The following is a 144,179-nucleotide window of genomic DNA, read 5'->3' as shown; positions in this document are numbered from 1 at the left end:
ATAGAACAGCCCACACAGTAGTATACAGCACTGCCCACACAGCAGTATACAGTACTGCCCACACAGTAGTATATAGCACAGACCACACAGTAGTATACAGAACAGCCCAAACAGTAGTATATAGCACAGCCCACACAATAGTGTATAGCACAGCCCACACAGTAGTATGTAGAACAGCCCACATAGTAGTATACAGCACAGCCCACACAGTAGTATATAGCACAGCCAACACAGTAGTATATAGCACAGCCCACACAGTAGTATATAGAACAGCCCAAACAGTAGTATATAGCACAGCCCACATAGTAGTATACAGCACTGCCCACACAGCAGTATACAGCACTGCCCACACAGTAGTATACAGCACTGCCCACACAGTAGTATACAGCACAGCCCATATCCCCCCTTCCCTCCCCTCCTCTCCCCTCCCAAGAATGGCCCCACAGTCCAGTAAAAAAAAAGAACACAAGCTCCTCACCTCTCCTCGTGCCCGCGCTGCCCCCTGCTCCTGTGTCGGTGGCTGCCACCGCACTGCCTGGCGCACAGTGAGTGCGCGATGATGCGCACCTGCAACGTCAGAGGCAGAGCAGGGAATGATGGGAGAGGGAGCGTCAGGTGATGCTCTCTCCTCCATTATTGCTTTGAACTGTACCGGCAGACGCCGCTATAGTTCAATGCGGTGGGGGAGTCGGCACTGGCGGCAGGCGGGCCCCCCTGCCTCACAGGGGCCCCATAGCGGCTGCGTGACTTGCCGCTAGCTGGGGACCCCTGGGGCAGTGGGGGCCCCAGGCAGCTGCCTGGTCTGCCGCCCCTAATGCCGGCCCTGGACTAGTGTCTGGTCTTGCTCAATTCACTTGTATTGTAAGAGGATGCACATGTCTAATGGGCCCATGACCACATGTATGTTCAGTACAGACCAAAAGTTTGGACACACCTTCTCATTTACGATTTTTCTGTATTTTCAAGAGTATGAAAATTGTACATTCACACTGAAGGCATCAAAACTATGAATTAATACATGTGGAATTATATACTTAACAAAAAATTGTGAAACAACTGAAATTATGTCTTATATTCTAGGTTTTTCAAAGTAGCCACCTTTTGTTTTGATGACTGCTTTGCACACTCTTGGCATTCTCTTGATGAGCTTCAAGAGGTAGTCTTCCAACAATCTTGAAGGAGTTCCCAGAGATGCTTAGCAGTTGTTGGCCCTTTTGCTTTCACTCTGCGGTCCAGCTCACCCCAAAACATCTCTATTGGGTTCAGGTCTGGTGGCTGTGGAGGCCAGGTCATCTGGCGTAGCACCCCATCACTCTCCTTCTTGGTCAAATAGCCCTTACACAGCCTGGAGGTTTGTTTGGGTAATTGTCCTGTTGAAAAATAAATGATGGTCTAACTAAACGCAAACCGGATGGAATAGCATGCTGCTGCAAGATGCTGTGTTAGCCATGCTGGTTCAGTATGCCTTCAATTTGGAATAAATCCCCAACAGTGTCACCAGCAAAGCATCCCCACACCATCACACCTCCTCCATGCTTCATGGTGGGAACCAGGCATGTAGAGTCCTTCCGTTCGCCTTTTCTGCATTGCACAAAGACACGGTGGTTGGAACCAAAGATCTCAAATTTGGACTCATCAGACCAAAGCACAGATTTCCACTGGTCTAATGTCCATTCCTTGTGTTCTTTAGCCCAAACAAGTCTCTTCTGCTTGTTACCTGTCCTTAGCAGTGGTTTCCTAGCAGCTATTTTACCATAAAGGCCTGCTGCACAAAGTCTCCTCTTAACAGTTGTTGTAGAGATGTGTCTGCTGCTAGAACTGTGTGTGGCATTGACCTGGTCTCTAATCTGAGCTGCTGTTAACCTGCGATTTCTGAGGCTGGTGACTCAGATAAACATCCTCAGAAGCAGAGGTGACTCTTGGTCTTCCTTTCCTGGGGCGGTTCTCATATGAGCCAGTTTCTTTATAGCGCTTGATGGTTTTTGCAACTGCACTTGGGGACACTTTCAAAGTTTGCTCAATTTTTTGGACTGACTGACCTTCATTTCTTAAAGTAATGATGGCCACTCGTTTTTCTTTACTTAGCTGCTTTTTTCTTGCCATAATACAAATTCTAACAGTTTATTGAGTAGGACTATCAGCTGTGTATCCACCAGACTTCTGCACAACACAACTGATGGTCCCAACACCAGTTATAAGGCAAGAAATCCCACTTATTAAACCTGACAGGGCACACCTGTGAAGTAAAAACCATTCCCGGTGACTACCTCTTGAAGCTCATCAAGAGAATGCCAAGAGTGTGCAAAGCAGTCATCAAAGCAAAAGGTGGCTACTTTGAAGAACCTAGAATATAAGACATAATTTCAGTTGTTTCACACTTTTTTGTTAAGTATATAATTCCACATGTGTTAATTCATAGTTTTGCAGCCTTCAGTGTGTGAATGCACAATTTTCATAGTCATTAAAATACAGAAAAATCTTTAAATGAGATGTGTCCAAACTTTTGGTCTGTACTGTATATTCCCACCATCTTGGCTTCAGCAATTATGTTCTGTCTAAGGCCTCATTCATATGTTCAGTATTATACATCAGTATCTGTAAGCCAAAACCAGGAGTGGGTGATAAACACAAAAGTGGTGATGTGTCTCTATTATACTTTTCCTCTGATTGTTCCTCTCCTGGATTTGTCTTACAAATACTGATGTAAAATACTGACCAAATACTTAAAGTGTGAATGTGGCCTGAGCCAGAATATAACGATAGGAGACTGTTTATTCCAGACAAAACATGACCGCTGCAGCCAATCATCACTTGGGGCTGCCGTATGAAGAACAAGTGCAGCGCCCCAGGGTCCTGGTTGTTGCAGTAATGTCATTCTTCCACCAGGGGGAGTGATGTTACATCTGAAGGCAATAAAAGAGATCACTTTACTAGGTATCACATACCACACACCACACTGCACACTCCAGTCCACCAGGGGGAGCTATGCTCCTATTTAGTAGGGCACTCTTCACAATTAGGTAAAACTGGTGGTCTGGATAGGAAGTTAGGCAGAAGCTGACTGGGTTTTGACCTAGACAGAAGTGAGCTGGGCTTCACCCAGTGAGCTGCTATCTGGGCTCCGCTCAGTTAGTGGGTCCCTAACAGGGGTGGGATCCTGTCAGAGGCCTAGAGAGAAGGCCAAGGAACTGCGATTGCCTACCGATGCGGCAGCATCCTAAGACAGAGACCTTGAAGGAGAATTGTGTTGCAGAGAGTGAGAAACGAAGTCATAGCAAAAGGAGAAGAAATCAAAAGGCGTTCTGTCCTGTAAAAGGCTGCCTCCTTTCTGATGCGCAGGATCCGGTAGCCGGAACACCGAGGGAGTCATCGTCTCCAAGCCTGGCTCCAGAGACCGGCAGGACAGCTAATTCCATATTAGTTGCCCGACCTTTACCCAGGTGGCAACGATGGGAGGCCGGGGCGTGCTAGATTCCCTGTAAAAAGCCTGTGTGTGAACATACAGATAGAGCCGGAGATATATACCATCAAAAAATGGAGTTCTATACACAACATAAAAAATATATAACGTGTATTGTAAAAATACAACTATAATTCCAAAATACTAATTGAAGAAACAAAAAAGAAAAGGCCCTAGTACAAATCAAGTGAAACCTGGGCACAAACATCACTAGGCAGAATCATGGTATGAGTAATGTGTCATCAATAATCATATGAATAACCAATGCATGCCGCAAACCTCATAACATTGTCCACAAATTAACCCAATCAGCTCCTGAACTAGACTGTCACAGTGTTAAACAGGTCCCCTCAGATTATTATAAAGACCGGTGCCATTACTGAGGGAAATACATATAAAGCCATTCAGCTAAAACGGGAGCTTACCCATAGTGAGTGTGATGCAATGCCCAGGGCCCGGATCCACCCCTGACACGCATTTCGCGGAAGCTTTTTCAAAAAAGGGATCGATCCAGCACTCCCTCAAGTACTCCAGTAAAAATTGTTTGTCTCTCCTTCAGTTTTACGCCAATTCTCCTAAACAGCAAGTACAGATCCAACTGGGTCAGCTTGAGGGTGTTGCTGCCAGAAAAACCTGATTTGATTAGAAAAAAAACAAACAAAAGCAAATGCCTGATCAAATCCTTGCAAAAATTCAGGATGACTTCAGTCTTTAATTCATCTACCTCAAAATGAAAACCCCTTTAAAGCACCACTCCAGCAGTTTTAATTGCACTGCTGGAGTGGTGCTTTAAATGTAATTCCCTTGCCCTGTGTCATACTCACCTGCCTCCGCCTTCATCGTTTTCCAGTACCGCTCCCGTCTGTCTCCAGCAAAAAGTGACCTGTCGGCAGCTCCATTGTTTCATGAAGCTTCACGGAGGTCACTTTTCTATAGAAGTCTATGAGAGCCTCATTCTGGCCTCATTCTGGCTCTCATAGACTTGCATGGAGAGCTTGTGATACATTTTCTGACTTCCTGCTAGTCAGAATCTGTGCTCACAAGATGACGCCGTGTTACTGGAGCAGTGCTAAAAAAAAACGGTTAAGATGCTGGAGAGTGAGTAAATTACCGGGGGCAGGGGATTTACATTTAAAGCACCACTCCAGCGCTGAAAAAAACAACAATGCTGGAATTGTGCTTTAAGAGAGCTGTGATTAAATTAATGCCCATAAACCCCAATGAAATTAGGCAACATTGTAATAAGATTGATAAAAATTCCTCCAGGACAGTGTAAGAGACTCGAAGTCTATACAGAAGATTATTACTTCAAATGATTGATGGTGTGAATGATGGGGTAATTTAATAGCAAATAACAATCCTCCTGGAAACAAGTGTAGCTGTAACGGGACACCTGGTTCAGCAGGTGGTCCAACCACACTAGCTAGTATCCAAACTCCTACAGGAAGACCTTCTGTGGAGCTCATGTGGTGTAGCTGCTTTGTTCAATCAGCTTGGATCTCATAAGGAGAATATGGACTTATCATGCTTCCTAGCCACACACTGGATACATTTTCGAGATCTCTAGAACGGACTGAGCGTTTTCCGGGGTATCGATCAGTTATAATTCCCAAGGGTGGGAAGTTATGTAGTATGGCTAGTAGGAGCCAGGTAGCACAGCCATGTTTGGTCTGGATGCATAGCAGGGACCCAATGGCGCCAAAACTGCCTCCCTGTGACCTTCAATTAAGGAGTTATGACCCATTTTAGGTTTTGTAGTTTTTAGTTGCTAGATGCAAGGGGAGGGTATTTAGGTCCAGCCTTAGTGGTAGGAGGAGATTGATCCCAAGGGGTTAAATGCTCTTGTAAATCATGGCCTACGGCTTTTTTCCAGGGAGGTCATGACAACAAATCATGTGGAGCGAAGCCATGGAACTGAGGGGACCATCAGCCTCCCATGTGGCAGCTCCTTCCTCACAAGCAAGGCCTTTAATTTGACTGATAACTGACTTTTAACTTCTGCATACTTTGTACTACCACTATTTGTATTAGCATATCTGACCGCTGTATATGTATAATCATTGTGTATATAGTGTTTTGTCTAGTGTGCCCCAAGGCGATTAAATATATAATTTAACCTTGAGTTGCTTTTTTTTATATCGATCCACACATCAGTGTTCTTGGCTGAACTTTCCATGCTACCGGGGCTGGTTTCTGGCCCGATATAATCCCATTAACGGATCGGGCTTATTTCTAGCAAGGATCTGATGGCAGTCCTACCGGGCTGACCAGGCATCGTTTCATTGGTGCTAGTGAAAGGGGCCTTTCAGCCAATCAGGGTTGTGAGTGAGTGAGTGAGTGAGGTGCCACGTCGGCGACTACGTCGGTCACATCCTCCCGCTCCCTTTGCCTCCCTGGACCCATGTGGACAGGAGGTGTCTGTGTAAAACTGTGCCAAGCTGACCTTATGTTGGTGCAAGTGCGAACTGTACCGAATGATCCCTCGGACACAATAGTGGCATCAGGGGTGGTGGCGTGGTGCGAGTTTGTCACATGTGGTTGCAGTTGTAGCGGTGGGATTCTGCGTGATTAACCCCATATCTGCAGGTTAATATCATTTTTTCTGGTGGCAGGTTCCCTTTAACCCTGCTGTTCTGTTCGGTCTGGGGAGACCTATTTTGAACTTTGGTATTTTTTGGGGTGTTCAAGATGCGGTTCTGAAACTTGTGGTTGATTGACTTAAATGAGGATGGGTCGGTCGGCCACGGGTTTCAGAGCCGCATCTTGAATATTTTAAAGAATATTGAAGTTCAAAGTCGGTCATTTTTGACCAACAGAACAGCAGGGTTAAGTCCTTCTTAGAATCAGATTTATTTTTTTATTATGGTAGGTGCACCTATAGAATTCAAAGACACCAGCATTCTTAGTTTTTCTCATAAATGTATTAGAAAGGTAGAAGTAAGCAGGGAGTACACTTGGAAATACTACAAACAAATATGACAAATACAAGGTGGTACGAAGGATCCATTCAAGTTATAGGACAAAAAAATGAGAGTATGAGCAGCAGTGCAAAGTACAGAAATCTCTGGATGCACAAATTATGGTTTTGTTTTAACCTTAAGTTTCGTTTTCAATAGAATATCACAAGGTTTTTGCCACTTAATCCGAGAGCAGCATAATGTAGACACAGAGTCCCTGATTCCAGTGATGTGTCAATTACTGGATTGTTTGCTGTAGTTTTGGTAGTTTTGATAAAATCACCATTTTTATCACCAGATTAGCACTAGAGGACAAGAAAACAAACTGCCATGCAGGCCTCTATTGACCGCTGTATAACCCCGAACCCACCACTAATTGGCAGATTTATTGTCACGGGATTACCGCAACAGTGTGGAACCAGAAGATTGCAGCGTCTGATCGCTCCTACTCAGGTGCTGAGAAGAAGCATTTCTCCTTCATTTTAAATGTGTTTATTTCTTCTGGCAGACCAGTGGTTAATCGGCCATGTTGGGAATCCCTGAGCTCACAGCTGAGCTCGGTTAGCCACTCCTTTTCCCTTTATACTCTGGTCTCTGATACAAATCCTTGTCAGAAGAGTTCTTATGAGAAGGAGAGTTAGAGGAGTTATCTGTGACTGTTACTTGGTCTTTATGCTTGATATTTCCCTATTCTTCTCTATTTTTGTTTATTCCCCTACCTTCACACCCTGGTGCATTCCTCTGTTATATGTGAGTGAATATTTTGTATGCCTGGAGTTTTCCCTGGGTGGGGGAGGAGAACATGGAGGACTAACTCAGGAATTTAAGGTAAGAGTGGAGGCCCCGGCATCTTCACCTTTAGAAGTATCCTGGGGAGTTGGGGTTGCTAGTGCACCCCCTAGTGACATTTCTGCTTATGTACAGTGGACAATAACATCTGTCAATCAGTGGTGTGGGTGGGGTTACACAGAGCTCAACATTCAGAGCACTGATAGATCTGCAGAAGATAAAACAGTGATTGTATCAAAACTGCAGCAAGCAGCCCAATAAGTGCTACACTACTACAATCTACATCCTGCTACACTCAGATGGGGTATCAAAAACCTTGTGACAGATTCTCTTTAAGTAGGACTTGGTGCTCCATATTTTGGCATTAAGAACCCAGGAAGATACCCGCCAGCACAGGTGATTTCCCATTCCAATTTTCTTAGTCCATTAAAATGAAAGATTTTTATGATGCCGGCTGCTGTTGTGAAGCTGTTTGCTGGGATGCAGATGTGACGGTAGTTCCTTGGATACATAGGATGATCCCTGCTGGTAGATCATCTAGCTGCAGTCTATGGGCTGATAAATCTTAATTCTTCATGTAACTTATGTATGGTTGGTGCCAAGATCCTTGCATACAAGGAAAGCCCAAATCTTTCCATCATTCAAACGAATACAGAGGCCGCATTGGTCAGCAGAGCGAGGAGGAGAAAATCTGACATTTCAAGACTGCAAAAAGTGTAAAAATAACAGAATATTGTATATGTATTACATGTGTTAGCCACAGATTATGAATTAAACTATCCATACGAGATATCGTATCGTATATCTGTCTACATTGACATGTACTGATGTACTGCATAAAGCAGATTTTAATTAGACAGTGCCTCCTAGTGGTTGACAAAATATTAGCAGTGCACTACAAAATCATTCTTTTGGTCATTTTAAGCAAGCACCGCCATTAACCATTTTATGCCCTAAATCTGTGTAAATGTATATTTAACTGTAGTATAAGCGTGTTACCATACTCACTGATCGACGTTTCTAGCGCTGCTCTGGATAAAATAATGTATTGGGTATTCCAACTTGTATGATCACATTGGAGTCTACGTGTGAGCCGGAAGTCGCTTTTACAATGTAAGTCTAGGAAGCCTTGCCCTGATGAACCATAGATTAATGCGGCCATGTAGTGATTTAAGGGCTGTAAATAGTTATAAACCCCAAAAAGAGAATATAATAAACCCTTGACAGTAATTGTTATTCCAAATTTTGTTAGATGCTTTAAAATTTCACAAAATATAATAAAAACATATATAATAGAGCGGGGTAATAACGTGACAGATCTGGCAATAGCGGCACAAATTATATGAAAGCCAATTGTTTTTTTTCTTGTGAATGATTTTCTGACACAGTGTCAGGGATGAACAGATTTGAATTCTCTGGAGGGCAATATAATATCATGAAGCCGTGCCAGTAATAACATATGTAAGGTGCCTTAGAAGTGATCACATTCTAATAGATCTACTGACAAAGCCAAACAACATGGTGCATTGGGCAAAGAATGCATTAAGATGCAAACCCACAATAAATCTGACATATTCACCATCAAATGTATACCAGAAGCAATACCCTGACGTGCGTTTCGCCGTGTGGCTTCTTCAGAAGGTGTATGATGTTCCATAGACTTACTGTACATTGTAAAAACGATTCCCACAATAACCCCAGTCTGAACTGGCAAGTCAGAGTAGCCACTATGTGACTCAGAAGAGGACGGGAGCGACGCTGGAAACCGGGGAAGACGGCGATCAATGAGTATATTAACACACTTACAGTGCAGTTCATATACATTTATACAGGTTTAAGGTATAAAAAGTAAAACTGGAATGATTTCTTAAAGACCACAATTTAGTGCACAGAACAGCTCCATATTACAATCGACTTTTAGTATCTTCTAAACCAGTGTTTCTCAACTCCAGTCCTCAAGACCCCACAACAGGTCATGTTTTCAGGATCTCCTTAGTAGTGCACTGGTGATAATTTCATCACCTGCTCGAGCATTAATTCCATCGCCTCTGCAATACTAAGGAGATCCTGAAAACATGACCTGTTGTGGGGTCTTGAGGACTGGAGTTGCGAAACACTGTTCTAAACGTTCTTTATGATCAGTACAAGATAAAAAAAAATAAGTGACACTTTCTATAGGTCTTAGCAATGGAACATTGTAATGCTTTTCAGTGTTTTTATGCAACATTTGCATTTCATATATCCTCTATTCTGAAAAAAAGGAATTGCAGGAACCCTGACCCTTCTAGAAAGCCTTAATGAGATGGAGAGTGGAAGCTGAAGTCATCTGCTCAATATATATGATGATTAGATCACCGTCTCCAGCATTTCACGCGGATGCCTGACACAAGCAGTCAATACTGCTTGTCCGATCTTTCCATCTACTGAAAGCGCACAGGGCACCGGGGACCAGGGTGACATCACACGGTGCTCTGATATCCGCCTGCAGCGAGGAATTAATAGATAATTCAGTGATCCCTGTCCTACAAACTCTTAATTAAGAAGCCTTGACAATACAAAGCACAGATGTTTTCCAGCTGTTAAAATTCACTATTTACCCTGATAACTGCATCAGTACTAGATGTTTTTCCTGTATTGCCTTAAAGGGAAGCTATTATCAAAAAATAATATTTTAACTAAAACAGGTTTTTGTGTTAAATGTTGCAAATTTTTTTTTTTTTTTACACATCACAATCGGTATTAAAAATAAAAGTACAAATCTTGTAATTTTCACACTGGCCACTGGCAGGATTGACAACCGTCCAGAAATTCCAGGACGGTCCATAAAATTAGGGCACTTTTGTTTTTCCCCATCCATTAGAAAAATGTAAGGTTTCTAGTATTATATTTGAAGCTGAAGAAAGTTATACAGATTATTTGGGCTCATCATTTTAGAGTTTACAGTGAATTCAGCTGATGTCTTCAAATTAGAATTATCAGCTGTAGATGTGGATCACTTATAATCAGAATGATTTATTATGATTTTTCAATGTGTTCATAAAACATTTTTGATAAGCTGTCCAGAAAAAAATGAAAAGTCAAGTTGACAACCCAAACCACTGTTTTTTTTTGAGACTTTGATTTCATTTTGGTTAAGGAAACAATATATGTACATAGCCACTGGGGTCAGGCCTCGATGCTATCTTTTGCATTGAAGTGTCTAAAAAGCATGTGCAAAGATCATTACGAAGGTAGGGGAGCAGGGTCAGCTGTGACATCACCTATTATTACTTGTGTTATCAGCTGTGTATTGACGTTTTACCATTCATTGTAATACTGACTCTACTGATGAAAAAAAGTCTTGTAAAAAACAGGAAGTATGAGTCTAGAAAAGCCCCAGTAGCCAGTGTGAAAACTGCAAGATTAGTATTTTTTTTAATAAAGACATTGATTTGAAAATTAAAAAAAAAATTGGCAAGCATTTCTTAAGAACAGATGTATAGCAAAAACCTGATTTAAATAAATGATCATTTTCTAATGATAGCTTCACTTTATTAACTGCGCCAGAGTGCGGTGCAAAGTAGAAAAAAACCATATATACAGTAGGGAAAAAAAGTATTTAATCAGCCACCAATTGTGCAAGTTCTCCCAATTAAAAAGATGAGAGGCCTGTAATTGACATCATAGGTACACCGCAACTATGAGAGTCAAAATGAGCAAACAAATCCAGAAAATCACCTTGTCTGATTTGGCAAGCTCCTGGTTTTCTTTACGCTTTGCCGAAAGAGTCTCAGTGGGCCCCTTTAATGGGCATCTGTGTTGTGAATTCTGCTCTTGGGTTCCTTCCAGTGGTTGTAGGTGGGAATGCAGTTGTCTCTGAGTCGCAGTCCTGGCCAGGTGTATCTGCTGATTGCAGTTCTGACTGGGATATTTAGGTGTGCAGGATTCATTAGTCCTTGCCAGTTGTCAATGTTTCTTGTGAAGTGTTGGATCACTTTCTGGCTTCTCCTGCTTAGCTGCCAATTCAGCAAAGATAAGTGTCTGGTTTTGTTTCTGTGGCATACATGCAGTATGCTTATATTCTGTGCTATTCTTTTGTTTTTCTCTTGTCCAGCTTAGACTGTGTCAGTGTTTTCTCAGTCTTGTTGGATTCTCTGGAGTTGCAGATATACGCTCCACATCTTTAGTTAGATGGTGGAGTTTTTGTATTTTCTGCTGTGGATATTTTTGGAAGGATTTTTAATACTGACCGCTTAGTATCCTGTCCTATTCTTTCCTATTTAGCTAGTGTGTGCCTCATTTGCTAAGTCCTGTTTTCTGCCTGCGTGTGTCTTTTCCTCTACTACTCACAGTCAATATTTGTGGGGGGCTGCCTATCCTTTGGGGTTCTGCTCTGAGGCAAGGTAGAAATTCCTATTTCCATCTATAGGGGTATTTAGTCCTCCGGCTGTGTCGAGGTGTCTAGGGTTTGTTAGGTACACCCCACGGCTACTTCTAGTTGCGGTGTTAAGATTAGGGTTTGCGGTCAGTATAGTTACCACCTACTCCAGTGAAAGTTTTCATGCTGCTCCAAGGTCACCTGATCATAACACATCTGTCACCCCATTTTTCGCCTATAAGCTAAGTCCACTTCCATCAGAGACTTACAGTATCTACAGCATTCTGTAATGCTGTAGATAAGCTCCCGATCAGGGCTGTATTTAGAGTTTCTGCTGCCCTAGGCACTTTTCATGCTGCCTCCCCCATTGGTGAGTATGACTAAGGCTACGTTCACATTTGCGTTGTTGGGCGTTGCGTCGGCGACGCAACGCACAACGCATGCAAAACGCATTGTTTTGTGACGCATGCGTCCATTTTTAGCATGATTTTTGGCGCAAAAAAATGCAATATGCAGCGTCCTCTGCGCCCTGACGCTTGCGCCAGAAAAGACGCATGCGTCACAAAACGCAACACAACGCATGTCCATGCGCCCCCTATGTTAAATATAGGGGCGCCCGGCGCAACGCAAATGTGAACGTAACCTAATACAGACACTGTCGGCAGTGACTTCGGCTACTTTCACATCAGCGATTTTTACCATTCGCGGCAGATCCGACAGTTTTTCCGCATCTGCCATGTAACGGATCACTTAAGGCAACAGTGCGTTCGGCCTCATTCATTCCCTATGGGACTTTCGGACATGTGCAGCACTTGCGGTTTTGCCGCGATCCGGCAAATGCAGTACATGCAACAATGGAAAAAAAAAAAAGCTGCTTGCAGTGTTTTTTGTCTCACCGCATGCAAGTGCTGCACATATCCGCAAGTAGCCATCACCTGTCCCTGCACCTTGCTAGCTCATCCCAACCATCCCTCCCTGACCTAAAACTACACTATAAGGGAATGTGCACACGTTCAGGAATTTTCGCGTTTTTTCGTGATAACGCGATAAAGATGCATACATATGCATCCTATAATTTAGAATGCATTCCACAATTTTTGTGCACATGATGCGTTTTTTTCCGCAAAAAAAAAAAGCAGCATGTGCATTAATTTTGCAGATTTTTCGTGTTTTTCCCGCTATTTAATGCATTGGGAGAAAATGCGAAAAAAAAAAAACGCATGCGGATTTCTGGCAGAAATGTCCGTTTTTTGTCAGGAAATTTCTGCAAGAAATTCTGAAAGTGTGCACATACCCTAAAGCTTTAGAAAAACAATTTATTAACTGACATATTCCTACGATAATGAGGGCTCCAGGCTACTTGCATAGACTGGGACGGGCAGTCTCTGGGTCTCCATTCTCTCCTTACAGTATTGTAATATTCAGTCACTATGTGGTGGCAATATGTGGTCTGGTCATGGGGTGGCAGTATTTGTAGGTGTATAATGGTTTGTATAGGGGAAAGCCAAGTGAATAGCGGTTTGTATGAGGGAGAGTTGGGTAGATACTGATTTGTATGGGGGAAAGCTGGATGGATACTGATGTGTATGGAGGAAAGCTGAGTGGATACCAATTTGTATGGGGGAAAGCTGGGTGGATACTGATTTGTATGGAGGAAAGCTGAGTGGATTCCAATTTGTATGGGGGAAAGCTGGGTGGATACTGATTTGTATGGGGAAAGCTGAGTGGATACCAATTTGTATGGGGGAAAACTGAGTGAATAGCGATTTGTATGAGGAAGAGTGGGGTAGATACTGATTTGTATGGGGGAAAGCTGGGTGGATACTGATTTGTATGGGGGAAAGCTGGATGGATACTGATGTGTATGGAGGAAAGCTGAGTGGATACCAATTTGTATGGGGGAAAGCTGGGTGGATACTGATTTGTATGGAGGAAAGCTGAGTGGATTCCAATTTGTATGGGGGAAAGCTGGGTGGATACTGATTTGTATGGGGAAAGCTGAGTGGATACCAATTTGTATGGGGGAAAACTGAGTGAATAGCGATTTGTATGAGGAAGAGTGGGGTAGATACTGATTTGTATGGGGGAAAGCTGGGTGGATACTGATTTGTATGGGGGAAAGCTGGATGGATACTGATGTGTATGGAGGAAAGCTGAGTGGATACCAATTTGTATGGGAGAAAGCTGGGTGGATACTGATTTGTATGGGGTTAAACTGGGTGAATAGTGATTTGTATGGGGGAAAGCTGAGTGGATACTGTTTTGTATGGGGGAAAGCTGGTTGAATAGTGATTTGTATGGGGGAAAGCTGGGTGGATACTGACTTGTATGGGGGAAAGCTGGGTGAATAGCGATTTGTATGAGGGAGAGTGGGGTAGATACTGATTTGTATGAGGGAAAGCTGGGTGGATATTGATTTGTATGGGGGAAAGCTGGATGAATACTGATGTGTATGGAGGAAAGCTGAGTGGATACCAATTTGTATGGGAGAAAGCTGGGTGGATACTGATGTGTATGGGGGAAAGCTGAGTGGATACTGTTTAATATGGAGGAAAGCTGGGTGGATACTGACTTGTATGGGGGAAATCTGGGTGGATACAGACTTGTATGGGGGAAATCTGGGTGGATACTGACTTGTATGGGGGAAAGCTGGGTGGATACTGACTTGTATGGGGCAAAGCTGGGTGGATACTGACTTGTATGGGGGAAAGCTGGGTGGATACTGACTTGTATGGGGGAAACTGACTTACATTGTATTTGTTCTGCTCTCCACATTCCATACAAACAGTAACAAATGAAACATGTAGAGGTAGCTGAACTGACCAGCTCTTTAGTCTGAAGTGAGCAGCTTGTGATTTACACGGAGAGAAATCAGTGCTTTTCCATATAAAAGGCCATAAGACTCTGCAGCCAGAAGCCCGCAGTGAGCATTCCTTCCATTCACTCTGCAGGTTGACCCTAGGTCACGACCCTGTCACAGATCTCCAGCAGCTCCCAGGAGAACGGTAGAGACCAGGTCCTGATCCTGAGCACCCCCCCTCCAGGGCCCCCCCTTCCTCCTCCGCGGCTTTCTGCTCCTTGCAGCCACAGCAGTACCTGCTAACCGGAGTCTTTAGGGCTAATGTGGAGGGAGACGAGGATGGGAGCGGGCTGCTGAACTCTCTGCCCTCAGCCATGGCCAGTCGGAGCTCCCTCTTCACTCTGGTAGTGGAAGGGAAGAACTTCAGCTTACCCGCCAAGGACATGTAAGTAGCTGCGGTGCCCACAGAGGCGTGAAGCAGCTGTCGGCTGGGGGACATGGGCAGGGAAGGAGTGGGCTGTTTCCGGGGTCAGGCTGCAAAGTTTAGTAATGATTGTTGGTGGGTGGGCGGGCTGAAAAGGACTTAAAAAAAAACAAAAACAAAAAAAACCCTTGTTCAGGTGCCGCCCCCTGCATCCTGGCGCCCTTAGGCACGTGCCCTCAAGTGCCTAGTGGCAAATACGGCCCTGCTCCCGATGTAACCTGAAAGATAAGAAAAGCAAGTTAGATTATACTCATCCAGGGGCGGTCAAGGTTTGGGTCCGATAGGCGTCGCGGTCCGGATCCAGCGCCTCCCATCTTCATGCGATGACGTCCTCTTCTTTGCTTCCTGTCGCGGCTCCTGCGCAGGCTTACTTGTTTTTCTTATCTTTCAGGTTACATCGGGGGCTTAACTACAGCATTACAGAATGCTGTAGATAAGCCCCTGATGGCGGTGGCCTTAGCTTATTGGCGGAAAATGGGGTGACAGATTCCCTTTAACACATACTACGATTTATGATGCACAGATAAGAAATATAGATATAGGACAACGCCAAAGATTTCACTTACTTCTTACATTACATAAGTGATATCTATTGTAAATTCTACAATAGCTCAGAAACCTGCGAATCCTCGCAGCGCACAGAGCGTAACCTGGAGAGATTCAAAAGTGTGCAGTCACACTCTCCATTTTAGATCAGACAGTACAGTCACACATACAGTATTATGGGCATCACATAGTCCTTTACACAGTATTATAGGCACCTCATAGACCTCTATACACTATAATGGGCACCATAATCCTCCATACAGTATTATGGGCCCCATATATTGCTCCATACAGTATAATGGACACCATAGTCCTCCATACTAGGGTTGAGTGAAACGGGTCGGCCAGATTCAGAAGTCGCCGACTTTTGGCAAAGTCGGGTTTCATGAGGTCGGCGATCTTCTGAATCTGGAATCGGAATTCCGATACCGATTCCCGATATGTTTAAGATATCGGGAATCGGTATCAGAATTCAGATTTAAGTGTAAAATAAAGAATAAAAATAAAAAATATTGCTATACTCACCCTCGGACGCGCCCTGGTTGTAACCGGGAGCCTTCCTTCCTAAGAATGAGCGCCTGAAGGACCTTTCGATGACGTCGCGGCTTGTGATTGGTCGTGTGAGTGGTCACATGGGCGTCACGCGACCAATCACAAGCCGCGACGTCATCGAAAGGTCCTTCAAGCGCTGATTCTTAGGAAGGAAGGCTGCGGGTTAGAACCAGGGCGCGTCCGAGGGTGAGTATACTCACCCTCGGAATATACTCACCCTCGGACGCGCCCTGGTTCTAACCCGCAGCCTTCCTTCCTAAGAATCAGCGCTTGAAGGACCTTTCGATGACGTCGCGGCTTGTGATTGGTTGCGTGACGCCCATGTGACCGCTCACGCGACCAATCACAAGCCGCGACGTCATCGAAAGGTCCTTCAAGCGCTGATTCTTAGGAAGGAAGGCTCCCGGTTACAACCGGGGCGCGTCCGAGGGTGAGTATAGCAATATTTTTTATTTTTATTCTTTATTTTACACAATAATATGGATCGCAGGGCCTGAAGGAGAGTTTCCTCTCCTTCAGACCCTGGGAACCATTAGAAACCCAATGCACTGCATTGGGTTTCGTGTTTCGGCCGACCCCGACCCCGACTTTTCTATACGATCGGCCGATTTCACTCGACCCGACTTTTGAAAAAGTCGGGTTTCATGAAATCCGACCCGATCCTATAAAAACAAAAGTCGCTCAACCCTACTTTATACAGTATTATGGGCACAACATAGTCCTCCATGCAGTATGATGGGCCCCATATATTGCTCCATACAGTATTATGGGCCCCATATATTGCTCCATACAGTATAATGGACACCATACAGTATTATGGGTGCAGCGCCCCAGAGTCCTGGTCGTTGCAGTAATGTCGTTCTTCCACCAGGGGGAGTGATGTTACGTCTGATGGTACCAAAGGAGCTCACCCTGCCAGGTATCACAGCCACACACACACTTCACACGCCGGCCACCAGGGGGAGCTAAGGGTTCTATCTACTAGGCCACTCCTCACACTTGGGTAAAACTGGGGTTTGGTTAGGAAGTTAGACAGGAGGAGAGGAGCAGACTGGGCTCGGCCCAGGAAGGAAAGAAGGACACGGAGCTGCGCCTGCAACCCATGCGGCAGCCTCCTAAGAAAGGACAAGAAAGGAAGTGTGCCATAGTGAGTGAGCACAGAAGTCGTAGCAACAGGAGTAAAACACCAGTGGGAGACCAGCTAGAAGCAGGCTGCCTCCCACTGAGCGCAGATACGGTAGCCGGAACACAGAGGGAGTAATAGACTCTAAGCTTTACTTCAGAGACCAGCAGGACAGTCGATTCCAAGTTGGCTGCCCGACCTAAGAACCTAAGCAGACAAGGTGGCAACGCGGAGGAGGGGCGACGCTAGGGTCCCTATAAAATAGCCTCAGGCCACCACCGTCATGCGGGTTGTTCCTATCCATCTGGGGGACCGAGAGAAGAGTAACAAGAGTGAGGACCCTATGGAAGCTAATGCACGTAGGGACCTACTATGTTACTGTGCGCAAGGGGAAGGCTACTGATTTCCACCTGGATAAGGGGACTCTGGAATTGCCATCAGACTGTCCGGACTCTGCCTGCCCTGTCGTCCAGCACCCTGGACTGTGGATGCTGAAACCTTCAGTAAAGGTAAAGAGACTGCACCCATTGTGTCCTCGTTATTCACCGCGCCTTGCACCATCCACCATCACCATCTACACGTCTGGGAAGCCCTGGGGATACACTTCACCTGGGGGAAGGTATACCATCTAGCTGCCATTCCATCACCCCAGCGGACCCCTAAGCAGCGTCGGTCACCCTGACAGAATATCACAGGTGGCGTCTACCGTTATATATAAACTCTTTTACTGGACACCCCTGAGGGCCACGGACTGGGTCAGCCACCGTGACATCCCTCGAACCGCAGGACCCGGTGCCGAGTACCCCATTGCCCTACTCTGTGGGCGATTCATGGGCACAACATAGTCCTCCATGCAGTATGATGAGCCCCATATATTGCTCCATACAGTATTATGGGCCCCATTGCTCCATTCAGTATTATGGGCCCCATATATTGCTCCATACAGTACTATAGGCACCATATATTGCTCCATACAGTATTATAGGGCCAATATATTGCTCCATACAGTATTATGAATCTTATATATTACTCCATACAGTACAAATGGCCCTGTATATTGCTCTATACCTTATAATGGAGCCCATATATTGCTCCATACAGTATTCTGGGCCCCACATATTGCTCCATACAAAACAATGAACCCCATATAATGCTGCTGCATACGGTATAATGGGTCCCATATATTTATCCATGCAGTATTATAGGTACCATATATAGGCTCACACGCTTAGTAGTTGCAATCATATACATTTCAACTTATTTACATTATTAATGCATTGACATTTTAGTCTCTATACCGGGCTGGGATCTGACCTCTGGTACTACGTGTGGATCTATGCAGTACAGGTACATCTGATGACCTAATCTGGTCTGATGTGTCTGCTGCTGCTGTTATGGACCCACTTGTGTCTGTGCTACTAGTAGGCCTGCAACTTACGAGTAAACTGGGCAGCCGTCTGTGACTTCTTAGACTCACCATGGGTCTGACAGATTCACCGCTAGCAGGGGGTAGATTCTCTTGCTCCGCTGCGGGTGTTGCATCTGCTGCTTGAGCCAATGGGTCTAGAGTCTCTGCTGCTTCAGGTGCAGTAGGTTGGGAAAAGATCAAGACAGGTACTACGATTGCTTGGTTCACCCCTGTCCAGGCCTGGGGAAAGTCTCCAAGACTGGTATGGATTTTCTCTTCCTCCTCTTCTATGGGTTTAGGGGCATCTTGATCTTCTTTGTTTTTCAATTGGTCAGGGCATACTTTCAGATGATCCCTCGACACTGTTGCTGAGGTTTCTCCTCCATCTTTACTGAAGAGGCACATCTTGGTGTTATCAAAGTTTGAAGGCATCACGGTGTATGGTTCAGCCTCCCACTGATCATATAGTTTGTGAACTTGTCTCTTCCTTTTGAGTACCTGTTCTCCCGGTGCTAAAGAAGTAGCCGGAGCTTGTTAGCTGTAGTTCTTTTCCTGTCTCTGTCTTGCCTCTCTCTTTCCACAACTGTTGGGTCTCTTGTGGAGCATGTGGACCAGGGTGTGAATCAGCTTACGTCAACAACTCCTTTACTAGGGGGACTGCCGGGTCGCTATCCTGTGTCTCTGCCCATCCATGGTGGGGCAACAGGTTAAGCATGGCCTCTTGTATGTCATAGCAATTTTTCTTCACACAATGGGAGCACTGGGCCGCCTCGGGGCGGTCGAAGGCTGGTAACTCAATTTCTTCTAGCTCATCTGGGTCTTCTCCCTCGTCTGGTAAATTGGGCATCCTGGACAGTGCATTGGCATTAGCGTTCTTATGCCCCGCTCAGTACTTGATGGTAAACTCGTAGTTGGACAGCCGGGCCATCCATCGCTGTTCCAATGCACCTAGCCTTGCGGTTTCCAAGTGAGTCAGCGGATTATTGTCCGTGAAGATGGTAAACTTTGCTGAAGCCAGTTAGTGCTTGAATCGCTCGCTCAGAGCCCAGACTATAGCCAGAAACTCCAACTTGAAGGAACTATAGTTGTCGGGGTTCCTTTCAGTGGGACGAAGCTTCCTGCTGGCATAGGCAATCACTCTCTCTCTGCCTTTTTGCACTGGTGACAGCACTGCTCCCAATCCTACGTTGCTTGCGTCAGTGTAAATTATGAATGGTTGGTCATAGTCAGGGTAGGCCAGAACTTCCTCTACCGTGAGAGCCAACTTCAACCGAGTGAAGGATTCTTCTAGCCTGCTGTTCCACTCGAATGGAGGATTGTTGTTCTTGGCCTTCTTGGATTGGCCCACTAGCAGATCTTGCAGGGGTGCGGCTATCTTGGTGAAGTCCTTGATGAATCTCTGGTAGTAGCCTACCAACCCGAGGAACTGCCGTACTTCAGGAATGGTGTTGGGTTTTGGCCAGTCCCTGATAACAGTGACTTTGTAAGGATATGGTGCCACGCCTTCCATGCTTACCACGTGACCTAGGTACTGTACCTTGTTCTTCAACAGGTGGCATTTGGATGGCTTCACTTTAAGGCCAAAGTTGGATAGGGCTTCAAACACCTCGGCTAGGTGCTTCAAGTGGTTTTCATAGGTCTTGGAGAAGATGATGACATTATCCAGGTACAACAGAATGGTTTCAAAGTTTTTGTGCCTGAGCAAACACTCCATCATACTCTGGAACGTTCCCGGTGCGTTACAAAGCCTGAATGGCATGTAGATCAACTCGCTTAAGTCCATGGGTGTCGTGAAGGTGGTCTTGTCTTTATCCGCCTCTGCCAAGGGAACCTGCCAATACCCACTGGTAAGATTTAAGGTGGAGAAAAAGTTAGCAGATTTGAGTGCAGCTAATGACTACTCAATTCTGGGTAATGGGTAGGCATCCTTATGTGCAATGCAGTTAATCTGCCTGTAGTCAGCATACATCCTCATTGTACCATCTTTCTTTCTAACGAGGACTAATGGAGCTTCCCAGGGGATACAACTGTCTCTGATCACTCCAGCCTCCTTCATCTCCTGTCACATATCCTTGGCACATTGATAGTGAGCTTGAGGTACAGGCCGGAACCTCTCTTTAATGGGCGGATGATCTCTGGTGGCGATATGGTGTTGGACCCCTTTTACCTGCCCAAAGTCTAGAGGGTGTTTGCTAAAGACCCGTTCATATTCTTGGACCACCCGGTAAGCCCCATGCTTTTGGTGCAACGGGGTGGAGTCAGTGCCTACGTGTGACTTCTATGATTCAGAAAAATACTGCACTCGTCAAGATGACGCTTTATGCTTAATAGTGTAAATTTATTTGCAACAAATGATTTGTAGTGACAAGCAAAACGTTTTGGCCAGTTTAATGGCCTTGGTCACATAGTCGCTGAAACAAAATAGAGATAAATACAGTGATGTGTTTATACATCATATTGGATCACAAATATCTATATACATTATATACAATATATGTAAAGAATTGGCTGGAAAAATATGTCTGAGCGCATTGCTGCTAGAGTAATACATAAAGGCCCCTGGACGGCATATCTAAAACAGCTAGAGTTAAAACAAGATAGGGAGAAGAAAAAAGGATACAAAAAGGAAGAGGTCATGCGGCAATCCATTGTGTCTATAACAGAAAAGGTAAGCTACAAATGACAGATGAATGAAGACCCCCATCTCTGAAATTGTACTGGGATTTAGTGGAGTATGTCTTTATATGTAATTATCAGAAGATGATATTTGCTTGTTGCTACAAATCACTGACTAGTGGGACTAGCAGTCCCTTCTTACTAGCTCCATCCAACTCCCTTAGTTGAGTGCTAGCCCTCTACTCCCATACGTGTAACTTCTGACACCAATCCTCCAACTGCCCCTCAGAGCCATTGTCTTCCACCTGGTCAGACGGAAGCAAGGGTTCTACTGCCTGTATTGTGTTGTTATTTACAGTAAACAGCTTAGCAAGGGTAACATATTGGGGTAAATGACCTCTTTCTCCCCACAATTCAGGATGCATATCGGTACCCTCCCCTTGCAGACATCTACTACCCCTCTGGCTGTCAGTATGGTGGGCCTACTATCAGAGTACACGGGTTCTACCATGGCTTGGTAGTCTTGACCCCGAGGTCAATTGCTGCTAGACACTAGATTAACATTTCACTCCTAAGGGGTATTGCAATGGCGATTGGATCACTCACTCAGACGCTGCCAACTTCTCCACCAGACAGCTCTACCTGTTGTCTCTGCATCAGGGCTTTGATCTCTTTTTGCAGGACACGCTGCTCACCGGAACTGGCAGTTTCGACTACCTGCTGCAATAAAACAATTACCTCGCCAAGACAGTTTTCTATCACATTGGTACCTAGGGTCATCATTGGGTTACATTCTCGCCGATCAATATCTACAATTATCAGACCTTGGGCATTCAACTCTACTCGACCCACCTTAGTGGTCACCTCCTTATACCCCACTTGTGGCAAAGGCTGACCATTGCTGGCGACTAGTGTCAGATCATTATCTGGGCCACGGGTAATATCAAAGTCAGCCCTGAACCATTTGTAAAGAACATATGGCATAGTCGTCACCTGGGAGCCAGTGTCCAGTAAAGCGTTCATCTGGATGCCATCGATCACAATGGGCAGGACCAGCCTTCCTCCCACATACTTGCCTCACCAGCTTTGTGGGCCTGGTCGTCTTACTCCTGGGGGTTAGCCCTCTGCCCCAGGGGTTGCTTGTTTAAATTGCAGAATCTTGCGATGTGTCCCACCTTGCTGCAGCGGCAACAAATGAGTTGTCCGTCCTAGTCATAGCGATCGTTGTCTTTCCCTCTGGTCGGTGGGATCCTCTTCTGCTGTCACCAAGAGATGTCATCTGGACTGGAGGCAAGCTGGATCTTCTCCTTTGGGGACCCTTGCATGGACCGCACGGTTTTGGTTAGTGCAACCACACTTTGGTCAGATCCTGGACCAAGAGATGTAGTTCTGCAGAAGGGTCATTACCCAGGGTCTGCGTATCGGCTACAACAAGGGTCTGGGGAAAGGATGCCGCCTCCTGTTGGTAGCTCATTGCCGGGTGCCTAGGGGGCGCTGTGCCGCTGGGATTTGGTTCATGCAGCACCCGGATGGCCCCATCTTTAAAGTGCACAAAGTCCAGGTCAGGGTTTTGTAGGGCCATGAGCTGTGTTCTGTGGGTGTTGGACAGGAGTCCCTCAGTAAACTGCTCCTTTAACAATCTGTCCCCATCTTGCACGCTGTCGGGGTCAACCGCTTAATGGCCCGTATCACCACCTGGAGATTAAGAGCATAGTCCCGTTAGTCCCGTATACTGTCCTGTACCCTTTGTTTGCACCCAAAGAATCTCATTTTTATCTCTGCTGCAGTGCGGGTGTCAAAGGTGTCCTTCAGCCTGGCCAAGATTTGTTTGACAAATCAGTGCCTTGCCATGACTTTACTTCCCTCTGGGCTGGAGGGTACAGGGGGCACACTTTAAACAAACTACATAGTCTCTTCTTGAAATCACTCAGGGTGTGTGACTCCCCTGAGTACTGCGGTAACCAGGTCGCTCCCGGTATGTACGGCATCGATAGTGGCATTAAGGAGGCTTTAACTGCAGCTGCTGCTGGATCCGGATGGTTTATGGAGGCTGCAGCCGCCCCTGGATCTGACTGCACCACGGGGGCTGCGGCCACCGCTGGGCCTGACGGCATCCTCTGGATCTCCACCCGGATTGGACATTTGCTTCCCCCCTAGTGAACCCCAGCCAGGCTTTGGGTATTGTTACCATGGTCAGCGGCTGGTCCACTGGCTGGATGGATTGTGCTCCTGAGAGTTTTAAAGTCGGGGTCTCCTCCTTTTTGTCCACTCACGGCAGAGCACGGAGTGTGGCTTCTCTTCGCGCCTTCTTTCTGGCTCTGCCCACAAAGACACACCCCTTCTGCTTCTCTCACGCTGTGCGGCATGACAATGGCAGTTACCATTGAATTTAATAAAGTCTATGGCGCACAGGACCCAGTGGCACCGGGCTACGATATCATGTTCATGATGCCAGAATGCGACACCCGCTAGGGTCAGACGGGTCAGACGGTTCTCAGAGGGGTGGTCATGGCAGCAGTGACCCGGTCCATGGCCCTAGGCACTCAATAAAAGTAATGCACTGATGTTTGGGGATAAAGTTTATATAGGAAAGGGGATTGTTCATGACGCCACCCATGGTATTCGGCTATAGATGGCCAACGCTGCTTAAAGAGACCGCTGTGGCCGATGGTGATGCAGTTGGGATGGTTCTGCTCCCCACAGGTGGAGCGGGGCCCCAGGGCTACTGGTATAGTTTTGTGGATGTTGGGGTTCAGGATTGAGTGTATAGGCAATGACTAGAGAACACAAGGGCTGCAGTTTTCTTTACCTTTAATTCCTGATGGAAGGTGCAGTCCGGAGCACAGGTAACAGGTGGTAATAGAGATCTGGGCAGCCTGGAAGCAATTCAGGATCCACCTAGCCAGGTGGATTTGGAGGCCTTCCCTATTGCTGTCTGTCCATGAAATAGAACATTCCTAGTATGGCAGGCAGCTTGAGCCTGTTCCAGGTGTCACAGCCTTGTGGTGACACCGGGCTCTAGTATGCTGCTGTGCCTCAGGGTGTCAGCTGGGGCCAGGAGACTTGCAATCTCCTGCCCATCGGATTTAGTTACTGTGCCTGCAGTTCCCACACAACCACGGACTCCGTTGTGCGGTCTTTGGTTCTCAGTCCTGGGGTGAGCTCAGTCGCAGCTCCAATCTCTCAGGTTCTCCTCACTTGCCTCCTCTTCTTTCCTCTCAGACTCACACACTGGCTCTGACTAACTCTGCCTCCAATCCAGAATTTATAGGGAAGCTCCCCTAAAATAAGGTGCTAGAGCTCCCCCTTCTGGTCTGGAGTAGAAAAGTTATTGCATGCTGTTGTACCTGGAAAGGGGATCCCTCTTTGCTTTCAGGCTTGGCATCACCCTCTGTGAGGGAGGCAATGCCACTGTGGCAACCGGACTCCTGGGGTACCACATTTGCACTTGTTCTTCCTCGACAGCCTCCACTGCTGAGGCAGATGATGATCCTGGCTCCTCATCCTGTGTCTCCACCACCTCGGCCTCAGATGTTGTGTCTTGGTCACATAAGTTGGTCTCTGTTCTGTAATTTAACATTTCCATGATAAGTACAAATATTAGACAAAAATAGGACAATTGGAAACAATAACACAGAGGATTCAATTCACAGTCTAAGCTCCAGGATGGGTGCCAGAATGCTAACTCAATCCTTATACAGATATGGTCTCTTTTTCAGGGTCCCATTTCCATTTCTGGAGTCTGTCTGAGGACAAAATCGGACATGTGCATAGTAGAATAACATGGACATTGTGAAGAATGCCAGCCATCAAAACAACGGATAGCACTCATTTAAGTTATGCACGAGACCTAATGACGAGCCATCAATATAAAAGTCCCAGGCAACCCCTCTACTCAAAGCCAGTAATAAATGTGAGCCAACTGAGACAAACAAGCAACATCACAGATCCTTCTGATACTCAGATGGGGTCTTGTGGACTTAATAACAATGCTAAAAAGAACCTGCATTAATGTGGACTCCGATAGCTCTGTTATTGACAACATATGTTTAATTTAGGTCAGAAAACTTCCCAGAATATGACAAAATTTCAGACATTTTGCTAACAAAGTCTAAATTTTGGAAGTGATGTCTAATTAAATTCAGCTCTCTATGTGTGCATTGTCTAAATAAGAAAAAAGGCAAAAGTATTGTACGGCTTGTTATTTTATAGTGTTATACAGTAGATTGCACAGCAGAACCCATTGTCAGTCAGGGAGAGCTGGTTAACAGTTTCCTTTTTCCGAGATGGGATGAAGCTGCCTGATCATCCAAATAATAACCATCCGACTGTTGTTTAATTGCCAATGTGACACTAAATAACACACTTTGCTGCCTGCTTCGTATCCAGACAAAACTGAAGCTGAAAATCTCTATATGAAGCCAACTGGGCAAAAAAGGTAATTTCAATAGAAAAGCTGTTGGGAAAAGTACCATAAATGTAAAGATCGATCTTTTCATTCTAGTAACATGTAGGCTGAGTTCCCGTGCCAGTGATCATCCTTTGTCAAAAAAATTGTGCAGACAAATCATTTTTACCTGCCTGAACAGAAACTGATTTCAACTGGATCTATTTTCGTAACATTGAAGTATATGGAAAAAGGGTTCAATTAAATAGCCATCCGTTTTTGTCCCATTTGAATTATCTGTTTTTTGCTTATTGGAGGTGGAAAAGTAAATATTCAATATATACCACTGGATATGGGAACCTTCAAGTAATCATCTCCAGTGGCATGTATAAGTTTGGGCAGTTGCTGCTATTGTGAACAGTTAAGCAAGTAGAAGATGAAATGATCTCTAGAAGGCCTAAAGCTAGAGATGACACATTTCCTTTGTATGTTAGGGAAATTAAATTATATGTATGTGTATATATCTAATATATAAAGCTGAATGTGTGTGTGTGTGTGTATGTATGTATGTATGTCTGGGATTGGCATCTGCACCGTCGCAGCTACAGCCACAAAATTTTGCACAGTCACACGTCTGGACCCCGAGAGCGTCATAGGCTATGTTGTGAGGTGAAATTTTAACCCCGTGCTTTCCAATTCACCAAACAATTTTGCCCCTATCTACATAATGGGGAAAAAGTGAAAGGAAAAGTGTTGGAGGCGTCGCAGCTACAGCCACAAAATTTTGCACAGTCACACGTCTGGACCCTGAGAGCGTCATAGGCTATGTTGTGAGGTGAAATTTTAACCCCACGCTTTCCAATTCACCAAACAATTTTGCCCCAATCTACATAATGGGGAAAAAGTGAAAGGAAAAGTGTAGGAGGCAAATTGACAGCTGCCAGATGTGAACAAGGGGGACTTAAAGAATGAGAGCGATGGCGCCAAAGAGTATATACCATACAGTTGCTAAGGTGGGGCCCCGACATGAGATACTCACCACATACGGGGATATGAACACACACACAAAATGCGCCACACACTACCACGTGCTTGAACACATATTACCCTCAGCACACATTTCACCACAAATACACCAACCTCGCCACATAAAAGTCGAAACACAAAAGTCGCCACTCAAAACTCGCCACGCGCAGAACTCGCCACATGCAAAAACTAGGCTCTTGCAAAACTCGCCAGAAGTGCAAAACTCACCTCATGGAAAACTCGCCACACGCAAAACTTGCACACGCGGAAAAATTGCCACATGCACAAAAGTTGCAACACATGCAAAAGTTGCCTCACACAAAACTTGCACATACTCAAAAGGCACCACACATAAAACTCGCCACGCGCAAAACTCGCCATGCGCAAAACTTGCTGCACACAACTTGCTGCACTAACCTGTCACATGCAACTCGACACACAAAAAGTTGCTACACGCATGTTGCCACACAAAACTCATCTCACAAAAGTCGCTACATGCATGTCGCCACACGCAACTCAACACACACAACTTGACAAACGAAACTCGCCCTAAAACACACACAAGTCTGGTATTATCCTTCAAAAATAAAAATCTGATTAATAAGCAGACAAATTACAACAAATATACCATATAGGAAATACGGCAGCTGTCAGTCACATGACCTGTCTATTATGTGTATGTGTGAGCTAATATATACTGCCAGGGGGCGGGCTTCCTGTTGGCTGGGGATTTATCAGGCTGCCAATTTAGCTTACAAATACTGAGGTAAAAATACTGAGCAAATAACGTGTGAACGAGGTCTAATACAGGAGGAGATGACACACATGTATATACTATATACAGGGGAGATGACACACAGATATATACTATATACAGGAGAGATGACACACAGGTATATATTATATAGAGGAGGAGATGACATACAGGTACATATATATACAGGAGGAGATGACATACAGGTATATACTATATACAGGAGGAGATGACACACAGGTATATACTATATACAGGAGCAGATGACCTACAGGTATATACTATATAGAGGAGGAGATGACATACAGGTATATGCTATATATAGAAGATGACATGCAGGTATATACTATATATAGAAGGAGATGACATTCAGGTATATACTATATATAGGGGAGATGACACACAGCAGGTATATACTATATACAGGGGAGATGACATACAGGTATATACTATATACAGGAGATGACATACAGATGTATACTATATATAAGGGAGATGACAAACATGTATATACTGAGGTGATGAGGTGAAAATGATAGGTGTGAGGTGAAAATGAAAAGGTGTGAGTGCAAAATGAGAGGAGTGAGGAAAAATAGTAGAGTGATCAGAAAATGACAGATGTGAGGTTGAAATGACAAGTGTTAGGGGTAATGAGAGGAGTGAGGGAGAAAATGAGAAGTGTGAGGGAGAAAATGAGAGATGTGAGGGGGAAAATGAAAGATGTGATTGGGAAAATGAGAGGCGTGATGGGAAAATAAGAGAAGTGAGGTGCTATAACTAACCACAGATATTTACTATGCCCAGGCAACGCCGGGCTCTTCAGCTAGTCTATATATATATATATATATATATATATATTTATATATATATATATATATATATATATATATATATATATATATATATAGTCATTTTTCACATCTTAGAATTTCCAAAAAGGAAAATGGGTCAATGCAAAAGTTTGGGCACCCTTGGAGATTTCTGTGCTCAGATAACTTTGACCAAGATTTAAGACCTTTATTAGCCTGTTAGGATTATGGCTTGTTCACAATCATCATTAGGAGAAGCCAGGTGATGCAAATTTTCCAGCTTCATAAAATCCCAGCCCCCTCAAATCTTGTGGCAAAAAACAGCAGCCATGGGTTCTTCTAATCAGTTGCCTAGCACTCTGAAAATGAAAATGGTGGAGGCCAATTGCAAAGATGAATAAAATTCATAATCAGTATTTTAAAACTATAGATCTTGGAAACGTGACATATTATCTAGGAATCCAGATCCAAAGAGAAAAATATAGAGGCTTTCTTCTAAACCACAAAAATGTAAAAATCAACTCAATTCTGAATCAATTTCAAATCAAAGGTATAACAACCCAAAGAAACCATCCTGCTTAAAGTTGGAAGGAGAAGATGATCTGTTACCTAACAATGAGAAATATAGACAGACAGTAGGTGCACTTCTTTACATAGCAGCTTTGATTCAAGCGGATATCACAGCAACAATTGGAATTCTGTGCAAATATGTGTGAAAAACCATGCCAAAAAGACTGGAATGCCATTAAGATAGTTTGTCGATATTTGAAAGAGACTCAAGATATACTGTATACACTCGTATATAAGTCGACTCGTGAATAAGCCGAGGCACCAAAAGTTGCCATGAAAAACTGGGAAAACGTATTGACTCGAGTATAAGCCGATTATGCAATGTCCCCTCATCCCTATCCTTGTATGATTGGCTCCTCATCCCTATCCTTGTATGCATGGCTGCTCATCCCTGTCATGGTATGCAGGGCTCCTTATTCCCATCCTTGTCTGCATGGCTCCTCATCCCTGTCCTGGTATGCATTGCTCCTCATCCCTATCCTTGTTTGCATAGTTCCTCATCCCTATCCTTGTTTGCATAGTTCCTCATCCCTATCCTTGAATGCATGGTCCCGCATGAGAAAAGCATAAAAAAACACCTCTTACTTACCTTCCCTGTGCGCCCTTGCAGCATCTTGTTCTGGCTTCTAGCAGCTCCTGCTGATGAGTGATCACATGTGCCCGCTCATTAAGATAATGAATATTCACCTCACTCCACTCACCGGGGACATGTGATTGCTCAACCACAGGAGCTGCCGGAAGCCAGAACAAGATGCTGCGAGGGCGTGCAGGGAAGGTAAGTAGGTTTTTTTCCTATAGCTGCTGGAAGCCGGTGGCTGCTGCTGTAACTGTGCGTGCTATAAGAGAAATAAATATTCCTTGCCAGTGCAGTGAATATTAATTTCTCTTTAGCAGCGGGCACAGTTACAGCGGCAGCCGCCGGCTCCTGCCTCCTGTGACCTGCTGCTCCACCGCTCCCCTTCCCTTGACGACATCTGGGAAAATGACTCGTGTATAAGCTGAGGGGGGCATTTTCAGCACAAAAATGTGCTGAAAAGCTTGGCTTATGCATGAGTATATACTGTAAATTTAAAGATATCTGCAACAGATCTAAAATTCACAGGTTATGTGGATGGAGACTGGGCTGGTGACTTAAGTGATTGTAAGTCGACAAGCGGTTATTTGTTCAAGCTTGGAGTTGCTTTGTCATCCACAGAAGCAAAGTATGTGTCTGCAGCCCACACAAGTCAAGAGGTCATTTTGTTAAAGCAATTATTAGGCGATTTTGGTAGCCATCAACTCAACCGACGATGGTGTGAAAATGGCAAAAGTCACAAAATTCTTGTGCAACGCTGTGTTGTGAACAATTTTGCAACTTTTCAAAGCTTTTAAAATCTATGATGAATCGACCCCAGAGTACTCAGAACTGTTGATCCACCATTGTTATTTTATGAGCCTTACGAGCATACATTAAAACAGATATCTCCAAAGTTTTCTTCCAGGTAAATAAAGACAGCCATGTATAAGTTCTCAGAACCCCAGTTCTTTATTAACCACAGCTTGCTCACAATAACATACAGGAAATAGCACTAATGAAGAGTAGAATATGCAGGCAGCAACTTCCATGGGGCAGGAACAATTTCAAAATCGCAACTATATTCGACACTTGGCGGCTGTTAGGCAACTCCACACTTGGCACGTGCACCCTGTCTAATGATCCCTGTAGATTTGCTGACAGCATTCAGTAATTTGCTAATGAAGGAACCCCTCCTAATGCTGAACAAAGGGATAGTTCTCTAAGTTCAACAAAAATAATAATCTTACAGGGTTAATACAGAATTATGTTGTATAAAATAGTCCTCGTTGACCATTGCAGTATAGCAGAGAGAGTACAGGGAGCTATTGCTGGGAGAACTAGGGCCAGATTTGCTCATTATAGGTCTTTGTGCAAATCGGTTCCTAAATTGTGTTACACTATCGCTACAAGTGTTTGTTATCAGACCCTATGTACCTGTTATATGTAGTGTAATTCACCAAAAAACAGTGACATCTATTCCCCAGGTGTTACAAACTATCAAACTAATGGAATAGCAGTTTAGCCTACACCGGAAATCACTGTAAACGTCTTACGATGACACACAAAGAGGGAGCATTTCCATTTTCTGACAATAAGAATCTTTCTGGACACTGACATGTAATAACATCATTCTACTTGGGTTATAAAGACTGAATTAACAAAGTGGAAAGCTTACAAAATATCCAGTGTGGCTGAATGATGGCGATCCTCACCATCACCGGCCTAGTGATTATTGTATGTAGTGCACCAAAATAAAGTCGGCAGAGAATGAAGTTAGACATGGGTATTTTGGAAAGATTCTGCAAATTCATTTTTAGAAGAAACAGACGACACCTAAAGCCTGTTACAGGACATGTAAGATTATGAAATAACTTGCATAATGCAATACTTGTAATTTTTTAACAAAAATGTAAGTATTTACAAAATAAGACCCACATTTTTTTTTATTTTTTTTTTTAACATGAAGCAAATCATTCGGCAAAGAGACAACATTTTTTTTAGTTTTTTTCTTTGATTTTTTTTGTTCATCATGAGTTCTTGTCAATTTTTTTTTCTTTGTTTTGATTTTGTGATGTCATACATTTTCCATATTGTTATCGCATGATCCGTAAATATAGGCAAATAAGTGACTAATGGTGGTATATTTTCAGCCTGACAGTTCTTCCTGGAGTTCCTTGTTCCTACGGACCTCAGCAGCATGCCTCTCCTGTGAAGAAAAAAAACATAAGACCTTTTATTACATTAAGTACATGTTTGGTCATGAAAGACAACTTTTTACACTCCATTACAAGTAGCAACTTCTGAACATAACTTTTAGATATTCATGCATTTATGGAGAGACTAGATAACAGCAGATTCCCACAAGGCTGGTCAAGGCCCTTTGGAGAGAGTCAGCCTATAGACCGCCATATACATATTACATTAAATTCAGACAAATCTCCACAATTTTGGTAAAATGGGCAAATTATCTGATATGTGTGGGAGCACCCCCAAAAGATGATGCAATGTGACGGACGGATTGACATTTCCATTGAAAACGAGAATGGGTAACTGAAATTCAAAATAAGCCACTGTCAGAAGTGTTTGTCGACAGTTTTCTCTGCTCTCCACATTGAAAGCACACGAACACTTGCCTTAGAAGTTCATGTGCATCTGTGGGTTGGGAGAGATAGCTGTCTACTTAGCATTAGCAAAAGTTATCTTATGTGTATGGCTATCTGAAATCAGGTTGGTTGTGATCCTTATTTACAGTGATTTATTGATGCTTTGTGTGAATATTTCTTGGGCCAAGAGCTCTTTCATTTATGACTCCACTATACACATGAACTCTCAATGAGGAAAGGAGAATAAACCACTGCAAACCTATGTTTGTGGCTTATCCCCAGTAGTAGAACAAAAGGATAGGTCAACGAACTTCAACAAGCCTGCCATCATTGGGAGAGTGCCAGGACTCCAAATACACATTAGATGGCATGACATTCAATCTCTTACCGACGGCCGATACGCCTTTTCACTGCGGCTGTTAAGGGGCCTTATTCCTCAGCGACGCTTTATCATGGCGTTGGGGAATAAGTGTATAACGTCCCCCAGCAAGTGAAAATCCTGCAGGTGACACTTGTTTATGATTGCTGACACCCTGAAGCATTTGCCCTGACTGGTTTTGGAATAGATCAGGGTCAATTGACCCTTAAATGCCACTGTCAAATGTGAAAGAGGCATTTAAGTGGTTGAAGAGTTAAAACTCTCCCTTTAGCACTATTTGCCCCAAATCTTAATTACTTAATCAGTAATATCTTGAATGCATTATATTGTGGTAAGTGTGACACGGATGGCACAGGCATGCCACATGGATCCTGCACATGCACACATGGATGACACAGATTGAAAAATTTACACACGGATAATGACAAAAAACACGCGGATGGTCAAAACGAAATGTACTACATGGATGTGTTTTTTATGCTGTGATATGTTATGTGGGTATCATTTTGTGTATATTTATGTTTTACTGATTTTCATAGTGTTTTCTTGTTGCCCTGTATCATTCCGTGTATTCCTCATATTGTCTAGAGTTTCAATTACCTTCCAAAAGGCTGATAATTGAATTAACTCACTTAAGGTACCGTCACATTAAGCGACGCTCAAGCGATATAGACAACGATGCCAATCGCTGCAGCATCGCTGTTTAGTCGTTGTGTGGTCGCTGGAGAGATGTCACACAGACAGCAACCCGATGTTTACCCTGGTTACAAGTGAACACATCGCTGGATCGGCGTCACACACGCCGATTCAGTGATGTCAGCGTGTGATCCAGCGACGAAATAAATTTCTGGTCTTTTAGCTCCGACCAGCGATGTCACAGCAGGATCCTGATTGCTGCTGCGTGTCAAACACAACGATATCGCTATCCAGGATGCTGCAATGTCACAGATCGCTATAGTTATCGTTCTAAAGTTGCTCAGTGTGAAGGTACCTTTACTGTCTGCAGTCTGACTGTATCTATGCCTCTTGATGACCCCCTCTAGTGCCTTAATCTCAGAGGCACCTTTGTCAGGTCTGGGAGGCCTGAAAACCTCCCCAACCTGTCTGACTACCCCTGGACATAAGGAGGGGGTTGGGGAGGACAGGAGCTGGGAAGTCAGTTCCTTTGTGGTGAGGATGGTGTGAACACAGCACGTCAGAGAGAAAGGGAAGCATATGGATTTTTTATCCTCTGTCTGCTGGATTATTGGACTCTCATCTCCTTGGACATTACTGAACTGCATTCGTGTTCTGGACTATTGTATCCTCTATGTTGTGGATTGTTTATGCACCTTTTAGTTTTGCCTATAATAAAGGTCTTGGGATTGTTCACACTTCCCTTCCTCTGTTGATTGTGTGGTATCGGAGAAGGACCCCATGACAACTGGTGGCAGCAGTGGGATCAACAGAGTGTAACCCAATGGAGAACCACCCACAGAGTGAGTACAGAAATTGGACTGTATCCAGTTTACAGGAGAGAACCAGAAACCTGGGCCTGAACTACCAGGGACTGACTAAAGAAGCCTTAATTGAGCTACTGGTGGGTGCTAGCCCAGCCACCTCCTCCCAGATGTCTGAAGGACAAGGACTGGAGACAGGGATCCCCACCCCAAAAAGCCAGTGGTTGGTGTGGTATGAAGAAGAGATGGTGGTTCTGGGCCCAGGTGTCTCTCAGGAGTATAAGGAGGAGGCTGCCCGCCGGGCACAGCGGAGACAAGAATCAATGGAGACAAGAAGCCTTAATTGAGCTACTGGTGGGTGCTAGCCCAGCCACCTCCTCCCAGATGTCTGAAGGACAAGCACTGGAGACAGGGATCCCCACCCCAAAAAGCCAGTGGTTGGTGTGGTATGAAGAAGAGATGGCGGTTCTGGGTCCAGGTGTCTCTCAGGAGTATAAGGAGGAGGCTGCCCGCCGGGCACAGCGGAGACAAGAATCAATGGAGCTTGAAAGAGGGAGTAATGCAATGTGGAGTGCAAACCCAATGATCCGGGAGCCTGTATGGATCACCCGGACAAAGTTTAAGCGAGTTTAATGAGGCTTCCGGAGATGTGGAGGGGTTCTTCAAGGACTTTGAGCAGCAGTGTGCTGTGATGGAGGTGCCCCACTCTGGCTGGATGCGTTTGTTAGTGGGACTCCTGAACGGAAGCATGGCGGAGGCTTACCGAACCATTGACTCACAGCAGAATAGAGATTATAACATTGTAAAGCGGACAATCCTGGATTACCATGCTATCACCCCAGACTCATATAGGGCCAAGTTCCGAGATCTCCCATGCACCATGGGGTGATTGTTTAGGATGTATGCACATAAGATGTCCCAGGCATTTCGGAGATGGCTGGAAGCAGAAAACATCTTTACTGTGGAAGATGTTATACAGGCGTTCCTTATAGAACAATTTCTTGCCAAGTGCCCCGCAGAGGTACGGGAATGGGTCCGGGAGTGCATGCCATGTATCGTGGATAGAGCTGCAGCCCTGGCCGATGAAGCCCTTACTATCCGACCGCAATGGAGGAGGTTTCTGGACAATGAACCACGGCCTGCTTCCGCACCCTGTCCCCCTCCGATTATATCTGCCCTTCCACCTAGTTGCAAGCAGATGACAATCACGCCTCACAATCCTGGGCCCCAACAGTTCCGCCCACGACCTGGGGGTATCACAGAGAGGAGATGTTATGGGTGTGGGCAACCTGGCCATTTGCAGTCTGGCTGTCCCTCAAGGATTTGAAGGGAGCCCCACGCAGCCCCACCTCATCCAGTGCATCTTGTGCACTCCATCCTACCTGAGGAAGAGCTACCACCACCCCCACCAGACTGGACCACTGACCACGGCACCATAGATACCCCTCCTGGAGGGTTCGGACTCCGGCCTTTGTCCTTTAGCTACCCAGAGCAATGGCAATGCCACCTGCAGGATGTCTTAATTGATGGATACAAAGTGTCAGGATTTAGAGACATGGGGGCATTCCTGACTATCTCTGACCCCCTTGTGGTTCGACCTGAGGCAATTCACCAGGGTCCGGGAATTTCCATTGTCCTAGCAGGGGGTGCCCGCAAATATATACAGCGAACTTCTGTGCATTTGGATTATGGTTGTGGCGAAAAACTGTGTTGGATTGGAGTTAGGGGACAACTTCCTGCAGATATCCTCCTTGGGAACAACATTGGGGAGTTACAGTGCCAATTTGTGGGAGCAGTCACCTGACTACAGACCCTTCAAGCACTACATCATCCGGACCTCACCGGGGAGCAACCACCACGAATCGCATCAGAGTTGGTAAGCAATATGTTCGCTGCTACTACATTGGGAGAGACGGGATAGAGAGGAGTTTAGGAGAGAAATAGTGGGTGACACTACCTTAGCAGCCCTTAGGCTAAGGGCAGAAACTGGGCACATGGGAGATAATGGGGATGGCTTAACTCGAGAAAACAGACTGTATTATCGTGTAACAAAGGTCAGTGACAAGGGCAACCCTGACACAACGACCAGGCAACTCATTGTCCCTCAGAAGTACAGGGAACAGCTACTCCAACTGGCCCATGACATCCCCTTGGCTGGGCATCAAGGGAGCAAATGGACTGAAAAGAGACTCACCCAAAGTTTTTACTGGCCTGGCATCTCGCAGTCGGTAGCCCATTATTGCCGCACCTGCGATGTATGCCAGCGAATGCGGCATCCAGGAGCTCGACATAAGGTACCCCTGCAATCCATGACCATAATTGAAGAACCATTTCAACGTGTAGCTGTCGACATTATAGGTCCTCTGGCCCACCCCAGCTGGTCGGGGAAAAAATATATCCTGACAGTGGTGAGCTATGCCACTCAGTATCCTGAAGCTGTTGCCCTGTCCAGTATTACAGCAGTAAAGGTAGCCAAGGCCCTTGTTACCATCTTTATCCGGGTAGGGTTTCCTAGTGAAATATTATTGGATCAAGGCACTCAGTTCATGTTAGATCTGGTCCAGTCCCTATGGCATACCTGTGGTGTTCGAGCCATTCGCACCACCCCATACCACCCGCAGACCAACGGACTATGTGCATGCTTTAATGGAACCCTAAAAAATATGCTGAGGGCTTTTGTTGATGTTGAAAAAGACTGGGAAAAATACCTGCCACATCTCCTCTTCGCCTATCGGGAGGATCCCCAAGAGTCCATAGGGTTCTCTCCCTTCGAACTACTGTTTATCCGGAAGGTCCGTTGGCATCTCACTCTTCTGAAAGAACATTTGGAGGATGATATCTCAGACACCGGAATGACCATCATTCCCAATGTTCTAGAGTTCAGAGACAGTCTCACCCAGCTAGCTACCTTGGCTAAAGAACATCAGCGAATGGCCCAGTCCAGACAAAAAACCTGGTATGACTGTAATGCCAGGACCCGGGAATTCATGGAAGGACATCAAGTGCTCATGATTACTGCTTCCCCTGCCAACAAGCTTCAAGCAGTGTGGGAAGGCCCTTATTAGGTTGTCAAGAAAATTAATGACACTAACTACATTATTGCCTTGGACTCTAGTGGTCAACGATAGACAACCGTCCACATTAACATGCTGAAAGACTACCACGACCGATCTCTGCCTGTTCTAGCTGTCTGCCACCCCCTAGTGATACCGCCACCGCCGAGCATCTCCCCGATCTTCTCCAGGTCGCCCAAGCGGTAGGATTACTGGAACAAGTGCCCCTGGGCTCCCATTTATCGGATATAAAAAAAGACGATATTTTCGCCGTACTAAGGCTGAGGGCTGCTGCTTTCTCCTCAAAGCCAGGGAAAACTACTCTCACCAGGCACCATGTGGAAACCCCCGGACAACGCCCCATACAGCAGGCTGCCTTCCAGGTTCCAGAGGCTGATCAAGGCATGATAAAGAATGAACTGGAGGAGATGAAACGACTGGGAGTTGTTCAGCCATCTCACAGTTCTTGGGCCTCTCCTGTCATCCTGGCCCCCAAGAAGGATGGTGCAAGACGATTCTGCATTGATTACAGATGATTAAATGATGCCACCAAAAGTGATGCTTACCCCATGCCCAGGATTGATGATCTATTGGATCATCTGCCCAGTACCCAATTTGTGACCACGTTAGACTTGAGCAAGGGTACTGGCAGATGCCCCTAACGGAGGACGCTCAGGAGCGTTCGGCCTTCATTACTCCATTTGGGCTTTTTGAGTTCCTGGGAATGCCCTTTGGGATGAAAAATGTCCCCGCTACTTTCCAGAGACTGGTAGATCGACTGCTAGAACAATGTCAGGACTTTGTGCTTACTTGGATGATATTGCCATTTTTAGTACCACCTGGGAGGAACATCTTAAACACTTGGGCATAGTGCTAGACTGTATCCTTACTGCAGGACTGACCATTTGTCATGATAAATGCCAATAGGGATGGCTGAGGTGCAGTACCTCGGGCATAGAGTAGAGGGTGGGACCCTAAGGCCTGAGCCTGCCAAGGTGGAAGTCATTAGCAACTGGTGTAGATCCCAGACTAAAAAGCGGGTATTTGCATTTTTAGGAACTGCTGGTTACTATCGAAAATTTGATTCTAACTTCAGCACCTTGGCCAAGCCCCTAACCGACCTGACCCGCAAGAACATGCCTAGGAATGTGACGTGGACGACTGCATGCGAGGATGCCCCCTCATCACTGCTCCTGTCTTGGCTGCCCCTGATTATAAGCGCAGGTTCCTTGTGCAGACAGATGCATCCACCTTTGGGATTGGGGCAGTACTTAGCCAAGTGAACGCCACCGGAGAAGTACATCCTGCTGCTTTTGCCAGTCGGAAACTACTGGATCGGGAAGTTGCCTATGCCACTATTGAAAAGGAGTGCCTTGCCATCGTATGGGCGCTAAAAAAATTGCAGCCATACTTGTATGACAGAGACTTTACAATTGTTACAGACCACAACCCCCTCACATGGCTGAACCGCGTATCAGGGGACAATGGAAGATTGCTGCAGTGGAGCTTGTCCTTACAACCTTACAGCTTCTCCATCCAATACAAGTGGGGAAGCCAACACCAGAATGCCGATGGACTGTCTCTACAAGAAGAACCATAGGCTCCCCAGGCTGACCTACCCCTGCCACTGTACAAGGAACTATAAACGATTGAGCAATGTGGACTAAAGTGAGCAGGCCACAGGTCTGTGTAGACCTCATGGTGTGCTCACTTATTATGAGGGGGGAGAGGTTGTGATGGTGTGATATGTTATGTGGGTATCATTTCATGTATATTTATATTTTACTGATTTTCATAGTGTTCTCTTGTTGCCCTGTATCATTCCGTGTATTCCCCATATTGTCTAGAGTCTCAATTACCTTCCAAAAGGCTGATAATTGAATTAGCTCACTTACTGTCTGCAGCCTGATTGTATCTATGCCTCTTGAAGACCCCTTGTAGGGCAGTAATCCCAGAGGCACCTTTGTCAGGTCTGGGAGGCCTGAAAACCACCCCAACCTGTCTGACTACCCCTGGACATAAGGAGGGGGCTGGGGAGGACAGGAGCTAGGAAGTCAGAGAGAAAGGGAAGCATATGGATTTTTTATCCTCTGTCTGCTGGATTATTGGACTCTCATCTCCTTGGACATTTTATCCAGTTACTGAACTGCATTCGTGTTCTGGACTATTGTATCCTTAGTGTGGTGGATGGTTTATGGACCTTTTAGTATTGCCTATAATAAAGGTCTTGGGATTGTTCACACTTCCCTCGCTCTGTTGATTGTGTGGTATTGGAGAAGTACCCCGTGACGTATGCGCTCATGGAAAAAGGTCTTAAAGACAGAAGCATTCAAAGTTTGAAAATCGCTAATCATTTGAAATACTCAATCTTTTGAAATTTTGGATATTTTCACAAAAAACCCCCCAAAACTTAACAACCTAAATTTACTGCTGACATAAAGTATAATGTCTCCCGAAAAATCAGTCTTAGATTTACCAGGATGTATAGAACTATTCCAGAGTTATTACCACATAAAATGACACTGGTCAGATTTGAAAAATGGGACTTGGTCATCAAGCTCAAATGAGGAGTTTGGATCAATTTTATCTGTGCAGAATTTGTTGGTAGGGAGTTTCAGAAGTGAGTAGAACAAAATACTAATTTAATTCTCACTTTGGTGCCTGAGGGGGGTCAAAAGACTCCTCCATCACTTAAAGAGGCACTAGTATTTTTGGTATTTTGTAGTTTCTGTTTAGTAGTTTTAATCATTAAACGTCAGGGTCCCGAGACCACAACAATTTTTTAAAGGAAGAGGAACATGCGCTCAGCTTATTCGTGACCATGAGCAGAAAGTCTATGAATCCATGGGCCATACACGTAGAAGAGCTCCGCCAAATGTTTGTTCAGCACACAGGTCTCTCCCGACAACATCATACACATGAGTACTTGGCACAACGGAGTACTTACTGTGTATGTTTCTGCCAGACAACTCCTTGAGTTACTTATGTCCTCTAAAAACGAAAGGATCAGGCATTGCAATTCCAAATGCCCAATCCTTCTCTCTCCCAAAATAATTTGTCTGGGAAAAATTTGAAGGCCTCCATACTCATTCTCATCAGATGTTCGGCCAATCCATCAGAAATCAACGGATTCAGCAGAGTTTATTTTAATATGAATGAGGGCTTTTGCACTCCGATGACTAGCTGAGTGTCTAACTAATCTTTTGAGTGTCCACTGATCAAAACTACTGAACAATGACTACAATGCTTAGTTCCTGTATCAATGGCATATGGTAGATGAGTAAGTTTTAGTATTTTAGCAAAAGGGTTCAGGAACTTCAAGCTATGCCTCTGCTTTCATGGCATCACTTGCTTCAACAAACTTTACAAGCATGTATTCCTTACCTTCTCCTGAAGGCGCTCCATAAGGGAAGCTAAATAAGCTTCACGGTTTTCTTTAATCTGTTCCATTTTAAATATCAGCTTTTCCTCTGCCATTCGGCTGAAGTTATTGTTTTCCTCCAGAGCCTTTTGGAGAACTTCCCTTTCATGCTCTCGTTTCTCTGCCAATTGCATCAGAATTTGGGCTTCCTGAGTCTGTAGAACAAAATATTATTTGGTACAGAATAAACCGGACCCTTCCACCATATATGTGGGCACCAAAAATAATTACCGTATATTTTTCAGTGTTGTCACTTTACAAATCATTCTATAAATCTCACTTAAAAGATTCTGTTTATGAACTCAACAGTAAAATTCCATTAATCCAAAACATCATCCTCATGCCTTATTTTGGATCATCTATACCTCTATATCATTAAAGTGAACCTGTCACCCCCCTCAGGCGTTTGTAACTAAAAGAGCCACCTTGTGCAGCACAAATGCTGCATTCTGAGAAGGTGGCTCTTTTAGTTATGATGCCTGCACACGCTGAAATAATCACTTATAAAATGTGCCCCCTTTTACCCTGAAATGTTCCCAGAGGCGGGTCTTTCCTTGCTAATCAGACGCAGCAAAGCCGTCACTCTGGGCCTGTGCGCGCCGTGCGCCGCCTCCTCAGCGCTGTTTTCAAATGAGCCGGCGCCTGCGCTCTTTTCTCATGCCTTGGGCATGCGCAGTGAGTGCTGCCCGTCCTCTGTCCTCATTTGCAGTCTAGCTGATTGTGCCTGTGCGGCCGCCCTGCCTGATTAAATCCGAAGACACTGCGGAGCGCAGGCGCCGGCTCATTTGAAAACAGCGCTGAGGAGGCGGCGCACGGCGCGCACAGGCCCGGAGTGACGGCTGTGCTGCGTCTGATTAGCAAGGAAAGACCCGCCTCTGGGAACATTTCAGGGTAAGAGGGGGCACATTTTATAAGTGATTTTTTCAGTGTGTGCAGGCATCATAACTAAAAGAGCCACCTTCTCAGAATGCAGCATTTGTGCTGCACAAGGTGGCTTTTTTAGTGACAAACGCCTGAGGGGGGTGACAGATTCCCTTTAACATCTAAACATTTCTGCAGGCAAATATTTCTTGTGGTTTAAACCAAGTCAGGGGCTGAATAAAGGGCTTTTAAAAAGGGCTGTCTAAGGTTAGAAAATCATGGCTGCTTATTTTTAATAACAGCAGTTGTCCCTGTTCCCTACATACACATGCATGTTCAGTTTAGCCAAGCATGCATGTATTTTCAAAAGGGAAAGCGAAGCAGGCTACTTCTTGACATCTCTGATGGAGGCTTATCTTCTAGGTGAACAAAAGACTTGGGTTATGAAATTCATCATGCTCATTCATTGTATTCCCCAACATCATCCATCAGGAGACCTCCATATACATTGGGGCCATTGCTGACTTTGCAGTTGGGTCCCATAAAACGTAATACCACACCTGCAGAAGGACTTTTTATATGTAGGCGGATCTGTTTCCCCATTTGTTTATTTAGCGTTTTAAACCCATTTAAATTTCCAGGCTTACCTTTCTTCTCTCTTCCGCAGCTTCCAGTTTTGCCTGTATTTCTTCTAGAGACAGATCCTTTTTCTTTGGAGAGGCCAATGTTCGTGGAGCCTCAGAAACAGGAGATGGAGGCTTTAGTATCAGCTCAAAGGCCTGGCCAGACTTGCGCTTATTAATCTGTTTCACTTCCATATCTATTTAGCAAAAATAATTTTGCGCCAAGTTAAACACTACAAGCCGTAGATATTTGATATTTTAAAAATGACAAATGCTTTACAAAAATGTTTGTCAGAAGACGTTGCTTTGTCAAACAGGTTTACAAATATCCTGACAATGATATTAATAATGTTATATAACTTACAACTTACAACTTGCGTATAAATAATATTTAAGTCAGAAACAACATGTATGACATTGTTTTAGAATTGCTACTTTCCTGAAATGTCTATATGTCAACTACAATTAGTGATGAGTGAATGTGGTTATATGTCGAGTGTTATCAGAGTGTCTTCGACGTGCTGGAAAAATATGTTCGAGTCCCGGCATCTGAATGTCTCGTGGATGTTGGACAGCCGGAACACATGTAGGGATAGCCAAGCAAACAGGTCATTCCCCATGTGCTGTCGCTGTCTAACAGCCATGAGACATGCTGCCGCGGGGAAGTGGCCCTCTTACTACCTGGGCCCTTGAGCAGTTGATTTTACATTTTGCATCCCTTCACTCAAAGACAAATGATATCTTAAGGTGAATATGTTGAGAATACAATGTAGGAGAACGTGGTCAAATTCAGCGCTGCAGAATCTCAATGAGAATTATCTCAATGAGAATAACTGTTTAACTCCATATCAGCATGGGTTTATGAGAAATCGCTCCTGTCAAACCAATCTAATCAGTTTTTATGAAGAGGTAAGCTATAGACTGGACCACGGTGAGTCATTGGACGTGGTATATCTCGATTTTTCCAAAGCGTTTGATACCGTGCCGCACAAGAGGTTGGTACACAAAATGAGAATGCTTGGTCTGGGGGAAAATGTGTGTAAATGGGTTAGTAACTGGCTTAGTGATAGAAAGCAGAGGGTGGTTATAAATGGTATAGTCTCTAACTGGGTCGCTGTGACCAGTGGGGTACCACAGGGGTCAGTATTGGGACCTGTTCTCTTCAACATATTCATTAATGATCTGGTAGAAGGTTTACACAGTAAAATATCGATATTTGCAGATGATACAAAACTATGTAAAGCAGTTAATACAAGAGAAGATAGTATTCTGCTACAGATGGATCTGGATAAGTTGGAAACTTGGGCTGAAAGGTGGCAGATGAGGTTTAACAATGATAAATGTAAGGTTATACACATGGGAAGAGGGAATCAATATCACCATTACACACTGAACGGGAAACCACTGGGTAAATCTGACAGGGAGAAGGACTTGGGGATCCTAGTTAATGATAAACTTAACTGGAGCAGCCAGTGCCAGGCAGCAGCTGCCAAGGCAAACAGGATCATGGGGTGCATTAAAAGAGGTCTGGATACACATAATGAGAGCATTATACTGCCTCTGTACAAATCCCTAGTTAGACCGCACATGGAGTACTGTGTCCAGTTTTGGGCACCGGTGCTCAGGAAGGATATAATGGAACTAGAGAGAGTACAAAGGAGGGCAACAAAATTAATAAAGGGGATGGGAGAACTACAATACCCAGATAGATTAGCGAAATTAGGATTATTTAGTCTAGAAAAAAAGACGACTGAGGGGCGATCTAATAACCATGTATAAGTATATAAGGGGACAATACAAATATCTCGCTGAGGATCTGTTTATACCAAGGAAGGTGACGGGCACAAGGGGGCATTCTTTGCGTCTGGAGGAGAGAAGGTTTTTCCACCAACATAGAAGAGGATTCTTTACTGTTAGGGCAGTGAGAATCTGGAATTGCTTGCCTGAGGAGGTGGTGATGGCGAACTCAGTCGAGGGGTTCAAGAGAGGCCTGGATGTCTTCCTGGAGCAGAACAATATTGTATCATACAATTATTAGGTTCTGTAGAAGGACGTAGATCTGGGTATTTATTATGATGGAATATAGGCTGAACTGGATGGACAAATGTCTTTTTTCGGCCTTACTAACTATGTTACTATGTTACTATGTTAGAATCATGTAGTCCAAAGGTATTATTAAAAGTGGTCTTTATTCAACGCATTTCTGAGTTTCCAAGAACTCCTTCATCAGGAAATACCACTTGATTCTTTTTGTATTCTCAACGACCGATCCCTCGTGGATCTGTGGATCTGCGGCAGTGAATGCTCCAATGTTTTTCTTAAGCTGCGTCTGGTGAGTGCTTTTACCTTGCATTGACGGCTTAATCTCGGATAAAACCCTATTGCGCTAATTTCCTCCAACAGTTTTTAAAGTGAATGTGTTAGCAAGTTTTTCCTATTTAATCTGAGAGCAGTATAATGTAGAAGTGGAGAGGTGGACAAATTCTGAATAAATGGTGGTTATCCAAAGTTGTGAGGATTGTTTGGTGAGACCTTTCCCTTTCCCTTTGTGTCTCTTGTTGCTTTGTTGCCTCACAGGCTCTACACTTTTATACCTAAAGGTATAGTTACACTAAATGACTTACCAACGATCATGACCAGCGATACGACCTGGCCGTGATCGTTGGTAAGTCGTTGTGTGGTCGCTGGGGAGCTGTCACACAGACAGCTCTCTCCAGCGACCAACGATAAGGGGAACAACTTTGGCATAGTTGAAACTGTCTTCCCGATATTTACCCTGGTTACCAGTGAACACATCGCTGGATCGGCGTCACACACTCCGATCCAGCGATGACAGCGGGTGATCAGCGACCAAAAAATGGTCCTGATCATTCCCCAACGACCAACGATCTCCCAGCAGGGGCCTGATCATTGGTCGCTGTCACACATAATGAGATCGCCAGCGGGATCGTTGCTACGTCACCAAAAGCAACGATATCGTTAACGATATTGTTATGTGTGATGGTACTTTTATTTTTTTTCTCTGCGATAAGTGCTCTGTGACTGTGCATCTGTTTTGCCCTGTCTGTCTTGTTTATATTCTCCCTATACAATTAACAGACTTGTGCTACTCAGGAGCATAGTGAGGAACGAGACCCAGGCATCCCAACCATCCGGCGTAATCCTGGAGACAGGGATAAATAGGGACCTCTAGACTGAGGGACAGTATAGGAGCCCATTTTTCTATCCAACAGTCACACTGTGAAAGAGATGTCATCTACAATAAATCAGTGAATATGCTTAACCCCTTAAGGACCAAGCCACTTTGTAGGTTAATGACCAAGCCTTAATTTTGAAATCTGACCACTGTCACTTTATGTGGTTATAACTCTAGAACGCTTCAGCGGATTCCACTGATTCTCAGATTGTTTTTGTGACATATTGTACTTTATAATAGTGGTAAAATTTCTTCAAACTTTCTTGTGTTTATTTGTGAAAAAAAAAATTAAATTTGTCAAAAATTTTGAAAATTTCACAATTTTCAAAACTTTAATGTTTATGCGCCTAAATCAGAGCGTTATGTCACACCCTCATCATGGATGCCCCCAGGAAGAAGCAGAAGGGCGAAAAGCGCGTCGGGATGCAGGGGATCACCACCAAACCACGAGCACTACTATTTACTCTGTTGATGTATATTGTCACTGCCGAATAGGCTATGCCGCCTGTATAATCTGACCTATATTAGCAATGAGATGTCATATGTTATTTGAGGTATAGACATACTTAAGGGGTACTAGTTGTATTGTTATTGATGCTTTGAGCACATATGGCACTTTGTGTTCACCGGTACTTTTCTTGAGAATCATATTGTATAATACTATATATGTGACTTTTTACAGGGTAGATTATATAGGTGCTGTTTGAATTTGTTCCAATATTAATTTGACTCATTGTGGTTTGCTGTTGCTCCCTTCGGGGTATGTTTATACTAATTATGGACAAGTAGCCTTTGTACATTTGTTTTAATTTTTTTAATACATATTAATTTTTTAATTCACCTATGATTCGCTTCTTATAAGTGGCAGTAAATACACTGCCCCTATTGAGTTATATATGGAATAGAGAGCGGATGCTATGTCACTTTTGGAGGGCCTTCATGTGCCTAAACAGTGGAAACCCCCCACAAGTGATACTATTTTGGAAACTAGACCCCTCAAGGAACTCAATATGTGTTGGTGAAAACTACCTTTTAGGCAAAGTGCAAAGCTCAAAATGGAAGGCGTGCCAAATTATAGTACAGATTTTACTATTATCGTTTGAGGGTGCCATGACCCACTGGGAGAGCCCCTGAAGTGCCAAAACAGGAGAACGCCCCATAAGTGACCCTACACCTCTCAATGAATTAATCAAGGGGTGTAATGATCATATTGATACCAAGGGTGCATCACAGAATTTTATACCATTGGCCAGTGAAGAAAAAATAATTTACATTTACATTTTTAGCCCCAGATTTACATTTTCACACAAGAAGTAGGTAAAATTGGCACCAGAATTTGTCCCACAATTTCTGTTGAATATAGAAATACCCCATATGTGGCAGTACTGTTTAGCCACATGGAGCATCTAGGTAGGGATGGAGTGCTATTTACCTCCTGGAGCGCAGATTTTCCTAGAATAGTTTCCGGACTCCATATACAGAGCTCTTAAGTGCTAGAGAGCAGAATCCCCAGGAGGGCACTGGGGTTCAGAAGGGAGGGGGCATTTGGATTTGGGAGCGCAGAATTTGCTGAATTTGTTTTGGGGGGCAATGAGCCATTTTACTTTTCCAGAGCCTATGTGCTACCAGTAACATGGAAGCCTCCTATATTTCCGTTAACAGAAGGGTGGGGCATTTGGATTTGGGAGTGCAGAATTTGCGGAATTTCTTTTGGGGGGCAATGAGCCATTTTACTTTTCCAGAGTCTTTGTACTACCAGTAATATGGAAGCCCCCTATATTTCCGTTAACAAATGATGTACCTGAGTAGCGACTTGCTTTTTTGTAGATTGAGTTGAAACTTTTATTGGGAACATTTTTCATAACGGTTGGGATCACATTTATCTGGCGTTCTATGCTGAGAACATACTTTGGGGTTTCCATCTAAATCTCCGAGCTACGTGACAGATGGAACCCCCGATGGATTCATTCACTATAATGAGGCAGCAGAGTTACTCTGGACTCTGTCTGGCCTCTGTTCAGAGTTGTCCTTCTTTTCAGAGGTGCACAAAACTATGGTGGACCACGTTTTTATGCACGCCTAAAAAGACGGACACCGCCGGATCACAGGTCCTATGGGGTTCACAGTGCCTCCATCTGCCTCATTATAGGGAATATTCCACCGACGGTTCTGTCTGAATCACATATTTCAGAGATATATATGGAAACCCCGGTAGGGGCGCAAGATAAATGCGCGCCAAGCCTTACTGCGATCTTTGAGAGGCAGAATGAACAAATCCACAGCAGGTGAAGAATACGTTTTATTTTTTACACTGTTCCTCGTGCAGTGTAAGTGATTAGGCAACTCTATTCTTTATTATTTCGATTCCAGGGATATCCATTGTTTTAACCCCTTCATGACCTTGGGATTTTTCGTTTTTCCGTGTTCGTTTTTCACTCCCCTCCTTCCCAGAGCCATAACTTTTTTTATTTTTCCGTCAATTTGGCCATGTGAGGGCTTATTTTTTGCGGGACGAGTTGTACTTTTGAACGACATCATTGGTTTTAGCATGTCGTGTACTAGAAAACGGGAAAAAAATTCCAAGTGAAATTGCAAAAAAAGTGCAATCCCACACTTGTTTTTTGTTTGGCTTTTTTGCTAGGTTCACTAAATGCTAAAACTGACCTGACATTATGATTCTCCAGGTCAGTACGAGTTCATAGACACTTAACATGACTAGGTTATTTTTTACCTAAGTGGTGAAAAAAAATTCCAAACTTTGCTAAAAAAAAAGAAAAAATTGCGCCATTTTCCGATACTCGTAGCGTCTCCATTTTTCATGATCGCCCGTTATTGCATTTTAATGCATTGTCGCGGCGACCAAAAAAACGTAATTCTGGCGTTTTGCATTTTTTTCTCGCTACGCCGTTTAGTGATCAGGTTAATGCTTTTTTTTAATTGATAGATCGGGCGATTCTGAGCGCAGCGATACCAAATACGTGTAGTTTTGATTTTTTTTTATTCATTTATTTTGATTGGGGCGAAAGGGGGGTGATTTAAACTTTTATATTTTTTTTATTTTTTTCACATTTTTTTTAACTTTTTTTTTAACTTTTGCCATGCTTCAATAGCCTCCATGGGAGGCTGGAAGCAGGCACAACCCGATCGCCTCTGCTACATAGCAGCGATCATCAGATCGCTGCTATGTAGCAGAATTGCAGGTGTGCTGTGAGCGCCGACCACAGGGTGGCGCTCACAGCTGCCGGGGATCAGTAACCATAGAGGTCTCAAGGACCTCTATGGTTACTATTCTGAAGCATCGCCGGGGGTCGGCGGGGGTCGGCGATGCGATCATTTCCGGCCGCCCGGTCGGAAGTGGTAGTTAAATGCCGCTGTCTGTGTTTGACAGCGGCATTTAACTAGTTAATAGGTGCGGGCAGATCGCGATTCTTCCCGCGCCTATTACGGGCACATGTCAGCTGTTCAAAACAGCTGACATGTCCTGGCTTTGATGCGGGCTCACCGCGGAACCCTGCATCAAAGCAGGGGATCTGACCTCGGACGTACTATCCCGTCCGAGGTCAGAAAGGGGTTAATGTTTGGCTACTGTCACACACCAAAAAACGCTTTTTTATGCAAGAAGAAGTTTTTGCATCACTATATTTTCAGAGCTATAATTTTTCCATATTTTTGCCCACACAGTCAAGTGAGGGCTTGTATTTTTGCAGGCCAAGCTGACTTTTATTGGTACCATTTTCGGGCACATGACATTTTTTGATTGCTTTCTTTTCCGATTTTTGTGGAGGCAGAATGAACAAAAACTTGCAATTTAGGAATTGTGTTTTTTTTCTCCGTTCTGCGTGTGGTAAAATGGATAATGCAGTTTTATTCTTTGCGTTAGTACGATTACAGCGATGCTATTACGATTACAGCGATTTATATTTTTTATGGTTTGGCACTTTTACACAATAAAAACTTTTATAGAAAAGATAATTATTTTTGCATTGATTTATTCTTAGAGCTATAACTTTTTTATTTTTCTGCTGCTGGAGTTGTTTGGTGGCTTTTTTGGTGTTTTTTTGCAGAATGATTTACATCTGTTAGCCAGCATAAGTACCGTACATGTGGGGATTCCCTAGCAACCAGGCAACCCCCACATGTACTTATGCTGGCTAACAGATGTAAATCATTCACCTGCGGCAAGAAAAACTAAATCTGCTAGCACTAAAAAATACTCGGAGGACCCCGGAGCGTGCTCGAGAAATCTCGAGTAATGAGTATATTCGCTCATCACTAGAAATTATCGAATATGTTTGGAACCGAACATGAAACATAAATTCAACACAAATAGGGTACCAATATGGCACGAATATGGCAAATTCAGATTCGACGACCAAATCTGAACAAATTAGCTCAACTCTAGTCGTCATGACCACACCGGGTCACCATGGCAATGATCGGGCCCTGCGATGATGTCGCAGGGACGCCGATCTGAAGGCAGTGGGAGTTCCAGTCCCTCTGCTTCTCTCCTGAATGCTGTGATCGCGCTCGATCGCAGCATTTAGGGGGTTAACAGCCAGGGGCAGCGCTGACATCTCTCTTGGCTGTTAGTGCAGATGTCAGCCACTGGCAGAGCTGAGCTGTTGCACTGATCAGGCAGGAAGTGCTGATATTTCAGCATCTCCTGCGCAATCATGCTGTGAGCGGTCAGTCAGATTGATTGATCACAGCGATCTGGGATCGACACAGACAGCTGTTGGCACTGAACTGTCACCGCGTGTTTACACGCAGTGATAGTTTAAATGCATGACGGGCACAGTCCATCCTGGTTTGGGAACTGACACCCGGCCATGACTGTCATTGGACAGTAAGGGGTTAATAGAGTAAAAAGTCTTGACGGTTTCCCTTTAAAGTTTTAGAATATTCTTACAAAAAAACTATAAGTCTATTATACCTATTGCTTGGTCCCCATTCTGCTCTTATTCTGAATGTTATAATGATTTTAATACCTGCTGTCCAGAATCAATCTAAGTCTATCCATATCTTTCATTTGGTTGTTTTGCAAGATATTGTGGCTCAATGTGGAATATCATGGCCAAAAATGTTGGCACCCTTGGAATTGTTCAGAAAAGGAAGTATTTCTCCCAGAAAATAATTGCAATAACCCATATTTTGTTACACATATGTTCATATGTATCGGAACAACACAGAAAAAAAGGCAAATTGAACATGGGTCTTCCAGCAGGACAATGACCCCAAACATCCTTCAAGAAGCACCCAGAAATGGATGGAAACCAAGCGCTGGAGAGTTCTAAAGTGGCCAGCAATGTGTCCAAATGTAAATCCCATTGAACACCTATGGAGAGATCTTAAAATTGCTGCTGGGAGAAGGCGCCCTTCAAATATAAGAGACCTGTTAGCAAAAGAAGAGCGGTCCAAAATTCCAGTTGAGAGGTGTAAGAAGCTTGTTGATGGTTATAAGAAGTGATTGATTGCAGATATTTATTCCAAATTGTGTGCAGCCAAATATTAAGATGAGGGTGCCAATAATTTTGTCCTGCCCATTTTGGGGGTTTGTGTAAAATGATGTCTAATTTGCCTTTTTTTCCTCTATTTTTTTGTTGTTCCGAAACACACAAAGGAAATAAACGTGTACAACAAAACATGTGTAATTACAATAATTTTCTGGGAGAAATAATTCATCTTCTGGAACAATTTCAAGAGTGCCAAAAAATTTCAGCAATCGATGTAATTCCCATCCTAACCCCTGTCTCTATTATTGTGTCTCATCTCCAAAACAAACTAGAGTGAAAGCCACAAGGCAATGCTGCATTCAGTGCACAGAGCGAGTATCAGGAAGAATATCCATGAACGGACATGAATGGGTGGACAGCTGGATGTTTAGGTCCGGTGGGTTCGGCCAAACAGTTACAAAAAGTTTGGGTTCGGGTACCAGAACAGTACCCAGACCCCATTCAGTTGAATGGGGGGCCCAAACATCCAGTGTTTGCCACGTTGTCATGTGCATGACAGTATGGCAAATACCACTTCTGATTGGTGGTAAAATCATCACAGTCAGCCATGATTCCCACGCTGTCAAATGACATCATGAGCCCGCAGTTGTGATCGGAGGTATAAAGTTTACCTCTGGTCACTGCTGTTAGCTGATGGGACTACTGCTCCCATCAGCCAACGCCTGCTGCCGCTAATAACAGTGAGAGTAGGAAAGGCTCAGCGTGGGAACCACGGCTGTATTACCGGCAGTGATTTTACCACCGATCAGAAGCGGTGTTTGCCATGCTGTCATGCACGTGACAGCGCAACAAACACCCGTTGTTCGGGGGAGGAACTAGAACAGTAACACGGACTTTTCTGTGTTCAGTATCCATGCCCGAACAGTAGGTGTTCGGTACGGACGCCAAATTTTACTGCTCAGTTTCGCCCATCACTACTCCCAACAGACTATGCCCATAATAAGGCTGGCCACATACCTACTAAATGATGACCACCTTAAAGCTCTTTTAAGGGGTTGTAGCATTTCAGAAAATTCCTGGGTGCAATTTCTTGTAAAAAACAAACATATTAAGCCTTACTCACCCTTCACAGGTCTGGCACTGAGTCCTCACCACTGCTTCTGGTGTTTGATATTAGCTGCAATGCTCATATCACATCAACAGCGTGGCAGCCAATGTGTGCACTCAGCAGCTCTGGCAGTGTAGACAGAATACCTCGCTCAGCACTGCTAAGCTTGATACGACGTCGGTCACGGGTTAGTCCATATGTGATGGGTTAGTCCATATGTGACACTGTCCAATCAGTGCACACAGTGTAGGGACACACACACCCCTTCTACAAGGGGAGCGAGTTGTCAATCTATCTGTAAATATTCAGAAGGCATAACAGAGGAACGGCACAACAGACAGCTCCGAAAACGAGTTTCAGGATTGTTATTTCATGGGGAATACAATTATTTACTTAAACAGACAAGAGAATCCTTCTTCAAAGTGAACCTCTCATGTCTCCAAATGTGATTAACCTGCAGATATGGGGTAAACTGAAGGTTAATAGCATTGTAAAGCTGGGCGGCTACTGGGAGGAAATTAACTTTCTTCCTTCTGGCAGCCTCCGGCTTTCAGTCATGGAGGCGCGTCCAGGATCAGTGCTGACTGCGGAGTACACAGTGAGCAGCTGCTGTAACTGCGCCCTGGCACTGACTAACAGCCGGCTCTGTACCGATGCACTGCTGAGCCGGCTGTCATCGTTGGGGCGTGTTTACAGCTGTTTCTCACTATGTACTGAGGGTTGGCTGAAGCCGTGTCGGCCATGCCTCTATGACAGAATGCCGGACGCTTTTGGAAAGAATAAATTTAATTTCCTTACCAGTAGTTGCACATCTTTAGAATACTAGTAACCTGCAGATTAACCCCATACCTGCAGGCTAATAGCGTTTCGAGACATGACAGCTTTCCATTAAACATACTGTAACACTAGAATTTCCCAAAATATTATTTCTTCCAGCTTCCTAATGAATAATTCTCTGTTGTCATTGTTTTCTAAGCAGCTCTAATATGTGTGGGATGCAGACAAGTTTCCTTTGAAAGGTGACATATTGAAGATCTTTGAGATATGAATGTGTCCTATCCACTAGTATTAGACATGCAATGGGCTGAAGACTTGTAGCATTTCCTCCACGTTTCCACATAGGATATTCTCAATGGAGAGATCTGTAATGGAAAATGATTGCCAGAATTCTATTGCTAAAAGTGCACAAGAACATTGTATGCACCAAATGGACGTGCTTCAGATACTTTGTACTTAGTAAGCAACAGTAATAGTCAGAATAAAAGTTCCCTATCATACTGCAATATAAACTAAAGCAATACGTTTATGGATGTGTATTTATAGAGAAATACAGTATATACAAGTGTATACATTGAATATCGGCCAGTTATTACTCACCATCAAATGTGTATGCGTTAATATTTTGGGGCTCAGAATGGAAACATGAGCAGATTAGAGAGAGCATAGACAGCTCCTTCATTTTTTCCTTGTAGGCTGTAAAAAAAAAAAAGAAAAAATATATTAAATCACACAATACTAGGCATGATGGGTACATACCTAACACATATTACATAAAGATTTTACTTTGTTTAACCCCTTAATGACCGTGCCAAGTTTTTCAGATCTGACATGCGTCACTTTATATGTAGTTAAATTGTGGAATGTTTTAATATAATTCTGAGAATGTTTATTCGTGACACATTGTACTTTATGTTAGTGGTAAATTTAGGCCAGTAGATATTTGTGTTCATTTAAGAAAATATCGGAAAAACAGATATGAGGGTCTTCTATAGACCTCCTATTGTCATAGCAAAGCATTGCAACCCACGATGATTTCATGGGCGTGCCGATGGGCTCATGGAATGAAGCGCCCACATGCCAACACGTGTTAAATGCTGCTGTCAGAGATTGGCAGTGGCCTTTGTCAAGTTGAGAATTGCCAGTGGAGCTCAGCTCCACCCGCGATTGATAGAGGCAGGTCCTGGTTATAACACACTGTCATCACTTGTGAAGTATGGGTCGAGCTTACCCCATGAGCCTGCTCTATACACCCACTTCCAACTTGCGCTGAACATGGACGGCAGATGTCAGGAAGAGGTTAAATACATATATCACAAAAACCTGATTTAAACAATAAGTCATTTTTAAATAACTCTCCTTTTAATACGGTGGATTTTTGATTGTAAATAACAGTGTGTCTTACTGTGGCAGAGTTGTAAATTAGATTTAACTAAATCTCATTTCTACACTGCAATAAATAAAAGAAAATTCTGCACCATCCCCTTGAGAAAGGGGTATTTCACACTTGAAACGCGCGTCGGGGAATTGCCATCCAGTACCTATGGCCAGCCTCAGTTTCTCCATCTGTGGTAACATGTGCCTCTCCAACCCTTTATTTATACCCACTTGGTTTGACTTGTACTTGCATCTCTGGGCTGGAGGTGTGCTGCTCTTACTCACACTATACTCTACACACGTCATCAGACTTGGTGCGTCGCTTTATATACTCATGGCTGGCTATTGTTTGTCTGTATTTTTATACATTTCTTCTACATCAACTGTGAAGATTACATAAATTTGTTTAATAAAAATCATCTTTTTAATGTTCATACTCCATATCATCCTGTGCTTATGCATTGCTTGGAGTTGGTTCTTTGGTTCGGGTGTCACTGCACTGATTTTGTGCAATTATTTTGCATCGTAATATGCAACTGGATTTTCTGTTTCTCAGAAATTGATCTGTCTTGAAAAAAATTGAAATCAGCATCATCTCAATGTAACCTGCGGATATGAATACGATATCACCTGCAATGCATTTGGGTAAAATGTGCTTAGAATCTCCTGTCTTTTTTATTTTCCATTTTCCCAACATTTATTGCTGCAGATATCTCTGCAGGTTTTCCGATACAGAAATTCCAGGGAGGACATGTCATGTGGGACCACCTGGACCCGTAAAAGCGTTAGAACAAAGCGAAACAGCCGTTGTTCACATCCTTCTGCCTATACCCCTCTGAACCCACTGCATACCCTGTCCATGTCGCGAAATATGAAATAAAGGGACTCTATTTTCATCGACTTGGTGAGTGCCGCTTTCCTTATTCTTCTGTCCGCAGCGCTATGTCATGTGGAAACAAACCCATAGTGGTATATTCATTGTTTGAGACACATTTAGTCCATGGAGACCTACAACCTGCATATTCCACAGACCAGTCAATGAACAAAGAAGTTGATGAGCATCAAAACTCGCACAAGTCACTTTCATTATTAAGTAGTAGTTGAAAAAGGAAATAATGAAAGTCTATAAAAAGATCAGAACGTTATAATTTGTGCATAAGAAATGTGGTCCTAAGCCTGGTCCAATAACAGGTAGAAGTTGTAAATAAATGTATATGCGATAACGGTGTTACCAGAATATTTCACAACCCTCTGCACATCCACCTTGGGATTTTTCAGCCTTGGGTGAGTGCCGATTTCTAAAGTTGGAGATGTAAAAAATGAAATGCAGACACTTCTATAAAATGATGAATATTTAACAGTTGGGATTCCTTTAATCAGCGGAAAACAGCCGAAATATATCTTGCCCTAAATATAATCCTAATATTGGCTAGGAAAGACGACAGAAAAAGGCAGCAGATAAATGAGACCCTGGAAGACTTGTTATGATGGGGGAAGCTGCGAGCGGTAGACAGATGGAGCTTGTATCAGTGTAGTATTTGGCAGATTGCCTTTTATCTCATAATTATCAGTCCAAAAACAGCTCTGTGCTCCATCTGTATGGGCTAAGTTATACGTGTTACCTACCGACAGATTGCTTCATTACTAATTAATCATTTCTCAAGAGTCTTCACCTTCATCCTATGTACAACTTATGGCCTTAAAAAAACACAAAATGGCAAGAGGCTAAATGGACCAATCAACTGCACGATCAGACTTATTTTTTACTAAGGGCTAAGTCACATTTTTACTTGCTAAAATAAAAATAAACAGAAAAAATAATGTAGGACACGAGACCTTACAAAAATAAGCACAGACCAATGCTTATAAACCGTGCACACCTGTAAATAGAATGTAACAAAATTACTCTTTATTATCACAAAAGCACAACATGATTAAAACAATTAAAAACATGATACAAACACCCTTATCCACTCAAGGATGACCAGAACGTGGAGTGTTCTGTGTGTATTCAATATGCCCAAAACATGAAATGGCGCAAAGACAAATAGCAATACAAAAGCAGTGACCCTATATTACAATATGATGAATTAAACCAATGTATCTCTTATATTAAACCAGACCACTATGCATATGATAATAAACAACAGCGATCCCGCGGTACATTACAGTGGACCAAGCTACTGCATGTATGTCAATCATTAAACATCCAATCTCCTATAACTAGGACATTTGGACAAACCATGTGATAGGCAACCAATAGGTGTCCCCATGAATGCCTACTAAACATGACAGGATGAAAGAGCCATATAGTGTGATGTAGGGCTTGGGCAAAGTCAACACCTATTCAAATCTCTGCTATATTTTATTATGAGGGCTACAGGATTAAGGAAGAAATTGCTACAATGAAGTGTGAAACAAACACGTAATTTTTTTACGGAATCTGTAATGGAGACAATGAAGTAACTTGTTTAATGTGTAGTTTCAAATTGATTATAGTGATTATAGGTATTACTTTGGTGGTGAGAATTATTGTCTTGCAACATTGAGGTCCTAAGGTCAAATCCAACCAAGGGCAACATCTGCATCATGTTTGCATGTTCTTCCTGTGATTGTGTGGGTATTTCCTGTTTTTTATCCAATATTTAAAAAACAAACAAAAAAAAAACGATAAAGTTCTAAAAAAAAAATCTGTTTTAGTGTTTGAGGTAGGAAAAATTATAGTGCGGACCTCAATGGGAACAGATAACTGATAAGAACATGTGTGCTGAGGTGTGGAACATGTTGACTCTAGATCAGGAGTGTCAAACTGCATTCCTCGAGGGCCGCAAACCATGCGTGTTTTCAAGATTTCCTTAGCTTTGCACAAGGTGCTGTAATCATTATGTGTGGTTGATTAAATTATCACCTGTGCAGTACAAGGAAATCCAGAAAACATGACCTGTTTTCAGCCCTTGAGGAATGCAGTTTGACACCTCTGCTCTAGATAATAGGAGATAAATGAATACATACATAATTAGTGAATCTCAAAATTTAGACTAACCGAAAAATACATGATAATCTCCCTGCTTAATGGTAGTAGAAGTAGATGTTCAGCAGTTTTATGAAGATCACATTACTTTAGGCAAATACATGATATTTTATTCTAAATTTATGCCTATTATAGGAGAAGGGTTATAGGAAGAGTGAATGCCAATGCTATATATATATATATATATATATATATATATATATATATATTCCATCTGATCTGTCAGTCACCTTTAAAGGATTAACATTTTTTTCGTAAAGCTTTTAAGAATAACCTTTTTATTCATTTTCATTTCATAAATCAATAGTATACGTTAAAATACGCAACTTTCTAATATATCTTATCAAAGAAATCTGCTTTTTTCTCCTCCTCGACTGATTATTCCTTCTCATAACTCTCAGTTCATAGGTAAAATCTGTATTCACTGAAGACAGATTTTCCCATTACTGAGAGCGGAGATGGCAGATGCTACTGATAAGATTCAATGTAGAAGAGAAGGGAAATGAGAGGAACAGAGCTCTGCCTCTAGCTCCCCTCTCCCATCATCATATAATCTTATCTTAAGCTCCTGTCATCTCCTATCTCAGTAATATAACAATCTGTCTTCACTGACTACAGATTTTACTCCTGAATTGAGAATGAAAAATCAGTCCAGCAGGAGAAAGAAGCAGATTTCTCTGATAAGATATATTACAAAGTTTCTTATTTTCATATACACTATTGATTTATGAAATAAAAATGAAAACGACGGTTACTCTTTAAGTGCTAAAATAAAGGTAACATCTTTATTTCTAGATATTGAGTGCAGTAGAATTAGGTTTCAACCTATTGTAAAGCATATAGTAGAATGTATTTTTCTTTCCAAACCATAGATTTGTGTGTTTGGTCAAATGAGAGTATTTTTCCTATGTTGTTTCCATCATCTCCTTCTCTATATAAAAATATCTTCTTAATATGATGCGATGGAACATTATTCAGTGCGTTTGTTAAATTTGGTGGCATGCAAAGGCACAATATGTGCAGATTGATAGTAGAACCATGTGCATGAAGCGTCATTTTAAAGATTAACCGTGCCCGTATGCAATAGACTTGCGCACTTGAATTCCAACTACTCGGATCCTTGTCTCATCCAACATCACCTGTTGAGGGAGAGCTAAGGAGCCCTCACACACATCCAATCGACAGCTGGTTCTACTGATATTGGTGAGTGTAGCAGATTTTCATTACATGTGTATGGTCACCAGATAAACATTTGTTGACTGGTTGATCAACCATCAACTATTTTCTGGCTATTGTGTATGGCCACCCCTTCACCCGGAAGCCTGTTTCACCTTCCTGACCAGGCCAAGTTTTGCAATTCGGACAAGTGTCACTTTATCTAGTAATAACTCTGGAACACTTCAACGGATCCCACGGATTCTGAGGTTTGCTCAAAACATATTGTACTTCATAATAGTGATAAAATGTGACTAACATTTATTTGTGAAAATATTGGAAATTTGACAAAAATTTGGAAAATTTAGCAATGTCCTTAAGCCAGAGAGTCATGTCACACAAAATAGTTAATAAATAACATTTCCCACATGTCTGCTTTACATCAGCACAATTTTTGAAACATATTTTTTTTGTTAGGAAGTTAAAAGTGTTAAAACATGACCAGTGATTTCTCATTTTCCAAATTATTAAAAATCTTTTTTTAGGGACTAAATCACATTTGAAGACACTTTAACCCCTTAAGCCCCGAGGGTGGTTTGCACGTTAATGACCGGGCCAATTTTTACAATTCTGACCACTGTCCCTTTATGAGGTTATAACTCTGGAACGCTTCAACGGATCTTGGCGATTCTGACATTGTTTTCTCGTGACATATTGTACTTCATTTTAGTAGTAACATTTATTCGATATAACTTGCGTTTATTTGTGAAAAAAACGGAAATTTGGCGAAAATTTTGAAAATTTCGCAATTTTCCAACTTTAAATTTTTATGCCCTTAAATCACAGAGATATGTCACGCAAAATACTTAATAAGTAACATTTCCCACATGTCTCCTTTACATCAGCACAATTTTGGAACCAAAATTTTTTTTTGTTAGGGAGTTATAAGGGTTCAAAGTTGACCAGCAATTTCTCATTTTTACAACACCATTTTTTTTTAGGGACCACATCTCATTTGATGTCATTTTGAGGGGTCTATATGATAGAAAATACCCAAGTGTGACACCATTCTAAAAACTGCACCCCTCAAGGTGCTCAAAACCACATTCAAGAAGTTTATTAACCCTTCAGGGGTTTCACAGGAATTTTTGGAATGTTTAAATAAAAATGAATATTTAACTTTTTTTCACACAAAATTTATTTCAGCTCCAATTTGTTTTATTTTACCAAGGGTAACAGGATAAAATGGATGCCAAACATTGTTGTACAATCTGTACTGAGTACGCTGATACCCCATATGTGGGGGTAAACCACTGTTTGGGCGCATGGCAGAGCTCGGAAGGGAAGGAGCGCCATTTGACTTTTAAATGCAAAATTGACAGGAATTGAGATGGGACACCATGTTGCGTTTGGAGAGCCACTGATGTGCCTAAACATTGAAACCCCCCACAAGTGACACCATTTTGGAAAGTAGACACCCTAAGGAACTTATCTAGATGTGTGGTGACCACTTTGACCCACCAATTGCTTCACAGAAGTTTATAATGCAGAGCCGTAAAAATAAAAAATCATATTTTTTCACAAAAATGATCTTTTCGCCCCCAATTTTTTATTTTCCCATGAGTAAGAGAAGAAATTGAACCTCAAAAATTGTTGGCCAATTTGTCCTGAGTACGCTGATACCCCGTATATGGGTGTAAACCATTGTTTGGGCGTATGGCAGAGCTCGGAAGGGAAGGAGCGCCATTTTACTTTTCAATGCAAAATTGACTGGAATTGAGATGGGATGCCATGTTGCGTTTGGAGAGCCCCTGATGTGCCTAAACATTGAAATCCCCACAAGTGACACCATTTTGGAAAGTAGACCCCTTAAGGAACTTATCTAGAGGTGTGGTGAGCACTTTGACCCAACAAGTGCTTCACAGAAGTTTATAATGCAGAGCCGTAAAAATAAAAAATCATATTTTTTCACAAAAATAATCTTTTCGCCACCAATTTTTTATTTTCCCAAGGGTAAGAGAAGAAATTAGACCACAAAAGTTGTTGTGCAATTTGTCCTGAGTGCGACGATACCCCATATGTGGGGGTAAACCACTGTTTGGGCGCATGGCAGAGCTCGGAAGGAAAGGAGCGCCATTTGACTTTTCAATGCAAAATTGACTGGAATTGAGATGGGACGCCATGTTGCGTTTGGAGAGCCCCTGATGTGCCTAAACATTGGAACCCCTCACAAGTGACACCATTTTGAAAAGTAGACCCCTTAAGGAACTTATCTAGATGTGTGGTGAGCACTTTGACCCAACAAGTGCTTCACAGAAGTTTATAATGCAGAGCCGTAAAAATAAAAAATCTTATTTTTTCACAAAAATGATCTTTTCGCCCCCAATTTTTTATTTTCCCAAGGGTAAGAGAAGAAATTAGACCACAAAAGTTGTTGTGCAATTTGTCCTGAGTGCGACGATACCCCATATGTGGGGGTAAACCACTTTTTGGGTGCATAGCAGAGCTCGGAAGGGAAGGAGCGCCATTTGACTTTTCAATGCAAAATTGACTGGAATTAAGATGGGACGCCATGTTGGTTTGGAGAGCCCCTGATGTGCCTAAACATTAAAAACCCCCACAAGTGACACCATTTTGGAAACTAGACCCTCTAAGGAACTTATCTAGATGTGTTTTGAGAGCTTTGAACCCCCAAGTGTTTCACTACAGTTTATAACGCAGAGCCGTTAAAATAAATTTATTTTTTTTTCGCAAAAATTTTTTAGCCCCCAGTTTTGTATTTTCACAAGGGTAACATAATAAATTGGACCCCAAAAGTTGTTGTCCAATTTGTCCTGAGTACGCTGATACCCCATATGTGGGGGGGAACCACTGTTTGGGCGCATGGCAGAGCTCGGAAGGGAAGGAGCGCCATTTGGAATGCAGACTTAGATGGATTGGTCTGCAGGAGTCACGTTGCATTTGCAGAGCCCCTGATGTACCCAAACAGTACAAACCCCCCACAAGTGACCCCATATTAGAAACTAGACCTCCCATGGAACTTATCTAGATGTGTTGTGAGAACTTTGAACCCCTAAGTGTTTCACTACAGTTTATAACGCAGACCCGTGAAAATAAAAATTCTTTTTTTTTTCACAAAAATGATTTTTTAGCCCCCAGCTTTGTATTTTTACAAGGGTAACAGAATAAATTGGACCCCAAAAGTTGTTGTTCAATTTGTCCTGAGTACGCTGATACCCCATATGTGGGGGGGAACCACTGTTTGGGCTCATGGCAGAGCTCGGAAGGGAAGGAGCGCCATTTGGAATGCAGACTTAGATGGATTGGTCTGCAGGCGTCACGTTGCATTTGCAGAGCCCCTGATGTACCCAAACAGTAGAAACCACCCACAAGTGACCCCATATTGGAAACTAGACCTCCCATGGAACTTATCTAGATGTGTTGTGAAAACTTTGAACCCCCAAGTGTTTCACTACAGTTTACAACGCAGAGCCGTGAAAATAAAAATCCTTTTTTTTCCCACAAAAATGATTTTTAGCCCCCCAAATTTTTATTTTCCCAAGGATAACAAGAGAACTTGGACCCAAAAAGTTGTTGTCCAATTTGTCTCGAGTACGCTGATACCCCATATGTTGGGGTAAACCCCTGTTTGGGCGCACGGGAGAGCTCGGAAGTGAAGGAGCACTGTTTTACTTTTTCAATGCAGAATTGGCTGGAATTGAGATCGGACGCCATGTCGCGTTTGGAGAGCCCCTGATGTGTCTAAACAGTGGAAACCCCCCAATTATAAATGAAACCCTAATCCAAACGCACCACTAACCCTAATCCCAACTGTAACCCTAACCACACACCTAACCCAGACACACCCCTAATTCTAATCCCAACCCTAATCCCAACCGTAAATGTAATCCAAACCCTAACCCTAGCCCCAACCCTAGCCCTAACCCTAACCCTAACCCTAACCGGAAAATGGAAATAAATACATTTTTTTTAATTTTATTATTTTTCCCTAAGGCTAGGTTCACATTGCGTTAGGGAAATCCGTTTAGCACTAGCGGATTGCGCTAACGCAATGTCTTTTTAGGTGTCGTGTTTAGTGGTCGCGTTAACGTCCCCGCTCTGGAAGATCGGGGATCGGACCTCGGGCGCGCCGCGGACGCTGCAAGCAGCGTCTGAGGCGCGCCACAAAAGAATGGCACCTTGCTAGCGCGAGCCGAAAATGGCACGCTCTAGCGATGCGCTACACCTGAAAATCACATTGCTGTCAATGGTTGTGCTAACGGACCCGTTGCACGGCGTTAATTGTGACATTTTCGCCGTGCAACGCTGTCCGTTAGCGTTAACCCATTAACGCAATGTGAACCTAGCCTAACTAAGGGGGTGATGAAGGGGGGTTTGATTTACTTTTATAGCGAGTTTTTTAGCGGATTTTTATGATTGGCAGCCGTCACACACTAAAAGACGCTTTTTATAGCAAAAAAGTTTTTGCGTCTCCACATTTTGAGACCTATAATTTTTCCATATTTTGGTCCACAGAGTCATGTGAGGTCTTGTTTTTTGCGGGACGAGTTGACGTTTTTATCGGTTACATTTTCGGACACGTGACAGTTTTTGATCGCTTTTTATTCCGATTTTTTTGTGAGGCAGAATGACCAAAAACCAGCTATTCATGAATTTCTTTTGGGGGAGGCGTTTATACCGTTCCGCATTTGGTAAAATTGATGAAGCAGTTTTATTCTTCGGGTCAGTACGATTACAGCGACACCTCATTTATATCATTTTTTTTATGTTTTGGCGCTTTTATACGATAAAAGCTATTTTATAGAAAAAATAATTATTTTGGCATCGCTTTATTCAGAGGACTATAACTTTTTTATTTTTTTGGTTATGATGCTATATGGCAGCTCGTTTTTTGCGGGACAAGATGACGTTTTCAGTGGTAACATGGTTATTTATATCCGTCTTTTTGATCGCGTGTTATTCCACTCTTTGTTCAGCGTTATGATAATAAAGCGTTGTTTTTTGGCTCGTTTTTTTTTTTTTTTTCTTACGGTGTTCACTGAAGGGGTTAACTAGTGGGCCAGTTTTATAGGTCGGGTCGTTACGGACGCGGCGATACTAAATATGTGTACTTTTATTGTTTTTTTGTTTTTTTTTTTATGTAAAGAAATGTATTTATGGGAATAATATTTTTTTTTTCTGCTTTATTTAGGAATTTTTTTTTTATTTTTTTTTTTACAAGTGTGGAAATTTTTTTTTTTACTTTTTCACTTTGTCCCAGGGGGGGACATCACAGATCACCGATCTGACAGTGTGCACAGCACTCTATCAGATCGGTGATCTGACATACAGCCGGGCAGGATTAGAGCTGCAGCTGCAGCCTGATCCTGACCCGGAAGTGCTCCCTGCAGGACCCGGATGCAGCCCGGCGGCCATTTTGGATCCGGGGACTGCAGGGAGAAGACGCTCGGTACACGGTGAGCACATCACCGTGTACCGATCGTCTCAGGGAAGCCCGCAGGGAGCCCCCTCCCTGCGCGATGCTTCCCTGCACCGCCGGCACACCGCGATCATCTTTGATCGCGGTGTGCCGGGGGTTAATGTGCCGGGAGCGGTCCGTGACCGCTCCTGGCACATAGTGCCGGATGTCAGCTGCGATAGGCAGCTGACACCCGGCCGCGATCGGCCGCGCTCCCCCCGTGAGCGCGGCCGATCGCATATGACGTACTATCCCGTCCATGGGAATTAAGTCCCAGGTCACCTGGACGGGATAGTACGTCATATGGGATTAAGGGGTTAAGGGTCCAATATGATAGCAAATATCCAAAAGTGACACAATTCTAAAAACTGCACTCCTTAAGGTGTTCAAAACCACCTTGAAGAAGTTTATTAACCCTTCAGGTGCTTCACAAGAATTAATGAAATGTGGAAGGTAAAAATTAACATTTAACTTTTTCACAAAAATTTTACTTTAGACCCAATTTTTTTTATTTTAGCAAAGGTAGCAGGAAAAAAATGAACCCCAAAATTTGTTGTGCAATTTCTCCTAAATATTCTGATACCCCATATGTAGAAGAAAACTACTGTTTTTGCGCACAGCGGGGCTCAGAAAGGAAGAAACGTCATTTGACTATTTGAATGCAAAATTTGCTTGAATCTTTAGTGGACTCTATGTCAAGTTTGGCGAGCTTCTGATGTGCCTAAACAGTGAAATCCGCTCATAAGTGACATTATGGAAACTAGACTCATCAGGTAACTTATCTAGATGTGTGGTGAGCACCTTGAACCCCCAGGTGCTTCACAGAAGTTTAATGCGTTGAGCTGTGAAAATAAAAATATATAATTTTTCACACAAAAATGTATTTTAGTCCTAGATTTTGCATTTTCACAAGGGTAACAGGTGAAATTGCACCATAAAATGTGTTGCTCAATTTCCCCTGAGTACATTGATACCCCATATGTGGTGAAAAGTGCGTTTTTTGCACACGGCAGGGCTCCGAAGGGAAGGAGCGTCATTTCACTGCAAAATTTACTGGAATTATTAGCAGATGCCATGTCGTATTTGGAGAGCCCTTGATGTGCCTAAAGAGTGGACACCTCCCACAAGCGACCCAGTTTTGGAAACTAGACCCCTCAGCTTACCTAGATGTGGTGTGGTGCTTCACAGAAGTTCATAACCTTGAGCCAGGAAAATAAAAAATCTAATTTGTCCCACAAATGTTATTTTATCCCCAATGTTTTTATGTTCATGAGAGTAAAAGGAGAAATTGGACCACAAAATTTGTTATTTAAATACCCCATATTTGGGGGAAACTACTGTTTGAGCGCATGGCAGAGCTTAGAAAGGATGGAGTGACGTTTTGGAATGCAGATTTTGATGGAATGTTTTGTGGGTGTCATGTCACGTTTGAAGAGCCACTGATGTGCGTAAGCAATGGAAAACCCCACAAGTGACCGTATTTTGGAAACTAGATTCCTCGGGGAACTTCTCTAGATGTGTGGTAAGCACCTTGAATTCACAGGTGATTCACAGAAGTTTATAAAGTTGAGCCATGGATATAACAAAATCACATTTTTTCCCACAACAATGTTCTATTAGCACGCGTTTTTTTATTTTCACAAGGTTAACAGGGAAAAATATACCTTAAAATTTGTTGTGCCATTTCTCCTGAGTACGCTGATACCCTGAATGTGGTCGAAAACTACTTTTGAAACAAAGTGCAAAGATACGAAGGGAATAAGCAACATATTAGTGTTCAGATTTTGGTCGACTAGTTTAAGTGTGTCATGTCACATTGATAGAACCTCTGAGGTGTCAGAACAGCAGAACCCCCCATAAAATGCTCAAATTTACAATCTACATCTCTCAATGAATTCATACACAGATGCATGGATCATATTGACACCACAGGTGTATCACAGAATTTTATACTATTGGGCAGTGAAGAAAAAATAATTTACATTTTTACCACCAAACTTTTGTTTTAGCCAAAGATTTAACATTTTCACTCTCAGAAATAGGTAAAAATAAAACCAAAATCTGTCCCACAATTTCTGCTGAATGTAGAAATATCTCATATGTGGCTGTACAGTATGGCTTAGCTATACGGAGAGACTCAGGAGGAATTGAGCGCTATTTTCCTCTGGGAACGCAAATTTTGCTAGAATAGTTTGCGGACTCCATATACAGAGTTCCTAAGTGCTAGAAGAGCTGATTCTCCCCTCAAGTGCCCCCATTTTGGAAATTATACCCTATTGAGTATTTATCTACAGGTGTAGTGATGATTTTGACTCCATGGGTGTTTTCCAGAAACAAGCAGCAGTGGATGTTGCTGAGTGGAAACTGCAAACTGCCATTGTAGTGCCCAGTATGTTGCAGTCACCAGTATGTTGTAGTGCCCAGTACATTGTTATGCCCAGCTCATGTTTCTGGACACACACACCTGTAAATTAGGTGGGCTCTCATCACTACAGAAATGCCAAACGTGGACGCTAAATGTGGTTGAGGCACACTGTGGGGTTCAGAAGGGAGGGGCATTTGGATTTGGGAGTGCAGAATTTGCTGAATTTCTTTTGGGGTGTGAGGAGCTGTAGTGCTTATCCAGAGCTTTTGTATTACCAGTAACATGGAAGCCCCCTATATTTCCATTAACAAATGTCGAAGCTGAGTGGGGACTTGCTTTTTTGTGAATTGAGTTGAAGTTTTTGTTGGGAACATTTTAGAAAACATTTGGGATCACATTTATCCCACGTTCTATGCTGAACAACTACATTGGGGTTTACATCTAAATCTCTGAGTGACGTGATTTAGATTAAACCCCCGAGGGATCCAATAGTATAATGCAGCAGCAGAGTTACTCTGGACTCCATCTGGCCTCTGTTCTGTGGTGTCCTTCTTTTCAGTGATGCATAAAACTGTGGAGGACCATGCTTTTATGCACGCTTAACCCCTCTGTGACCTTAGACGTACTATCCCGTCGAGGTGCCCTGGGCTTATCTGACCCTGGACGGGATAGTACGTCATAGCCGATCGGCCGCGCTCACGGGGGGAGCGCGGCCGATCGCGGCCGGGTGTCAGCTGCTTATCGCAGCTGACATCCGGCACTATGTGCCAGGAGCGGTCACAGACCGCCCCCGGCACATTAACCCCTGGCACACCGCGATCAAAGATGATCGCGATGTGCCGGCGGTGCAGGGAAGCACCGCGCAGGGAGGGGGCTCCCTGCGGGCTTCCCTGAGCCCCCCGCAGCAACGCGATGTGATCGCGTTGCTGCGAGGGTCTCCTCACCTCCCTCCCTGCTCGAGCCCCGGATCCAAGATGGCCGCGGATCCGGGTCCTGCAGGGAGGGAGGTGGCTTCACAGAGCCTGCTCAGAGCAGGCACTGTGAAGCAGCCTGCACTCCTATCAGATCAGTGATCTGACAGAGTGCTGTGCAAACTGTCAGATCACTGATCTGTGATGTCCCCCCCTGGGACAAAGTAAAAAAGTAAAAAAAAAATTTTCCAAATGTGTAAAAAAAATAAAAAAAAATATTCCAAAATAATGAAAAAAAAAAAAAAATATTATTCCCATAAATACATTTCTTCATCTAAATAAAAAAAAAAAACCAATAAAAGTACACATATTTAGTATCGCCGCGTCCGTAACGACCCGACCTATAAAACTGTCCCACTAGTTAACCCCTTCAGTAAACACCGTAAGAAAAAAAAAAAAAAAACGAGGCAAAAAACAACGCTTTATTATCATACCGCCGAACAAAAAGTGGAATAACACGCGATCAAAAGGACAGATATAAATAACCATGGTACCGCTGAAAGCGTCATATTGTCCCGCAAAAAAAGAGCTGCCATACAGCATCATCAGCAAAAAAATAAAAAAGTTATAGTCCTGAGAATAAAGCGATGCAAAAATAATTATTTTTTCTGTAAAATAGTTTTTATCGTATAAAAGCACCAAACCATAAAAAAATGATATAAATGAGGTATCGCTGTAATCGTACTGACCCGAAGAATAAAACTGATTTATCAATTTTACCAAACGCGGAACGGTATAAACGCCTCCCCCAATAGAAATTCATGAATAGCTGGCTTTTGGTCATTCTTCCTCACAAAAATCGGAATAAAAAGCGATAAAAAAATGTCACGTGCCCAAAAATGTTTTCAATAAAAACGTCAACTCGTCCCGCAAAAAACAAGACCTCACATGACTCTGTGGACCAAAATATGGAAAAATTATAGCTCTCAAAATGTGGTATTGCAAAAAATATTTTTTGCAATAAAAAGGGTCTTTCAGTGTGTGACGGCTGCCAATCATAAAAATCCGCTAAAAAACTCGCTATAAAAGTAAATCAAACCCCCCTTCATCACCCCCTTAGTTAGGGAAAAATAAAAAAAAATGTATTTATTTCCATTTTCCCATTAGGGCTAGGGTTAGGGCTAGGGTTAGGGCTAGGGCTAGGGTTAGTGCTAGGGTTAGGGTTAGGGCTAGGGTTAGGGCTAGGGTTAGGGCTAGGGCTAGGGTTAGGGTTAGGGCTAGGGTTAGGGCTAGGGTTAGGGCTAGGGTTAGGGCTAGGGTTAGGGCTAGGGCTAGGGTTAGGGTTAGGGCTAGGGTTAGGGCTAGGGTTAGGGCTAGGGTTAGGGTTAGGGCTAGGGTTAGGGCTAGGGTTAGGGCTAGGGTTAGGGTTAGGGTTGGGGCTACAGTTAGGGTTGGGGCTAAAGTTAGGGTTAGGGTTTAGATTACATTTACAGTTGGGAATAGGGTTGGGATTAGGGTTAGGGGTGTGTCAAGGTTAGAGGTGTGGTTAGGGTTACCGTTGGAATTAGGGTTAGGGGTGTGTTTAGATTAGGGTTTCAGTTATAATTGGGGGGTTTCCACTGTTTCGGCACATCAGGGGCTCTCCAAACACGACATGGCGTCCGATCTCAATTCCAGCCAATTCTGCGTTGAAAAAGTAAAACAGTGCTCCTTCCCTTCCGAGCTCTCCTGTGTGCCCAAACAGGGGTTTACCCCAACATATGGGGTATCAGCGTACTCAGGACAAATTGGACAACAACTTTTGTGGACCAATTTCTCCTGTTACCCTTGGGAAAATACAAAACTGGGGGCTAAAAAATAATTTTTGTGGGAAAACAAAAAGATTTTTTATTTTCACGGCTCTGCGTTATAAACTGTAGTGAAACACTTGGGGGTTCAAAGTTCTCACAACACATCTAGATAAGTTCATTGAGGGGTCTAGTTTCCAATATGGGGTCACTTGTGGGGGGTTTCTACTGTTTAGGTACATTAGGGGCTCTGCAAACGCAATGTGACGCCTGCAGACCAGTCCATCTAAGTCTGCATTCCAAATGATGCTCCTTCCCTTCCGAGCCCTCCCATGCGCCCAAACGGTGGTTCCCCCCCACATATCGGGTATCAGCGTACTCAGGACAAATTGGACAACAACATTTAGGGTCCAATTTCTCCTGCTAACCTTGGAAAAATACAAAACTGGGGGCTAAAATATAATTTTTGTGGAAAAAAAATATTTTTTATTTGCATGGGTCTGCGTTATAAACTGTAGTGAAATACTTGGGGGTTCAAAGCTCTCACAACACATCAAGATGAGTTCCTTAGGGGGTCTACTTTCCAAAATGGTGTCACTTGTGGGGGGTTTCTACTGTTTAGGTACATTAGGGGCTCTGCAAACGCAATGTGACGCCTGCAGACCATTCCATCTAAGTCTGCATTCCAAATGGCGCTCCTTCCCTTCCGAACCCTCCCATGCGCCCAAACGGTGGTTCCCCCCCACATATGGGGTATCAGCGTACTCAGGACAAATTGGACAACAACTTTTGGGGTCCAATTTCTCCTGTTACCCTAGGGAAAATACAAAACTGGGGGCTAAAAAATAATTTTTGTGGGAAAAAAATTTTGTTTTATTTTTATGGCTCTGCATTATAAACTTCTGTGAAGCCCTTGGTGGGTCAAAGTGCTCACCACACATCCAGATAAGTTCCTTAGGGGGTCTACTTTCCAAAATGGTGTCACTTGTGGGGGGTTTCAATGTTTAGGCACATCAGTGGCTCTCCAAACGCAACATGGCGTCCCATCTCAATTCCTGTCAATTTTGCATTGAAAAGTCAAACGGCGCTCCTTCCCTTCCGAGCTCTCCCATGCGCCCAAACAGTGGTTTACTGCCACATATGGGGTATCAGCGTACTCGGGACAAATTGGACAACAACTTTTGAGGTCCAATTTCTTTTCTTACCCTTGGAAAAATAAAAAATTGGGGGCAAAAATATAATTTTTGTGAAAAAATATGATTTTTTATTTTTACGGTTCTGCATTATAAACTTCTGTGAAGCACTTGGTGGGTCAAAGTGCTCACCACACCTCTAGATAAGTTCCTTAGGGGGTCTACTTTCCAAAATGGTGTCACTTGTGGGGGGTTTCAATGTTTAGGCACATCAGTGGCTCTCCAAACGCAACATGGCGTCCCATCTCAATTTCTGTCAATTTTGCATTGAAAAGTCAAACTGCGCTCCTTCCCTTCCGAGCTCTCCCATGCGCCCAAACAGTGGTTTACTGCCACATGTGGGGTATCAGCGTACTCAGGACAAATTGGACAACAACTTTTGAGGTCCAATTTCTTCTCTTACCCTTGGAAAAATAAAAAATTGGGGGCAAAAATATAATTTTTGTGAAAAAATATGATTTTTTATTTTTACGGTTCTGCATTATAAACTTCTGTGAAGCACTTGGTGGGTCAAAGTGCTCACCACACATCCAGATAAGTTCCTTAGGGGGTCTACTTTCCAAAATGGTGTCACTTGTGGGGGGTTTCAATGTTTAGGCACATCAGTGGCTCTCCAAACGCAACATGGCGTCCCATCTCAATTCCTGTCAATTTTGCATTGAAAAGTCAAATAGCGCTCCTTCCCTTCCGAGCTCTCCCATGCGCCCAAACAGTGGTTTACTGCCACATATGGGGTATCAGCGTACTCAGGACAAATTGGACAACAACTTTTTGGGTCCAATTTCTCCTGTTACCCTTGGTAAAATAAAACAAATTGGAGCTGAAGTAAATTTTTTGTGTAAAAAAGTTAAATGTTCATTTTTATTTAAACATTCCAAAAATTCCTATTAAACACCTGAAGGGTTAATAAACTTCTTGAATGTGGTTTTGAGCACCTTGAGGGGTGCAGTTTTTAGAATGGTGTCACACTTGGGCATTTTCTATCATATAGACCCCTCAAAATGACTTCAAATGAGACGTGGTCCCTAAAAAAAAATGGTGTTGTAAAAATGAGAAATTGCTGGTCAACTTTTAACCCTTATAACTCCCTAACAAAAAAAAAAATTGGTTCCAAAATTATGCTGATGTAAAGGAGACATGTGGGAAATGTTACTTATTAAGTATTTTGTGTGACATATCTCTGTGATTTAATTGCATAAAAATTCAAAGTTTGAAAATTGCGAAATTTTCAAAATTTTCGCCAAATTTCCGTTTTTTTCACAAATAAACGCAGGTACTATCAAAGAAATTTTACCACTATCATGAAGTACAATATGTCACGAGAAAACAATGTCAGAATCACCAGGATCCGTTGAAGCGTTTCGGAGTTATAACCTCATAAAGGGACAGTGGTCAGAATTGTAAAAATTGGCCTGGTCATTAACGTGCAAACCACCCTTGGGGGTAAAGGGGTTAAAAAGACGGACACCGTCGGATCATAGGCAGCCAGACGGCGTCCACAGTGCCTCCATCTGCCTCTTTATAGGAAATCTTCCATCGGGGGGTTTCGTCTGAATTATGTATTTTAGAGATTTACACAGAAACCCCGGTGTAAGTATTCAGCACAGAGTGCATGATAAGTGTGAGCCAAGCCCTGCCGCGATCTTTGGGAAGCAAAATGAACAAATCAATAGCAGGTGAAGAATTGGTTCTATTTATTTTTTTTACGCCGTTCCTTGTGCGGTATAAGTGATTAGACAACTTTATTCTTCAGGTTGGATACTAGATTTATATAGTTTTTTGTTTGGCTGCTGTCACAAACTAAAAAATGTTTTTTATTGCTGCATCTCCATATTTTAACAGCTATAATTTTTACATATTTCTGCCGACAGAGTCATGTCAAGGCTTGTTTTTTGCGGAACGAATTGACGTTCTTATTGGTACCATTTTCAATCACATTGCTTTTTTTTATTGCTTTCTCGTCCGATTTTAGTGAGGCAGAATGAACAAAAAACAGCAATTCAGGAATTGTTTTTTTCTTTCTTTTTATGTAGTTCCGTGTGTGATAAAATTGATAACCAAGATTTAAGCTTCGGGTCAGTATGATTACAGTGATACCACATTTATATTTTTTATGTTTTGGCGCATTTCCACAATAAAAACTATTTTATAGAACAAATAATTACTTTTGCATTGCTTTATTCTGAGAGCTATAACTTTTTTATTTTTCTGCTGATGGAGCTGTATGGCGCTTGTTTTTTCGCAGGACAAGATGACATTTTCAGAGATACCATTTTTATTTACATTTGTCTTTTTTATCGTGTTTTATTCCACTTTTTGTTTTGGTGGTATAATGATAAAGCATAGTATTCTTGCCTAGTTTGTTTATTTATTATTTTAATAGTATTCACTGAAGGGGTTAACTAGTTGGACAGCTTTATGGGTTGGTTTGTTCCAGACACTGTGATAGCAAATATGTGTACTTTTTTTTTTTTTTACATAAATAAATGTATTTGTTGGATTTATAGTTTTTCTTTTTTTTGCTCTTAATTTTGTGATTTTTTTACAAATATTTTTTCAATTTTTATTAACTGTGCAATGCTTCTGCACTGCTGGACATCAGAGCAGCATGTCATATGCAGGGAGGAGACGTGTCAGGTCGTGCTCTGAGCATGAGCTGACAGTTCACTGTTGTGAATTCTGTTGTCGAACTCCCTCCTGTGGTCGTGAATGGTACTTCGGCGAGTTCTGTCTATGGGCTCCCTCTGGTGGCTGTGAGTGAAGATGCTGCTTCTGAGGTTCTTTACACAGGTGACATGGTTTATCCTTTGGTTGACTGCTCTATTTAATTCCTCTCAGATCGTTACTCCATGCCAGCTGTCAATGTTTTTGCATTGGCTCAGTTCGCTCCTGGATCTCTCTGGTGACCTGCCTTCTCCTGCAGAAGCTAAGTTCCTGATAGTCATTATTTGTTCATTGTTTTCTTGTCCAGCTGGTTTTCATGATTTTGTCTTGCTAGCTGGAAGCTCTGGGATGCAGAGTGGCCCCTCCGCACCGTGAGTCGGTGCGGAGGTCTTTTTTGCACACTCTGCGTGGTCTTTTGTAGGTATTTGTGCTGATCGCAAAGTTACCTTTCCTATCCTCTGTCTATTTAGTAAGTCTGGCCTCCCTTTGCTGAAACCTGTTTCATTTCTGCGTTTGTGACTTTCATCTTTACTCACAGTCAATATATGTGGGGGGCTTCCTTTACCTTTGGGGAATTTCTCTGAGGCAAGGTAGGCTTTGTTTTCTATCTCTAGGGCTAGATAGTTCTTAGGCTGTGATGAGGTGCCTAGGTCTGGTCAGGAGCGCTCCACGGCTATTTTTAGTGTGTGTGATAGGATTAGGGCTTGCGGTCAGCAGAGCTCCCACATCCCAGAGCTCGTCCTGTATGAGGTTTAACCATCAGGTCATTCCGGGTGCTCCAAACCACCAGGTCACAACAGTACAGCTGGCCCAAAGTATTAATGCATCTCAATAGAGGGATAAGAGAACTTCAGAGACCATTTTTTTTTCTTTGCACTGTGTTTTGTCTTTCTTTTCCCCTAAACCTTTGGGTGGTTCAGTGTTGTGAATTCTGTGGCAGAGCTCCCTCCTGTGGTCACGAGTGGTACTGCGGCTTCTGAGTTTCCTTCCTCAGGTGTGTGGTGAAGTCGTTAGGTGCTGCTCTATTTAACTCCACCTAGTGCTTTGCTCCTGGCCTCCAGTCAATGTTCTAGTATTGGTCTTGCTTCCTCCTGGATCGTTCCTGTGGCCTGTCTGCTCTGCATAAGCTAAGTTTTGCTTGTGTTATTTTTGTTTTGCTATATTTTCTGTCCAGCTTGCTTAATTGGTTTTTCTTGCTTGCTGGAAGCTCTGGGACGCAGAGGGAGCACCTCCGTACCGTTAGTCGGTGCAGAGGGTCTTTTTGCCCCTCTGCGTGGTTGTTTGTAGGGTTTTGTGTTGACCGCAAAGTTATCTTTCCTATCTTCGGTCTGTTCAGTAAGTTGGGCCTCACTTTGCTAAATCTATTTCATCTCTGCGTTTGTATTTTCATCTCTACTCACAGTCATTATATGTGGGGGGCTGCCTTTTCCTTTGGGGTATTTCTCTGAGGCAAGGTAGGCTTGTTTTTCTATCTTAGGCCTAGCTAGTTTCTCAGGCTGTGCCGAGTTGCAAAGGGAGCGTTAGGCGCAATCCACGGCTGCCTCTAGTGTGGTTGGATAGGATTAGGGATTGCGGTCAGCAGAGTTCCCACGTCTCAGAGCTTGTCCTATGTCTTTTGGTTATTGTCAGGTCACTTTGTGTGCTCTGAACTTCAAGGTCCATTATGGTTCTGAATTACCTAATCATAACAGTACTGGAGGCCTAAAGTACTAATGCTTCTCAATAGAGGGAAAAAAGAATTTCTGAGACCATTTTTTTTTCCTTGCACTGTGTTTTGCCTTTTTTTTCCCCTAGACATTTGGGTGGTTCAGGACACAGGTGTAGTGATGGACATTAAAGGTCTGTCTTCATGTGTGGATCATCTCACTGCAAGAGTACAAAATATTCAAGACTTTGTGGTTCAGAATTCTATGTTAGAACCAAGAATTACTATTCCTGATTTGTTTTCTGGAGATAGAGCAAAATTTCTGAGTTTCAAAAATAATTGTAAACTGTTTCTGGCTTTGAAACCTCGCTCCTCTGGTGACCCAGTTCAACAAGTTAGGATCATTATTTCTTTATTACGTGGCGACCCTCAAGACTGGGCATTTTCCCTTGCGCCAGGAGATCCTACATTATGTAATGTTGATGCGTTTTTCCTGGCGCTCGGATTGCTGTACGATGAACCTAATTCGGTGGATCAGGCAGAGAAAAATTTGCTGGCTCTGTGTCAGGGTCAGGATGAGATAGAGATTTATTGTCAGAAGTTTAGAAAGTGGTCCGTGCTCACTCAATGGAATGAAGGTGCGCTGGCAGCTATTTTCAGAAAGGGTCTCTCTGAAGCCCTTAAGGATGTCATGGTGGGATTTCCCATGCCCGCTGGTCTGAATGAGTCTATGTCTTTGGCCATTCAGATCGGTCGACGCTTGTGTGAGCGTAAATCTGTGCACCATTTGGCGGTATTATCCGAGCATAAACCTGAGCCTATGCAGTGCGATAGGACTTTGACCAGTGTTGAACGGCAAGAACACAGACGTCAGAATGGGCTGTGTTTCTACTGTGGTGATTCCACTCATGCTATCTCCGATTGTCCTAAGCGCACTAAGCGGTTCGCTAGGTCTGCCACCATTGGTACGGTACAGTCAAAATTTCTTTTGTCCGTTACTTTGATCTGCTCTTTGTCATCTTATTCTGTCATGGCATTTGTGGATTCAGGCGCTGCCCTGAATTTGATGGACTTGGAGTATGCTAGGCGTTGTGGGTTTTTCTTGGAGCCCTTGCAGTGTCCTATTCCATTGAGAGGAATTGATGCTACGCCTTTGGCCAAGAATAAGCCTCAGTACTGGACCCAGCTGACCATGTGCATGGCTCCTGCACATCAGGAGGATATTCGCTTTCTGGTGTTGCATAATCTGCATGATGTGGTCGTGTTGGGGTTGCCATGGCTACAAGTCCATAACCCAGTATTAGATTGGAAATCAATGTCTGTGTCCAGCTGGGGTTGTCAGGGGGTACATGGTGATGTCCCATTTCTGTCTATTTCGTCATCCACCCCTTCTGAGGTCCCAGAGTTCTTGTCTGATTACCGGGATGTATTTGATGAGCCCAAGTCCAATGCCCTACCTCCGCATAGGGATTGTGATTGTGCTATCGATTTGATTCCTGGTAGTAAGTTTCCTAAAGGTCGACTGTTTAATTTATCTGTACCTGAGCACGCCGCTATGCGGAGTTACGTGAAGGATTCCTTGGAGAAGGGTCATATTCGCCCGTCATCGTCGCCATTGGGAGCGGGGTTCTTTTTTGTGGCCAAGAAGGATGGTTCGCTGAGACCTTGTATAGATTACCGCCTTCTAAATAAAATCACGGTCAAATTTCAGTACCCCTTGCCGCTGCTATCTGATTTGTTTGCTCGGATCAAGGGGGCTAGTTGGTTCACCAAGATAGATCTTCGTGGTGCGTATAATCTTGTGCGTATTAAGCGGGGCGATGAATGGAAAACTGCATTTAATACGCCCGAGGGCCATTTTGAGTACCTAGTTATGACTTTCGGACTTGCCAATGCTCCATCGGTGTTTCAGTCCTTTATGCATGACATCTTCCGAGAGTACCTGGATAAATTCCTGATTGTATACTTGGATGATATTTTGTTCTTCTCGGATGATTGGGAGTCTCATGTGAAGCAGGTCAGAATGGTGTTCCAGGTCCTGCGTGCTAATTCTTTGTTTGTGAAGGGATCAAAGTGTCTCTTTGGTGTTCAGAAGGTTTCATTTTTGGGGTTCATTTTTTCCCCTTCTACTATCGAGATGGACCCTGTTAAGGTCCAGGCCATCTATGATTGGACTCAGCCGACATCTCTGAAGAGTCTGCAAAAGTTCCTGGGCTTTGCTAATTTTTATCGTCGCTTCATCTGTAATTTTTCTAGTATTGCTAAACCATTGACCGATTTGACCAAGAAGGGTGCTGATGTGGTCAATTGGTCTTCTGCTGCTGTGGAAGCTTTTCAAGAGTTAAAGCGTCATTTTTCTTCTGCCCCTGTGTTGTGTCAACCAGATGTTTCGCTTCCGTTCCAGGTCGAGGTTGATGCTTCTGAAATTGGAGCGGGGGCTGTTTTGTCGCAGAGAAGTTCTGATTGCTCGGAGATGAAACCATGCGCCTTCTTTTCCAGGAAGTTTTCGCCTGTTGAGCGAAATTATGATGTTGGCAATCGAGAGTTGCTGGCCATGAAGTGGGCATTCGAGGAGTGGCATCATTGGCTTGAAGGAGCTAAGCATCGCGTGGTGGTCTTGACTGATCACAAGAACTTGACTTATCTCGAGTCTGCCAAACGGTTGAATCCTAGACAGGCTCGTTGGTCGCTGTTTTTCTCCCGTTTTGACTTTGTGGTTTCGTACCTTCCGGGCTCTAAAAATGTGAAGGCGGATGCCCTGTCTAGGAGTTTTGTGCCCGACTCTCCGGGTTTGTCTGAGCCGGCGGGTATTCTCAAAGAGGGAGTAATTTTGTCTGCCATCTCCCCTGATTTGCGGCGGGTGCTGCAAAAATTTCAGGCTAATAAACCTGATCGTTGCCCAGCGGAGAAACTGTTTGTCCCTGATAGGTGGACGAATAAAGTTATCTCTGAGGTTCATTGTTCGGTGTTGGCTAGTCATCCTGGAATCTTTGGTACCAGAGATTTAGTGGCTAGATCCTTTTGGTGGCCGTCTCTGTCGCGGGATGTGCGTTCTTTTGTGCAGTCCTGTGGGATTTGTGCTCGGGCTAAGCCCTGCTGTTCTCGTGCCAGTGGGTTGCTTTTGCCCTTGCCGGTCCCGAAGAGGCCTTGGACACATATCTCTATGGATTTTATTTCGGATCTCCCCGTCTCTCAAAAAATGTCGGTCATTTGGGTGGTTTGTGATCGCTTCTCTAAGATGATCCATTTGGTACCCTTGTCTAAATTACCTTCCTCCTCTGATTTGGTGCCATTGTTCTTCCAGCATGTGGTTCGTTTACATGGCACTCCAGAGAACATCGTTTCTGACAGAGGTTCCCAGTTTGTTTCGAGGTTTTGGCGAGCTTTTTGTGCTAGGATGGGCATTGATTTGTCTTTTTCCTCGGCTTTCCATCCTCAGACTAATGGCCAGACCGAACGAACCAATCAGACCTTGGAAACATATCTGAGATGCTTTGTTTCTGCTGATCAGGATGATTGGGTGTCCTTCTTGCCTTTGGCTGAGTTCGCCCTTAATAATCGGGCCAGCTCGGCTACCTTGGTTTCGCCGTTTTTCTGCAACTCTGGGTTCCATCCTCGTTTCTCTTCAGGGCAGGTTGAGTCTTCGGACTGTCCTGGTGTGGATACGGTGGTGGACAGGTTACAGCAGATTTGGACTCATGTAGTGGACAATTTGACCTTGTCCCAGGAGAAGGCTCAACGTTTCGCTAATCGCAGACGCTGTGTGGGTCCCCGACTTCGTGTTGGGGATTTGGTTTGGTTGTCATCTCGTCATATTCCTATGAAGGTTTCCTCTCCTAAGTTTAAGCCTCGTTTCATTGGTCCGTATAGGATTTCTGAGGTTCTTAATCCTGTGTCTTTTCGTTTGACCCTTCCAGATTCTTTTTCCATCCATAACGTATTCCATAGGTCATTGTTGCGGAGATACGTGGCACCTGTGGTTCCATCTGTTGATCCTCCTGCCCCGGTTTTGGTGGAGGGGGAGTTGGAGTATATTGTGGAGAAGATTTTGGATTCTCGTGTTTCGAGACGGAAACTCCAGTATTTGGTTAAGTGGAAGGGTTATGGTCAGGAAGATAATTCCTGGGTCTTTGCCTCTGATGTCCATGCTGCCGATCTTGTTCGTGCCTTTCATGTGGCTCATCCTGGTCGGCCTGGGGGCTCTGGTGAGGGTTCGGTGACCCCTCCTCAAGGGGGGGTCCGGTTGTGAATTCTGTGGCAGAGCTCCCTCCTGTGGTCACGAGTGGTACTGCGGCTTCTGAGTTTTCTTCCTCAGGTGATGTGGTGAAGTCGTTAGGTGCTGCTCTATTTAACTCCACCTAGTGCTTTGCTCCTGGCCTCCAGTCAATGTTCTAGTATTGGTCTTGCTTCCTCCTGGATTGTTCCTGTGGCCGTCTGCTCTGCATAAGCTAAGTTTTGCTTGTGTTATTTTTGTTTTGCTATTTTTTCTGTCCAGCTTGCTTAATTGGTTTTTCTTGCTTGCTGGAAGCTCTGGGACGCAGAGGGAGCACCTCCGTACCGTTAGTCGGTGCGGAGGGTCTTTTTGCCACTCTGTGTGGTTGTTTGTAGGGTTTTGTGTTGACCGCAAAGTTATCTTTCCTATCCTCGGTCTGTTCAGTAAGTTGGGCCTCACTTTGCTAAATCTATTTCATCTCTGCGTTTGTATTTTCATCTCTACTCACAGTCATTATATGTGGGGGGCTGCCTTTTCCTTTGGGGAATTTCTCTGAGGCAAGGTAGGCTTGTTTTTCTATCTTAGGCCTAGCTAGTTTCTCAGGCTGTGCCGAGTTGCATAGGGAGCGTTAGGCGCAATCCACGGCTGCCTCTAGTGTGGTTGGATAGGATTAGGGATTGCGGTCAGCAGAGTTCCCACGTCTCAGAGCTTGTCCTATGTCTTTTGGTTATTGTCAGGTCACTTTGTGTGCTCTGAACTTCAAGGTCCATTGTGGTTCTGAATTACCTAATCATAACAGTTCAGGACACAGGTGTAGATATGGACATTCAAGGTCTGTCCTCTTGTATGGATCATCTCTCTGCAAGGGTACAACACATTCAAGATTTTGTGGTTCAGAATCCGATGTTAGAGCCTAAAATTCCTATTCCTGACTTATTTTCTGGGGATAGATCTAGGTTCTTGAATTTCAAAATGTAAACTGTTTCTAGCTTTGAAACCCCGCTCCTCTGGTGACCCCGTTCAACAGGTAAAAATCATTATTTCTTTGTTGCGTGGTGACCCTCAAGACTGGGCATTTTCATTTGCGCCAGGAGATCCGGCATTGCGTGATGTTGATGCGTTTTTTCTGGCGCTTGGATTGCTTTATGATGAACCAAATTCAGTGGATCAGGCAGAGAAAATCTTGCTGGCTTTGTGTCAGGGTCAGGATGAAGCGGAGGTGTACTGTCAGAAGTTTAGAAAGTGGTCTGTGCTTACTCAGTGGAATGAATGTGCCCTGGTGGCAATTTTCAGAAAGAGTCTTTCTGAAGCCCTTAAGGATGCCATGGTGGGATTTCCCACGCCTGCTGGTCTGAATGAGTCTATGTCTTTGGCCATTCAGATCGATCGGCGCATGCGTGAGCGCAAAGCTGTGCACCATCTGGCGGTATTCTCTGAGCATAGGCCTGAGCCTATGCAGTGTGATAGGACTTTGACCAGAGCTGAATGGCAAGAACACAGACGTCGGAATGGGCTGTGTTTTTACTGTGGTGAATCCACTCATGCTATCTCCGATTGTCCTAAGCGCACTAAGCGGTTCGCTAGGTCTGCCATCATTGGTACGGTACAGTCTAAATTTCTTTTGTCCATTACTCTGATTTGCTCTCTGTCGTCCTATTCTGTAATGGCATTTGTGGATTCAGGCGCTGCCCTGAATTTGATGGACTTGGAGTTTGCCAGGCGCTGTGGTTTTTTCTTGGAGCCCTTGCAGTATCCTATTCCATTGAGAGGAATTGATGCTACGCCTTTGGCCAAGAATAAACCTCAGTACTGGACTCAATTGACCATGTGCATGGCTCCTGCACATCAGGAGGATATTCGCTTTTTGGTGTTGCATAATCTGCATGATGTGGTCGTTTTGGGGTTGCCATGGCTACAGGTCCATAATCCAGTGTTGGATTGGAAATCTATGTCTGTGTCCAGCTGGGGTTGTCAGGGGGTACATGGTGATGTTCCATGCTCTCAATTTCACCTTCCACTCCTTCTGAAGTCCCTGAGTTTTTATCAGATTACCGGGATGTATTTGAAGAGCCCAAATCTGGTGCCCTACCTCCTCATAGGGATTGCGACTGTGCTATTGATTTGATTCCTGGTAGTAAGTTTCCCAAGGGCTGTCTATTTAATTTATCTGTGCCAGAGCACGCCGCTATGCGGAGTTATATAAAGGAATCCTTGGAGAAGGGTCATATTCGTCCGTCGTCATCACCACTGGGAGCAGGGTTCTTTTTTGTGGCCAAGAAGGATGGTTCTTTGAGACCTTGTATTGATTACCGCCTTCTTAATAAGATCACAGTCAAATTTCAGTATCCTTTGCCGCTGCTGTCTGATTTATTTGCTCGGATTAAAGGGGCTAGTTGCTTCACCAAGATAGATCTTCGTGGTGCGTATAATCTTGTGCGAATTAAACAGGGTGATGAATGGAAGACGGCATTTAATACCATTTTGGGCCATTTTGAGTACCTGGTTATGCCATTCGGGCTTTCTAATGCTCCATCTGTGTTTCAGTCCTTTATGCATGACATCTTCCGAGAGTACCTGGATAGATTCATGATTGTGTATTTGGATGACATTTTGGTCTTTTCGGATGATTGGGAATCTCATGTGAAGCAGGTCAGAATGGTGTTCCAGGTCCTTAGTGCGAATTCCTTGTTTGTGAAGGGGTCAAAGTGTCTCTTTGGAGTTCAGAAGGTTTCATTTTTGGGTTACATTTTTTCCCCTTCTACTATCGAGATGGACCCTGTTAAAGTTCAGGCCATTTACGATTGGACTCAGCCGACATCTGTGAAGAGCTTGCAGAAGTTCCTGGGCTTTGCTAATTTTTATCATCGCTTCATCGCTAACTTTTCCAGTGTTGTTAAGCCGTTGACTGATTTGACCAAGAAAGGTGCTGATGTGGTCAATTGGTCCTCTGCGGCGGTAGAGGCTTTTCAGGAGTTGAAGCGTCGTTTTGCTTCTGCCCCTGTGTTGTGCCAGCCAGATGTTTCGCTCCCTTTTCAGGTGGAGGTTGATGCTTCTGAAATTGGAGCAGGGGCTGTTTTGTCGCAAAGAAGTTCTGATGGCTCGGTGATGAAACCCTGTGCCTTCTTTTCTAGAAAATTCTCGCCTGCTGAGCGCAATTATGATGTGGGCAATCGGGAGTTGTTGGCCATGAAGTGGGCATTCGAGGAGTGGCGACATTGGCTTGAAGGAGCTAAACATCGCGTGGTGGTCTTGACGGATCACAAGAATTTAACTTATCTCGAGTCTGCCAAACGGTTGAATCCTAGACAGGCTCGATGGTCGCTCTTTTTCTCCCGTTTTGATTTTGTGGTTTCATACCTTCCGGGATCTAAGAATGTGAAGGCTGACGCCCTGTCAAGGAGTTTTGTGCCTGACTCTCCGGGTGTTCCGAAGCCGGCGGGTATTCTTAAAGAAGGGGTAATTTTGTCTGCCATTTCCCCTGATTTGCGGCATGTGCTGCAAAAGTTTCAGGCTGATAGACCCGACCGTTGTCCTACGGAGAAACTGTTTGTCCCTGATAGATGGACTAGTAGAGTTATCTCGGAGATTCATTGTTCAGTATTGGCTGGTCATCCTGGAATCTTTGGTACCAGAGATTTAGTGGCTAGATCCTTTTGGTGGCCTTCTTTGTCACGGGATGTGCGTTCTTTTGTGTAGTCCTGTGGGATTTGTGCTCGGGCTAAGCCCTGCTGTTCTCGTGCCAGTGGGTTGCTTTTGCCCTTGCCGATCCCGAAGAGGCCCTGGACGCATATTTCCATGGATTTTATTTCTGATCTCCCTGTTTCTCAAAAGATGTCGGTCATTTGGATGGTTTGTGATCGCTTCTCTAAGATGGTCCATTTGGTACCCTTATCTAAACTGCCTTCCTCCTCTAATTTGGTGCCATTGTTTTTCCAGCATGTGGTTCATTTGCATGGCATTCCAGAGAACATCGTCTCGGACAGAGGTTCCCAGTTTGTTTCAAGGTTTTGGTGGTCCTTTTGCGCTAAGATGGGCATTGATTTGTCTTTTTCTTCGGCTTTCCATCCTCAGACTAATGGCCAAACCGAATGAACTAATCAGACGTTGGAAGCATATCTGAGATGCTTTGTTTCTGCTGATCAGGATGATTGGGTGTCTTTCTTGCCTTTGGCTGAGTTCGCCCTTAATAATCGGGCCAGCTCGGCTACTTTAGTTTCTCCTTTTTTCTGTAATTCTGGTTTCCATCCTCGCTTCTCTTCAGGGCAGGTTGAGCCTTCGGACTGTCCTGGTTTGGATGCGGTGGTGGACAGGTTGCAGCAGATTTGGACTCATGTGGTGGACAATTTGACATTGTCCCAGGAGAAGGCTCAACATTTCGCTAACCGCCGGCGTTGTGTTGGTCCCCGACTTCGTGTTGGGGATTTGGTTTGGTTGTCATCTCGTCACGTTCCTATGAAGGTTTCCTCTCCTAAGTTTAAGCCTCGTTTCATTGGACCATATAAGATTTCTGAAGTTCTTAATCCTGTGTCATTTCGTTTGGATCTTCCAGCTTCTTTTGCCATCCATAATGTGTTCCATAGGTCATTGTTGCGGAGATACGTGGCGCCTATGGTTCCCTCCGTTGATCCTCCTGCCCCGGTGTTGGTCGAGGGGGAGTTGGAGTATGTGGTAGAGAAGATTTTGGATTCTCGTGTTTCGAGACGGAAGCTCCAGTACCTGGTCAAGTGGAAGGGTTATGGTCAGGAAGATAATTCCTGGGTTTTTGCCTCTGATGTTCATGCTGCCGATCTTGTTCGTGCCTTTCATTTGGCTCATCCTGATCAGCCTGGGGGCTCTGGTGAGGGTTCGGTGACCCCTCCTCAAGGGGGGGTACTGTTGTGAATTCTGTTGTCGAACTCCCTCCTGTGGTCATGAATGGTACTTCGTCGAGTTCTGTCTATGGGCTCCCTCTGGTGGCTGTGAGTGAAGCTGCTGCTTCTGAGGTTCCTTACACAGGTGACGTGGTTTATCCTTTGGTTGACTGCTCTATTTAATTCCTCTCAGATCGTTACTCCATGCCAGCTGTCAATGTTTTTGCATTGGCTCAGTTCACTCCTGGATCTCTCTGGTGACCTGCCTTCTCCTGCAGAAGCTAAGTTCCTGATAGTCATTATTTGTTCATTGTTTTCTTGTCCAGCTGGTTTTCATGATTTTGTCTTGCCAGCTGGAAGCTCTGGGATGCAGAGTGGCCCCTCCGCACCGTGAGTTGGTGCGGAGGTCTTTTTTGCACACTCTGCGTGGTCTTTTGTAGGTTTTTGTGCTGATCGCAAAGTTACCTTTTCTATCCTCTGTCTATTTAGTAAGTCTGGCCTCCCTTTGCTGAAACCTGTTTCATTTCTGCGTTTGTGACTTTCATCTTTACTCACAGTCAATATATGTGGGGGGCTTCCTTTACCTTTGGGGAATTTCTCTGAGGCAAGGTAGGCTTTATTTTCTATCTCTAGGGCTAGATAGTTCTTAGGCTGTGACGAGGCGCCTAGGTCTGGTCAGGAGCGCTCCACGGCTATTTTTAGTGTGTGTGATAGGATTAGGGCTTGCGGTCAGCAGAGCTCCCACATCCCAGAGCTCGTCCTGTATGAGGTTTAACTATCAGGTCATTCCGGGTGCTCCTAACCACCAGGTCATAACAGTTCACGTCCCTGGGTGACCCTGCAGTCATCTTTCTGCCCGGGGTCACCATGGAGACCATCGGCATAATGCAATCGCATCGCGTTGTGCCAATGGGAGCACAGAGAGAGCCCCCTCCCTCTGCGATGCCCCGCGATGTCGTTGCCATTATTGACAGCAGCAACACAGGCGTTAAATGCCCGCTATCGGTTCTAGCACCGATCGTGGGTGTTGCTGCAAAGTGTCAGCTCTCATATAGAGCTGACACCCGCATTTGATAGCGGCGGCGCTCAGAATGAGTCCGCACGACTATGGCGCCGCATATATACAGTAGTTTGCGGGAATGCATCTTACGTGGCGCTGTATACGCCACCTGTCAGGAAGGGGTTAAAGGAATTTTCCCATCCTCCGGTTTCATAATTGAAATCAGGTCATCAGAGGTCCCACTCATAGGACTAAGGCCACGTTCACACGTTCATTATTTGGTGAGTTTTTTACCTCAGTATCTGTAAGCCAAAACCAGGAGTGGGTGATAAATACAGAAGTGGTGACGTGTTTCTATGATACGTTTCCTCTGATTGTTCCTCTCCTGATTTTGGCTTACAAATACTGAGGTAAAATACTGACCAAATACTGAACGTGTGAACGTGGCCTGATACTTATAAGCTGATTGAATGAGTCAGAGAGTATCAGGACTGGCTCAGCTCTTTGTTTTGTGTAGTGGCCCTGACTGGTACTGCAGCTTTTTCCCATTCACTTGAGTAGGAGATAGCTGTGCTACGTTTCACAGCCACTTCAATCAGCAAATCTGATCTGCTGTTAATGAGCTATGCTAAGTATAGTTTAGAAGTATAAGGGCTCGTGCAGACCACAGTGTATTCTCTCATCCAAGAGAATTCGGCCGATTATGCAAATGACACTCTTATCAAACTCCGATTAGCATGTGAGCACAGTGTGCTCTGATTCTCTTGGATCTGGAGAAGATTGAGAATTTTTTTCTATCTTATCCATTGTGTCAGTCTGTTGAAATTGGACACTCATATCATTGTAGTGCAGTCTGATGTTTTCCATTGACTCATTGACTTGCATGGCCGAGTGCAATCTGAACATTGGATCAATCTTGGGCATGTTGCAATTGTTTCCTAGTCCCAGACTCTGTCAGAGGAAAGAATCGGCCTCATAGAATAACATTGGTCTGAGTGCGATCCGATGTTTTGTTGGCTCGAAGATAACTTGTTTGTCTGCACGAGCCCATAAAGTCCGGAAAATCCCTTTTTATAGCAGCATTTTTTAACTACATACAGTGGGGCAAAAAAGTATTTAGTCAGTCAGCAATAGTGCAAGTTCCACCACTTAAAAAGATGAGAGGCGTCTGTAATTTACATCATAGGTAGACCTCAACTATGGGAGACAAACTGAGAAAAAAAAATCCTGAAAATCACATTGTCCGTTTTTTTATCATTTTATTTGCATATTATGGTGGAAAATAAGTATTTGGTCAGAAACAAACAATCAAGATTTCTGGCTCTCACAGACCTGTAACTTCTTCTTTAAGAGTCTCCTCTTTCCTCCACTCATTACCTGTAGTAATGGCACCTGTTTAAACTTGTTATCAGTATAAAAAGACACCTGTGCACACCCTCAAACAGTCTGACTCCAAACTCCACTATGGTGAAGACCAAAGAGCTGTCAAAGGACACCTGAAACAAAATTGTAGCCCTGCACCAGGCTGGGAAGACTGAATCTGCAATAGCCAACCAGCTTGGAGTGAAGAAATCAACAGTGGGAGCAATAATTAGAAAATGGAAGACATACAAGACCACTGATAATCTCCCTCGATCTGGGGCTCCACGCAAAATCCCACCCCGTGGGGTCAGAATGATCACAAGAACGGTGAGCAAAAATCCCAGAACCACGCGGGGGGACCTAGTGAATGAACTGCAGAGAGCTGGGACCAATGTAACAAGGCCTACCATAAGTAACACACTACGCCACCATGGACTCAGATCCTGCAGTGCCAGACGTGTCCCACTGCTTAAGCCAGTACATGTCCGGGCCCGTCTGAAGTTTGCTAGAGAGCATTTTGATGATCCAGAGGAGTTTTGGGAGAATGTCCTATGGTCTGATGAAACCAAACTGGAACTGTTTGGTAGAAACACAACTTGTCGTGTTTGGAGGAAAAAGAATACTGAGTTGCATCCATCAAACACCATACCTACTGTAAAGCATGGTGGTGGAAACATCATGCTTTGGGGCTGTTTCTCTGCAAAGGGGCCAGGACGACTGATCCAGGTACATGAAAGAATGAATGGGGCCATGTATTGTGAGATTTTGAGTGCAAACCTCCTTCCATCAGCAAGGGCATTGAAGATGAAACGTGGCTGGGTCTTTCAACATGACAATGATCCAAAGCACACCACCAGGGCAACGAAGGAATGGCTTCGTAAGAAGCATTTCAAGGTCCTGGAGTGGCCTAGCCAGTCTCCAGATCTCAACCCTATAGAAAACCTTTGGAGGGAGTTGAAAGTCCGTGTTGCCAAGCGAAAAGCCAAAAACATCACTGCTCTAGAGGAGATCTGCACGGAGGAATGGGCCAACATACCAACAACAGTGTGTGGCAACCTTGTGAAGACTTACAGAAAACGTTTGACCTCTGTCATTGCCAACAAAGGATATATTACAAAGTATTGAGATGAAATTTTGTTTCTGACCAAATACTTATTTTCCACCATAATATGCAAATAAAATGTTAAAAAAAACAGACAATGTGATTTTCTGGATTTTTTTTTCTCAGTTTGTCTCCCATAGTTGAGGTTTACCTATGATGTAAATTACAGACGCCTCTCATCTTTTTAAGTGGTGTAACTTGCACTATTGCTGACTGACTAAATACTTTTTTGCCTCACTGTAGATATACAGTCGCATGAACATTAACCCTCATTCATGATCCGCATTTGTTTTTTTTTCGATGTTCATTACCGTTTTTTTCCCCAAATTTTTCAAAATATTGCATGTGGGTTAATAACTTTCATGCACAGTAAAAAATACTGTTGTTTTGCCTTTTTTGTGCCTTTTTAGAGCAAAACAATTGTGTGATCCTTTAAAATCTCACATGTACGTCTACAACTATGCAAAAATAAAACTAAACAGATTTTGTCTCAGTAGAGTACTGGAGTCCAACTGCACAAATATGGCAAATGAAGAATTACGCTAAATGGATAAAGAATACCATGGCCATAATACCAAACACATAAAATGTGAAACCAGGTAACGTTGGCTTAAAAAAGGTGCTAATTAAATTATGAATAATTTGCAGCTAAAAAGTCACTGTTAGTCTAGTTTCACACTAGCGTTTACCTGATCTGCGGCTGGCTGCGGACTTCCTCCGTGAAGCCCCACCCTTTGCCGCACTTCTGCTGCTAGCTCCGCTTACATTTGTATGTGGCCCGCATGCGGCCTGCGTACCTATATTTCACATTAGGTACGCAGGTCGTGCGGCTGTATGCGGATTGTGCCGCATGCGTCGTTTTGACGATGCGGGAAAAAAAATGCTACAGGCTGCGTCCTACGCTGGTCGCCGTATCGTCAAAACGACGCATGCGGCACCATCCGCATACAGCCGCACGACCTGCGTACCTAATGTTAAATATAGGTACGCAGGCCGCATGCGGGCCCCATGCAGATGTAGGCAGAGCTAGCAGCAGAGGTGCGGCAGAGGGCGGGGCTTCACGGAGGAAGTCCGCAGCCCGCCGCAGATCAGGTAAACGCTAGTGTGAAACTAGCCTTAGATACATTTTTACCCCACAGAAAATGTGCAAAGATAATAATGAATCGTGGCCAGAGTGTTCCATGAATTTCCACGTCATAATCTGTTACTGAATGAGTATTAAATGATATTACTCTGTGATGAAAGCTTAGTGTACAATTACTGGAAAAAATAATTAGGCTTAGCTGGGAAAATGACTCATAAGTAATAGAGGGGTATAAGCGTGAGAGACCACTGGTATATTAGTGTGATGTGCATAAGCGCGATGGGTATAAGTGTGAGAGACCATCGGTATATTAGAGGATTTTTTTGCGAAAGTGGTGATCTTAAAAATTAACCTTTAATGAATATTGTTAAAAACCCAAAGCAATAACAATATAAATAGTATGAAAATACCTGAAACACAATAAGTGTACTATGCCCCCTATAGGGACCTAGTCCTATTATGGCAGCAAATAGTACCACGGAAGATATCTGAGTCAGGTCAAATATATGACGGGCAGATTTTGTTCATGGTGCCATGAATCTGCACCAGCTATATGGTCTCCCCTGAGGAATTTGCCAAGAGGAAACGTGTCAGGAGGAACATACACAAATATGGACATAAGGGACCTCTCCATGCTATCAGTGATAAGGGGGCACCCGGTCTTCTAGACTTCTAAGGCTGCAGTCACACTATCAGGATTTGGTCAGTATTTTACATCAGTATTTGTAAGCCAAAACTAGGAGTGGAACAATTAGAGGATAAGTATAATAGAAACATATGCACCACTTCTGTATTTATCACCCACTCCTGGTTTTGGCTTAAAATACTGAGGTAAAATACTGACCAAATACTGCTAGTGTGATGGCAGCCTAATGGTGAGATCGTTCCTATATAGTATGCGTGAACGCTTCTGAATACCATTTTTATGCTGCTCCCTGTCTATCATTTATTACCAGACTAATCCTTTAGTATTATATTTGCTTGCTTGTGACCTGACTCAGATATCTTCTGTGGGACTATTTGCTGCCATAATAGGACTAGGTCCCTATAGGGGGCATAATACACTTATTGTGTTTGATATATATTCATAGTTTATCTGCTTTTTTTTCTGTTTGCACAATCATCATCATTAGGGTTTTTACTAGTTTGTTGGTGTTTTGGAATTTTTAACAATATTGATTGAAGGTTAATCTTTAATATCACCACTTTCGCTACATATGCTGGGAAAATACTAAATACGATATTTATCTTGTATTGATAAAGATTTGCACAGGCTTAAATAGGGAATATGGAAAATATAATAATAATCACACTTTACTTTTTGTAAACGTTTCTAGGTCTCGTATAAAAAGTAGCTTTTCTCTGTTTTTGTTAGACCCTGAGTGGATACAAGTCTTGGTGCTTATTAAAATCTTCGGCCCGAACCCTTCCTTACAAGTGGTGATTGTACTAGACTCTTCTGTTGCAGAGCTGGATTAATTCCTTATAGACGAACTGTCAATGTAATCTCCAACTAATGGAGCCCATCACCGATGACAGGTAACTGATAATGAAGGTCATCTGTCAAGCTCCAAACATTGCTAATGATACATCGGTGCCGTGGAGCATGATGAGACTGCACTTCCCTCTAAGGACGCTCTTCTTAGTTTTATATTTTTTTTTATCTCAGTACATTTATTCCAGGGCCGTACTCCATAAACTCATCAGGAAACAATGAAAATAATGGATGGAAAATGTAATTACTGGGACAGTTGCATTGAACAGCGGACACATCCAACACAAGTTACGGTATAACAAGAGGCATTACCCTTTAGTGAAATGCATTGACATGGCATTTGCTGAAATGAATAAGTCTGAAAAAGTCAATGAAAATGATATTACCAAATGTCATGTCCATTTACTTGTGTTACTGTTCAATGGCGAAAAGAAACCTGAATTCTTATTGTCCAGTGAGGATAAACTCTACATCATTGTGATGGCCTGGAGCTTTATTCCGCATATTTCATGACTGTGGTCAATAAAGGAGCATTTTATTTCACAAGCTTTAGATAGGTGGAAGGCACAAGAAGTATCCCCTATGGATGGAAATTTAAAGCAGGGACAACACTGTGAGCTTGGCAATGATGGATGTTGGGCTGCCAAAGATGCAGTAGAGGCATGATACATCACAGCATAATGAATGTGGTCAACTAGACCTGCGGAACTACTTGTGACTTGCGAGCATCCGCCACTATCGCACCACGACCTCATTAGCTTTCATGATGGTGCGATGTGTGAATGAGCACTCTCATACTCTGAGATACTGAACAACCAAAAGGGAAGTCAGAAACCAAGTCGGGGTCAGAGAACCAGATAATCCACAGACAGAACCTAATAGACAGGCAAGTGCGACATGGGGGAAAGGCCAGGACAAAACGAGAAGAAGACTCACAACGCAGGCACAGGGCACAAACACACGAGCGTACAGTGGTCACTTAACTCAGTGGAGGGCAGAAGTATAACTGACAAGGAAGCAAGCCTCCCGCGGCTATATAAAGCTCTCCTGTACCCAAAGGGAGGCCAGCAGCATTATCCCCCGAGGCTCCTGCTTAAATCCTACCATAGAATCATGACATAAAGACCATAAAAATTAGCACCAAGTGAAAAGGCCCATATCTCTGGAACTGTACGGCAAATTTAAATTAAAAAAACAAACAAAACAGAATACTCAATAGAGCAGTAGAAATAAAATAAGATCCAAAACTGGTCACTTACGACCTGGTGACAGGTCTTCTTTAAATATACAGTAGGCTTTATATTCTGGGCATTATAATAGTCCTGGCAGTAATCACTAACATCACTAATTTGGGAACATCTTCCTTTTAAAGTTGTTCTCTGGTTAGCTAAAAACATGTTCAAATACCCTATTAGTATATTAGGGTTAATAGAAAAGAAGTAATCAGGACTCTTTGTACTGGCCAGAGCACAGAATTGCTGCTCATAAGGTTTCTCACTCTGAAGGACCCAGGACCTCTGTGTATTATGTAGACAGGCCATTGATTTAATAATAATAATAATTGATTTTAATAGTAACTGTGTAATACTACATTTCTCCTGCAGAGGAGCTGTAGGGGGGTTGAACACTGATAACTGCACCTATCGCTGGAGAATTCAGCATGCTAATTTTCTATGATCATCTTATATTTACAGATCCATTCTTCAGTACCTTTAATAGGAAAAATATCAAAACCTCCCTCTGGCGGACCCGGGACATCTGTGTATTATGTAGACAGCTCATTGATTTCAATACAAACTGTGTAATACTACATTTTTCCTGTAGAGACACTGTAGGATGATTAAACACTGACAATTGCAACTACTGTTGGGGGATACAGGTTGCTTATTCTCTATGATCAGCTTATCTACTTATTTTTATAGGAACATTCTTCAATGTCTGACCAAAGACTAACAAGAGAAGCACGGGGAGCCTGGGAGCTTTCGAGGTAAGTTCCCACGATCTATGAACAGCCAGCAGAGGGCGCCTCACCGCAAATGAAGCTAAATATAGATCATTGATCTATATTTAGCCTCATTCCCCGGGGTTTTGCAGCAAGGAGCAGCCTGCATTAGCGTAACTCCTTGCTGCAAAATGTTTTAACCCCTTCAGAAGGATTTACATCGTTGGACGTTACAGATCTGCGGAGGGTAAGGATATTGTTGGTTTATTATGTTTTTTTACTTACAGAACGAGGGTCTTCAGTGACTGGATTGGGCGTAGAATAAAATACTCCAACAACCATTGTTTTTATTTCATTAAAATAATTTTAAATAATGTGTTTGTGTTTTATTTAACCCTTTCATTCAATTGGATTAATAATGGATAGGTGTCATATTTGACGCCTCTCCATTATTAATTAGGCTTAACGTCACCTTACAATAGCAAGGTGGCATTAACCCTTCATTACCCCATATCCCACTGCTACACGGGAATGGGAAGAGAGTGGCCAAGTGCCAGAATAGGCGCATCTTCCAGATGTGCCTTTTCTGGGGTGGCTGGGGGCAGGTGTTTTTAGCCAGGGGGGGGGGCAATAACCGTGGACCCTCTCCAGGCTATTAATATCTGCCCTCAGTCACTGGCTTTACTACTCTGGCGGAGAAAATTGCTCGGGAGCCCACGCCAATTTTTTCCGCCATTTAACCCTTTATTTTAAGAGCTAGAATGGCCAAATTTTGCAGATACACACTACTGACATTAGTAATGTGGAATCTGCAAAAAAAATGGAGAGAAGCCATGGTTTACTGTATGTAAACCATGTCTCAAATCATGTCGGGTTTAGGAAGGAGAAAGAAAAAGCCGGTAATTGAATTACCGGCTTTCAAGCTGTATAGCGCTGGAATAAATATTAATATATATACATATATGTGTCTACTGACATATATATATATATATATATATATATATATACCTATTCTATGTGTACACATTTATTCTACCTATTGGACTGTAAGCTGTCAGTGTGATTTTACTGTACACCGCACTGAATTGCCGGCTTTTCTCTCTAACAGCGCTGCGTATTTCTCGCAAGTCACACTGCTTATCCGTGTGTAATCCGTATTTTTCATGCTTCCATAGACTTTCATTGGCGTATTTCTTGCGCAGTACGGTGACAAACGCAGCATGCTGCGATTTTGTACGACCGTAGAAAGCCGTATAATACTGATCAGTAAAATACGGCAGATAGGAGCAGGGGCATAGAGAATAATTGTGCCGTATTTTTTGCGAGTTTTACGGACGTAGTTTCTGCGCTCTTACGTCCGTAAAACTCGCAAGTGTGAAGCCGGCCAAATAAGGACAACATTTTTTTTTTATGGTTGAAATAATTACCACCTAAACTGTCCTAATAAGCAAATTAGCAGAAAAGACTTCCTGACCCTGATTACCCACAGAATGAGGGCTGTGAGTGACAGAAGGCTTGAACTAATCTGATGAAGTACTTATCACAGTATGGGCGGACACCTAGAGACATCCATATGTTCCGTTCCGTTTACAAGGTGGATCATCATCTGGTAAAATCTTCCATCATAGCATTTTACAGTATGTAGTTTAATGTGCTAATTTTAGAAATTAGGTTTTATTTCCCTGTGGTAGATTGAAAGGATGGTTTACAGCAAATTTTAATGGTGGATGTTAATGGACCAACATCTGAGGTATAAATTATTTTAAGTAAAAAGTGAAAATCTTCAAAACAAATTACCGTATATACTCGAGTATAAGCCGAGATTTTCAGCCCATTTTTTTGGGCTGAAAGTCCCCCTCTCGGCTTATACTCGAGTCATATACCCGGGTGTCAGCAGGGGAGGGGGAGCGGGGGCTGTGTAATTATACTTACCTGCTCCCAGCGCGGTCCCTGCAGTCCCTGGCTTCTCCGGCGCTGCAGATTCTTCCTGCACTGAGCGGTCACATGGCACCGCTCATTACAGAAATGAATAGGTGGCTCCACCCCCATAGGGGAGGAGCCGCATATTCATTGCTGTAAATGATCGGTGCCATGTGACCGCTCAATTACAGGAAGAAGCTGCAGCGCCGGAGAAGCCAGGGACTGCAGGTTAGAGGGCGCTGTGACGTAGTCAGTGCGCGCCCTCTGCTGAGCGTCAGTGCTGGAGACGGAGCCGCAGAGGAGCAGGTAATTATTGAAAGCGCCGGCGTCCTGAGAAGAGAGGTGAGTATGTGATTTTATTTTTTTTTTATGGCAGCACCAGCAGCATTCTAAGGAGCACCTATGGGGCCATAATGAAAGGTGCAGAGCATATATGGGGCAGCATTCTAAGGAGCACCTATGGGGCCATAAAGGTGCAGAGCATATAAGGGGCACAGCATTATAAGGAGCATCTATGGGGCCATAAAGGTGCAGAGCATATAAGGGGCACAGCATTATAAGGAGCACCTATGGGGCCATAAAGGTGCAGAGCATATATGGGGCACAGCATTCTAAGGAGCACCTATGGGGCCATAAAGGTGCAGAGCATATAAGGGGCACAGCATTATAAGGAGCACCTATGGGGCCATAAAGGTGCAGAGCATATAAGGGGCACAGCATTCTAAGGAGCACCTATGGGGCCATAAAGGTGCAGAGCATATAAGGGGCACAGCATTATAAGGAGCACCTATGGGGCCATAAAGGTGCAGAGCATATATGGGGCACAGCATTATAAGGAGCACCTATGGGGCCATAAAGGTGCAGAGCATATATGGGGCACAGCATTATAAGGAGCACCTATGGGGCCATAAAGGTGCAGAGCATATAAGGGGCACAGCATTATAAGGAGCACCTATGGGGCCATAAAGGTGCAGAGCATATATGGGGCACAGCATTCTAAGGAGCACCTATGGGGCCATAAAGGTGCAGAGCATTATATGGGGCACAGCATTATAAGGAGCACCTATGGGGCCATAAAGGTGCAGAGCATATAAGGGGCACAGCATTATAAGGAGCACCTATGGGGCCATAAAGGTGCAGAGCATTATATGGGGCACAGCATTATAAGGAGCACCTATGGGGCCATAAAGGTGCAGAGCATTATATGGGGCACAGCATTATAAGGAGCACCTATGGGGCCATAAAGGTGCAGAGCATATATGGGGCACAGCATTCTAAGGAGCACCTATGGGGCCATAAAGGTGCAGAGTATAAATGGGGCACAGCATTATAAGGAGCACCTATGGGGCCATAATCAAAGGTGCAGAGCATATATGGGGCACAGCATTATAAGGAGCACCTATGGGGCCATAAAGGTGCAGAGCATAAATGGGGCACAGCATTATAAGGAGCACCTATGGGGCCATAAAGGTGCAGAGCATAAATGGGGCACAGCATTATAAGGAGCATCTATGGGGCCATAATCAAAGGTGCAGAGCATATATGGGGCACAGCATTATAAGGAGCATCTATGGGGCAATAATCAAAGGTGCAGAGCATATATGGCACAGCATTATAAGGAGCATCTATGGGGCCATAATAAAAGGTGCAGAGCATTCTATATAGCACAGTTGTATATGGAGCATCTATGGGGCAATAATGAACGGTATGGAGCATCTATTTTTATTTTTGAAATTCACCGGTAAATGCTGCATTTTCTACCCTAGGCTTATACTCGAGTCAATAAGTTTTCCCAGTTTTTTGTGGCAAAATTAGGGGGGTCGGCTTATACTCGGGTTGGCTTATACTCGAGTATATACGGTAGATAAGAATTTGCTTTTTAGGTGTTCGCAAGAGATGAGGCTAATTTATTAAGAGGCTAGTGCCAGTTAATAAGTGACCTAATGTCTTGCTGGGCTACTCCTAATAAATTAAGACCACTTACTCCCGCAGGCTTTTCATTAACACCTGCATAATAAACATTGGTTTTAATGAACTCTCCCATTATTTATAGTAACGATCAAATGATTTAAGAAGTCATATTTTAGGCAGAATTAATGACTAAAAGGGTTTGTCTGCCTGATCATTTTTTTAAACTGAGGTATATAAGAAAAAAATCGTTACTCCCCTTCCTAAATGCCCCACCAATCCTGTCACTGCTGGTCACTACTCTTTGATACTATCAGTACACAGGAAATACCTCCTCGGCCAATCACAGGCTGCAGATGGTCACTATTGAGGTCAGTGATTGGCTGAGCTGTCATATCCTGTTACTTCTCTTGTGCCAAGAATGCGCCATGAAGGGAGACCAGCAAGTAGTGGAAGGGGATTGGTTCAGGTGAGTTTTGCTTCTTCTCTTTTCTTTTTTATAACAGAGACTAGCTGAAGAGCCCGGCGTTGCCTGGGCATAGTAAATATCTATGGTTAGTTATAGCACCTCACTTCTCTTATTTTCCCATCACGCCTCTCATTTTCCCAATCACATCTTTCATTTTCCCCCTCACACCTCTCATTTTCTCCCTCACTCCTCTCATTCCCCCTAACACTTGTCATTTCAACCTCACATCTGTCATTTTCTGATCACTCCATTATTTTTCCTCACTCCTCTCATTTTGCACTCACACCTTTTCATTTTCACCTCACACCTCTCATTTTCCCCTCATCACCTCAGTATATACATGTTTATCATCTCCCTTATATATAGTATACATCTGTATGTCATCTTCTGTATATAGTATATACCTGTATGTCATCTCCCCTGTATATATTATATACCTGCTGTGTGTCATCTCCCCTATATATAGTATATACCTGAATGTCATCTCCTTCTATATATAGTATATACCTGTATGTCATCTCCTTCTGTATATAGTATATACCTGTGTGTCATCTCCCCTGTATATAGTATATATCTGTGTGTCATCTCCTCCTGTATATAGTATATACCTGCATGTCATCTTCTATATATAGCATATACCTGTATGTCATCTCCTCCTGTATATAGTATATAGTTAGTGTAGCAACTTGTGTGCAGCAAGTTTTGCGCATGGCGAGTTTTGCGCGTGGCGAGTTTTGTGTGGTGCCTTTTGAGTATGTGCAAGTTTTGTGTGAGGCAAATTTTGCATGTGTTGCAACTTTTGTGCATGTGGCAATTTTTCCACGTGTGCAAGTTTTGCGTGTGGCGAGTTTTCCATGAGGTGAGTTTTGCACTTGTGGCGAGTTTTGCAAGAGCCTAGTTTTTGCATGTGGCGAGTTCTGCGCGTGGCGAGTTTTGAGCGGCGACTTTTGTGTTTCGACTTTTATGTGGCGAGGTTGGAGAATGTGTGGTGAAATGTGTGCTGAGGGTGATATGTGTTCAAGCACGTGGTAGTGTGTGGCGCATTTTGTGTGTGTTCATATCCCCGTGTGTGGTGAGTATCCCATGTCGGGGCCCCACCTTAGCAACTGATCGGTATATACTCTTTTGCGCCATCGCTCTCACTCTTTACGTCCCCCTTGTTCACATCTGGCAGCTGTCAATTTGCCTCCAACACTTTTCCTTTCATTTTTTCCCATTATGTAGATAGGGGCAAAATTGTTTGGTGAATTGGAAAGCGCGGGGTTAAAATTTCACCTCACAACATAGCCTATGACACTCTCAGGGTCCGGACGTGTGACTGTGCAAAATTTTGTGGCTGTAGCTGCGACGCCTCCAACACTTTTCCTTTCACTTTTTCCCCATTATGTAGATAGGGGCAAAATAGTTTGGTGAATTGGAAAGCGCGGGGTTAAAATTTCACCTCACAACATAGCCTATGACGCTCTCAGGGTCCAGACGTGTGACTGTGCAAGATTTGGTGGCTGTAGTTTCGACGCCTCCAACACTTTTCCTTTCACTTTTTTCCCCATTACGTAGATAGGGGCAAAATTGTTTGGTGAATTGGAACGCGTGGGGTTAAAATTTTGCCTCACAACATAGCCTATGATGCTCTCGGGGTTTAGACGTGTGACTGTGCAAAATTTTGTGGCTGTAGCTTCGACGCCTCCAACACTTTTCCTTTTACTTTTTTCCCCATTATGTAGATAGGGGCAAAATTGTTTGGTGAATTGGAACGTGCGGGGTTAAAATTTCACCTCACAACATAGCCTATGATGCTCTTGGGGTCCAGACGTGTGACTGTGCAAAATTTTGTGGCTGTAGCTTCAACGCCTCCAACACTTTTCCTTTCACTTTTTTCCCCATTATGTAGATAGGGGCAAAATTGTTTGGTGAATTGGAACGCGCGGGGTTAAAATTTCACCTCACAATATAGCCTATGACGCTCTCGTGTGACGTGTGACTGTGCAAAATTTTGTGGCTGTAGCTGCAACGGTGCAGATGCCAATCCCGGACATACATACACACATACACACACACATACACACATTCAGCTTTATATATTAGATGTAAAACAAATATTGATTGAACAGTCAATTTAAATTAGCTGTTCTCTAGAGGGGTATAACTTGAAGCTCTGAAGCCCCTAAAGCAAAATTTCTAGGTAAGCTCCCCTTGATTTCTCTTTTAGGTAGAGGCACCAATGAGCTGCTTCTACATCCAGGGCCCAGTTTGACTGCAACTGCAACCTCTGCAGCCCTGTAGGTAGTTACACGCAATGGTTGCATAGGGCATGGTGTCTGTATGACATCTCTGGTGTAACCTACTCCAATTAGCGCTGCTCCACTAATTTTGGAAAATGTTCTTACATTTTTTATGTGCCCCTCCATTCCAAAGTTATGGCCCCAGTAACATAGAGTTACACATAGTAATACATAGTGTGAGGCAGTGAGGGGAATTATATGGGATTTATGTGTCCCCCAGGATGTGCACAGAAGTATACTAAACCCCCTGGAGAGCATTGCAATTACAGTCACAGCTGTGGTTACAATTAAAAATAAAAGCGAGAGTGGATTTGGTCAAACTACTGTATTTGACCAAGTCAGAGTTAAGAAAACCTGACATGGGCATTCATTATTGGAGAGATCTGTAGGATGGTAGTCGGACGGATCTCTCCCTCCTCTCTGGGTCTTGGGAGTGACCCATGTCCACGATTCCCATTTAAACTGTCAGTTAAGATTTTTGTGTGTCAGTTTTGGTTTGCAAGCATCAGAGCAGGAGACTCTGTATAGGACTGGTCTGTGTGAGACTGAACACAGGCCAGAGAAAGCAAAGCCATTGACAAAGCCACAAGTGATACTGTGGTGTAGTCACCCATGGCAACAGATTTGATGTGGACTGTTACAGATGATCCTGCTGCCAACCGTAGGATAACGTTTGAGTTATGTTTGTAAGTTGTCAAAATAAATATGTTAAAGTTGAACTTATCTGGGTCACAACCTCATTACTGCATTGTTGTGAAAGCCGCTGCCTTACAATAGGTCTAAGAAAGACACAGGTCCATTAATCAGTAGATTATTTAGAACCCATAATGCTATTTCTTGTGAGAAAGCGTTAGGATCGGGGGATTTTCATTCTCATTTTGCAAACCTTAATAATAATAAAGATTTTATCTTCAACTAAATGGGCGTATAACACAGAACTTTTTCTGGGACAAAGCTATGTACAGTTAGGTCCATATATATTTGGACAGAGACAACATTTTTCTAATTTTGGTTATAGACATTACCACAATGAAGTTTAAACAAAACAATTCAGATGCAGTTGAAGTTCAGACTTTCAGCTTTCATTTGAGGGTATCCACATTAAAATTGGATGAAGGGTTTAGGAGTTTCAGCTCCTTAACATGTGCCACCCTGTTTTTAAAGGGACCAAAAGTAATTGGACAATTGACTCCAAGGCTATTTCATGGACAGGTGTGGGCAATCCCTTCGTTATGTCATTCTCAATTAAGCAGATAAAAGGCCTGGAGTTGATTTGAGGTGTGGTGCTTGCATTTGGAAGGTTTTGCTGTGAAGCAAACATGTGGTCAAAGGAGCTCTCCATGCAGGTGAAACAAGCCATCCTTAAGCTGCGAAAACAGAAAAAACCCATCAGAGAAATTGCTGCAATAATAGGAGTGGCAAAATCTACAGTTTGGTACATTCTGAGAAAGAAAGAAAGCTCTGGTGAACTCATCAATGCAAAAAGACCTGGGCGCCCACAGAAGACAACAGTGGTGGATGATCGCAGAATAATCTCCATGGTGAAGAGAAATACCTTCACAACAGCCAACCAAGTGAACAACACTCTCCAGGAGGTAGGCGTATCAATATCCAAATCTTCCATAAAGAGAAGACTGCATGAAAGTAAATACAGAGGGTTCACTGCACGGTGCAAGCAGTTCGTAAGCATCAAGAATAAGAAGGCTAGACTGGACTTTGCTGAAAAAACATCTAAAAAAGCCAGCACAGTTCTGGAAGAACATTCTTTGGACAGATGAAACCAACATCAACCTCTACCAGAATGATGGAAAGAGAAAAGTATGGCGAAGGCGTGGTACAGCTCATGATCCAAAGCATACCACATCATCTGTAAAACACGGTGGAGGCAGTGTGATGGCTTGGGCATGCATGGCTGCCAGTGGCACTGGGTCACTTGTGTTTATTGATGATGTGACACAGGACAGAAGCAGCCGAATGAATTCTGAGGTATTCAGAGACATACTGTGTGTTCAGATCCAGCCAAATGCAGCCAAACTGATTGGTCGTCATTTCATACTACAGATGGACAATGACCCAAAACATAAAGCCAAAGCAACCCAGGAGTTTATTAAAGCAAAGAAGTGGAATATTCTTGAATGGCCAAGTCAGTCACCTGATCTCAACCCAATTGAGCATGCATTTCACTTGTTAAAGACTAAACTTCAGACAGAAAGGCCCACGAACAAACAGCAACCGAAAACCACCGCAGTGAAGGCCTGGCAGAGCTTCAAAAAGGATGAAACACAGCATCTGGTGATGTCCATGAGTTCAACACTTCAGGCAGTCATTGCCAAAAAAAGGTTTTCAATCCAAATACTAAAAATGAACATTTTATTTAAAATTATTGAATCTGTCCAATTACTTTTGGTCCCTTTAAAAACAGGGTGGCACATGTAAAAGAGCTGAAACTCCTAAACCCTTCATCCAATTTTAATGTGGATACCCTCAAATGAAAGCTGAAAGTCTGAACTTCAACTTCAACTGCATCTGAATTGTTTTGTTTAAAATTCATTGTGGTAATGTCTATAACCAAAATTAGAAAAATGTTGTCTCTGTCCAAATATATATGGACCTAACTGTATGTTTTGATTGGTCAACATCAGAGGATATAAAGCAAAAGCCCACATAGAAGTTCTGTAGTATATGCCCAATTGATGAAAGGAAAATGTGAACCCTTATATCAGGGAGGCATAATGGTTGGAAAGGGGGAACAACAAGATAAACTGTTCCAAAAATTAGAGTCCGGCTGCTTTCCTAACAATCTGAAGTTTAAAGAAGATTTTTCACTGGATTTTTTAATTTACATGTGGCTATCTCCTATAATTGTATTGGTAGGAGCCAAGCTTAAATTAAAAATTCCAGTCAAAAATCCTCTGTAAACCTCAGATTATTAGCAAAGCAGCCGGACTTTAAATATTAGCCTTGATTTACCTATCTTTTGAAATACAATATAAAGTCATTAAGCAAATAAATTGATAGATTCTATCACTTTAAAATGGTTTTCTATTATTCGGACATCCCCTTCTCATCCCGTATGTTTTCCCCCCATAATATCATTACACTTATAATCACCTCTGATACTGGAACCTTCCAGCAGGGTCGGTACTCACTTTCCCGGAGATCGTGTGACATTGTTTCATCATGTGATTCATGTGGCACTATCAGGCTCGGACTTGGGGCTGGACTGTACACCGCTGGTCCTCTCACTGCTTGAGTTCATCCTCAGGAGAAATTATTTTCTCTTTGGGGATGATTACTACTTGCAGTTGAGGGGTACCGTCATGGGGTCAAATGTGGCCCCCACATATGCTAACATCTATATGGCGATATTCGAGGACCGGCATGTGTACAGTTCCAATTTTTGGCGCTATGTCAGGGCCTGGTGGCGCTACATTGACAATATTTTTGTGGTATGGGATGGCGAAGAGAGTGAACTCCTTGAATTCCACGGGGAACTAAATGGTATTTTTCCTGAATTGAATTTTACATTGACATACACCTGTGAATGTGTCCAATTTTTGGACACAATGGTCTATAAGGAAGGGCTATTGTTGAAAACAGATTTGTTCGTCAAGAGCACAGACAGAAATAGTCTATTATATTTTGATCGCCATCATCCGAGGAAGATGGTGGAATCACTACCTTGGAGTCAAATGATTAGGGTCCGGAGAATAGTATCTACTGATGTATTACTTGATCCTAGACTTGAAGACATGTGTAAAAAGTTTACTGACAGAGGATACCCAGTAAGGGAGTGACAGATTATAAAAATAAGGTGAAGGATCTGACATGACATGATGTAAGGAAAAAGAAGATTAGGACTAGCGATAAATGCATTCTGTTTCTACGTATAATACAGCCAGCAATCAAATTAATAAGATCCTGAGGAAGCATTGGCATTTGTTACATCAAAGTTTTCCTGACATAGATGAATTCACACGGGCCCCCATTTTTTCATATAAACAAGGACATAATTTGAAAGACAGGCTTGTCAATTCAGATATAGGCCCTGAAAAGGTTTCTATAAAGAGAACGCTGGGTCCCCCAAGATTGGGGAATTTTCCCTGTCTTGGATGGGCTTGTTGTGGAAATATGTTGAAAGGTGATTTTTTTTCATCATCCGCACACTGGGAAGAAAATTTTAATCACGGATAGATATACCTGTACATCCAGTTTTGTTGTGTATATGATAGTATGCCCGTGTGGGTTGACATATGTGGGTGAGACGACTATGGAGGTCAAGGCGCGTATCGGGAAGCATAAAAGCACTATTAGAGCAAAATTGGTAGAGTTACCTATTCCTAAACATTTTTGTGATAGCAAACATTCGGTCAGTCAATTGAGATTTAGGGTCATAGACAGTGTACCATTACTCAGGAGGGGAGGAGATTGAGTCAAGATGTTAAAGCAGAAAGAATTGAAATGGATCTCTAGGTTGGGTTCGTTACAACCCAGGGGTCTAAATGTAGACTATAACCTACAAATATGTGTCTCATGAAGTTTCCTGGGATTTTTCTGTGGTCTTTGTTGAGTATAACAGAGTTTTTTTTTTTTCAGGATGTAAAAGCTGCTGTGTTTATTTTATTTTTTTTGTAAATCTGTTCATTAAATTTTCCATATTACAAGACATACAAATGGCATTAACAAAATGGAGTAGAAAACTCAATCCCAACCCCTTCCCACCCCCACCCAAATACCCTTTCTCTGCATGCGTATAACCATCAAAGCATGTTACGGAATTGGTGTATTGCCGCCTATCCGCTGTAATAAGTACCATTGGGTGTTTTCAAATTGCGCTCTCAGCTTTTCCCTAGTCTCCAGAGGAAGAGACGGAATAAGAGTAGAACATGTAGATAAAAATCTGCCCGACATTTTCTCCTTATTGGTCAAAGCGTCCATCCATTCCATTCTTATAAATTGAATCTTTGTACGAATAAGAGAGAGCGATGGGATTGCTGGACTCAACCATTGATGTATAACAGAGTTTTTAACTGTTTTTTTATCTTTTTTGTTTAGTTTGATAAATTTTTCTTTTTTGTTTTCTCTTTTAGTTTTTTATGTACATAGAAGACCAAGGGACAAGGGGACCGTGTGTCCTGAATTTTCCTATGGTGACCTGGCCCCCCTGCCCTCTGTTCGCCCCCTTTTTGTGTATTGAATATGCAGTTTTTTGCTATAATACTGATTGCTACAAAGTGTTTTGTATTAAGAGATTGTATATTTTTTTCACATGTATTTTTCCCCTGTATAGAGCCATTATGTATATCTAAGGTGGGCTGACTATTGGATATTGATAATGCTGCTTCCACCTTGTGTGAACTTTGCAGTATCTATATGTAAAATTTGTCTGCTGATTCAGTCCGGTGATGTGTACTTGTTGCCATGGATATGGCCAAGCACTTGCAGCGTCCAGGCTCGGTGATTGTGGGTGGGCGTGCGCGCTTCTCCTCGCAGAGTCGGCGTCAGCATGTGGCGTTGTTTGCTTTGGGAGGCGGGGCTGCCGTGTGCCCACGCGCATGCGCCGAGGACTTCACTTTGTCTGAATAGCACTTATCCATGTAAGTAACGTTCATTGGTTGTTTAACAAGTGCGTACTTTGGCGCTTATGCCTGGCAGCTCATCCATTGGCTCTATAATGGTGTTTACTAAACAATATACAAGAAATCCGAAGGCATTGGTGTGTTTAGATGTCACTTCACAGGTAAATATGTGATTGGTGGTAATATATGTAACACAGATTGGTGCGAGCTAAACATGTGAGATGCTAGAGAGGAACGCTGAACCTCATTGGCAGATAAGCGGTGCTTGGATGAGATGTCCATGGGTAGACGGTCTCATGGTTATGGATTTGCGACTGGGGGCTGGTTAAACCACACAGGGTTGCACTATTTATTTATATACCATTGATGCATTATTTGTTGGTATCAATATGTGGGCTAGGTATATATTATAAATTGCATATTAGCGTATTTAAATGTTGTTTTTTTGTTATATGCATTACATGGGCGGCCATTAGATGGTGATTGGTGGATGTGAATCCACTTCCTATATAAGTCCGCCATTACCATTATACATTACTAGATGGCAGCCCGATTCTAAAGAATCGGGAGTCTAGAATCCATATATACTTTATTTATTCAAATGTAAGAATAATACAATTAATAAATAATAGTAAGAAAGAACAAAAATAATAGGCAGTATATGGAGAAAACACCAAACAAAAGTTCAAAATTGGTGTGAAAATGTCACTGAACCACTTCACAACTAAATATATATAGTTTTGGTAAATGGTATTATCATTTTTTTGACGAAATTCGGCAGGAGCTTGAAGAGCAATGTCACTGGGCCCGCCTCCACGCAGTAGAAACTTGCTGTGAGGTAAAAATTTAAAAATCACACCAAAATGGCGGGCGGAGTGTGTCACAGTATGGCACGTTTCTGATTGGTCGCTCGCAGCAGGCGGCAACCAATCAGACACTGGACACTGTTGACGTCACTTATCTCCGGACATTAGCTCCGGACATTAGCTCCGGACATTAGCTCCGGACATTATCTCCACACATTAGCTCCGGACATTAGCTCCGGACAAAGCCACGGAAGTTGGCACAAATTGCAGGAAGTAGTATTCTAGGCAATTATATATTAGATATTGTATGCTTGAAAAAGATCTTATATGGTTGAAACGTCGCATCTGGCAAAATAAAGAATTTTTGATATTTCACCCAGATTGGATGCTGTCCTTTATTGCTTTTTTAGAATATGATTTTTATCTGGATTTCTAATATTTCTTTAGCTCTGTACTGATGCTAGTCGGGTGGCCTTGTAATTACTGTAATGTCTCACTTTCTCAGTTTATGGACTGAACTTCTGAAAAGAAAAATAAACCACAACTGTCCAAAAATGGATATATGAATATTTCCAGAGGGTCCCACTACCATATACCATATATGATGTATCCGTATTAATCTCAGCAGTTCTTGGCAGTAAGAACAATGCCGTCAGCCTTTCCCTTGCCTAAAACTGCTGCCTAGAGGAAAATCTAAAAAATGTTAATGCAGCAGACATAAGTTTTAGTGCAGCTTGTTCCTTTTATATAATGATCCATCAGTAGTTTTTACTGCTCTACAGATGAATCTCTCAGGTTCAGGCAATAGGTTCAGTCAACACGATATATGAGCACGACCACATTGTTATATTTCCACCAATTGTTGTCTATCAGAGTCTCCCAAGAGTTGTATGTCGCCACCATACTCTGACCTACAGATTACTCATATTTAGAATTAAAGCATTTTTATTATAAAATCCTTATGAACATAAACCAATTCTTTGTTACATACATAAGTAGAACATGTTCCAAATTGCAATCAAAAATGGATTTCTATTGTCTAATATTTTCTACTGGGAATGTGAGTGGCTTCTGGAGATCATGTGAAAATGATCTTTATTCAACTTTCAATTTTTTTTCTTGGAAGCAGCATCAAATGATATGAAATAATGAAACAACCTCTACTTACCTGGTGATCTGGCTCTGATGCTTTGGTGTTCCTCTGGGGCTGTCTTTACACATGCTCAGCATGTGGCAGCCAATCAGGGCCCTACTAATGGGTTTACGGCTGTGATTGCTGATTGGGAATGTCTGCAGTAATGCTGGACTATTTCTGCTGGGGAAATGGATGAACTGTTTCCTAGGGCTAGTGGCTGCACCATATCTAAGCCTCATTCACACGTCAGTGTTGTATCTGTTTTTTTCATTGGTACACCGCATATCCATTATAATCTAGGGTGCTATTCACTTGTGCATTTTTTTCGGCAGCACTGATGACAAGGGCCAACTCAAAAGGTCAATGAAAACATGTCCAGCACACAGATGGCATCCGTGTCTCCGGTCCGTGTTCAAAAAACAATGTATAAGAGAAGTTTTGTCATTTATTTTTTTCCTTTTTTTCATCCGTGAAAAACACCGATGGTAAAAATGGATTAACGGATGACACTGACTCAAAACACTGATGACATGTTTAAACATGGACGTGTGACTGAGGCCTAAGGGAAAAAAAGGAAAAAAAAAAGTGCTATATAATGTACATATGAAATATTCATCTGCAAAATTGCTATGAAAAATACAGTAATAAAAGGTACATAGCGCATAAAATGGCCAATATATGTGTGCTTAGCTGCCACATCAAGGCGTTCTTCGAACATGGGGTCCCTGTCCTGATGTGTCACCTTTCCTGGGCAAAAAAAGCCTACACTTTACGGTTCACAGGTGATTATAAGTAGTTAGCTGGTCCATTCCTGCCCAATAAATTGTAGGCTATTTTGCCCAGAAAAGGTGACACATTTCAGGACAGGGACCCAACTTTCAAAGGACGCCTTGATTTGGCAGCTGGGCACACATATATTGACCAATTTATGCGCTAATTACCTTCTTTTTTACTGCATTTTTCATAGCAATTTTTTTATGAATATTTAATGTTAGGTCTCGAGTTCCCGCTTCTGCACAGGGGGAATCTCGAGCCATCTCCGCTGCGGTCTCCCATTCTTATCCAGCCGCAGTGGAGTCTGCTCAGCAGGGACGTCGGTCCCAGCGTCTTGCTCAGTCTCACTCTGTACAGAGAGTTACTGCTGCTTCTTCAGCTTCTGCCATTAAAGCCAGTGCTGGTCAGCAGCGAGCGGACTTCTCTGGGACTAAGTCCTTGTCTGCACACACTGAGCATGCCCAGGGCAAGATCTCCCATTGGAGATCGAGGGTCATGTGCTCAGGCTCTGCAGCACATTCCATTGGTCCTCTTGGCAGGTCTTGGAAGGGCAAAGTTTCTGTGGCCACTTCCTGTGCTGCAGCTATATAAACTGCGCATGACCGCACGGCCATGCGCTAGTGTACAATTGTTAATGTGTGTATGTTGTGAGTGCAAGTCGTCCTTGGATACCCCTACCCTATTGAATGTCTGGTCGCGGAAGGTGTATGGTTGCTATCTAGCCCGACTTATCCTACAGCACGAATCACACATTACAGCGTCCAGTTGCTGTGACCGCCAGTACGGCGCCGTGCACTTCCTCTGTGCTTTCCTTACCCAAGCCTGGGTGGTTAGTGGCGTTCGTCAGTGCGGCACCGCATGCACTCTTGTGCCTTAATATTATTATTTGGTTTCCTTACACACCCAGTTGCGGTGTTGTGCCAGCAAGGGTCTAATCGGACTTCAATCCTAGTTGGGGTTGAGTTCGCTGACTACTTGCTCGCGCTCTATGTGCGGTACCGCGGTCCTGTGACGCAACAGGATCGCTTCCTTCACGCTGGGTGAAGTTTAACCCACGTGTGTATACTTATGAGTACCGCCATATAGTCCGTCATTACTTGGCAGCAGGTTCCATCTCTGCACGGTGGACCCCGGGCTGCGAACGCACCATACTCTATCTGTCTTATTATTTGGTGCGTTCCGCTAGCCCTAACATTACACTAGCACCAGGGTCTGGCTAGTAAAGACGGACAAACAGCAATCCTTGTGGTATATCCAGCAGCTGGAGGGTAGGTTGGCGGCTCTTGAGAGCGCAACCTCAGCTGTGGATGTTACCGCAGTTGCTGTACAGGCTGCTAGCGTGGCTGCAGCAACCCTGTCCATTGCCACCGCTGCTCCGACATTTTCTCGCCTCCCGCTGCCAGAAAAATTTTCTGGTGATAGCAAATTTTGTAGGGGATTTGTGAGTCAGTGCTCTATTCACCTCGAGCTCCTGGCTGCACGTTTTCCCACAGAGCGGGCTAAGGTGGGATTTATAGTGTCTCTCTTGTCAGACAGGGCGTTGAAATGGGCTACGCCGCTGTGGGAGCGTGGCGATCGTGTGGTGCAGAGTGCTCCGCTGTTTCTGAGCACTCTGAAACAGGTCTTTTTAGGACCTCAAGTCACCCATGATACTGCGCTCCAACTGCTGGCATTAACTCAGGGTGAGTCCTTGGTCAGTCATTTTGCCGTCCAATTCCGCACTTTAGCTTCTGAGCTGGATTGGTCGGATAAAGCTCTTATCCCCATATTTTGGAGGGGCTTGGCTGACCACGTTAAGGACGCTCTGGCCACTAGGGAGGTTCCTGCCACACTGGAGGAGTTAATAACTGTCTCCACTCGAATTGACCTCCATTTTAACGAGCGGAGGTTAGAGCGAGCCCAGTGTAGGCAGAGGTTTCGGCTGGCTCCTACCTTCGCCAAACCTCTGGAATCTCCGGTCCTGGTTCCTGAGTCACATGAGGCCAGGGAAGTGTCACAAGCGGGATCTAAGCCCCGGACCGCGTGTGCACTCAAGGTCTGTCATGTTTGCCAGCAGTCAGGACATCTAGCCACCAGATGTTCTCAGCGGTCGAGGAAACATCAGCGTCTAGTGGTAGTAGGTGGAGGTACACTAGACACGGCGACGTTTGCCTCTAAATTGTCCTTTAAGGGGACAATTACTATAGGCTCATTCTTCCTCTCGGTAGAGCTCTGCGTGGATTCTGGGGCGGAGGGCAATTTTATGTCTTCTGCCTTCGCCCAACGTCACGCAATACCCCTGGTTATGCTAGCTCAACCAGTAACGGTACGAGTGGTGAATGGGTCGACACTGCCCTCACAGATAACACACCAGACCATCCCTTTTACTCTGTCCATGTCGCCATCTCATCAGGAGATTATATCTCTGCTCGTCATTCCTGAGGGAATTGATGAGGTCCTGTTGGGAATACCTTGGCTACGGTACCACTCTCCTCATATCGAGTGGTCCTCTGGCAGAATCCTGGGATGGGGCGAATCTTGTGGGGGTAGGTGTCAGAGGGAGTGCGTTCAGGTTGCTACTACAGAGGTACCCGCAGATCTTTCCTCTCTCCCCAAGCAGTATTGGTCTTATGCAGACGTGTTCTCCAAAAAGGCGGCGGAGATCCTTCCGCCCCATCGCCCCTATGACTGTCCTATTGATCTCTTGCCTGGTGCTGAGCCTCCCCGGGGTCGAGTCTATCCGCTATCTCTCCCGAAGACGGAGGCAATGTCACAGTACATCCAGGAAAATCTGGCAAGAGGATTCATTAGGAAGTCAGTTACACCTGCTGGGGCAGGGTTCTTCTTCGTGCAGAAGAAGAATGGGGAATTGCGTCCATGCATAGACTACAGGGGTCTTAATGCCATCACCGTTAAAAATAAGTATCCTTTGCCCTTGATATCTGAGCTCTTCGATAGGCTTCGGGGAGCAAGGGTATTTACTAAACTAGATCTGCGGGGTGCTTACAACCTGATTCGCATCCGTGAGGGGGACGAATGGAAGACGGCCTTTAACACCAGGGATGGGCACTATGAATATCTGGTGATGCCCTTCGGGCTCTGTAATGCCCCAGCCATTTTCCAAGACATTGTGAACGATATCTTCCAGGATATGCTTTCCACCTCGTTCGTAGTCTATCTGGATGATATTCTCATCTACTCTCCAGATATTGACTCCCACCGGAGAGATGTTTGCAAAGTCTTCGACCTCCTACGGGCAAACTCCCTCTATGCCAAGTTGGAGAAGTGTATGTTTGAGCAGGAGTCCTTACCTTTCCTGGGCTATATCATCTCTGCCCAGGGATTGGCTATGGATCCTGCCAAACTACAGGCTGTGATGGACTGGCAGGAACCCCATTCTCTTAAAGCGGTGCAGCGCTTTATGGGGTTCATTAATTATTATCGCCAGTTCATTCCGCACTTCTCAACTTTGGTAGCTCCCTTGGTTGCCCTCACCAAGAAGGGGGCGAATCCCAAATTGTGGTCTGAGGAGGTCTCCAAGGCCTTTAACTCTATAAAGTCACACTTCGCTAGCGCTCCCATCCTACATCGCCCCGATGTTGATAAGCTATTTATCATGGAGGTGGATGCCTCTTCTGTTGGTGCTGGAGCAGTCCTCTTCCAAAAGGATGCTCAAGGTCGGAAGCATCCTTGCTTCTTTTTCTCCAAGACCTTCTCACCAGCAGAGAGGAATTATTCCATCGGGGACAGGGAGTTGCTAGCCATGAAGTTGGCTTTCTCGGAGTGGAGACATCTCTTGGAGGGAGCACGTTTTCCCTTCCAAGTCTTCACAGACCATAAAAATTTGGTGTACCTGCAGACAGCCCAGCGGTTGAATTCTCGCCAGGCCAGATGGTCCTTATTCTTCTCCCGGTTTCATTTCACCCTCCATTTTCTTTCTGGGGAGAAGAACATTCGGGCCGACGCTCTCTCTCTCTCCGTTGTGTCATCTGCGGAGGAGGAGGAGGAGCCTCGGCTTATTGTCCCCACCGAGAGCTTGAGAACCGTGGCCCCGGTTTCGCTAGAGTCTGTGCCCCCGGGCAAGACTTTTGTTCCATCCAGTTTGCGACCGGAGGTTCTCTCTTGGGCACACTCGTCCAGGGTGGGTGGACATTTTGGTACCAAAAGGACATCTGAGTTACTGGCGAGGACATACTGGTGGCCGCATATGGCTCGTGATGTCGCAGAGTATGTTCGGGCGTGTGTCTCTTGCGCCAAGAACAAGACTCCTCGGCAACGGCCAGCTGGTTTGCTTTATCCTCTGCCGGTGGCGGACAGGCCCTGGGAGATGGTCGGGATGGACTTTGTGGTGGGCTTACCCAAGTCTCGTAACTGCACCATTATCTGGGTGATCACCGACCATTTTTCCAAAATGGTGCACTTGGTGCCTCTTCCACGGCTACCTTCTGCACAGGCGTTGGCTGTCTTGTTCGTCAAGCATATCTTTCGCCTACACGGTATGCCAGACAAAATTGTTAGTGACCGGGGTCCCCAGTTTGCGTCTCGATTCTGGAGAGAGCTTTGTCGTCTACTCAGTATTGAGTTGAATCTCTCTTCGGCATATCATCCCGAGACGAATGGGTTGGTAGAGAGGGCCAACCAGACCCTGGTCACATATTTACGACATTTTGTTTCTGCCAGGCAGGATGACTGGGCATCCTTGCTACCGTGGGCAGAGTTTGCACTTAACAATGCCATAGCCGACTCCACTGGTCAGACTCCATTCCTCCTAAATTACGGCCAGCATCCGCGTGTTCCTGTGCCCATGCCTGTGTCTTCTGCTGACTCCAGGGTGGCAGACTGGGCTGTGGAGGCACGGGACATTTGGGACCGCACGCAGGATGCCATTCGGGCCTCCAAGGAGAGAATGAGGTCCTCCGCCGATGTTCATCGGCGCCTCGCTCCGACCTTTGCTCCTGGCGACTTGGTGTGGCTCTCCGCCCGTAACATCAGGCTGCGAGTTGAGTCCACTAAGTTTGCTCCTCGCTACTTGGGTCCCTTCAAGGTTCTCGAACGGGTTAATCCTGTGGTCTACCGTTTGGCTCTTCCTCCACGCTTGGGTATCACCGACACCTTTCATGTGTCCCACTTGAAACCCGTATACATGTCCCGGTTTTCCGAGTCATCTGCCGGGACATCGGGTTCGTCTACGGACGATTACGAGGTGAACGCTATTTTGGGGTGCAAGGTGGTACGCGGCAAAAAGTTCTATCTGGTGGATTGGAAGGGTTATGGCCCAGAGGACAGGTCATGGGAGCCTGCTGAAAACATTCGGGCCCCACAGCTCATTGCTGCCTTCGAGCGTAGCGAGGCCTAAGGAGGGGGGGGGGCCCTAGGAGGGGGGGTAATGTTAGGTCTCGAGTTCCCGCTTCTGCACAGGGGGAATCTCGAGCCATCTCCGCTGCGGTCTCCCATTCTTATCCAGCCACAGTGGAGTCTGCTCAGCAGGGACGTCGGTCCCAGCGTCTTGCTCAGTCTCACTCTGTACAGAGAGTTACTGCTGCTTCTTCAGCTTCTGCCATTAAAGCCAGTGCTGGTCAGCAGCGAGCGGACTTCTCTGGGACTAAGTCCTTGTCTGCACACACTGAGCATGCCCAGGGCAAGATCTCCCGTTGGAGATCGAGGGTCATGTGCTCAGGCTCTGCAGCACATTCCATTGGTCCTCTTGGCAGGTCTTGGAAGGGCAAAGTTTCTGTTGCCACTTCCTGTGCTGCAGCTATATAAACTGCGCATGACCGCACGGCCATGCGCTAGTGTACAATTGTTAATGTGTGTATGTTGTGAGTGCAAGTCGTCCTTGGATACCCCTACCCTATTGAATGTCTGTTCGTGGAAGGTGTATGGTTGCTATCTAGCGCCCAACTTATCCTACAGCACGAATCACACATTACAGCGTCCAGTTGCTGTGACCTCCAGTACGGCGCCGTGCACTTCCTCTGTGCTTTCCTTACCCAAACCTGGGTGGTTAGTGGCGTTCGTCAGTGCGGCACCGCATGCACTCTTGTGCCTTAATATTATTATTTGGTTTCCTTACACACCCAGTTGCGGTGTTGTGCCAGCAAGGGTCTAATCGGACTTCAATCCTAGTTGGGGTTGAGTTCGCTGACTACTTGCTCGCGCTCTATGTGCGGTACCGCGGTCCTGTGATGCAACAGGATCGCTTCCTTCACGCTGGGTGAAGTTTAACCCACGTGTGTATACTTATGAGTACCGCCATATAGTCCGTCATTACTTGGCAGCAGGTTCCATCTCTGCACGGTGGACCCCGGGCTGCGAACGCACCATACTCTATCTGTCTTATTATTTGGTGCGTTCCGCTAGCCCTAACAATTTCATATATACATTATATAGCGCTTTTTTTCCTCTTTCCCTATTTTCTGTGGCAGTAATGCAGTTTCAATGTTCAAGAGTAATCATTCTTGATAAATCATGGTACAGCCTTTATCGTTTTTCAAGATATATACTTTTTTTTGGTTGGCACCTGTTCACACTAGCTTGCATGTGCTGGTCCTTGTGCTGGTCCTTTTCTCTATTTGAGGCCTAAGGGAGGCATGGAAATTTGCTGCTTGGATTTTATCTGTTCTACTGTTTTCTCATATATATATATATGAAAAGACTGGAATTTCAGGCACTTACGAGAACCCAAGAAAACTTGCTGAATACTATATATATATTTCTGTACATATAGACCATATAAAGAATACAAATGTGTTTTTCTAAAGTTTATATAATAATATAACAAGGAAATAAGATTGCTGAATCAATTGTAAATGGTTCCTGCTAACAGATCTGAATGTGCGTTGTGAATTATAGAACATTTGTCTTTCCCTGTTAACGGGAAAAGCAAAAATCTTACTGCGGCTCTCCGCTCATAATTACCCAGGGATTCAATTCTAGGGTAGAACTGTGAGAAGAAGCTGCACCACAATCCCTCAGGTTAACCTAGATATGTCATTTACCAGGCTTCGTGTTTTATAAGATCTTAAGAAAGGAGTTTAGATAGAATTGCAGAATCTCATTATTTTCACAAAGTGCTCTTGGTGATACAACATGAATCTGATTAGATGGCAGCGAGGGGCAGATATCATTTCAATGTGAGCTCTGTGCTCTCAGCCTCACTAATATAATACGCTTAATAGCAGAAAAAGAGATGAAGTTCAAATCAACCTATTGCTAAATCAAATGAGTCCTGGGACTGAGTTATAGAGCTGGAAGGTCGATGTTCGGGGGGGTTGGCACAACATGTGAGCGCAATATGATGAGCGGTAAATTATCACGAGCACAAAGTGCTTTATAATATATAGGGGGGCTGAGTAGCCAAATAATCCAGATACAATTTTACTATTACCCCCTATTACAATATCCAAACCAGTCTCCTCGTATGTATAATTAGAAGAGCCTATATTTCCACTAACACAATGTTAGTAATGTGTCTTTAGACTGGAAATAGCAGATAAAAGGCAAATAAAATATCAACCTTTTTTTTCTTAAAGTGAATCTGCCACCAGTCTTTTTCTTTTCAATCTAAGGGCTCGTGCGCAAGACTGATGCCGACAAGCGGTATCAAAGAAGCAAGGCATTTTTCACTGATGGATCTGTTGCTGGAGACCTTTCCTTCTTTCTGTCCTCGCTGCAGCTTCTCCCTATGGGAGGTGGAGCCGCATATTCATCACTGTAATAGGCGGTGACCGCTCATACAGGAGAAGCTGCGGCGAGGACAGGAAGCAGTGCCAGCGAAGGAGTCGGGTAAGTATTTTATTAACAGCGGGGGGGGGGGGGGGGGGTCGCACAGGGGGTGGGAGGGGATTGGGGACAGGAATCTTTTTTTTAAACACAAAAAAAACCAGAGTTTTCATATCTTCTCTCCAGCGAACGATGCTGGAGAGAAGAAATGATTAGCGGCTTCAGCACCAGATGCAGGGGACAGGGCTTAACTGTAGCGCTGTCTCCTGCACGGTGCGTGTGGTCCTCAGTCGGCACACGGGCGGCACACGGATGCCGCACGTGTGCCACACTGATGTGCCACATAAACGCACGGAAACACGGACACGGATAATTCCGGTAACGATTTTTCCGGTAACGGAATTATCTGGACGTGTGAGACTGGCCTAATATGAACTTCAAGTGGAACGTGAATACATACATTGCAAAACTATCAGATGCAATGCTTATTAACTTACCAAACCCCACATAAATAGTTAACTTGACACATAAGACAGTTAAAAATATTAAAAGAATATTAAAATACAGTATTACAAGGGTGACTCCCATAATAAAGAAAACCTCCCAGAGGAGGAACTACCTGGAGCGGAGCCCTGTGTGTATGTTCAGTAACACCAGCATTTTAGGATAATATAGGAACCCCAGTAATAGGTGAAGTCAATGGAAACATTAGTCACATGCAGAGGCCAAAATGTGCTGATGTGGTCAGTTTAGGGGTATGTGCACACGTTGCGGATTCTCTGCGGATCCGCAGCGTTTTTTGCAGTGCAGAAACGCTGCAGATCCGCAATTGATTTACAGTACAATGTAAATCAATGAGAAAAAAGAAAATGCTGTGCACACTTTGCGGAAAATCCGCTGCCGAAACGCTGCAGTTTAAAAGAAGTAGCATGTCACTTCTTTTTTGTGAATCTGCAGCGTTTTTGTACCCATTCCATTTTAGAAAACCGCAGGTGTAAAAAATGCAGCAAATCTGCAAGAAAACCGCAGCAAAAACGCACAAAAAAACGCTGTGGAACCGCACAAAAACGCGACAAATCTGCAGATGTGTTTTCTGCCAGGAGAGGCAGAATCTGCCCCAGAAATTCCTAAGCCTAATCTGCAACGTGTGCACATAGCCAAAATGTGCTGGCCGCGACCAATCAGCGATACTGGCACAGGATTTAAACACCGCTTCAGTGATTGGTCGTGCACAGCCGGCCACGACCAATCACGGTCATTGGTCATGCCCGGCCGGCCGCAACCAATCAGCGATATTGGCGCGGGATTTAAACACCGCTTCAGTGATTGGTAGCTCACAGCCGTCCATGAACAATCAGCGATATTGGCGCGGTATTTAAACACTGCTTCGGTAATTGGTCGTGTCCGGACGGCCGTGACCAATCAGCGACTGGCGCAGTCTGGCCGCGAATTGGCGCCGGATTTGAACCACGCTTCGCTGATCGGCAAGCCGAGCGCGACCAATCAGCGATACTGGCGCGGAATTTAACCCCCACTCACAGCGTAAAGTACATACAGACATACATATTCTAGAATACCCGATGCGTTAGAATCGGGCCACCATCTAGTGATCTTATATTGAGCATTGTGCAGGCTGAAAAAGTAGAAACTGTCAGGATTCTTGCTTGGGTGGATGTTAAACAGTTTACAATTATTCTCTTCTTCTCAAAGGGGGGTAGGTTTGGTTACTAAATATTATAACAAGCAACTATGCAAATTATTTGGCAATAACATTTGCTGCCCACCACCTCCCAGCTCTACTCTACTACTATTTGCTGCTTGTTACCAAGAGGACCAGCCACCGCTGCAGTCTTGGAGGTCGAACATGCACAGCGCTTACAAGCTCTTTTCTATTGAGCAATGGTCTGAGGCCAGCAGGGATAGTTGGGTTGCACAGCTCCTAATCCTGAGCACCTCTCTCCAGGACCACTACACGGCCGATGCTGCATGGGCAATGCTAATTCATATAGCAGCATCAGGAGTGCAAACAGTTCAGGCCAGCGGCATGACAATGCTACTAGTCTGATCTGTCACTCATGTGGTAGGGCCCCATCACCCAGGAAGTTGGCTTTCTGTGGAGATCCCTGTTTATGATATGAAATGATCAGGGGACATAGGGCTGAAAGCAGAGGAGGGGTGCCAGTCTGGGGGTAACAAGTAGGGGGTTGTTGCTTTAAGATCAGTTTCAATATGCTATAGTATGGTTGCATTTCTGTGTCCATATTTTTGACACGAAAGCTAATAATCTCTCCTTGGCTTTAAGAAACAGCACGTACAGGGATATTCACGTGCTATGAAGTTGGTATAGGTAAACAGCATGAAAATAAGCAAACAGGAACAGGAACACATGGGCTACTTGCACAGTGAACAAGTCTGTAAGAACATGTTCACACACCACCAAGAAACCTGAAGACACAAAAGAGAATGGTAAAACCAAAAACACTCAGTTTGAAAAAATGTTTGCAGTAATCCGCAAGTGCTAGTAAAAGATGTAAATAACTGTATGCACACATGGATTTTTCCTCTCTGAACCCTGTTCACACAGGTAATATACAGATGATCAGGTTTTTAAATACATCAGATAGGGATTGCATACATTAGTTAGGACTGCTCTGATATGGGTATACCGTGAAGATTGGTAGAGCAGCTTAGTATACATTTTTTGCAAAAAACGTATCAACCAAATACCCTGTTATTTACATCTTTTACTAGCACTTGCGGATTACTGCAAACATTTTTTCAAACTGAGTGTTTTTGGTTTTACCATTCTCTTTTGTGTCTTCAGGTTTCTTGGTGGTGTGTGAACATGTTCTTACAGACTTGTTCACTGTGCAAGTAGCCCATGTGTTCCTGTTTCCATGATTGTTCTCTTGTGTCTACAAGACTGGGGAGTTCCACCACTCCTCTTGGGCTAGCTGCACAAAAGCTGTTCTGTCCTGTATGCACACATGGATTTTTCCTCTCTGAACCCTGTTCACACAGGTAATATACAGATGATCAGGTTTTTAAATACATCAGATAGGGATTGCATACATTAGTTAGGACTGCTCTGATATGGGTATACCGTGAAGATTGGTAGAGCAGCTTAGTATACATTTTTTGCAAAAAACGTATCAACCAAATACCCTGTTATTTACATCTTTTACTAGCACTTGCGGATTACTGCAAACATTTTTTCAAACTGAGTGTTTTTGGTTTTACCATTCTCTTTTGTGTCTTCATGAAAATAAGCAAGTTTGCAGTTGCTATTACAGCTTTCATCTTACATAATATACAGCTACTTGAAAAGAAGACCGACCACCAGTACCTGGCTGAGTATGTGCAGTAGCTACGTTCCAGGTTTAGGAGTTAACTCCTGAGATACCAGCCACCTCTATCTAGTCCAATGATTGCTATACAGCATTTAGATGCTGATCTTCCTACCCTGTCATCTTTTGACCTGTTATCAACCTTTCAAAAACACAATCCCATGGCCCACACCATTGGCAGTTTCCAGAGCAGTTGGCTTGTTCAAAGACTGTTATCACCATATGTAAATATGTTTTTAACAATATATACTTCAGAAAAAGTATTGGAAGACCGTTAATGTATTATTACTGTAGCAGGAAAAGTTCATCAGAAGTTATGGAACAGAACAGTCACTCAAGGAGGACTGCCCATCCCATCAGCAACATGGAAGGGAAAAAGTCTGGAGAGCGATGCGCTGCTGGACTCACAAGCTGAGATTAACGCCTTAAATCACCAAACTATTCCATAGTGACCTAACTATGGTTTAGTAGAATCACATGTTGGTGCTGATATTACCATGTATTTGCTGTGAATTTCACCCTCCTCAACACAAAGTGTAATACTGGATATAAGAAGAGAATTCATAGAAAAGAATGGCAAATCCATAAAAAATAAATAAATAAAAAAAAGAGATTTTTCAGACTCGTGCCTCGCTGCGTTACCAATCCAAATCTAGAGTCACAGATTATTATTATTATTATTTATTTATATAGCACCATTGATTCCATGGTGCTGTACATGAGAAGGGGTTACATACAAGTTACAAATATCACATACAGTAAACAAACTAACAATGACGGACTGATACAGAGGGGCGAGGACCCTGCCCTTGCGGGCTTACATTCTACAGGATCTGACGACCCTCATACTGCAACATGTACACCATTACCTATTGAACAGGGAATATACAGATGTAGTAAAGTCTAACCTGATGATTACATATTATGATGCAGGACTCTTTAATTTATGTAGTCATGACCAACATTTTATTTATAATGATAATGATGAATCCCATTGATTAATTTTACATTAAATAGTCACTTCTTGTAAGCAGGAAGAGTCCTAGAAAAGGAGTCACTGTTGCAATCGGTAGAATTTTTAATCTCCATAATTCGTACAATAATTACACTAAGCCGGCCGGTAAGATGATGTTCTTGATTTATTTTTTAATACTTCATTATTTGAGTAATGGATTATTTGTTTCCAACCATTATATATTCAAGAACATCTTACATTATATTTAGAGAACATTCAGTATTTCTCTTATATCCTTTGCCGGCAATGTAGGTCTTTGATTCCCTGGCAGTGCATTGCTTGCACCTTTTACTGTGAATTATGTTTTTTTCAATATCCTTTGCAAGGTCAGAAAATATTGATTTTTAGCAGCTTGGCTTGAGAATCAGTAATGGTTTTCTACAGTTATTATAATTTCCACTTTCCCTTTATAAATTGAATTGTCGCTTTAACATTACGTCAATTCAATGTTTCGAATCTGAATCCATGTGTGACTTGTTTTTAGCATCAATAAAAATATAAAAAGAAAATCTTAATTTGTTATATAACTTAAATCAATTGTATCAACCGCTTTAGAGGGTTTATTATCTCCCCGGGGGCGGACAATAGCAATGCTCTTGTGCCCCCTTGGTATTCGTGGCAGCGCAGAAATTAAACCCCTTTTCTTCCTTCCTATTGTAATTACCATAGTAAAGGTTATCTAATATATAATTGCCTAGAATACTACTTCCTGCAATTTGTGCCAACTTCCGTGGCTTTGTCCGGAGCTAATGTCCGGAGCTAATGTCCGGAGCTAATGGCCGGAGCTAATGTCCGGAGATAAGTGACGTCAACAGTGTCCAGTGTCTGATTGGTTGCCGCCTGCTGCGAGCGACCAATCAGAAACGTGCCGCATTGTGACACACTCCGCCCGCCATTTTGGTGTGATTTTTGAATTTTTACCTCACAGCAAGTTTCTACTGCGTGGAGGCGGGCCCAGTGACGTTGCTCTTCAAGCTCCTGCCGAATTTCGTCAAAAAAATGATAATACCATTTACCAAAACTATATATATTTAGTTGTGAAGTGGTTCAGTGACATTTTCACACCAATTTTGAACTTTTGTTTGGTGTTTTCTCCATATACTGCCTATTATTTTTGTTCTTTCTTACTATTATTTATTAATTGTATTATTCTTACATTTGAATAAATAAAGTATATATGGATTCTAGACTCCCGATTCTTTAGAATCGGGCTGCCATCTAGTTTTTAATAAACCCTTAATCAGGGATTTTATTTAAAATTGTTTTGGGAACTGCTTGATCTATTTTCAGTGAATTGTTAATGATTTGCGATGTTTATTTTTATGTGATTATTGTATTTGTTTTTCATTTTTTATGTGTAAATATCCTCTTTAGAGAGGAAGAGAGCACAGGAACTCTAGTGCCACCGAATGGAAGTAGCAATCCTAAAAGTCAATAGCAATCATTTAAAGCACCTTGCCACATGAGTTAGGATAAAAGTCAAACCAGAAACTCCATTTTCAGACACATGTTTCGGTGCATTTGCTCCTCATCAGTGCAAAGCAGGATATTTGATTTGGCTAGGTGAGAGGAATCAATGTTGGCTTTTAGCATTGCAACTTCCAAAAACACAGTCCTTATCCTCTTCTTTTCTAAAGAGGCTATCTTGCATGTTGCATAAGTCTCCTTACGTTGATTTGGCGCACTACTCAAGAGAGACTTTACTCACTATATTTCAGCAATTTTCTGTCAAATATTACTATATTACAGGTGCAAGCTATCTCTATCTACTAAGACAATACTCCTATGAAGAAAAAGAATACAGTTTAGCTCTTTAGACAGAAAGAAATCCTTTATTCTTAGCAGGCTGTGGTGGACAGCTAAAGCTCCTGCCTTCTATGCTACAAGTTGAGAGTTTGAATACCCAGGACAGATGGCATTTAAATATAATAATAATTAATTAACTAACTACATATTAAAGCATCTACTGAGCAGAGAGATACACCTGGGGCCCTTTCCCTAATAATCTTAGTAAAAAGAAAATCTACATTTCTCAGTAGCATCTGGGAAACTGTAAGTGGGCCCCGTGCAGCTGAACCGACTGTAGATGTGATATGTGCCCCTGTAACAACCCCATTCCTTATGCCCTGTGAAGGTGTGGGTGTATATGAATATAGATGTTACAGACGGAGTCCCTTATTTAAGACCTATCAATCTGAGTCAAGTAGTCTCTGGGTGATCCTGATTCTCTACCACCATTGATAGTCCACAGAGACGAGTGGCCTAGTGGACTTGGCTCATCCCTGTGTTATATAGTTCGCCATTTATCTGAATGGCGTGCACTGCTACACTTTCCCTGCAGAAGGACTGTAGGGTGGAACTTTATCCCAGTTTTCACTGATACTGAAACCACTGGAGAGGTGGCGAGGCACACATGCATATACAGTCACATATGTCCCAAAATGATTGGGAATTCAGCCTTAAGAGAACTTGTCCCCAAAATGAACAGATTAGAATAACAATGTCATTGTGATATACGCCAGAAGAGATGTACTAATAGTTATAGTTACACCTGTAGCCGCCCCCGAGAATGCCAAGCAGGCGCTATCACTTTCATCTGGATTAATGTTGTCATTCTGCATTTCTTTTGTGTTACGTAAACTTGTTTCGCTGAAATTGTTTTCCATCCATCTAGAAATTTTAATTAATTTTTTGGCCTTCTCTTTAGAAGTCACTTAGGAAGAAAAACAAACTGCTAATTAATCTGTCCGTAAGATTTTTGATGACGTAGAAGGCAGAATTGTCACAGAGGAATAGAAAATATTGATCCTCTGGTGGTGATTTACAAAGAAAGGTGCAAGTAACCGGTAACCCAGAGCAGCGCATACAACATTAGCTTTCATTAGTTTAATTGGCAAGGGCTCAGTCTTACAAATTACTGGCTGGGTTTTATGGGTTGCTGTATTAATAATAGACCCATATGAGAGTGGAAGAATGAGATGACCAAGCAACATGGCTCAGTCATTAAAGAAACACTCCTCCCATCAAAGTTCTTACCCTCTTAATATGTTGCATTCACCATATTATACAGCACTGTGTACTTACAATTGCTAATTTTGCCTTTCTACCCAGCTAATTCTTCTCTTTTTCATTAGGTCTATGACAGGACGGGATTAAAAACGGACTATCTGAATCCTTCTAAGCTCTATGTAGAAACAGGAGGTCAATTTTCCATACATGAGTCATCACTGCAAAGTCCCTGGCATCCCAGCTCCACCTCCTCTTCAACTTCTGACTCAGCTGTTCTGCTCCTCCCCCTGCTAGGGCAATGTAGTCATGTAGAAATTGTAGTTCTAATGATGAGTCTGCAGAGAAAAGAGACTTCCTGTTTCTACACAGAGCTTAGAAAGATTCAGCTAGTCTGTTTTTAATCATGTGATGTGATAAATGTAATGGAAAAGAGATTAATTAGCTGGGTAGTATGATAACTGAGCAATTGCAACTTAAGTACAAGGTGCTATATAATATAATGACTGCAATATATTAAGAGGATACAAACTTTGATTGGAGGAGGAGTGCTTCATTAACATATCTCTGCTATCCCAAAAGGCGCTGACAATACACACAATATATGTGTATTGGCTGTTGAAAATGATTACTATTGCCAGTTGTTTTATTATTATTTTAGATATAGATTAGATTCCATTTCATTAATTTAATTTTTGGAGAAATGTAATTATCTAGTAAAAGTAAAGGTTGCACAGTTTTAGAAAACCATGTTTGTTTTCTATCCATTGACAGCACAATACTTGTCCACAGTTTTGGAGAGGTATTGCAGACTAACGTTATTATGTTATTAATCTCATTGGAGCTGCTGCTGAGTTGCAGAACCAAATACACAAATCCGACTCCACAGCTTGGTGAGAGTAAAATCCAGAATTTATTTCTCAAGACATTAATCTCTTCAAGAGGTGCATAGGATGGAAAACCGCCCCACAGACCAACAGATCCAACCAACACGTTTTGACGTAATGGACTACTGAATTGCAGTACCAGGCAACGAATAAATGGAGACAGTCGACAAGTTTTTTCCAGTTGAATCTATCTATACATATAAATATACAGTTATATGTGTTGGTATGACATAGTGTTATATATAGTCTATTACTTATATATGTCATTTTTCATTGGGTCACTATATATGTTTATCGGTAATAAGTGTCACTTTGGTTTTAGTAAAACACCACCTTATGTACAAGGATATATTTATAATTATATGTATGTGAGATAGGTGAATAATTTTATATGTGCTTTCTTATCACGTAGTCACTTGCCTCATAATGGGGTACTAGTTGCATATATTTATTATATCTCACATAAAAGTTATAGGCGGTAGACACATAGTATTGCCTTATTGTCATTGTTAATATTTAATCTGTATTGGAATAGATTCACTATTTTAATATATCATGAGCACTATCAACACCTATAATGGTAGGTTATTCATGCTGTGGCGGTACGCATGCGCTGTTCTAATAGCTCCGGATATTCCACCTCTGGTGACCCAGGGATGCGCTGGACTTCTGCTCTGTTACACGGAGTGGAACACTAGCGTTCTCCCAGCCGGAGGTGGGATGTCCCAGTGGGAGTGGTGCGAACACCGGATGCGTCGCTATGTCACAGCTTTTAAACACCACGGAGTGGTAAGCTTACGTTGATGGGCGTCAGATTGTGCGCATGTGCGTTGGTCATATATGGATACCTGACTTCCGCTTTTTGGGTGGAAAGCTTGCGTTCCACCAGCTAGAGGTGGGATCATGGGTATGAGTAATCTGTGCGCCATTACGTCACTGAAATGGGACGACTACACGGACGCAGAGGTAGTAACGCTGGGCAATAAACATGGGGAGCTTTGATTGGACAATAGTTGTTTAAAAGGGTCTACTAGACACCTCACTAACACACGCCCCCGGAAGAAGGATAGGTGAAACGCGTGTTGGGGTGAGACGCAGTTTACCGGCACATTACAACAGGTATTAGTATGTGATCTTTGCACTTTATTTTCTAGGCACTTTTCACTGTGACACCTTAATACACCTTCAGAAGATGTGTTTTGCTATAAACTGACTACTATTAGAAGCAATGTACTATTGGCATATTTTTTGAATATATCTAAATAGAGGTGTTTGGTTTTGTAATACAAGATTACATTGCCTAATTTTGGTATATACCTGTATGGAAGCTAATGTGTTTTGTGGCTGTTAGTCGTTAGTCGTTTTGATGAGGCATCCATTGTATACAATTTATGTATTTTTATTGGATTGAAATAAACTTGATTTATTTTTATACACTTCATGAGCTTCTTTTTGTGCTTCTGTGGAAGAAAAAATATACAGTATACATAAATAAATATAGAATAAATATGTTATACATATATATATATATATATATATATATATATATATATATACTGCTAAAAAAAGGGAACACTAATATACCACATCCTAGATATCTCTGAATGAAATATTGCAGTTGCAAATTTTTATTCATTTGCATAGTGGAATGTGTTCAGAACAATAAAACATAACAATTATCAATGAAAATCAAACTAAATATCCCATGAAGGTCTGGATTTGGAATGATACTCAAAATCAAAGTGGAAAATTAAATTACAGGCTGATCCAACTTCAGTGGAAATGCCTCATGACAAGGAAAAGACGCTCAGTATTGTGTGTGGCCTCCACGTGCCTGTATGATTTCCCTACTGTACAACACCACGGCATGCTCCTGATGAGGCGGCGGATGGTCTTTTGAGGGATCTCCTCCCAGACCTGGACTAAAGCATCCGCCAACTCCTGGACAGTTTGTGGTGCAACGTGACGTTGGTGGATGGAGCAAAACATCATGTCCCAGATGTGCTCAATCAGATTCAGGTCTGGGGAACGGGTGGGCCAGTCCATAGCTTCAATGCCTACATCTTGAGGAACCGCTGACACACTCCAGCCACATGAGCTCTGGAATTGTCCTGCATTAGGCGGAACCCAGGGCCAACCGCACCAGCATATGGTCTCACAAGGGGTCTGAGGATGTCGTCTCGGTACCTAATGGCAGTCAGACTACCTCTGGCGAGCACATGGAGGGCTGTGCGACCCTCCAAAGAAATGCCACCCCACACCATTATTGACCCACTGCCAAACCGGTCATGCTGAAGGATGTTGCAGGCAGCAGATTGCACTCCACAGCATCTCCAGACTCTGTCATGTCTGTCACATGTGCTCAGTGTGAACCTGCTTTCATCTGTGAGGAGCACAGGGTACGAGTGGCAAATTTGCCAATCCTGGTGTTCTGTGGCAAATGCCAAGCATCCTGCATGGTGTTGGGCTGTGAGCACAACCCTCATCTGTGGACGTCAGTCACTCAGACCATTCTCATGGAGTTGGTTTCTAACCATTTGTGCAGACACATGCACATTTGTGGCCTGCTGGAGGTCATTTTGCAGGGCTCTGGCAGTGCTCCTCCTGTTTCTCCTTGCACAAAGGCTGAGGTAGCGGTCCTGCTGCTGGGTTGTTGCCCTCCTCCAGCCTCTGTATACTATGCTGACAGACACAGCAAACCTTGCCACAGCTAGCATTGATGTGCCATCCTGGATGAGCTGCACTACCTGAGCCACTTGTGTAGTTTCTAGAGTCCGTCTCATGCTACCACGAGTGTGAAAGCACAACCAACATTCAGAAGTGACCAAAACATCAGCCAGAAAACATTGGTACTGAGAGGTGGTCTGTGGTCCCCACCTGCAGAACCACTCCTTTATTGAGTGTATCTTGATAATTGCCAATAATTTCCATCTGTTGTCTATGCCATTTGCACAACAGCATGTGAAATTGATTGTCAATCAGTGATGCTTCCTAAGTGGACAGTTTGATTTCACAGAAGTTTGATTTACTTGGAGTTATATTCTGTTGTTTAAGTGTTCCCTTTATTTTTTTGTGCAGTGTATATACATACACCATATTTTTCAGACTATAAGATGCACTTTTTCCCAAAAAAATTTGGGAGGAAAATGGGGTGTGCATCTTATAGTGCGAACGCAGGCTTACTGGGGGGTTGTGGCAGAGGTGTGGCGATGCTGCGGCGGAGGGCGGTGCGGAGTGCACCTGAGCAGTGTCCCTTTTTTAGGATGCCGGTGGCAGAAATGTGGTTGCGTTGTGTCCCGGTGTCCACGGTAAGCAGAGGGCATCATCGGTTTCCCTGGGGCCATCTTCCTGAAGCCGTTGGCCACTTGAGGCTTCAGGAACATGGCCGCCGGAGGCCACACGTGTGCAGATTGAAATCTCGGTGGCACTCAGCTTCTGGAAGATGGCCGCAGGGAAACAGGTGTGCACTCTGCTCACCATGGACAACGGGCCATGGCGCCGCCACTTTTCTGCCACCGGCATCCTGAAGAAGGGACCTTGTTCAGGTGCACTCCACACCGCCGCAGCATCCATCGGCATAATCCTGAGGATGGGACCCTGCTCCAGCTCTGCAGCTTAATTCGGACAATAAGATGGACCCCCATGTTATAAAAATCTTTTTTTCTGCTATTTTCCACCCCACAATTTGGAGTGCGTCTTATGGTCCCGGGCGTCTTATAGTCCAAAAAATACGATAGATATATATATATATATATATATATATATATATATATATATATATATATATATAATGTAAAAAGTCTTTCATTTGTTTGCAGAAATTTTGGTTTTGCACAATTAAATTGATGTCTGCTTTTTATTCACCTGCCCTAATAAATCCTAGAGGTTGTCATCATTATTTATTCAGTGCAATGACCAGACATGCTATTGCCTGGGGCTGAAGCTGTAAGTGCAGGATAGGTTTTCATAAATGGACATTAACCCCTTCAAGACCCAGCCTATTTTGACCTTAAAGACCTTGCCGTTTTTTGCAATTCTGACCAGTGTCCCTTTATGAGGTAATAACTCAGGAACGCTTCAACGGATCCTAGCGGTTCTGAGATTGTTTTTTCGTGACATATTGGGCTTCATGTTAGTGGTAAATTTAGGTCAATAAATTCTGCATTTATTTGTGATAAACACGGAAATTTGGCGAAAATTTTGAAAATTTCGCAATTTTCACATTTTGAATTTTTATTCTGTTAAACCAGAGAGATATGTGACACAAAATAGTTAATAAATAACATTTCCCACATGTTTACTTTACATCAGCACAATTTTGGAAACAAAATTTTTTTTTGTTAGGAAGTTATAAGGGTTAAAATTCGACCAGCGATTTGTCATTTTTACAACGAAATTTACAAAACCATTTTTTTTAGGGACCACCTCACATTTGAAGTCAGTTTGAGGGGTCTATATGGCTGAAAATACCCAAAAGTGACACCATTCTAAAAACTGCACCCCTCAAGGTACTCAAAACCACATTCAAGAAGTTTATTAACCCTTCAGGTGCTTCACAGCAGCAGAAGCAACATGGAAGGAAAAAATGAACATTTAACTTTTTAGTCACAAAAATTATCTTTTAGCAACAATTTTTTTATTTTCCCAATGGTAAAAGGAGAAACTGAACCACGAAAGTTGTTGTCCAATTTGTCCTGAGTACGCTGATACCTCATATGTGGGGGTAAACCACTGTTTTGGCGCACGGCAGGGCTTGGAAGGGAAGGAGCGCCATTTGACTTTTTGAATCAAAAATTGGCTCCACTCTTTAGCGGACACCATGTCACGTTTGGAGAGCCCCCGTGTGCCTAAAAATTGGAGCTCCCCCACAAGTGACCCCATTTTGGAAACTAGACGCCCCAAGGAACTTATCTAGATGCATAGTGAGCACTTTGAACCCCCAGGTGCTTCACAAATTGATCCGTAAAAATGAAAAAGTACTTTTTTTTCACAAAAAAATTCTTTTAGCCTCAATTTTTTCATTTTCACATGGGCAACAGGATAAAATGGATCCTAAAATGTGTTGGGCAATTTCTCCTGAGTACACCAATACCTCACATGTGGAGGTAAACCACTGTTTGGGCACATGGTAAGGCTCGGAAGGGAAGGAGCGCCATTTGACTTTTTGAATGAAAAATTATTTCCATCGTTAGCGGACACCATGTCGCGTTTGGATAGCTCCTGTGTGCCTAAACATTGGCGCTCCCCCACAAGTGACCCCATTTTGGAAACTAGACCCCCCAAGGAACTAATTTAGATGCCTAGTGAGCACTTTAAACCCTCAGGTGCTTCACAAATTGATCTGTAAAAATGAAAAAGTACTTTTTTTTCACAAAAAAATTCTTTTTGCCTCAATTTTTTCATTTTCACATGGGCAGTAGGATAAAATGGATCATAAAATTTGTTGGGCAATTTCTCCCGAGTACGCCGATACCTCATATGTGGGGGTAAACCACTGTTTGGGCACTCGGCAGGGCTCGGAAGAGAAGGCGCGCCATTTGACTTTTTGAATGGAAAATTAGCTCCAATTGTTAGCGGACACCATGTCGCGTTTGGAGAGCCCCTGTGTGCCTAAACATTGGAGCTCCCGCACAAGTGACCCCATTTTGGAAACTAGACCCCCCAAGGAACTTATCTAGATGCATATTGAGCACTTTAAACCCCCAGGTGCTTCACAGAAGTTTATAACGCAGAGCCATGAAAATAAAAAATAATTTTTCTTTCCTCAAAAATGATTTTTTAGCCTGGAATTTCCTATTTTGCCAAGGATAATAGGAGAAATTGGACCCCAAATATTGTTGTCCAGTTTGTCCTGAGTACGCTGATACCCCATATGTGGGGGTAAACCACTGTTTGGGCGCACGGCAGGGCTCGGAAGGGATGGCACGCCATTTGGCTTTTTAAATGGAAAATTAGCTCCAATCATTAGCGGACACCATGTCACGTTTGGAGAGCCCCTGTGTGCCTAAACATTGGAGATCCCCCAGAAATGACACCATTTTAGAAACTAGACCCCCAAAGGAACTAATCTAGATGTGTGGTGAGGACTTTGAACCCCCAAGTGCTTCACAGAAGTTTATAACGCAGAGCCATGAAAAAAAAAAAAAAAATTATTTTCTCAAAAATGATCTTTTAGCCTGCAATTTTTTATTTTCCCAAGGGTAACAGGAGAAATTTGACCCCAAAAGTTGTTGTCCAGTTTCTCCTGAGTACGCTGATACCCCATATGTGGGGGTAAATCACTGTTTGGGCACATGCCGGGGCTCGGAAGTGAAGTAGTGACGTTTTGAAATGCAGACTTTGATGGAATGCTCTGTGGGCGTCACGTTGCGTTTGCAGAGCCCCTGATGTGGCTTAACAGTAGAAACCCCCCACAAGTGACCCCATTTTGGAAACTAGACCCCCCAAAGGAACTTATCTAGATGTGTGGTGAGCACTTTGAACCCCCAAGTGCTTCATAGAAGTTTATAATGCAGAGCCGTGAAAATAATAAATACGTTTTCTTTCCTCAAAAATAATTATTTAGCCCAGAGTTTTTTATTTTTCCCAAGGGTAACAGGAGAAATTTGACCCCAATATTTGTTGTCCAGTTTCTCCTGAGTACGGTGATACCCCATATGTGGGGGTAAACTACTGTTTGGGCACATGCCGGGGCTTGGAATTGAAGTAGTGACGTTTTGAAATGCAGACTTTGATGGAATGCTCTGCGGGCGTCACGTTGCGTTTGCAGAGCCCCTGATGTGCCTAAACAGTAGAAACCCCCCACAAGTGACCCCATTTTGGAAACTAGACCCTGAAAGGAACTTATCTAGATGTGTGGTGAGCACTTTGAACCCCCAAGTGCTTCATAGAAGTTTATAATGCAGAGCCGTGAAAATAATAAATACGTTTTCTTTCCTCAAAAATAATTATTTAGCCCAGAATTTTTTATTTTCCCAAGGGTTACAGGAGAAATTGGACCCCAAAAGTTGTTGTCCAGTTTCTCCTGAGTACGCTGATACCCCATATGTGGGGGTAAACCACTGTTTGGGCACACGTCGGGGCTCAGAAGGGAAGTAGTGACTTTTGAAATGCAGACTTTGATGGAATGGTCTGCGGGTGTCACGTTGCGTTTGCAGAGCCCCTGGTGTGCCTAAACAGTAGAAACCCCCCACAAGTGACCCCATTTTAGAAACTAGACCCCCCAAGGAACTTATCTAGATATGTGGTGAGCACTTTGAACCCCCAAGTGCTTCACAGACGTTTACAACACAGATCCGTGAAAATAAAAAATCATTTTTCTTTCCTCAAAAATTATGTTTTAGCAAGCATTTTTTTAGATTCACAAGGGTAACAGGAGAAATTGGACCCCAGTAATTGTTGCGCAGTTTGTCCTGAGTATGCTGGTACCCCATATGTGGGGGTAAACCACTGTTTGGGCACACGTCAGGGCTCGGAAGTGAGGGAGCACCATTTGACTTTTTGAATACGAGATTGGCTGGAATCAATGGTGGCGCCATGTTGCGTTTGGAGACCCCTGATGTGCCTAAACAGTGGTAACCCCTCAATTCTAACTCCAACACTAACCCCAACACACCCCTAACCCTAATCCCAACTGTAGCCATAATCCTAATCACAACCCTAACCCCAACACACCCCTAACCACAACACTAATTCCAACCCTAACCCTAAGGCTATGTGCCCACGTTGCGGATTCGTGTGAGATATTTCCGCACCATTTTTGAAAAATCTGCGGGTAAAAGGCACTGTGTTTTACCTGCGGATTTTCCGCGGATTTCCAGTGTTTTTTGTGCGGATTTCACCTGCGGATTCCTATTGAGGAACAGGTGTAAAACGCTGCGGAATCCGCACAAAGAATTCACATGCTGCGGAAAATACAACGCAGCGTTCCCGCGCGGTATTTTCCGCATCACGGGCACAGCGGATTTGGTTTTTCATATGTTTACATGGTACTGTAAACCTGATGGAACACTGCTGCGAATCCGCAGCCAAATCCGCACCGTGTGCACATAGCCTAATTCTAAAGGTATGTGCACACGCTGCGGAAAACGCTGCGGATCCGCAGCAGTTTCCCATGAGTGTACAGTTCAATGTAAACCTATGGGAAACAAAAATCGCTGTACACATGCTGCGGAAAAACTGCACGGAAACGCAGCGGTTTACATTCCGCAGCATGTCACTTCTTTGTGCGGATTCCGCAGCGGTTTTACAACTGCTCCAATAGAAAATCGCAATTGTAAAACCGCAGTGAAATGCGCAGAAAAAAACGCGGTAAATCCGCCATAAATCCGCAGCGGTTTAGCACTGCGGATTTATCAAATCCGCAGCGGAAAAATCCGCAGAGGACCAGAATACGTGTGCACATTCCTAACCCTAACCCTACCCCTAACCCTACCCCTAACCCTAGCCCTAACCCTAACCCTACCCCTAACCCTACCCCTACCCCTAACCCTACCCCTACCCCTAACCCTAACCCTACCCCTAACCCTAACCCTAACCCTACCCCTAACCCTACCCCTAACCCTACCCCTAACCCTACCCCTAACCCTACCCCTAACCCTACCCCTAACCCTAACCCTACCCCTAACCCTACCCCTAACCCTAACCCTACCCCTAACCCTAACCCTATTCTAACATTAGTGGAAAAAAAAAAATTTCTTTATTTTTTTATTGTCCCTACCTATGGGGGTGACAAAGGGGGGGGGTCATTTATTATTTTTTTTATTTTGATCACTGAGATAGATTATATCTCAGTGATCAAAATGCACTTTGGAACGAATCTGCCGGCCGGCAGATTCGGCGGGCGCACTGCACATGCGCCCGCCATTTTGGAAGATGGCGGCGCCCGGGAGAAGACGGACGGGACCGCGGCTGGATCGGTAAGTATGATAGGGTGGGGGGGGACCACGGGGGGGGGGATCGGAGCACGGGGGGGGAATCGGAGCGCGGGAGGGGTGGAACGGAGCGCGGGGGGCGTGGAACGGAGCACGGGGGGGCTGGAATGGAGCACGGGGGGGTGGAACGGAGCACGGGGGGGGTGGATCGGAGTGCAGGGGGGGTGATTGGAGCACGGGGGGGTGATTGGAGCACGGGGGGAGCGGACACGAGCACGGGGGGGAGCGGAGCACAGGGCGGAGGGGAGCCGGAGCAGTGTACCGGCCAGATCGGGGGGGTGGGGGGGCGATCGGAGGGGTGGGGTGGGGGCACACTAGTATTTCCAGCCATGGCCGATGATATTTCAGCATCGGCCATGGCTGGATTGTAATATTTCACCCGTTATAATGGGTGAAATATTACAAATCGCTCTGATTGGCAGTTTCACTTTCAACAGCCAATCAGAGCGATCGTAGCCACGAGGGGGTGAAGCCACCCCCCCTGGGCTAAACTACCACTCCCCCTGTCCCTGCAGATCGGGTGAAATGGGAGTTAACCCTTTCACCCGATCTGCAGGGACGCGATCTTTCCATGACGCCGCATAGGCGTCATGGGTCGGATTGGCACCGACTTTCATGACGCCTACGTGGCGTCAAAGGTCGGGAAGGGGTTAAGAAACTTACATTATACACTGCAGGAGTAATTGCCTGTAATTACTTCAAGTAATTGTCTGTCAGAGTTAGCTCTCAACTTAGCAGAAACTTGACGACATTACTGCCATAAAAGCTTTGAGTAGGACAAGTATAGCGCATCCTGTAGACTGACATATAATTGCAGAGTATAGATTGTTAGGAATGATGACTGTGCTTCTGACAGCTGGATAAAATACAGTAAATTTCCTCTATTTTTTCTTATTTCATGACTGATTCAGCACAACAGAAACAACTGGAGTTTAGAACAACAGAGCAGTATTCATGTAATGCATTTGTCTATATCTGTAAAAAAAAGGATTGTCTTATGATGACCTTGTTTATATGCCTTATAAAAGCATATAGACTTCATGGAGAAGAGTTCCCCTCTGTATAAGGGCAGCTCCTGATTTGGGGTCCATGCACTATACAAGCATCCATTTACTTGAAACAATACATATGTGCTGCATTTTTATTTCTTTAGGTCTTTGATTTTTTCTTTATAGAAACCTAGTGCTAAAATGTGGGCTTTTTTGTTGTTAGGTTCTCTAACCAATAGGCTGATTACAGGGTGCCACTTTCCAGGGACAGTCAGTTATCTATAAGGAAACACATTGCCACAGTGTAAACGTGCTCTTACACATTGCACTTATGCCGTTTTATGTTCCGGCTCATTTGTTTGGTTTTGTTGTAGTTTCTTGTACTTTGTATAAACAAAGTCGTGGCTCCTCCTTTTTCAGCTAGGTATTTCATCTATATAGCTTCCCATTGGCAGGTGTCTGAACAGTTGGGCTTGGGTCCCGCTCTGCCCTTATCTATATTAAGATTGGCTGACACAAGGTAAGGTTTTAATACTAGAGATAGGTCCATCCCAATTGGGTGCATCTTGTCGCAGTAGCATGGTTTTTATGCTTTTTTGATAAAAATAGTGTTACTACGTTATTAGCATGTACTATTACTTTTTACTTATTTACTTACTATAGGGTATATGCTCATTTTGTTTTTATCTTAGGCTATAGGGGAATCTTAGCAGTAAGTATTCATTGTTTCTGCAGTGCCCCCACAGGAGAAATGAAGTATTACAGAGTTCTATTTAAATTCAACGGGCAGCCTACATAATTCATGACCATGATTCCTCTAGAAAAAGAGACACTCTTTGTAGCCACTCTTCACTCTGGCTAATTAATTGCGGTCCTTATTAAGTGACTTCCTTCCATTAATATTTACAACAACCTTATTCATTCCTGAGAAGTGTATTCAAAACGCAGTAACCAATATATAACTTGTAACATTATGGATGGCATAAGAAAACTGAAAAATATCAATATCTCTATAAGTAAGAAGAGAAAAATATATTAATCTTTGATTGCCTTAGCATTTTATCTATCATTATATGGACTTTTTATGGTTTGGGTGAGAAGCCTCTTCAGATTTGTGACTCAGAGTTCCATAATAATATGAATTCAGTAAGTGAATCTCTGGCTTCCATTCTTGCTTTTCCCTTATCTGTACCATAGTCTACATCGAATCTCTTGAGAAAGTTACTGCAGGAACCTTGATATTAATTTGACTTGTAGACCACTTGATGTTATTCCATTGTTCCTGGATCCTTCAAATAATACCTTTTCTTCAGCACGGGATGGATTTGTCAATATGATTTTTTTTCTATTAAACATGATATTTCAGAATCTGTGCAGCATCCAATAATGTAAAAATCAGTTTAAATTTGATTTACAATCTCTCCAGGATTCAGCGTCATCATCAGTAATTCCAAGTAGACCACATGAGGACTCAGCCGATGCTAACATCTGTAAATCAGGTTTCCTAAGGATGCTCCTCGGTGGCAGTGGGATGGTATTATAAGGGTCGACTGTGAAAAATATCTGATCAAGCCAGTCATCTCAGGAATTAACTATGTGATTTACACTTCTCATGTCACTTGTTTGACAAGGTTCATGGTTTCTGAATGCAAATGATCAAGTAAATATTGTGGCTGACAATCAGCAAACCTTCATAGGATAAGTGTACCTAGCTTTTGTGGATACCGTCAGGCCGATGCATAGTAGTCAGTCTAGGTCTAAAAGGGTTATATGGAAATGTTACATTATTTGATGTGTATGAATAGACTAAATGCACAGGCATAATGTGAACTTAGCCTTTTTTTTTATCTGGAATGATATCAAACAGTCGCCTTGTAAGCATGGTGAGTATGGCATGCCACTCCTCTGACATCCCCAGGTGGTTAAATGTATGAAAATGTATTTTGCATGTATTTTACGATAATGTATTGCATTTGGGAGTTATTTTTCTTTGGCTGGCTGCAGTTTCCTGTTAGTAGTGTACACAGGGTTAACTGTAAGGCCGGCCCAAGTTTGGGTGGACGATTGATTGGGGATTGTGGATTAGAGGCAGGAATAGGAAGTTCAGTTAATAACTGAGTTCTGTACACCAGAGTGTGTGTGAGGAAGAGAAGCAGTTCCTTTATTCAAACATGTAGAAAAAACATCTTCACGACTCGGGGGAACAGGGCAGTGAGAGGAGTGTGCAGGAGGAGATGACGGCCGTTTCGCGCTTGAAACAGCGCTTCCACGGGATGTGTTTTCTACATGTTTGAATAAGGAACTGCTGACCACAGGACCGGTGAGTGCTGCCGCGTTTGTTCTATGATTGTTCTATGATTCACTATGATTTGATTCCTTATTCATTGGGTTACTATTGATTAGAAAGTCTTCATTTGGCGTCTCTTTGGATACTGTAGCTGTGTGGCTTGCTTTTTTCTTTTGATTTATAAGAGAATGTTTATGATCAGCAACTTTGTGAAAGTCCCCAAGGGCCTCCAGGAACAGGAAGTGACAGTCAAGTCTGGAGAGCTGTGAGTCTGAGAAGAGACAAGTTAGCAAGGCTGCGGGCACATATAGTAAAGGAGGTAGCCACGTGGTTAAGTGGTTCCTGGAAAGTGGGCTGAAAAAGGAGAAAACAGGAAGGAGCAGCCAGAATGTCATTGCTAGCTTGGAAGTCCCTAACTCTGATAGTGAAGAGTTTCACCAAGAGTGCCACAGAAAATGTTTGTTGAAGACATGCCATAGTACTGCAACCCAAAGAAAGATGTCTGACTCTCCTGCTGTGCTCTGCTGGCAAATAAAATGGACAGTGAAGCTGAACTTGTTTTTATACATTGTTGTGGTTTCCAATTCGTGGGATCGCAGGGAATCACAGCCTCACTAAATGTGGCCGGCCAGAGAAGTTGGGAAGAGTCAATGGTAAAAACAGCAAGATGCAGGAGGTGTAATAATAATAATAATATTAGAAAACACCTCCAATTACAAATCTAGTATCTGATAACCTAGTTAGCTTACCCCATGTGCAGGGCATTGCACTAGCATAGTTATCCATGGTTACGACCACTAGCATCTAACGACCCCATTATATGAGTGGTCGTAATCTTGGATAACTAATCTACTGCAATGCCCTGCACATGGTGTAAGTGACATAGGTTATCAGGAAACTATACTACATTTCAAATTGGAGGCATTTGCTATTATTATTATTACACCTACTACATATTGGGATAGAACATTGGAGATGGGAATACCCCTCTAATGTAATAAGAGTGCAGACCTTGTTCTATATTTTCTGCATTACAAATATATATAAAATTAGTTTTAATAGTGTCCCTTATAGTCTAAAAGCATAAATTTAATTTCTATACTCGACATGCAGTTTAAAAAAACAAACCTGCAGGTATTATGGGGTCCAATAAAGAGGTTTTCTGGTTTCAGAAAAACCTCGGCCCCCTTGTTTTAAAAATGAAAAAAAACTTTTCTTTACTCCCCCTCCACAGGTCCACTGCTGAGTCTCTGCTGCTGCTCCCGATGTTTGTTACTGTCTGCAGCGCTGATGTCACATGTTAACTAACCAATCAGGGAGCTGCGCGGCTCATGACATACACTCAGGCAGAGCTGCTGAGCTCACTGATTGGCCGCAGTGCTATAGACATGATGTCAGCGCTGTAGACAATAACACACTGGGAACAGCAGCAGTGGACCTGGGAAGGGTGAGTTATGCTTTTTTTAAAATAAACAATAGTCAAAAGAAAGGGTGCAGGAAACAGTGGCTTAGTAAAAATATAACCCAACCTCTTTCCCTAGGTGGAGTGCAGGCTGCTCGTACTCACAGGACCACTAACAACCAGCACCCATTTTGATTTTTGTCTTTGACCCCTTTTGTGCCATCAGCAAAATGAGTTTTATGACAAGTTCCTTGAAAAAAACATTCCGAGTCTAATGATTAGAAGTCATCACCAGAACAATGCAGCATTGGGGGCAGTGCAGGTGATGAGACTGACAGCAGCTACGCCTCCATAACCACCGTCCATTTCACCTGCTTCATCCGTCCTTGACAATCAGTGACACGAGGCTCAGATTCCCTGCAGCACGTGCCCACCCTTGTGCTAGCTGGTGATTAATCGTTTGACTATGCTGCTAATTATGGGAAACCTTCCCCGCTGCTCTGTCGATGTGTAGCCCTCATTATCCGGCCTAATAAATCCGGGTGTCTACGGGATCAGATCTCGTAACCTGATCCGGGCACCACTCCCCCAGGGACCCGTCGGTCGCCAGACATTAGGGATCTTTTTATTTTCAGCTCTGAGTCATCTGGGACAATGTTGGCTCCTTGTGATGTCGCCTTTATCGGTCCCAGCGGTGCTACACAACATTGCCAAGTCGTTCCCAGGAAGATGTGATCGTAGGGAACAACTGGAAGAAAAAAGATGTCTTCATGCAGTTTATTATAGGAGCGACGCCTATGGAGACTGTCATCGGTGCTCATCAAGAACACTATCGCTTGCGCCTTACAAGTTTTCGACATATGGCTTCTGATAAAAAAGAGGTGTAACTAGAAGCTCCTGGGCCTCAATGTAAAATCTATAACATCCTCCTTATTTGTCATTCATCATTTATAGTACTGGTCCCTACCTATGGGAAAGAGGGAAACGACCAGAGTGTAAGGACATTTATTCATTTTTCAAATACCAGTACAATACAATATATTGATAATATTTATGTTACCAATATACAGGGTGTCCCTAAAGTCTGGACACAGGCATTCTCATTAACTATCATTTTAATTATTTTAATTAACTATAATACAAATTTGCAAATGATGGAAATCATATTAATATTCCAATTAAATTAAATATTGTTAATAAATTTCATTTCTTGAAAATATGTATTTTTACCTATGTGTCCAGACTTTAAGGGACACCCTGTATAACAATAATATATAATAATATTATAATATTTAAATAGCCCCTATAGTCTTGGCCTCACCTCACCAATTCTTAGTGTCTTTCATGCACAATGATTCTACCCAGAGAATAAAGTCCTACAAGATTGGCAAAAAACAGAACTACAGAAATCTAATATGTTCAGTGAACATAGATAGGGGGGTGTAATGAGAATCTGGTATTTTCTTTTTATTCTAAGGTTTCATGCTTTCATATTTTGGAAAAAAGTCAAAAGATTTAAAAAAAATATATAAAATCAGGCAAAAACTTTCTAATTCATGTAAAAGATATAATACAGGGAAAAAAAAATAAAATAAAAAAGATAATGGCATTTTGCATTTTTTCTCCCACACAGCAGGGGGCAGCAGTTCCTCCCTTGTCACGCTGATAATGATCACACGGGATCACTCCCAAGAGGAAGAGGGAGAAGCCTATTGTTTCTTCTTAGTTTTGGGAAAATCAATGAAATTGCATTTTGTTAGATCTGCTGTTTTCCGTAGCATTACGGTGATAATGGCTCAGTCATTGTTCTGTTTTAAGGGACGGTACAACGAGATCACATTTTCTATCGTGTTTTGTATAAGGTCTTTAGACACTTTGGAACTTATTGGCTAATTAAACAATTAAGTAAGTAAATGATTCAATCATATCAGTTTTGTCAGTGATAGACAACATTGATCTTAGTTACGATTTAAGATCCGCCATACAAGATCCAATTAGACGACATACTTATGGAACCGAACCATTAAGCCTGATGGATAATTTTAATGATGTGAGACGTCTTCTTGATGCCCAGAGACACATGATAGACCAGATGTGAACCCGTATATCACCCAATAACAGCCGGACACATCCACAGAATCCATAAACCAATGGCCTCCCGCAAGTGACCAAAAATCATCAATACTGAGTACTGTATTGCTGCAATGGGGAGGGGTGGCATGTTTAGTACCGCAGGGCTGGCCAAACTCCCATACATCCAGGTTGAACACATTTACATAGAAAGCTGCCATTATTGCCTTACCCCTCCCTTCGAAATCTCTATGGGGGTGCTAGAGAGTCAAAATGACTCGCTAATTGCCACGAATGGCCATTCCTGACCACCCACTAGAATTACAGCAGACAATTCTGCCAGTGACCTTTGGGAAAATTAAATATTGTAACTTTAGTAAACCTATCTGGGTTCAGACTGATATCATTTATAACATGAATAATATAATAAAAAAAAAATATATAAAAAAAATGCATTAATATTTGCAGCATAACATGGATTCAGCATAAGAAGAATGAAGAATAAAAGTCTTTATTCTTTTTGCCAAAATGACCGAGCGATGTCAGCTATTAATCTGGACATAGTAGTAAAAAGCAAAATAAATGAGAGCGATGCTGAAAACGGACATGGAATAGGTTACGTAGAATTGGAAAATGTTGATTTTAGTTCAGTAACACACGAATCGTCTGCTACGTATATCCCATGTCTTTTACAATAGCAAGAGGGCAGCAGAAACACATCGAGCTATCGCTGAGTGCCTCCTCATCGAGCAGCCTGCGAACAAGAAAGGAGAGAGATATGGGTGGGGTCTGTCTGCATTGTGCAGTATAGAAGTGCAGGCGCCTTATATCCTTTGTATATCACTGTCTCACCCTACTGACTCATGCCAGGACCAGTGCCATAGCAAGGGGCACATATCAGGGTGCCAGCAGTACAGCAGAGGAAAGCAGAGTCCAAAATAAGAGATCTCTATCATCACCTCTCATCTATATAGGAGCTGATGTACTGGGCGTGTCTGGGTGCCAGAGATGAAAAATATCATTCTTTTATTCTAGAAGTACGGTCCTTAAGCCAGAAATTTACGGCTGCAGAATAGATTTTCAATACATCTGCATTGGTAAAATGACATTCAATTATTATTATTTTACAATTATGGCACAGCACGGCAACAACGATATCTTACTGTCTATCTATTGCACATATATACATACATACATATATATAGATACCGTATATACATATATGCATATATATTATGTGTTGGACCATAAATTGCATACACCTTGCAATATTCATTATAATAATATATACCAATATGAAACGCAGTGAGAATACAATGGGCTGACGTCCTTATGTATTACATATATATATGGGTACAATATATATACATATGTGGGGTTCAATAAATTGCATACATCTCGCATTTATCCCTGCATGTAGCTCAGCACATGACGCAGTGATAGCACAGGACACATACAATGGGCTGATGTCCTTACCTATTGCTGTTTTGGCCATGATGATGTATAGAGATACTCAGAGGTTGTGATTGCCAGAGATCCAGCTACAGCAGCGGAGAGAGAGAAAAGACTGAATAAGGCACTGAGTCAGCACTGTGGGGCTGTGCAGATGAAGAAAGAGCAAGAGGCAGGAGCCCATGAATAATTAGCAGTGCTGGGCTGCAGCAGATTGGCTCCACTGCTCCCCTCATATGACTCATTTGAAGCTTCAATCTCTGAGCATGAAATATTGATCTGCCAAAAGGACCGAGGGATAAAATACAATGATGCAGCTTGACTTGAGGATTTTAGAAACACCCCCCTTTTATTTTTAATAGTACATTCCATATAAATGAATTACATCAAAACTGAAATGAAAAAAAAAAATCAGTCTACATTATGTGCAGCTCATCATAATATTGGGGCTGAGATGTTTGGATCAGAAAAAAAATTGCATTTTATTGCATGAAATAAGTGCAATATACAAAGCAAAACTTAATATTTGGTACAGAAATATTGTAATTTGCAATTACAGAGTTCAGATGTTTCCTGTAGTTCTTGACCAAGTTTGCACACACAGCAGCAGGGATTTTGGCCCACTCGTCTCTGCGGATCCTCTCCAGATGTTTCATGTTTTGGGGCTGTCGCTGGGCAACATTGAATTTCAGCTCCTGCCAAAAATTTTCTATTGGGTTTAGGTCCAGAGACTGGCTAGGCCAATCCAGGACCTTGAAATGCTTCTTACAGAGCCACTCCTTAGTTGCCCTGGCTGTGTGTTTTGGGTCATCGTCATGATGAAAGACCCAGCCACAACCCATCTTCAATGCTCTTAATGAGGGAAGGAGGTTGTTGGACAAAATCTCACGATACATGACCCCATCCACTCTTCCTTTAATATGGTGCAATCATCCTGTCCCCTTTGCAGAAAAGCACTCCCAAAGTATGATATTTCTCTACCATGCTTCACGGTTGTGACGGTGTTCTTTGGGGTGTACTCATCCTTCTTCTTACTCCAAACACGGCCAGTGGAGTTCACACCAAAAAGTTCTATTCTGGTCTCATCTGACCACATGACCTTCTCTCATGCCTTCTCTGGATCATCCAGATGGTCATTGGCGAACTTCAAATGGGCCTGTACATGTGCTGATGTAAGTAGGGGGACCATGTGTGCCCTGCAGGATTTTATTGCATGAAGGCATAGTGTGTTACTAATGTTAATGTTTGAGACTGTGGTCCCAGATTTCTTCAGGTCATTGACCAGGTCTTCCCATGTAGTTCTTAGCTGATTCTTAACCTTTCTCAGAATCATTCTTACCCCACAAGGTGAGATCTTGGATGGAGCCCCAGACCAAAGAAGATTGACAGTCATCTTTTGTTTCTTCCATTTTTTAGTTGTTGCCTTCTCACCATGCTGCTTCCCTATTTCCCTGTAGCCCACCCCAGCCTTGTGCAGGTCTACAATTTTGTCCCTGGAATCCTTAGACAGTTCTTTGGTCTTAGCCATGGTGGAGAGGTTGGCGTGTGATTGAGTGTGTGGACAGGTGTCTTTTATACAGGTAACGAGTTCAAACAGGTGCAGTTAATACAGATTATGAGTGCAGAGTAGGAGGACTTCTATATATATAATTGTCTAAGGGGTATTTCCGTCTGTCCTTCTGTCTGTCTGTCTGCAACTTCCGTAACGGAAATCCCGCATCGCTGATTGGTCTCACCAGCTGCCTTTCATGGCTGCTGTGACCAATCAGCGACGGCCACAGTCCGATTAGTCCCTCCCTACTCCCCCCGCAGTCAGTGCCCGGCGCCTGCATACTCCCCTCCAGTCACCGCTCACACAGGGTTAATGCCAGCGGTAACAGACAACGTTATGCCCTGGGTAACGCACTTCGTTAACGCTGCTATTAACCCTGTGTGTCCCCAACTTTTTACTATTGATGCTGCCTATGCAGCATCAATAGTAAATAGATGTAGTGTTACAAATAATAATAATAATAAAACAACCTGCTATTCTCACCTTCCGTAGTCCACCGAGCTGCGCGTGCCTGCCGCCAGCTTCCGTTCCCAGAGATACATTGCGAAATTACCCAGAAGACTTAGCGGTCTTGCGAGACCGCTAAGTCATCTGGGTAATTTTGCAGTGCATCCTGGGAACGGAAGATGGCGGCAGCCGGCTCGCATCGCCAGAGCGTCGCTGGATCCCGGCGGGTGAGTATATAACTATTTTTTATTTTAATTATTTTTTTTAACAAGGATATGGTGCCCACAATGCTATATACTATGTGGGCTGTGTTTTATACCGAGTGGCTGCTATATACTATGTGGCCAGTGTTAGAAACTATGTGGGCTGTGTTATGTACTGCGTGGGCTGTGCTATATAATACGTGGCCAGTGTTATATACTGCGTGGCCTGTGTTATATACTACGTCACCTGTGTTATATACTGCGTGGCTGCTATATACTGCGTGGGCTGTGTTATATACAGTAGTACGTGGGCTGTGTTATATACTGTTTTGGCTGTGTTATATACTGCGTTGCCACTGTTATATATTGCGTGGCCTGTATTAACGCATCAGCTATTCTACAATATGTATGTATGTATGTATATAGCAGCCACATAGTATATAGCAAAGACCACGTAGTATTTGCTATATACTACATGGCTCCTATATACTACGTGGCCTGTGCTATATACTATGTGGCTGCTATATACATACATACATATTGTAGAATACCCGATGCGTTAGAATCGGGCCACCATCTAGTCTTACATAAAAGCTAACAGGTCTGTGAGAGCCAGAATTCTTGCTGGTTGGTAGGTGATCAAATACTTACTCCATGCAATAAAGTGCAATTTAATTACATAAAAATCATACAATGTGATTTTCTGGTTTTTATTTTTAGATTCTGGCTCTCTCAGTTGAAGTGTACCTATGATAAAAAGTATTATTTGGAGCAGATTTCACATTTCTATTGTCTTTTCTTGCTTTCCAGTGACTGGTCAAAAGTGCACCATGACTTTACGGACACACTGTATATATAATATGTCTGTTCATCTATTTCAAGCTGTATAATATACATATATTTATCTACCATATATATTCAAGTATAAGCTGAGATTTTCAGCCCATTTTTGGGGGCTGAAAGTCCCCCTCTCGGCTTATACTCAAGTCATACCCAGGGGTCGGCAGGGGAGGGGGTGCGAGGGCTGTCTAATTATACTCACCTGCTCCTGGTGAGGTCCCTGCAGGTCCATGGCTCCCCGGCGCCCCAGCTTCTTCCTGTACTGAGTGGTCACATGGTACCGCTCATTACAGTAATGAATATGCGGCTCCACCTCCCATGGGGGTGGAGCCGCATATTCATTACTGTAATGAGCGGTAACGGTGACCTCTCAGTACAGGAAGAAGCTGCGGTGTCGGGAAGCAGGGACTGCACCGCGCCAGGAGCAGGTGAGTATAATGGGGAGAGGAGCGCAGCGCTGCGTGATATTCACCTGCTCCTCGTTCTGGTGCCGCTCCATCTTCAGCGTCTTCTGCAGTGAGACTCAGGTCAGAGGGCACGATGACGTGGTTAGTGCGCACCCTCTGCCTGAACGTCAGTGCAGAAGACGCTGAAGATGGAGCGGCGCCGGAACGAGGAGCAGGTGAATATTGCAAGTGCCGGGGGCCTGAGTGACGGAGAGGTGAGTATGTGATTTTTTTTTTATCGCAGCAACAGCAAATGGGGCAAGTGTCTGTATGGAGCATCTATGGGGCCATAACGTTTGTGCAGCACTATATGGGGCAAGTGTCTGTATGGGGCCATAATCAACGTTTGTGCAGCACTATATGGGCCAAGTGTCTGTATGGGGCCATAATCAACATTTGTGCAGCACTATATGGGGCAAGTGTCTGTATGGGGCCATAATCAACGTTTGTACAGCACTATATGGGGCTAATGTCTGTATGGAGTATCATATGGGGCCATAACGTTTGTGGAGCACTATATGGGGCAAATATCTTTATGGAGCATCTCATGGGGCCATAATCAACATTTGTGCAGCATTATATTGGGCAAATGTGTCTATGGAGCATCTTATAGGGCCATTATTATCCTTTATGCTGGATTATATGGGGCATATTTTAATATGGAGCATCTTATGGGGCCATCATAAACTTTATGGAGCATTATACGGGGCTCCTGATTCAATATTGATATTTAAAAACTGATGTCTCAATTAATTTTACTTTTATTGGTATCTATTTTTACTTTTGACATTTACGGGTAGCTGCTGCCTTTCCCACCCTAGGCTTATACTCAAGTCATTAAGTTTTCCCAGTTTTTTGTGGCAAAATTAGGGGGGGTCGGCTTATACTCGGGTCGGCTTATACTCGAGTATATACGGTGTATATATATATATATATATATATATATATATATATATACATATGTATGTGGACATCTAGTTCACAGTGATAAAGTTTGTCCTTGATTTGTGTTGTGTTCCATTCTTTCCAATCCTCTCAGCAGTGCAGATATCTTCTCCATCCTCCATGTGAGAGGTGGCCTTAGGATCAGTGCTGATCTGTCCTTGGTGCTGAAAGGCTCATAGAGCTGTGCTCCCTCCAAGGCCACCAGTGAATGTGCATCCTCAATGTAAGCTGCACAGAGCCGCTCTGTAACACTGAGATTTGATACATATCAGTATAGGACTTTATTGTCCAGCTTCTCTGTGCTTAGATGCTCCTATATCCTATTAATGCAGGCACACTAATGAGAGCCTGAACATTGCTCCTAGCAGGCAGCAGAGGAGCCTTTTATTTCCACCTTTCACTTTGCAGCCCTTCTGCCACTCCGCATTTCCAGCAGGAGACCAATTTACAGTGCATTTGGCAATGCCCAGTAGCTGGTGTGGAAAGGCGTGATTAACCCTTCCGGCACTTTGTGGAGCGTCTCAGGAGGGAAGGCAGTAATTAAACTGAAAAAGCCAAGTCTTGTAAAGATAATAGGCGCAGGCTTTGGAAAGACAAAAGACGCCGTCCTTTCCCTGGAACGTGTAGATTTGTGTGGCTGTCATCCCTCTGATGGCTGCCAGCTTTGGGCTGCTGACCACGCCCGTGCACATGCTCAGTTTTCAGGCAGTAAATTATATTGTTGGTTTGCACATTGATAATAACATAAGCTGGATATATTGGGGATGATGGATGCTTTGTGTCCATGTGTAAGGACGATTACTGGTAAACAGCCGAAAAGCCTAATCGTAATATGATTGAGGACTGTCAATGGCTGGAAACAGCGTAAGACGGGTGTAATTCTGGTGATGCAATGTGAAAATTGAAACTGTATTTGCTCTTTTGATTTGTTTAAATTGTAACTGTTGATCTCAATCTTTCCTTATACTCAAAACACTGCACCCCCAGAATAAGAAGTCTACTACCACATTTTCCCAATAATG

The 144,179-nt window shown here is 43.4% G+C and overlaps 1 protein-coding gene across 1 annotated transcript; it reads right to left on the bottom strand.

The window, feature by feature from the left end:
• Window positions 1-30,140: 30,140 nt before the first annotated feature.
• Window positions 30,141-139,017, bottom strand: STMN2 (stathmin 2). Its single transcript, XM_069731513.1, has 5 exons — window positions 138,749-139,017; window positions 52,708-52,803; window positions 41,598-41,770; window positions 40,053-40,244; window positions 30,141-31,400 (listed from the first exon to the last, which is right to left on the bottom strand). Exons 1-5 carry the CDS (start codon window positions 138,765-138,767, stop codon window positions 31,341-31,343), a joined length of 540 nt encoding a protein of 179 aa, XP_069587614.1. The 5' UTR covers window positions 138,768-139,017; the 3' UTR covers window positions 30,141-31,340.
• Window positions 139,018-144,179: the final 5,162 nt, after the last annotated feature.

Source organism: Ranitomeya imitator, chromosome 6, assembly GCF_032444005.1.
Source record: "Ranitomeya imitator isolate aRanImi1 chromosome 6, aRanImi1.pri, whole genome shotgun sequence".
NCBI lineage: Eukaryota > Metazoa > Chordata > Amphibia > Anura > Dendrobatidae > Ranitomeya > Ranitomeya imitator.
Note: the sequence above shows the minus strand (reverse complement) of the source record. Positions and strands in the feature narration are given on the sequence as shown.

What these genes read in the sequence shown, in the direction of transcription:
- STMN2 (XM_069731513.1), bottom strand. An exon ending in TAACGCATACACATTTGATG is followed by an intron (nt 41,771 to 52,707) that starts GTGAGTAATAAC and finishes TTTGCTAAATAG; the next exon opens with ATATGGAAGTGAAACAGATT. An exon ending in CTGCGGAAGAGAGAAGAAAG is followed by an intron (nt 40,245 to 41,597) that starts GTAAGCCTGGAA and finishes TTTGTTCTACAG; the next exon opens with ACTCAGGAAGCCCAAATTCT.